The 102,104-nt window shown below is 40.7% G+C and overlaps 2 long non-coding RNA genes and 1 other non-coding gene across 7 annotated transcripts; all 3 read left to right on the top strand.

The window, feature by feature from the left end:
- Positions 1-1,131: 1,131 nt before the first annotated feature.
- On the top strand, positions 1,132-86,001 carry LOC102148667 (uncharacterized). Of its 4 annotated transcripts, XR_001380035.3 has the most exons (6): positions 1,132-1,288; positions 34,424-34,481; positions 34,958-35,162; positions 37,614-37,944; positions 43,957-44,093; positions 55,314-61,458. It is a non-coding gene; the product is annotated as an uncharacterized lncRNA (long non-coding RNA). The 4 variants fall into 4 exon arrangements; XR_011434063.1 differs by lacking the exons at positions 1,132-1,288; positions 55,314-61,458 and adding an exon at positions 82,579-86,001 and having other exon boundaries at positions 34,360-34,481; XR_011434062.1 differs by lacking the exon at positions 1,132-1,288 and having other exon boundaries at positions 34,360-34,481.
- On the top strand, positions 55,361-55,466 carry LOC111771266 (U6 spliceosomal RNA). The gene has a single exon (XR_002805011.1). It is a non-coding gene; the product is annotated as a U6 spliceosomal RNA (small nuclear RNA).
- Positions 86,002-93,061: 7,060 nt separating the features above from the next.
- Positions 93,062-94,857, top strand: LOC111771201 (uncharacterized). Of its 2 annotated transcripts, none has more exons than XR_011434061.1 (3): positions 93,062-93,201; positions 93,460-93,592; positions 94,217-94,857. It is a non-coding gene; the product is annotated as an uncharacterized lncRNA (long non-coding RNA). The 2 variants fall into 2 exon arrangements; XR_011434060.1 differs by having other exon boundaries at positions 93,067-93,201; positions 94,188-94,857.
- Positions 94,858-102,104: the final 7,247 nt, after the last annotated feature.

Here is a 102,104-nt window from a genome sequence, read left to right as displayed (position 1 = left end):
GATATATAACAATTGATAAAAGAGATAAACAGCCAATCAAAAATTAAACATTAGGGGCCAGCCCCATGGCTGAGTGGTCAAGTTCATGCCCTCTGCTTCAGTGGCCCAGAGTTTCGCCAATTCGAGTCCTGGGCACGGACATGGCACTCTCGTCAAGCCATGCTGAGGCGGCATCCCACATGCCACAACTAGAAGGACCCACAACTAAAAATACACAACTGTGTACCAGGGGGGCTTTGGGGAGAAAAAAGAAAATCTAAAAAAAAACAAAAATTAAACATTAGTCATAGCCAAAAATTCCAAGAGCAAAAATACAAAAATCTTTTCTAATATATTTTACAGCAAGTGTATTGTGCTAAATGTGGGATATGAACTCGTTTTAATCTGTTTGATATGAGGGGGTGGAACCTCCAGAAATAGGAATGCCCAGCACTTAAGAGAGTCTTCTAAATGCTCTGGGAAGAAGAGGGTTTTCACCTCATTGATCAACAACGTCCATACAAATTGCTGTGACCTTGAAGGCAAGGCTGACTGGAAAGACCAGAGGAATCAGAAGATTTTAGCCTGAGCCTTTTGTCTTGCCTAAGGGAGAAGGCCATGCTATCCAGAAGCAGGAGGCAAGGGGACTCCGGCTGGGTGGAGGCTGGTGGCGAGAGGAAGCCCTGTAAGCTGCCTGTGAGTTTGTCCCAACCCCTTATGCCTGTGGCACGAGTTAAGTCTGAGTATCGTTAAGGCAGCTGGTATTTTCCTCCATTATTTATTTTTTCATTGACACTTCGGAAGAATGCATTCATGCAGCTAGCATTTTTTAATTGTACCTACTATGTGCCAGGTAACATGCTAGGTGCTGCGTATGATTTCTTCCCTCATAGAGTACAGTCTGAGAGGATACAGAGTAGAAACAAATATCTAATCCTATAATTACAGATTGTGACATGGCTTTTAAAGGTAATATACCCAGTGTAGTGACAGAAAATAGGCAGAGTGTCAGGGAGACCCTCTCGAAGGAAGAGATATGTAAGCCTGAAAGATGAGAAGCAGTCATCATAAGGAATGGGGTGAAGAGTGACAGGACAGAGGCACCATTGCGGAAAACTTCTGTTCTAGAACCCAAAGGAAGCCTGCATTGGCAAGGCAGGCAGGGGTCAGGTCAGACCCTGGCAAGGATTTGAATTTCTTCCAAGGGCAACTGGAGCCCTTGAGAAGCTGAGGATGTGTTTATAAGAAGATAGTGGCTCCTGTGTGGAGAAGAGATTGAAGGAATGGAAATGTCAAAGTAGAAAGACAAGTAAGTAAACCATTACTGGAATCCAGATAAGAGGTGCTGATGGCTTGGACTAAAGTCTTGACAATAAAATTCATCTACAAAAGGCAGTAGTATTTTAGTGTGGATGGGGGCAGAGAAAGTGCGAACCTGGCCTCACTGCCGAAAGGGGCGCATAGTTGAGATCTCAGTCAGTCCATCTGTGCTTTTAACATTCCTGCAGTCAAGGGGCACCTGGTGTAAGCACCTGTTGCTGTTAATGAGAAGGCATCTAGAGAGAAATCTCACCCAACGTCTGCTTTAATGGAGGTATTTTTAATTCTAAAATATAGTATAGGCTATATGGATGCTACACTAAAGAAAACCTAGAGAAATAATTGGTGCATATAATTGAAACACAGCCAAAGAAATGTAACTTAAGATCAGCATAACGAAAATGCTCACAGCGATCTTCTTGCTGCTGTATCCGGTAGTCAGAGATGGGATGGTTCCCACGGTCTTTGCTGCCCTTGAGAACCAAATGGAAGACACAAACCATAGCCTTGAAGAGTTGGCAAAGAACAAAAGCCTTGCTATCCTGGCAGAGCCGACTGTCTGAGTTGGTTAACTCTGTGCAGGTCCAGTCCTACAACCCAGGGGGAAGAACTGAAGGGGGAAAGAGGAACAAGCAGTCTCAGAGAGATTCCCATTCCAGCCTCTTCCCCCTCCCTGCTCTCAGTTCCTGAAATCAGCTTTTTTGGCATCCTGCGGAAGCAGAAGCAGCATTGGAGCAATCAGTCAGGAGGCGCACTGTGAGGTGTCCCTTAGACGCATCTGTGTCCCTCACACCCCTTCTCCCAATCCTGGAGGCCTCCATTTTAGCACACTCGTTTTACCCCGGAGGGTTATATAGAAGCCTGCAAATCCACTGAACTTTCTCTGTCATCTGTTCAATGACCTCAGAATTTGATGCCTGCCTTTTCTCATGGTTTTGGGTTTGGGGACCTAGTGTGTAAAGTGCAGGTTACTTCCAGCCGTAGCGGTCTGGTGTCCATCCTGTCACCCCCAGACATGCCTTAGTCACTTTCTCAAGTCTCTTAAACTTGAAAGGGATGGAGGTGGGCTTTGCAGGTAGCTTAGACTCAGAAGAGAACCATTTAAATCCTTTATATACTTTTAGTACCAGCTAACATTCAATTGTTGTACTAAAAGGAAGCCATAGATGAAATAGTTGTTACATAAAATTCTAGGCCTGAATTTTAAACATAGGAAACTGTTACTCACTCATGTTATTTGTCCCCTTTGTTTGTGCTTTCATCATAAATATGGCACAGTTCTTCCTTAGAGAGTTGGCAGAAAACTTTCAATAAAGAATCTTGTGCTTCCTTTGTTAATTTGGGCTTTTTCTCTTTTAGCTTTATATTCACATTTTAAGTACGTCATAATAGTAGTGTTTTAAAACTTGGTAAAGTAGAACTCCGGGACTCATCTGAAGTCAGAGATAGGTTTATATTCATTTTTCCTGATTCATTCATTACCTATGTCCTGAAGTTCTAGAAGGTTCTGGGCACAAAGATGAATAAGACACATTCCCTGCCCTTGAAGAACCATAGATTAGTGGAGAAGATAAACCCATGAGCCAATCGTTTTCCATACTCTGTGGTATATAGGCTCTAGCAAGGCTATGGGGAACATGGAGGAAGACAGCTGGATTAGCCTGTGGGAGTGGAGGAAGGGAGAGAAAGCGGATGCTCAGAGCCAGAGAAGGTGATCCTGAAATGATGGTGCTTGAGTTAAAAAAAGAGTTTATGCAGCATAATCACAGCATCTTTTTATTTTGTTGCTGTAGCTATACAAAAAGTAGTGGAATACATTTCTGCAAAAAGTTCACACAGGAAGAAGGACAGGGACTGAAAAGGGAAGGTCCCGCCTCCCACTTCCCCTCTACGCCCATTTGTATAAATGGGAAAGTGCTGTACAGATTGTTTCATGAACTTGCTTCCTTTCTACTTAACGCCATGCATTGGAGAGCTTTCCATACTGGAGTAGCAGGATCTCACTGTCACAAATCTCATGTATACAAAATTGCCGTTTTCTTAATCCATCCTGTACTTCATTTAGTTGTTAGCTGAATAGCAGAGAACGTGATCAAGTCCCTTCTGATAAAAGTGGTCAATTCTGAGTTTTTCTCAGTCTCTAATAGGTAAAAACTCAGTGAAAGTCAGCTTCCCTTCCCCCAGGAGTGACCCAGGATGGAGGCAGGAGGCTTATGCCTTGTGGCTTGGGGATGGAGACCACTGACGGATTGTGGGCATCCTCATCTCCTGGCATCCACTGAGATGACCTCCATCACACTATGATCTCTTCTACTCAGGCCCCCATGCTCTGGAAACTTCTCAGCCAGTCTCCAGTTCCCTTCAGGCCCACCCTTCCCCCCTCAGCCACCTCTGCCCCTCTAAGAGGATCCCCGGGGCTTTGGGCTGCCCTTGCCCTTCCACCTGGAACCTCAGTCAGGCAGCACTACTCCATGCCCTGCTTCTTCTCTACGAGGCTTTCCATGTCCTGAGACACCCCTGATAACCAAGGCCTAGATCTTTCTGATCTGGGGTGCCTTCCAACCCACACGAGGGCCCATTCTGCTGCTCTCCTACTCTGAGAAAAATCTCCCAGCTACACCAAGAGTCTTTTTTTCCACCTCCTTCTAAAAGGCATGTGTTCATCCCAAACCATTATTCAAGAATAAACGTCATGCTCAAATCCTTTGGCTACTTGGCTTTTGGCCACACAAAAACCTTCCTGCATTTTTTATTTTTAAAGGTTCAGCTCTTGCAAGCAAACACCTTGGCTTTCAAGACTATTACTTTCCCTGTGGGTTTCAAGGACCTGTTTTGGAAGGAAAAGTCAAGGATTTTGGCTTTATATTTCCTGCCCTTTAGCCCTTCTCTGAGGCCCTAGGCATTAGCATCATCGCTGCCTGGATACGTATCAAATAGAGATAACAGTGGTACATACTGTAAATGGTTGTTGTGAGGACTAATATAAACTAAATGATATAGTAATAGATGATATAATATGACCATGTAATTAACATAAATTAAGTAACTGTTTATGTTAAATAATTTGATATAATTTAAGTAAATTAACGTAAAGCACTTTTCACAGTACCTGGCATGTGGAAAGTGGTCAATAAATGTTTCCATTATTATTCATTCATTCAACAAATATTGAGCATCTGCTATGTGCTAGGCAATGTTTCAAGGCCTGGGAAGGTGAATAAAACAGATTAAGATACCTGAACTCATGGAGCTTTCAGAGTAGAAAAATATAGAGGATGTTCGTTGGGAAAATAACTAAGGAGAAACATAAAGAAGAGGAGGAAGAAAGTTAGTGTTGGAGAGGGCTTGTAAGTTTAGACAGCACAGCCTTGGGGGAACCTCACTAAGGAGACGTTTCAGTAACTCCTGAAGGAGGAAGGGAGCAGGCCAGGCAGCTACCTGTGGGAGGAGCGTTCCAGGCAGAGCACCTTCAGTGCCAAGGCTCCTGGGCAGAAAGGGTAAAAGGAGTTACTGAGGATGGAAAGCCATGGGTTTACGTTGCAAAATAGTATCCTACCACGTTAGCATCTATAGCAGGACATCACTTTTTCTTTTTTTTTGCTGGGAAAGATTCACCCTGAGCTAACATCTGTTGCCAACCTTCCTCTCTTTTTTTCTCCTCCTCAAAGCCCCAGTACATAGTTGTATATTCTAGTTGTAGGTCCTTCTGGTTCTTCTATGTGAGCCACCACCACAGCATGGCTACTGATGGACGAGTGGTGTGGTTCCATGCCCGGGAACCCGGCCAAGGCCACTGAAGTGGAGCAAGCCAAACTTTAAACACTCAGCCATCAGGGCTGGCCCAGAAGGACATCACTTTTTAACTACTTCATGGCTCCCTGATATGACAGGAGTTGGCAGACTATTTCCTGAAAGCCAAATCTGGCCACCACCTGATTTTGTACATAAAGTTTTATGGAAACACAGCCTCTCTTGTTGTTTACATATTGTCTGTGGCTGCTTCGTGCCATGACAGCAGAGGTGGATAACCAGACCATATGACCTGCAGAGCTTAAAATAATTACTATTTGGCTCTTTACTGAAAAAATTTTGTCGACTCATGGTATGCAGGTATTGGCACTTATTTAACTAATCCCCTATGCTCAACAAATTATCTTAATATTCTTACAGTTGCAAGATTTGCAAATTTGTTTTAAACTAGTTTTGGCAAAATTAGGGAAATTACTGGCTTATTGAAAGGAAGATTCAGGCATAGCTGGATGTAGAGACTGAGTGATTGCTTCAAAGATTAATGTTTCCATCTCTTGGCGGCCTCTGTGTGTGTGTGTGTTAGTTTCATACCACCAGCCGGCTCTCTTCATGTGCCAGAGAAGATGGCCCCTGACAGCCCCTAGCTTAACAACGGCTCTGCAAAGAGAGCTTCTCTTTACCAGTGTCTGTCTATCACTTCTCTGGCAGGTCTCAGGTTGGCCCTGTTGGAATCACCACACACCTCTGGATCTAGCACTGGGTCCAGGAAAATGAGATGCCGTGGTTGGCCAGGATTCAGTCCAGTGCTCGCCAGTGTGCCCAGATGGAGGAAGGGGCTTGTGTTAATCAGGATTCTCCAGAGAAACAGAACCAATATTTATAGAGATGGAGAAAGAGATTTACCATGAGGGATTGGCTCATGAAATTATGGAGGCTGAGAAGTCCCATGACTGGCCCAAAAAAGTTGGTGGTGTAGTTCCAGTCTAAACCAGAAGGCCTGAGAACAGGAGGACAATGATGTAAGCCCAAGTTCAAAGGCCCAAGAACCAGGAGCACTGATGTCCCAAGCCAGGAGAAGAAGGTTATCCCAACTCAGGCAGAGAGCAAATTAGCCCTTCCTCCATCTTTTGTTCTATTCAGGCCCTCAACAGATTGGAAGACACCCACCCACATTGGCTAGTGCAATCTTTTTCATTCAGTCTACCTATTCAAATGCTAATCTCTTACAGAAACACCCTCACAGACACTCCTAGAAATAATGTTTCACCAGCTATCTGGGCATCCCTTAGCACAGTCAAGTTGACACATTAAATTAACCATCACGGGGTTATTGTGATTGACAGCCCCAACTGCACTAAGTGAAATGGAAAGAAGTGGTTCCCCCAAGGAAGGAAAGCTGACCAGATTACAAAACAGCACAGGTCCTGCTGGCAATTTTTCACCACTGTGTGAAAAACGTTTCAATGAACTGCTTCATATATCTTTTTATACAACTGTACTGGTATTTCTCTAAGATAGGTACCTAGCTTATGGCAAATTGCTTTCCAAAAATGATTTGCCAATTTACTTTCTGACAGCACATGAAATGCTTTTTTTCCATACCCTCTCCAACCTTGGATGCCATCAGTCTTTGAAAATGTTGCCAATCTAATGAGCAAAATAAGACCTTTGATTTCTTTAAAAAAAATTCCCTGATTAGAACTGGGGCAAGGCATCTTTTCATGTTCACTGACTTGCAGGTCAGGTCCTGGGAAGCAGGTGCTGAGATGGAGATTAGGGTGCAGGAAGTTATTAGGGAGGGCTCTTTTGATTAACAGCCATGGGGGCAGGGAAGGAAGCAGGACGGGCAGAGGGATAAGTTGGGCTGCACAATTAAGGGTTCAGCTGACCTGCTGGTGATCTCTGAAGCTATGATGGCCCTTGGAGTCATCCTGCCTTAGAGCACGGTGGCCAAGCGTTTATCTCCCTGGGTCTCCCAGTCATTGGACAAGGGCTGCCATGGGAAGGTGCATGCGCTTGGGTGAGGCAACTCTTTCCACTGAGGGTCATTCCCAGCGAGGGCTGACAGGCGAGGGCAGTCAGCCAGCAACCCTCTCAGTAGCTGGAGGAATAAATCCTTCAGAACTGGAGCACGGCATAGCCAGCATTACACTAACTGTATTTATTAATTTGTGAACTGCCTGTTCATAGTCTTCTTTCTGTTTCTTTGTTGATTTGTAGTGGTGCTGTATTCTGGATATTAATCCCTTGTATATTATATGTGTTGCAAATATTTTATCTTAGTCTATTGCTGGTCTTCAACATTGAGGTCATTTCTTTTAAAGACCTGTTACATTTTTAGATAGTCAAATTTTCCATTTCCCCTCTCCAAGATTATAAAAGTATTTTATATTTTCTCTGTATACTTCTATGCTTTTTAAAAAGTGTCTAGCTGTTTAATTCTTCTTGAGTTTATTTTTTGTTCGTGGTAAGAGGTAAGGTCCCAGGACCATATAGTTAATAGATTATTCTCTACAGATTGATGTAAAATGGAAAATATACTGTTAAGTTTCCATTTCGATGAGAATTTGGCCCTCCAATTGCAGTGATGTGTTATCTATTCTTTTGTTAATATCTCATTTTAAAATCACTGTATTTTTATATTTTGGTGCCTGGTTGGTCAAATCTTCCATCATGACTTAATTTTTTTCAAAAATTTTTGGCTATACCTATGCATTTTCTCTCTGTTATGAACTTGAGAATGGACTTATTTTATCGAGATTGCATTACATTTACAGATCAAACTGAAACATTACAACCTATAATGTTGAGACTTCTCATCTAAGAACATGTACATCTACTTTATTTTAAAGGATTTTTTTTATTACCTTCAGTGAAGCTTTGTAATTTCCCTCACATAGGCCTTGTACATTTCTTGTTAGGTTTACTTCTAAGTATTTTGCTACCTTCACCCCCGCCGCCTTTTGTCAATGAAATCTTTTGTTTTCTTCCAATGATGTAATATGTTACATATGTAACAATCTGCTGGTTTGATTAATAGCATTTTATTGTGTCTGTTCATAAATGAAATTGGTTTATAATGACATTTTTATTAATAAATCTTAAATGGTTTTGGTAGCAGATAAGTTAGGAAACTTCACATGTTTTTTCCTATCATTCAAATAAAACATGATTCATCTGTTCATTAGGGGTACAGCAGAACCCATTCATAAAGCCCTCTTGGCATAGCGTCTATTTCAGGGTTTTCTTGGTGGTTATTTATCTGTTCAATTTTTTATCTTCTTGACTCAATTTTAATAATATACATGTCTCTAGAAAATTAACCACTTAGGTTTTATATTTTATTAGTATACATTTCTACATAGTATTCTGTAGATTAATATCTTTTATACCTGTAATTGTGTACAATTTCAAGTTGTATTTTCTTTGTTTTTTTTCTTGATCCTATTTGACAAAGTTCTAGCTGTCCTATTCTTCCTTTCAGAAAAAATTTCATTGATTAAATTAGTTCTGGTTTATTTTTTTCTTTTATAACTTTAATTTCAGCTTTTAAATTTCTTAGTTCCTTTCCTTGGATTATTTTAGTCTTTTTCTAGATTCTTAAGTTGAATGATTAGATGTTTTATTTACTTATTTTTAATCTTTTTTTCTGATATGTACCTTTAAGTCTATAAATGTTTCTCTGATTACCAAATCTGCCTAACTCTCACAGCTTTAATGTTTTCTCATTTTCGCTCGTTTCTAAATAGTTTGTAATTTTATTTTATTTTTTTAAGATTGGCCCTGAGCTAATATCTGTTGCCAATCTTCTTTTTTTTCTTCTTCTTCTTCTTCTTCTCCCCAAAGCCCCCAGTATATAGTTGTATATTCTAGTCGTAGGTCCTTCTAGATCTGCTGTGTCTCAGCATGGCTTGATGAGCGGTACTAGGTCTGTGCCCAGGATCCGAACCTGCAAAACCTTGGGCTGCTGAAGCGGAGCACGCGAATTTGACCACTTGGCCACAGGGCCGGCCCCTGTAATTTTATTTTGAAGGTCCTTTTGAACCTAACAGTTACCTGGAAATGAGGGACAAAATATAACAAAAAATATTTTTAGTAAATAGCTCAGCTGAAGGGAAAAGAAATCTCTAGAAGCCGGAAGTAAAGAATGAAATGATTTAAGTGAGACTGATGTTATGTTTGCCATGTTTTGTACAGCTGATAGGAAGAAGGCCGAGGGGCAGACTGCTAAGGTTTTAAAGCCTAGGAGTCATGACCTTGCCTCTGCACAGGTTTTCAAGCTGGAACTGAGCTCTGTGCTTGAAGCCTGACCTCAAAAGTCTGCCCCACCCAGGCAAACGGTAATAGAAAGAACTCTGCCCACTGGGCTGGTAAAGGGGCAAAGAAGTTTGCTATTCACCTGGGGAAGTGGTTGGACAGGCTACTTCCTGCAAATGTACTAAGTCCGTGGGAAAACACAAGCATTTTTTGCCAGACTCTTAGTTTCCTGTTGGTGCTTAACAACTTACAGTAAATCTGACAGAACACTGTGGCATGTCAGGGGGCTGCTTGCTCCTCATATTAGATCAAGCAACGAGTTCCTCCAAGAGAGCTTGGCATGGGAGTACGGAGGATGTAACAAATTAGTGTCTTAAAACAACAAAATTTATTATCTTACAGTCTGGGGATCAGAAGTCTGAAATGGATTCCACTGGCTATGCTCGAGGTGTTAACAGAGCTGTGTGCTTGGAACTTTGTCTTCTGGCATTCTTGGAGGCCTCTGCTTAACGTATGCTCCTCTGGAGAGGGTTCCGGCTGGGGCCTTTTTGCCATAAAGACAGTGAATCTGGCTCCTCACGCTGGGTGAGTGCTGGGGCTACAATGTTCAAGAGATTTTGACCCTCTCTTGTTACTCTACCCAGAGCCAAGGCCAAAACAGGCAAGTATTCTTTTTCAAGGTTTATCTTTTCTAGTTCACCCACTTATGACTTCATCTTCAGGGGAAGGTCCTGGCTTTTGTGGGCATCCTCTAGTCTGAACTTTTACTCTGCTTGGCCTTCAGCTTCTGGGCCATCAGAGATCTGCAGATGCCCTCAGGTTAAATGTTGGTTTGAATGATCATGAAATCATGCTTTCTGGCCTCTGATTGCTTTCTCTTGCTTTCTTGACGGCAGAGAAGCATCCTTTTGAAACATATATTTTCCTATTTTTATCCATCGTTTAAAAATGGTTCTGTGGGCTACCCCAAGGTGTAGTAGTTAAGTTCAGCATGCTCTGCTTCAGTGGCCCCAGTTCACAGGTTTGGATCCAGGCCCAGACCTACACCATTTATGAGCCATGCTGTGGCAATGACCCATATAAAAGTAGAGGAAGATTGGCACAGATATTAGCTCAGGGCAAATCTTGCTCAGAAACAAAAAAAAAAATGGTTCTGTACCTGGATGGTTCATCAAATTTGCCAAATTGCTGGAAACAGAGGTCAGGAGACAATATTTTAAAAGATAATTATTGAAAATTTTTCAGAAAGTTATAAAGGCACTAAGAAGATACCTATAGTCTAGACTAGAGATGAATTCAAATATTAATAACTAAACATGTATTAGTAAACTGTAAAATATCAAAGACAAAGGAAAAAATATTAAAGATAGATAGAGAAATAAGTCACCTAAAAAGTACGACAGTTCAACAGATAGTATACCTCTCATTTGCAGCATTAAATGTCATATGATAATGGATTATTAAGGGAAAGTAACTATCAATTCAGGAATTTATTCTGAACTAAACTATACAGTATCTCTTCCAGCAGATTGGCACAGATTTTAAAAAATCTAACTATACAAAGTATTAGTCAAGATGTGGGGAAATCAGAAACCTCAGCCACCGCTGGGGGAGTGTAAACTGGTACAACTTCTTAGCACAAGTTGGAAATACCTAGTGAAGCTCAAGATGTGTATTCCCTACGACTCAGTAATCCCACATCTCCGGGAAATGTTTTTCCATAAATCTACAAGAAAGCTTACAAAGGTGTCCACAGCAGAATTATTGTAATGGCAAAAAATTAGAAGCAACTTAAATATTTATCAGTAGGAGAGTCAATCACTGGATTGAAGATGTCACAGCAGCTAAGGTGAATGAATTTGATCTTACGTATTTAAATGGAGATGTTATATGTCAAATCTCAATAAAGCTGGAAAAAATAAATGGATATAGCTTGGCTACTTTATTTTGAATTAAAAAAATAATATCACAGAAAGATACACATTTGTATAAATTAAGAAACAGCAGACATAGAAAAAAAGCTCTCTGTCCTTCCCCGTCTGACCAAAAGCAGGACATAGATTTGCATTTGTAAATTGCCTCTCTCCCACACCAGGCAGAGAAGAACAATTCTTTTCTGTTGCTGTTGATTTATTTTTAAAAATTTTTTTCCAGTTTTATTTAGATGTAATTGACATATAACATTGTTTTAGTTTAAGGCGTATAACAAAGATTTGATATATGTATATATTGCAAAATGATTACCACAATAAGTTTAGTTAATATCCATCCCCTCATATAGTTACAAAATTTCTTTTCTTGTGATGAGAGCTTCTGAGGTCTACTCTTTTAGCAACTTTCAAATATACAATATAGTATTGTTAACTCTAGTCACCATGCTGTGCATCAGAGAAGAATGACTCTTAATCATCTGATCACTGAACTCATCACCAGCGATGACTCTAGACCCTTATCAGCTCAGAGCGGATTCTGCAAGACAAGTCTTGCTAAACAGCCCTTATTGTCCATTAGCTTCCACATATATTTACCTTCCCACAGTTTGCCACTCTAAAAGCCGAGACTCCTTTCCTGTGTCTTGACACTTCTCTACAAATCTATTGTTCTCTGTTAAGATGCTATATAAACCCAAAGTTCTAATCCTCTTTTGAGTTACTCATCACTGAGTTTCTACCATGTATGTTAATAAACTCTGTTTTCCTTTTGTTAATCTGTCTTTTGTCAGTTAAATTTCTAGGGCCCCAGACATAGAATCTAGGAGGATAGAGAAAAAGTATTCTTCTCCCTCCCCTACAGTGTATACAGCCAGCTGTGGCTGTCTAGTGATTAAGATTTGGCACTTTTGGGGTTGGCCTGGCAGTGTAGCGGTTAAGTTTGTGTGGTCCGCTTCAGAGGCCCTGGATTTACAGGTTCAGATCCCGGTCGCAGACCTACACATTGCTCATCAAACCATGCTGTGGTAATGTCCCATGTACAAAATAGAGGAAGATCGGCACAGATGTTAGCTCAGGGACAGTCTTCCTCAAGCAAAAAGAGGAAGATTGGCAACAGATATTAGCTCAGGGCCAATCTTCCTCATCAAAAAAAAAAAAAAAAGGAACTTTTACTACACTGCCCTGCGTTCGTTTTCTGGTCAGGAAACCACACCATCTGTTGATTCTCATGCTGTGCAGCTGTGTGTTGCTGTGATGCTGAAAGCTCTGTCACCAGTGTTTCAAATACTGGACAGGTTTCAGCGGAGCTTCCAGACTAAGACAGACTAGGAAGAAGGACCCGGCCACCTGCTTCTGAAAGAACTGCCATGAAACCCTGTGAATAGCAAGGGAGCTTGTCTGATAGAGCATCAGAAGGTGAGAGGATGGCTCAGCAAGCCTGATCAGGGCTCTGCTCTGCTGTCCACAGGGTCACTAGGAGTCAGAAAAAACTCACAGCTCTAACAATAACAAACAGTATATATATTTAAAATACATAAAACAAACCCATATGTTATTTACGGAGACATATATAGACAATAAAAGTATAAAAACAGGGTAGAAAATTCACCATGTTAGTAAGGATACTTGTTACCTCCAGGGAGGGACAAAGGGAAATGGGATAAGAAAGGGCTGCAGTGCCTGTAACATTTTATTTCTTAAAAATAGAAAGATCTAAGCAAATTTTTAAAAAGTTAACCTTTAAAAAATCTCATTGGCAGCTACATCCTGTTATATTATTCTCTGTACTTTTTAAGTTTATGTATAATACATAAAAATGAAGATAAAAAAGACTATCTAATGTATTTTTCCATGTGTTTGGCACAGCTTTTCTTAAAATATAACTCTTCAATTAAGTTTATTAATTTTATAAGTTTGATCCTCTATATTTTTACTAATTTTTTAATCTATTTACTTCTAAGGTGTTTTGTCAAAATTTTTTAAAGATTTTTACTTTTCCTTTTTCTCCCCAAAGCCCCCCGGTACATAGCTGCATTTTTTTTGTTTTTTTAGTTGTGGGTCCTTCTAGTTGTGTGTGGCATGTGGGACGCTGCCTCAGCGTGGCTTGACAAGCAGTGCCATGTCCATGCCCAGGATCTGAACTGGCGAAACCCTGGGCCCCTGAAGTGGAGCACGTGAATTTAACCACTCGGCCATGGGGCCAGCCCCAAATTTTCCTTTATATTAAAACCATTTTTATTTTGTATGTTTTGAAGTTACATCAGTAGGTGTGTAAAGATTCATGACCTGCATATTTCTGGTAAAATTACATTTATCAATATGAAATATCTTTATTTTTAAAATAGTTTTTACCTTTTCTATTTTTTCTGATCTTAATATTACCTTTTGGTTAGCAGGTTGTTTCCTGTCCCTTTATGTTCAAACTATCTGTGTGAGTCTGGTTTGTGTAACTCTTGCAAACAGCAATACTGGATCTGTTTTCCACTTGCCAGTCATATGTAGTTTCATTTTACTCCTTGGTTATATATTGCTACGTAAGAAACCACTCCAAAACTCAAAACAACTACCATTTTATTTGCTTAATATTTCAATGAGTCAACTGGAGGTGTCTTCTGCTGGTCCTGTCTGGGACCACTCACGCAGGTGCAGTCACCTGGTGGCCCCACTGGGCTCACATGTCTGGCTGTTGGTGCTGACTCTCAGCTGGACCTTTCTCTCCACATGGTCTCTCATCCCCAAGGAGGCTGGTCTGGGCCTCTTCACCTGCAGCCGCAGTTCAAGAGAGAGAGAGAGGAAGCTACAAAGCATCTTGAGGCCTAAGCTCAGAAGACCCGTAACATCACTTCGTCATTCTGCTGGTCAAAGCCAGTCACGAGGCCAGCCTGGATTTGGAGGGTAGAGAAGGGAACTCCATAGCTTGATGGAAGGAATGGCAAAGTATCATTGTAAAGGATCGTGTGTACAGGATGTGAAGAACTATTTCACCCTCACCGCAGGTAATCTACCATAATGTTGGACTGATCAAGTGTTCGCTTTATTGTATTTTTTTGGATCTAGTGGTTTGAAAATTATTTCTATTATTATAGCGTCACAATTAAAACTATAACCTATATATTTGATCCATTTACTCTGTCCACATCCTCGCTTCACCCCATCCACTTGGCTCTTCCCTGCGAGGCTCATCTGTATGGACCCCACCAGTGGGCCTCCTTGCCCTCTGATTTGTGATTGCGTTTGGCAAGTGGGGAGCCTCAGCTGGCGCTCAGAGGGAAGGAAGACATGAGATCTGAGTACTGATTTCCTCAACTCCTTCCTTTTGTCGTTCATGGTCATCTGTAGATGCCAGTTCTACTTGTAGGAGCTTATCTCCGGTGACTGTGGAAAGGCACAATATGATGCTGTGTGAAGTGCACCAGCAGCTTGCTGTATGGGTGTGGGGTTTCCCTGGTCCTTTTGAGGGGTACCACTTATCTTGGGGTGCTACTTTTCTCTCAGGCCCAACACACGCATTCTCTGCGCTAAGCTGACTTTAAGACGATGTTGCCCATTGCTAAGCAAAACAAAAAGAGGACAAGGGAGGAGCTTAATTGTGAGGAATTTTTCTAATGTAGTTCCCCAAATAATCACCGTCATGGTCAACTCAGGACTCCCATTCCTTTGCTCTTTGTGCTCATTTCCTGTGAGCGTGGTGTACCTCTGGAACCTCTCCCATCTAGGGCAATGCGACCTCTCACCTTGAAAGGTCTGACTTCTCATCCAGGGACCACTGTAGTGAACCTTGTCGGTTAACATAGGACACTTTGGAAAAAAAATTAATTCACTCTCAAAGCTGATATTCACCCAGTGCTGTTTGTTTATATCTATAAATTTTATTGCTTTGCTGAATATTTTGGGAAACTGTGCAAGAACGCCAGCCTTAAACATTTTATTACAAATGTGGATATTTTCCTCAAATGGGAGGGTGCAGTGCCACGATATCTGCTTGTCCAGTAAAGTGATGATTCTGGGTAAGAATTAGACAATTGCTCAACTAAATTGCAGAGATAGCCAGGAATTTTGCATTGTTGCTTTTGTGACTCAAACAGACAGACGTATGGCCCTCAGCCATAAATAGGGAATGGGAATTCGATACGCAAAATCGTTCCTAATGGAAGGTGTGATTGCTACAGATTGATATCCTACAGTTAAATTCCTGTTAATTTACATTTTCCACTACCTCCATAACATTTACGCTGTTTAAAAGAACTGAAAACCAGTGACGTTTAGACTTTCGTGCTTTCCTCAAAAGTAAGCCTGTGAAATAATAAAAACAGATACGTTGGTCTCTGCCCCTGGTTCTTGACACAGGCCTCCTAAAACCCTTGTAAGCGGGGGTGCTAGGAGCATCTGTTGTTCTAATATTTAGTCTTAGACTCCAGTTCCCAGCATAGAGCTCCTCAAACCCTGGTAATTTCCTAAGTGATACGTGCACTAGGAGCGTCTTTTGTTCTAATATGTGGTCTTTGACCCTGGTTCCTGACACAGGGCTCCTAAGTGCCTTGGAATTTCCTGGGCGATAGGAGTGTCTTTTGCTCTAATGAGGTGACGCTGGGTGGGCTTCTAGGTGAGGGCTGGTCACCGGAAAGGCCAAGCCATGATTAGAAGCTTGGAATTTTCGGCCCCACCCTTGTTCTCTAGAGAGGGGAAAAGGGCTGGAAATGGAGTTAACAATTGATCATGCCTACGTGAGGAAACCTCTCTAAAATCTCAACATTGTGGGGTTGGGAGAGCTTCTGGGTTGGTGGACACATCCATGTACTGGGAGGGTGCACCCCATCTCCACAGGGACAGATGCTGTTACGCTTGGGACCCTCCCAGACCTCGCCCTATGTATCTCTTCGTCTGGCTGTTCATCCATATCCTTTATCATATTCTTTAACAAACTGGTAAATGCAAGTAAGTGTTTCTTTGAGTTATGTGATTATCTAGCAAATAATTGAATCCATGGTTGACCATGGGAACCTCGGATTTGTAGCCAAGTCGGACAGAAGTTGTGGGTAGGCTGGGGACTGAGCCCTTAACCTGTGGGATCTGATGCTGCCTCCAGGTAGAGAGTGTCAGAATTGAGTCAAACTGTAGGACACCCAGCTGTGTCACAGAATTACTTGGGCGAGGAAAACTCCTCCACATCTGTGTCAGAAGTGTTGTGAGTGTGGTTATAGTGTGAGGGTAAAGGAAAAACACAGGAGGAATACTGATTTGTTTCCTGAACAAAGCTCTATAAAAAGATAAATGGAATATATATAGATTCTAGAAAACTCAAAGTATCAGTAATTAAAAACCTCCATCTTCCCATTTTAATTTTAGAACAACGAAACCTAAAGTTTAGTCACTCTAAATGTAGTAACGTATCCTCCTACGACGGAGGAAACATTTCCTTTGACGATTTCACAACCCAACTGTAGCCTAGATAATTTAGAATTTTTAGTGACAACAGCAATCAACATACCAAAATCCAAATGAGCTTTTAATACTCTGATAGAGCTACAGTATTTTCGGTCATCTGGAACAGTCAGAGAGTAGGAATTAGAACACAGCTGGTATATAAACCATTTAAATCTTTTTGTCCAAACTCTTTTTTTTCTTCTTCTTCTTCTTCTTCTCCCCAAAGCACCCCCAGTACAAATTGTATACTCTGGTTGTAAGCCCTTCTGGTTGTGCTATGTGGGACGCCGCCTCAGCACAGCCTGGCAAGCAATGCCATGTCCGCGCCGAGCATCCGAATCAGAGAAACTCGAGGCCGCCGAAGCACAGTGCATGAACTTAACCACACGGCCACAGGGCCGGCCCCCAAAATCTTTATTAGATTAAAAATGTGACCTTTGAGAAAGTTGTGAGACTTCACCGTGCTTCAGTTTCTTATCTTACATAAGACAGATAATATTCTTTTCTTTCCAGTTGAGCCTTGTTTACCAAACATTAATATGTCTTTGATGCTTTTTTGTTCTCTGTCCTTGTATCAGTTAGCTCTTGCTGTGTTACAAACCACCCCATGACTAAGTGGCTTCAAAAAGCATTCGTTTCTTTTGCTCGTGAGTCTGTCGATCAGCAGCTTGGACTGAGCTCAGCTGGGCAGTTCTCCTGGTCTTGGCTGGGCTCACTCATGGGTCTGTGGTCAGCGTCCAGGTACACTGGGAGCTAGTAGGTCTCAGAGGCTCAGCTGGGATGGCTCATCTCTTACCCGGGACCACATCACCTAGTTTCTTATTATTCAGTAGAATATTCCAGACTTTTCCAGGAGCTGCAGGAGAGCAGACCCTGATGTACAAGTGCTTGGCAAGTCTCCACTTGTGTCACATTTGCTGATGTTACCGTGGCCAAAGCAAGTCACATGACTAAGCCCAGATTCAAGGAGTGGAGAAACAGACCCCACCCCTTCATGGGAGAATCTGCAGTCACTTCACAAAAGCATGCATGCAAGCAGGGGAAGAATTTGTGACTATTTTCACAATCTATCCATTCCTTTAAGGAATAACTTTACACTGATATGAAATATTATTTACCACAATGTAACACCAAGTTCTCATTGACATTTTCATTGTTAAATTATGTTATCGGAATCTCTGATTGAGTGTAAATATTGAAATGTTTTCTAATGAACTTCTTTGAAATACAAACACTGTGCAATCTTTTACTCATGTACCTTGTTGAAACAAATCACAACCACCTCAACATGACTTACAAAATGTTAACATTGTAAAATCTCTTTTTGTTTAAAAAGTTATTCTTCTGGGGCCTGGCCCCATGGCCAAGTAGTTAAGTTTGTGTACTCCACTTCAGTGGCCCCGAGTTCACAGTTCTGATTCTGGGTGTGGACCTACACACTACTCATCAAGCCATGCTGTGGTGGCATCCCACATGGAAGAATAGAATGACTTACAGCTAGAATATACAGCTATGGACTGAGACACTGGGGAGGAAAAAAAAAAGAGGAAGATTGGCAACAGATGTTAGCTCAGGGCCAATCTTCCTCACCAAGAAACAAAACAAAACAAAAAACTACTGTTTTTCCTCTGTGCATGTGTTTGTGTTTTGCCTCAGTTAATGAGAAGACCCCTATGAGTCTTTATATATTAAGTTCTAAAGTTACTTCCCAGCCCCTGGTGGCTCCTTGTGCAGTTCTTTCTTTGCCACATGTCCCAAAGAGGTGATAATAGCAAGCTTGGAGGTTTTGCTGTGGGCAGGACTCAATAACCTCTGGCTGCCTCTCCCAAATAAGCAAAAGCTTACTTTTTTTTTTTAAAGCATTTTATTGGGAGACAGGGAGTATATTCTGAAAATAACACAATAGGAAGTAAAATAATTCACTAACCAAATATTTATTGAGTACCTACTCTGTGCCAGGTGCTGGAAATACCATGGTGAGCACAAACGGACATTGGCTTTTTATTGACCACTAAGTCTGGGGAGAAGTGATGTGCAGAAGGCAAGAAATAGACTTTAAGCAAATAATCACACAAATACATGTGAAACACCAGCTGTGACAAGTGCGATGCAGAAGTGGTTCCTAGAGCAAGTCTATAATACTGTGGTTTAATCTAGGCAGGGAGCCTGTGAGAAAGACTTCCCCTGAGGAAGCTTATCTGGAGCCAGTATCCAGAAGATAATGTGGTAGATTGATTGCAAAATTGTCCCAATTATTTCTGTCCCTTTACAAGGTGACTTTGCAACCCCTCCCACCAGGAGAATCTATTTCATGATTCTTTTTGTCTGGGCTGACTTTGTGACTTACCGTAGCTAATAGAATGTGGAGGAAGTGATGTTGAGTCAATTCTGAACTTAGGCTTTAAGGGGCCTTGTGCATGACTATTCACCCTCGGAAAATCCTGACGCTGCTTTGAATACGCTGGGCTACGCTGTTGGAAGATAAAAGACACATGGCCCAGTGTCCCCTGACACCTTAACTAACAACTAGCTAATTGCCAGATACGTGAGAGAGGTCATCCAAGACTAGCCAGGCCCCAGCTGACCTGTTAAGCAAGCACAGACCCAAGAGTGAGCCTGCTGAGATCAGCTGACCTGGCCCAGAGCAGGCTGACCCTTAGATCTCGAAGCCATAATCAGTGTTTGTTGTTTTAAGAGACTGAGTTTTGAAATATTTATTAGCCATAACAGCTAACTAGTATAGATGAGAAGGCATTAACTAGGAAAAGAGCTTTATAGACAGAGGACAGTGTGTGAAAATCTGTGTGTGAGGAGCAAACACAGCAGGTCCCGGGAATGAAAGAAGACCCATGTGGATGGATCATAACAGCCTGGGGAAACGACGTGAGCTGGTTCTGAGCGGGTAGGGCCAGGGCTATGCAGAGACTTGTAGAACACGTTAAAGACTTGTCTTGTTTCTAAGAGCATTGGGAGACCACACGAGGATTTTAAGCAGGAAGGCTGCATACCTAGACTTGAGTTTTGAAACATGTCTGAAGTATGAAGAACGAATTCCATGGGGCCAGCATAGAAACAGGGCAAATGTTGCAGTTGTCAGGCAAGAGACCATAGTAGTGTGCACTAAGTTGGTGATGGGGACATGGCCACAACCTTGCCCAAGTCCAGGAGACTCCACTGTTCATTCTGTGGTTCATCAGAGTGGCTGTCACTGGATTCGTGCAGTGTATCCTTGGGATCTGGACGTGGAGAGAAATGGGAGGATTTGAGACATGGTTAGGAAGTAAGGTATCAGGTGTCGGTGATGGGATATTGCAAACGGTGGTTTTCTAGGGACATATTAAGGTTGACTTCTAGGTTTCTTTTCTGGTGGATGATACCCATTGTTGAGCTAGAGAACAATGAAAGATCAAATTTGGAGAGAATGGTCATAAGTTTGGATTTAGACATGCTGATTTCAAAAGGCCTTTGAGATTCCCAAGAAGATATCCAGTCGGCAGTTAGGTAGATGGGGCGAGGTCTGGTTGGAAACATGTTTTTGAGTCATTTGTGTGTATGGGGTCCAAAGGCTTGAAAGATCTATCTTCAAAGAGAGAATCTCCCCAGGTTTTAGGCTACTGGTTCAGAGTTCCTGATGCCTTCAGAGATGGTCACTGAGCTCTCCAGACTTTTGTTCCCAGAAATTATTTCTGAATCTGAGACTCACACATCATCTCTTCTTTCTGGCTAACAGTGGGCTACTATCTCCTTTGCATATTATTTAATCCCAAAGAAACAATAAAAACAAGTGCTATTTTTTGAAACCACTGGACTGAACGCCATTTATCTAAGTGGAATTCTGGGCTACATGAAAATGATCACTTTTGTATTTTTCATTACAACAATAAACTTAAAATTCAGGAATCATTTCTTCTTCAGCTTATATCTCTAATCTAGTGTGTGATAGATCCTAACACTTGCACTTCTGAATATATCCCATTCACTCCTCGGATCTTTTTTGGTCTATTTCTTGGTCTATTTCTTGGCCCTTCATTTGCCTCTAGTTTCATTTTTCCCCAATACATCTTTTAGACAGCTGCCAGAGCGCTTTTTCTAAAACGCCAGTCTGACTATATCACTATCCTGAAGTTCTCTCGGGATAAAGTGTCAGCTCCTGGGGACAGCTTTCTAAAGCTTTCTGACCTACAGCTATGGACTTTTCCAATCTAATGTCTTGCCACTGATTTCTCCACCCCTGCCCAAATCTACTGGCCTTATAGGACTGCTTTCGTTTCCTTGACTGTAGTTCCGTGATGCTTTAAAATAGGTTTCTAGGGAGAAAAGCATACAAAACAGCCTGCACTTGCTTAGTGATTGGCCAAATCAAAGCCATGAGTAATAGCTCTGAGCACGCACAAAGGCACCATTAGAAAGATCATGTTAAACAAATAGCCAAGTTGCTTAGGTTGATATAATGGTAGCTGAAATTGAGCTTTTGGTAGCTGCAATCAAATTGGAGTTTCAGGATCACGTTTGCTTCGTGCTTATAAAATTGTTATTCATACATATTTGGTTATTGCTGTATTTCATGGCTCATTCCATTTCAATAGTGAACCTAGAATTTATTTCGTGTTGCTATAATTACTCTTTAAAAATATTTAAATTCCGTACCATAGTACTCAGTTCTTAGTCACGACTACTCATTTTATTCCATTCTTCTCATGAAGTAGAGCAAATATTTTATACAAAGAGCCATTATCTATTTTTCTTGGAATTCCTCTTTTCCTTTGAAAGGAAGGCTTCTTTTACTTTGAAACTTCTCAAGATTATTTTGGCATTATTCATCTGTTCTGTTCCAAATGGTTTAAAAACATTCATCATTTCTGTCCGACAGTAAACAACAAAATACTGCTTTAGGTTTAAAAGACAAAGAAAAATGTCTTTGGTTTCATTTAAGGCCTTTAGAAAGAATTTCTGTAAAGTTAGCACATAATAAAAATTTGGAAACAGAGGATAACCCCAAATCTGGAAGGCAATTACCAGCAAACCACGGGATTCACTGCATACCTGTGTAAAGGACTGCATGACACAACTCCCAGTGTTTTAATAATCTCCAGAAACTTCTCGATCACAGCTAATAAAACACAATGGTCTAGCATCCAATATGTTTTTACTAAAGTATATGGCATTTTATACCTATATTCCAAATGTAATTATCTTAAAAACTTGGTAATGTCTTTGCAGATGGGAAAATACTGTTGTATATAGAATCAGTAGTGTTGAAAGTATTTTTGTTTTAGAAATAGTCTCACAAATCCTTGTCATCATTAGATCCAAAGTATGTGCTTGACAATGTTCATTTAAAATTCTTGGCTCTTCTTCCTTCCACTTAATTCTTACAATGTTCCCTCCTGTTGGCACTGCCTTCATTAGGCTGGCCATCTGTTGTAATTCAAATCAAGTCTGATTTGCTGCAAATGAGTTAAAACCCTGCTAGGGAGTCACATTGTGATGCACTGAAGGGCTGCGCTTTATTGAATGTGGCCTGGGAGATTTTCTGGGTGTGTATTACACATATTGACAGCTGTTCTTCCATTCCTCCATTCATTGTCTCATCACATTTCTGAGTAAGCTGGAGGGCACTGAATTCATTGACGATGCCCCGCAATGTTGCTGTCTTCATTATTCCAAATATTTTATTTCAAAAATTCATACATTTCAACATGTATATATTTTTTACTTTCTTAATTATTTTCTAATCTCCAAACTGTTAGCTTTATTCACAGCAACACACTGTTTTAAAATATAAAAACTTTCAGCTCTGAGTTTCAGGGACTCTAATATCCAAATGTATCAGTCATATTTCATCACCATCTTCAGGCCAACTTTGGGGTAATTTCAAATAAAATTCAGTGCTTTCATGGTCTCTGAATTTTTGTCTCTTTTAAAGCCAGAATTGGTAATCAGTGTAATGGTTAAGTGCACGGATGTTGGACCCGGCTGCCTATGTTTGAACCCCAGCTTTATGTTTACTGGCTGTGTGCCCTTGGGCAAGTCATTTGACCTCTCTGTGCTTCAATTTCCTCATCTGTAAAATGGAGATAATAACAATGCATGAATTTTAGGACTCATTCTTAGCATTCATGTTGAGGATAAAATGAGAAAAGCAATTAGAAGAGTTCTTGGCCTGTGGTAAATAGTATACAAGTGCTGGCTTTACTTATAATCTTGTATTTCAAGCATAAAAATAGAAATACCAAAGATTCTTAAAACTTTTTGAGTTGCAGAAACCCTTTTTACGTTGAAGGTAATTTTTTGTTTGATATTATCCATCACTTACTTTAATGAATTTCAAACCACGGACAGGATCCTGGCATCAAATTGCATAATTCTCTAATAACTATTGATAGTAGATGTACAATGATTAGTTATTGAAGAAAATGAAAGGCTAGATTATTCTATGCTTCTGAAACTTGGGACTCCACCGGATGGACAGGGGGATGGGAAAGAGAAGAAATGTCTGGAATTTTTTTTGTGGAAAATGGGTAGAATGATTTGTTTTAAAAATAATTTTCAAAAATTAGAGTTACCCATAAAGAAGCCATAAGAACAAGTGAAGAAGAGTAAGAAATCTGTTAGCCAAATGGTACCAAGCGCTGCGTGTGCCAACATGAATCACCGAGTGTGCGTCTTTGGGTTGGCAGCATCCCCACTGGACGGAGCTGATGCAACGGCAATGTCATCGGCAGGTCAGTTACAACAAAGGGATCTGAGTTTTTCCTGGCTTTTGTTCTCTATCTTGATGAAAATGAGTGTTGTGAATTATCACAGAAAATAGAGAAATTTGCCTCGTTTTTCATATATAGTTATTTCTCACATACTTTTGGAAGTCCTCTGTTTCCATCTACCACTTTTTTCCCGTTTGGGAAGTTGGAGTGACTCATGCCCCACTCATTGAAGCTCCTCATTCTGTGTTTGTGTGTACTCCACTAGAGTGAGTGTGTGTGTGTGTGTGTGTGTGTGTGTGTGTTTACATGTATTCTTTAAAAGGAAGGAAATATGGGGCCTGCCCGGTGGCGAAGTAGTTAAGTTCGCACATTCCGCTTCTCCGCGGCCCGGGGTTCGCTGGTTCAGATCCCGGGTGCAGACATGGCACCGCTTGGCACGCCATGCTGTGGTAGGTGTCCCACATATAAAGTAGAGGAAGATGGGCATGGATGTTAGCTCAGGGCCAGGCTTCCTCAGCAAAAAAGAGGAGGACTGGCAGTAGTTAGCTCAGGGCTAATCTTCCTCCAAAAAATAAATAAATAAAAATAGAAAGAAGGAAACAGAAGCAGTTTACAAGAAAAAGTTAGTTCTTTTAGAGACTAATTAAATATTTAAAGTTATGTATTATAATTAGACATTAATTTATTTACTGAACAAGCTTTAACATTTTTTTAACTGCCTACAATGTGAGACATGCCAGGTGGTAGAGAAATCATGATAAGAAACAAAGCAAAATTTCTTCCCCCAAGAGGGTCAGTATGGTGAAGACACAGGCAGCAAGAAACTGCTATAAAACAAAGAGTGAGGTGCTCCATGGGGCGGTGCGCAGGTCCCAAAGAGAGTACAGGGAGGGAGCAATTGCCTACTTATTTCTAATGAGAAAAAAGATCTCTCTTCACATGACATAATAGGGGTCTAAACAAGCTGTCAAATATTTTTAAAGGCAATCATTATTTGGGTAACATAAGCATTCTAGCAAAGCCAAGAAAACTTCCCACGGAGGCATAACCAGGCAGAATTTGCCGTGCTCCCATATGCAATTTTACGACGCAGCTAAAATAATCTACCCAGTGTAGTACTGGTACAGTTCTAGCCGAAAAGCTAAGTTAGAGGCGGATTGCATAAAAGCTTAAGGAAAGTGAAGACTGTCCCATTGATCACAAAAGGATGATTTTTAGAAATCAATGTGTTATAGCAACTGGCTAGCTATTTACGAAGAAAAGAATTCTCAGCCTCACACTAGATGCCAAACTGATTGCAGGTGGGTTAGGAGCTAACTGTAAAATAAAAAAAATAGAAAAAAAGGAAATTTTATCAGATATGGAAGGACTTTTCAAGCATGACACAAAATGTGAAAGTCTAAAAAGATAGATTTGAGTAATGAAAATAAAAACTTAATGGACATCATGAAAAAATTTAAAGGACAAAAAAACGGAACAATTTGCAACATGTATTTCTTAAAAGGGCTTTACTCATTAAAAAAATAAATACACCGAAGATTTTTAAAAAATGCATATACACATTAAAACATAAATGTAAATATAAATATTTATAAAGACTGAAAAGATATACAGCAAAGCTTTGACAATGGTTAAGCATATAGTGAGATTATGAGAATTGTAATTTTTTTCTGTTTGCTCATGTTTTCTAAGCATTCTTCAATGAATATGTTATAAGAAAAACATACAATAATAGTAAAAGAAAAATAATAGGCACTCTAAGAAAACACTAATGTAAGCATCAATTTGGCATATCCCCTCTGAGGGTGTTTAGCAATATTTATCAGAAGCCTTACTATTTCACATACCCTTTGCATGAGTAATTCTTTTTCTAGCAATTTAATCTGAGGAAATAATCAGGAATGTGTAAGAAAAATGTAGCTGCAAGAATATTCCTAACATTGCTGTTCAAAAGAAAAAGAAATGAAGACAAACAGAACATTTCGCAGTAAAGTCCAGGCCAAATAAATGTGGAAAGTGTCCTCAACGGAATATTACGAAACCATTAAATTGTTATTGCAATGGCGTGGAAATATTTGGGATGTATTTTCGAACAAAAAAAGTCATATTATGAAAAACAATTCAGATAACATTTTTATAAACTCTATAGTTGATATCTATATTTCTACTTTCACTCTATTTATATATATTAAAAACATGTGAAAGCTGTTATCTAAAATAATAGTGGTTACCTCTGAGTAATGAGATTCCAGGTGATTTTTAATTTTATTTTTGCTTATTTGTATTTTTTAAAGTTTCTTCCATAAACATATATATATATATATTTTTTTTTTTTGAGGAATATGAGCTCTGAGCTAACATCTGCTGCCAATCCTCCTCTTTTTTGCTGAGGAAGACTGGCCCTGAGCTAACATCCGTGCCTATCTTCCTCTACTTTATATGTGGGACGCCTACCACAGCATGGCTTGCCAAGCAGTGCTAAGTCTGCACCTGAGATCCAAACTGGTGAGACCCAGGCCGCCGAAGTGGAACGTGCGAACTTAACTGCTGCGCCACCGGGCCAACCCCTATATGTTTTTTGAAATAAGAAAAAAGTGCTTTAAAAAAGACAATCATTTTAACTGACACTAGTATTCAGTGAGTTCATTATTGGGTTTGCATTCATGATTTTGGAAGTACAAATATGAAGAAGACTTCTGTCTCATGACATGCTAAGAACAAACGCTGGGTGTCTTCCTACATCATGGTCCTTATCGATATTCCACATCCCCTTAAAATGAGGTCAATGAGATATATTTCTTTACACGAATTATCTTTGATGAGCTCTGAGAAAGATCCGGCTTATATTAAATTCTGTTATTAGGGAGTAATTTTATAGCAAGGTTTGAATATCATTGCTGAATGACTGATTTTTGTAACAAATATAGTCATACTTGTCTAGAACTGTGCAGTTTACACCGTTCTTCTATATACACTATCTTATTTTCATGCTCCTAACAGCCTTGGAATATGAATAAGGTATTTTTACATATGAGGAAACTGAAGATTCAAAACGTAAATGAATCAGGGTCACCCAGCTGAGAGCCAGTGGAATTGGCCTTAAACCCAGGGCTTCTAATGGAGGACAATCAAGAGGGGGCAGATCCCATACTCTTCACCACACCACTTTGAAAACATTTAAAAATGTCCACCTAGGTAAAAGTTCAAACCTAATCTTACATTGCCCCATGCCCCATTCCTATTTAGAAAGCTACTTGTCCGAAGAGCTTGTTAAGGTCACCTCAGTTAATCCATCGTATGACGCTTTATCTAGAAGAACCAGCCTATGCACAAAAGCCGTGAAATGCTCACAGGTTATAAAGAGTAGACTAGGGTAGATTAGAGCTGTTGTGTCATTACATCATGGCCATTCTAAGAACAACCACAGCCACCTTTACTGCTATATTTGCTGGGTGCATCCCTTACATTAGCACACCAACAAGCTGTGAGATAGGCTCAATTCTCCCCATTAGACAGATGAGAAAACTGAGGATCTGAAAAGCACCATTGGTCACATAACTAATGAATGGCAAAAGTGGAGTTGGAATTCAACTCTGACTCCACGCTCTTTCTACTACCCAGTTTTGCCTTCCTCGACTCAATGTACACTTGGATCGTGCAGAGAAAACATGTGTCTTTCTGGTGCTAACAGTGTGAGTTTCAGAGCACCGGGTTCTGTTGGAGAGAAGACTGTGTGTTCATTAAATGGTGATCTAGCCCATTGCCAAGGGGAAAGTTACATCACTAGAGAAAAACAGCTTTTCATAGACAAAGGGAAGCCTTGGGGCCTTTTCAATTTTCCTTTCCCCTTTTGTACATTTTTGCTTTACAATTAATAATTTCCTAAATCTCCTTAATGTAGCTTCTATCATTGAGAATGAGGTCCTCCAAAAAAGAAAAATAGTCAATCAGGAAAAAACTATATTGTCTTCTCTTAAGTTTTTGATGAGGTCTCTACCATCTGAACAGTTTCCTGTCTGGCAACTAGAGAAGGACCCTTTAATAGTTCAGATTAGGATGATTCCAAATATTTGGAAACACAGTATATGTGTTGGTGCTCTGGTTATTGTTCGTATGGCCTGTAATAGAAATAATCTTTGTTAGAGCACAGACTGAATAAGATCTCAAATCAGGTCATGAGACACTGCAATTGCATATCTTACTTGTTGACAGTTATTTACAAAATACTAGTTACAAGTTTTGGTGTTGAGAGAACTGTATTTACTGGATGAAAGCTGTAACTTTCAGTTTCAGTACATGCTTAACCATATTTGCTGCTGTTGATCTCCTGGGACCAATAGTATACAAATGTTAGTATTCCAATGTGAAGGATGACAAAATGATCTTATCAATTTATATGAAAGTGGGGTAAGTTGGGTGATAAAGTATACAGATTTAGAATAAAATCCAACTACATATGTATATGTCAGTACACAATATACATACGTATGTATGCATATACACATACATGTATGTATTCACACACATATACTTTCCATATACAAATGTGCATGTGTGCGTATATATATAATTTTTTTCAATATTGAGCACTTTTTAGTTAATTGGAGATCCTGTTTTCATGACTTCCAAATCACTTTTTAAAAAGCTCAAAGGGACGTAGAAACAGCAACAGGGGTAATTTCCCCAATCGTGTGCTTGTCAATTCTTAACGAATCAGGTGTTCTGATTCTCTTTCAATTTCTGTTTCCTTCCCTCCCCCTTTGACTTTTTCAGAAGAGCAGAGACAACGGAAGAGCAAAATAGTTCCGAGAGTGATGCTTTCCATTTCTTGATTTGCTTTGTAAACACGAACTTGATACTTGAGAAAGGAGTTATCAGTCACAATTTTAGAAGTGGAATTTTAGAACTCTTCTAAATTTAAACAGTTCCTGGCTTATAAATAACAGACAGTTACAAATGTCTATCCCTTATCTGCAGGGCTGGAGCCTCAGCTATTCCCATAAAAGCTGTCACGCTGTGGGCAAAGGAGTCAGGAACGAGCATTTAAAGCTTCTCCAGATTCAAGAAAGGAGGGAGGGAGGCGCTGTGTGGATCAGGTACAGGAATCTGACGTCGGCAGATTTGGTGCGTCCGTGTGCGCGGAACAGATATCTTTCAAGCTAAAGGCTTTTTTTTTTTTTTTTCTTTTTAAGTCTTGTTTTACTTTCCCCAACATCCTACCAGTTAGAAAGCTCTCTTGCTCGTTCCTTCTCTCTCTGCAGGATGCTGTTAAAAAATGCAAATGCCTTAGGGATGTTAAAGATTCTTAGTCATTCACATCTTAGTGTAAATTGGCTCGAAAAGGTTGCTTTTCTTAAAGCACCTAAAAGAAATAAAGGATACCAAGTTTGCTGGGGTTAGGGAAGAATTTCGAGAGGTGAAGCAGTTCAGAGGACTGGGGATGCTGAGTCTGCAGTTTCAGCCATACTTTCATGGGGGGCAAGGAGGGTGGGAGACAGGATACAGCCACGAGGCTCCAAAGTTGGGACAGAAAGGCAGAAAGAGAGTAGCGTGGTGCCAGAATAAACTGCCCACTTTGAGAATCTGTCTACATCTGGCCATGTCTCAAGGCTTTAATTTTCAGTTTAGAAGGGGAAAAAATGATCCATTCAAACATCTAATTCTTTTCCCCCTGGCAGACAAACTTCTAGTTATCCTCTTACTTCAGGCAGGGAGGGAGAATAATCCTCATCTTAATTGGTGCAGAAGTTTCCTATTTCCTGTTTTTGTTGTACCACGGGAAAATTTTCCATACGTATCTGCAGTACATTACAGACTCTTAAAACATGAGAAAAACTGGAAGAGTCCCGTTAGCTCCCTTCATGTGTGAGCCATGTCCCAGAGAGAAGTTCTTGAGTTTTCAGAGCAAACTGGTGGCAGAGCCAAGGATAGACGCCATCTTGCTGGGTCTGTAATATTAAATAATCAATGCTTTGTACAAAAATATGGAAAGCTAAGTAATAACAATGGGCAAAAGTGAACTAATTTAACTCACCAGTTTCACTTTCCTAAAGCGTTGTGTTTTCAAACAAATTTTTTGCAAAGGTTTTCGAACTTAAGCATGTGTAGAGTGCCTGTTGAGCTGGTTCACACGCGCCTTATTCGCCACCATCTGCTTTTTTTAATTCTTGTGGTGGCTGCCTTGCTGTCTCAGTCTGCTGCCTCTCTTTGCTCCTGTGCTGCTTCTCACTTTTCAGGGAAGAGAGGAGGTGGTGGGTGGTAAAGTTCCTGTTCCTCTTACAACTTCCTTCTCCTCTGGGAGGATACCCGCTAGTGCGTTCAATGCCCAGGGGCTGTCAAGCTTTGGCCCTTTGGGCCAGGCCTGCCCTGTCATGCACCAATTTACATGAAATAATTAGGATGTCATTTTGTCTAACAGGTGAAAATGAAATTAAGAACTGAATTTGCATTCACCCTTGGGTATACTCCCCCAGAACTTTGGGGGGTGTGATACTTTTATGGTTTTTACATGCCATTGACAGTCTTCTTAGGTGGTCCTCTTCTAATATGGTTTCCTTTACATGGACAGATTTATGGTGCAAGGCCCCAGGAACCCTTGATATTGATGGGTCAAAAATTATGCAAATCACCAATGGTCTATTCAAAAGTCATGCAATCACCAATGGGCAAGATTTAGGCAATCCATGTCGCAGAATGCATAAAGGTACCTGAAAGGTCCTTCATTTATATGTATAAGCATTTTCATATTTAAATGCATTTTACACTCTGAATAATACAGATAGGGTTTATAAACCCAAATAAATTTAAGTGGTGGTCCTTAAGCCCTCTGAAAGGTTATGTGAATGTGCAGCTTCATAGCTGTCATCAGAATCTCAAAGGGTCCCATGATCCAAACAAAAATAAAAAACCATGAATTCCGATGATAATTGGGTCATTTAAACCATCTCATCAAATTTACCGATTTTTATCTCTGTCCCATTTAGATGCATTTCCTCATTGATTTTCTTCAATTTATGTCTTAAAAGACAAATTCACAGGATTTTCTTACATCAGGTTCCTTTATATGCCGTTGATTGATTTGGGACCATAATTGAGTAAAAAGCAGGCCATAGAGAGAAAAGAACTTTGATATTATAGCAAGATGATTTCTGCTGTGGGAGAATCATGAGCTTTTGAATTAACAGACTGGAGTTCAGCTGTGCCAGAAAGGTCACTCAGTCTCTGATCTGTATAGTGGAAAGGGGCATCTATTTTATGAGGTTGTCATGAGGATGACATGAGATTAACATGTAAAGACCCCACCCACCACAGTTCATGACACCTAAGGGACCCAGATTTATTGTGATTTCTCTTCCCTTCTCTTGTATGAAAGAGACTATTGGACTTGGTTTGATTTCGTGAAGTTACGCTCCATGCAAGGACCATAGCCCCAGCGACATTTACCTGTGGGTTGACCTTCTCTTTTTAGGCCCAGCAGGAAAATCCTTTGGACTGCAGCTTCCAAACCAGCAAAACTTCACTTTTCTCCTTCTGCATTCTTGTTCTCCTCTGTTGTGTTCTTGTCACCTTCTCCCTGTCTGCTAACCCTGTCCCCTTTCCCAGTATCCACAGGAAGAGTCAATTCATTGTGATCTCAACGTTTCCAAGGACCTCAGAGAAAAAAAGGTATCAAAGGGAAGAAAAAATATAATATGTTAAAAGACGATAATAAATTACACAATTTCATCTCAAATTTTGCTCTGGGGAAAGGTTGACGTGAAACGTTTGAAGAAACATGAAACAGATCCTGAAGTCAGACGATTGTTCACAGTGAAAGGCAATTTTTTTTCAAGCTTCAAAGCAAGGGTTCCTTTTGTCATCTGCTTGATATGTTATTTTTGACACAATTTAACTTAGGAAATTGTTCCAATGCCCTTTAAAAGGGTCTGGGCACATGAGGGTGCTAGTGAAAATGATGAATGTTAGTTCTTAATTGAAAATTTTAAACTATCCATGTGGCAAAGCATAGGAAACGCATTTGCTTTTTTGTAAAAGTTTCAAAAATGAGTACCTCCTTAGGGCCACATTCACAGTCAATAATCAGTAATCGGATGATCTGAGAAACAAGGTGGGAAAGAACGTGCCTTCTGGATCAGTGTTCTTCTAAAAGTGTCCCTTGCAGCTTTGATCTGTCAGACCTTTCAAAGATTTTTTTCTCTACGTTAGATACACTTTATTATTTCATTAAGACCCTTAACATAGTATACCAATTAAAAGTGAATATACCTATGAAAATTACTAATAATTATTTATATAATAAAGAGACCTATTTTTTTTTTTGGCTACACAAAAGTTCACCGGTTTGGATCCTGGGTGTGGACATGGCATCGCTTGACAAGCCAAGACGTGGCATGTGTCCCACATATAGAGTAGAGGAAGATGGGCATGGATATTAGCTCAGGGCCAGTCTTCCTCAGCAAAAAGAGGAGGATTGGCAGCAGATGTTAGCTCAGGGCTAATCCTCCTCAAAAAAAAAAAAAAAAGGGAAAAAAGTATCAGCATTTGATGACAGGATTTGAATACTATGTATGATGATATATATGTTTATTATGAAAAATTTTCAAATAATTACAAATATAGTGTACCCATCTCTTTATCACTCAGCTTAAAAAATGATCAGGACTGACATATTTGCTTCCTCTTTCTCTTTTTCCTTTTCCTTTTGCAATTTGCTGAAGTATTTCGAAGTTATTTTACACCTACATATGTCAGGATCTGTCCCTAAAAAAGATGGACTTTAAAAAATAACAATACCATTATCATATCTTATAAAGTAACAATAATTCCTTGGTATCATATGAGTCAGTGCATAATTGATTTCTCTAATAGCCTTAAGAATGTTTTTTGGGGCCCAGCCCTGTGGTTGAGTGGTTAAGTTTGTGCGCTCTACTTCGGCAGCCCAGGGTTCACCAGTTTGAATCCTGGGCATGGACATATATACCACTCATCAAGCCATGCTGTGGTGGCACCCCACATGGAAGAACTAGGATGACCCACAACTAGGATACACCACTAGGCACTGGGGCTTTGGGGAGAAAACAAAAGGAGGATGATTGGCGACAGATGTTAGCTCAGGACCAATCTTCCTCACTTACAGAAAAAAAAGAGAGAGAGAGAGTAACTGAAACTTACAGTAAAAAAAAATTTTTTTTTCATTTGGTTTATTCAAATCAAATTATGAGCATACATTTTAACAAGATGGCTGAGCAATTTCTTGTCATTCCAGAAAATAGAGCAATGGTAGAGAGATGAGGTCTTCGGTTGAAATAACTCGTGAAGATTCTGCAAAGTATACTGCCATGTTCTTAGTCTGAATATCATGGTCCATCAATTAAAAGCAGTAATTGGCAAGATCCACAAAAAGTTGTTTTTTGAATTTGTTTTGTTCTTTAAAAACAAGGGAAATTTACCATCTACCAACACCATGCTGTGAACTGAATGTTTGCTTCCTCTCGAGATTTGTATATTGAAACCTAACCCCTAATGTGCCCATATTAGAAGGTGAGGCTTCTTTTATAAAGACTCTAAACCCACTCAAGAAGGCTCCACCCTCAGGACCTAAACACCTCCCAAAGGCCTCAGTTCCCAAAAGCCCCACCTCCTAATGCCATCACCTTGGGGGGTAGGATTTCAACTTATAAATTTTGTGGGGAAACATTCAGACTGTAGCACAGCCTGAGACCATCATTTCATTTTTTCAGAAGGGCATTTAATCCACAAAAGTAGCAAAGATGTCATCTCAGAATGACAGGCCTTCCCAGGAAACGACATTCAATAAATTGGTAAACATTCCTCAGAATACGGATTTGAAGACTGAAAAATAGTTCAAAAGTGGCAATATCAAATGTTGCACTCATACAGTGAAAAATTACATCATCCAGTATACTTAGGATTAAAAGAGGCAGCATCATATGATGGTTGGGCCAACAGGGTCTGGAGCCAGGCAGATCTGACCACTGACTCAACCTTTCTGCACCTCCGTGTTCTCGTCTGTAAAATGGGATAAAAATAGTTCTACTCATAAGGTTCTCGTCAGGAGGCATGTAATGTATCTAACGCATTATCTGGCACATGGTATGGACTTCACAAATTCTAGCTAATTATTAACTTCTAAATTTTCAGGCAGCATGTCCCAAAGAACATGAATTCAGCCTCTCGACTGGACTGGGTTTTCACAGGAACTTAGAGGGCTGGTGAGGGAACTCCATTTTTATCTCCTCAAAGCAGATGATTGTTCTCTTTGCCTGCTGATACGAAGAGCAGCCAGAATTAATGATATCTCCAGGGGGTGTGTTTGAAAGGAGTAAGATTAAATGTGGATGGGGTTATTTCTTTCTTGTTTGTTAAGCGCGTCTTGTACGACGTCTTTCTAAATGTGCCTCCCAAGTCACGTGCTAACTCATATTTTCTAAGCTTTTTCATAATATCCTCCTAATTTTTCTAATGACTGGTTGGTAAAAACAAATTCAGGTTTACAGATTGAAAAACCTAGGCACAAAATAATTGTTACGTGCTTAACATAATAATAGCTGACAGTTATGGAGACAATCTTCTGAATGCTTTATATTTATCTTGACTTGTATGATCCTCAGAGTGGGCCTGGGAGGGCAGTGTGATATCATGTCCATTTTAAAGACAAGGAGACTGAGGCCCAGAGAGGTTAAGAAACTTGCCCAGGATCACTTAGCTGGTAGGTGGGAGGTGGAGGTGCCAGGATTCATGCTGGGCAATCTGGCTCCAGGGTCACTGCAGTATCAGTGGAAGGTTCTCTAAATTGAACCCTTGTACTTAAAGAGCAGCCCATCACCATGGGCTGAAATTAGGAGATGACGGGGAGCGGGAGGCTGCCCTGCTCCAACACCTGTGAGCGGCCACACCTCTTCTCTGTGCGGCCCCTGAGCCTGGAATGCAAGCCAGAGGCGGTCTCCGCCCCTCCTCCCACTCCAGAGCCCCACTGTACCTCTTTGTTGTTCCACAAAGATCTGTTTGTTTGATCTTTCCATCTCTTCATTGTTTCAGTCTAAACTGAGAGCCAGGGATGAAGGCAGAGGAGGAACTGAAACCAAACCTTCAGAGGGTAAGACACGCCAATGCTGGAGTATCTCTCTGACTCCCCTACGCTTGTCAAGTAGACGTTTCCTCAAAATGCCTCCTAACTGTGCACGTCTTTTTTTTTCCTTCTTGTGCCTTTTAATCTGATTGATTGTGGGGATATCAGTTGCTTGTATGTCTGGGGGAGAAGGTCTGTCCGTCTGCCACATAAAAGCTGTGGTGGTGGCCAAGCTGTATGCATAACCCCAAGTTGACTGAGGACGAGATAAAAACATTCTTACATATTGCGATCTTGTAGTTATGAAGGGCCTAGAGAGGTGCCTTCAGAAGAGAGAAATAGCTAGAAAGATCTTACAGTTTGAGCAGAAAAAGTATCCTGGAGGGTAGAATTCAAAAGTTCCTATTCTTTGAAATCCTTATTTTTATTCTTTTACTTGCTTTAAATAATAATAGCATCTCTTGCAGATTAGATTTTGATGGTGGCGTGTTTGTCTTCCTCAGAATTTCTGACCGTTATATCAGCTAGCACAGACCCCTGGTTTTGCCACTTCTCAGAGATTCCACAGTGCGGTACCCGCTCTGGTAGTTGCATGATGGATGTGGCCTGAGAGGCTTCCCTGAGGAGGTGAGCTGACTGAGGGAAGGGACAAAGTTCCCAACAACAAAACAGTAAGCATCTGACGGAGAACGGTGAATTCACAGCCGGGTGAGCAGAGGCATGGGGCATGAAGGGCTTGGCGTGGGTGTGGCAGGGGGGCTGGGCGTGCAGCAGGTGGGTGACATGGCTGGGAGGGCCTGGGAGACCGGAAAGAGGCTGAGCCGGGAGAGGCCTTTTGTGCATAGCAAACTGCTTTAACTTCCTTGCCAATGCCAGGGGGAACCAAGGAAGGGCTCCTTCTGTACCCTGTCCACGGGGACAGCTGTGATTGCAGGTTTGTTTTAGAGCATTGCCCTGCTTTCTGGGGAGGGGAGCACAGCCAGAGAGGACCCCATTGCAGTTATCCAGGTGAGGGGTCATTAGGTCCTCAGGTGAGGTGATGGTGGGCTTGGAGCCCTGAGCACAGATTCCACAGGCACTTAGGAAGTGGAATCGAGAGGACATGGTGATGAATTGAATGTGACAGGCAGGGGAAAAAAGAGATCTACGGTCATTTGTATAATTAAGTTTTGGCATTTAGGATTCGCTCTGTTATTGCCAGTTTTGACCTACTTAGCAATCAAAACAATAAGATGGACAAGTAAACAAAGAAGTCCAAAGCGATGGGTTCAGTCAATGATGCAGGACAGGCCGGAGCTGGGTTCTGAGGGTCAGGAATCAAGAAAAACGACTAGGACACCCAGAACACGGACGGACTCAGGCTTCCAAGACTGGGGCTCTGACCAATTCTGCCGGACACCTTCCGCCTCGCCCTGGGCTGTTTTCAGGATGGCTCTGCTCCCATCGGTGTGTGAGCCCTGCACATCCTTGGGGTCTGCCCAAACCTCTCCTCAGGCCAGAGCTTATGAAAAAGAACAGTAAACCTATGGAGAAGGAAAGCAGGGTCATTCAATCCGTCTAAAGAACGAGCCGGACCAGCCGTGCTCAGAACACACCCCCCAACCCCCCGACACGCACACACTGAAGGGTGCTTTATTTGAAGTTAACTCGTAGAAAACAAAGTGTCTACAACACTTGTTACTAAACGTTGATGTTCTCACACTCAGGGGTCTCCTGATGCACAAGGATGTCTTTCTCTCTGACATGCTTCTGTCACTTCTAACGTGTTCTCCGTCTATTCCTCATGGAACAGGAAGGAAGCCTGAGACTCTTTTTACAGAAGGGGAAGAACTCTGGACAATTTTTTCCTGGAGTCCTGTTTTTCTTCTGGTCCAGTTTAATGGAGAAACAGTAAATGTCCACTCAGATTTCTCCAGAGACTGCTTCCCTCTCGTTTCAAAGCATAAGATTCATCAATGATATTAATCAAATAAAGATCTGATCTGTTTCCTCTACGTGGCCCTTTAAAAGAACCAACTAGAATTGCTACCAATAGATGAGTGTGTAAACATAATGTTAAAAAAATAAACTGATGCCAGTTGCATGATGTATCTTAAATGCAAATGTCTTCCAGACCAAAATGACTAGTGTCTCTAGGGCAAAGATATAAATAACCTGTGCTTACTTTTCAACTCATGAAGGAGATGGCGAAAGTAATGAGCTTTTAATAGTTTCATAAATACTGTGTCTGAAAATAGTTCACGAATATTTGGGGACTCATTTATGAAACGCTTACATGTTATTTCAGTCAAGTACACATGTTGTCACAGTTTAGTGGCTTGCAAAGAGTCCAATCAATGGCAAGATTAAGGAGAAGGGTACAGTTTGCATAGGCATGAATTTAGGTACGAGAAGTTTCTCCTTGCTTGTAAAATGTCTGTAGTTCTGACGTCTTACTCTATTTGCATGAAGGTAACTGAGGACCAAAAATGCAATGGGCGACATGTTGTGTAAAATACAAGACCCCCTCAAATTCCCATTTTGGTTACACACAGCTAAAGATGAAGTTGCCTTCCCCACTTTCTTTTTTTTTGTTCCAAATCTGTCCTCTGAAAGGAGGCTAACTGTGCACCCCATGAGGAAATGCATGTTTGAAGCCCAGGCCGCAGCAGTCGCTGTGTTAAGTGGTAAACACTTTTGGTCCAACAGTCCTGGAGTGGAGTCCTGCATTCCGTGTAGGACGCCAAAGAGGAAGTAATAACACATTTTAATGTTGTGGCTCTTCTTTGAAGTCGATATTAGCATGGGGTGAGGTGCTTGGCAGCTATTAAAATCTATCACAGAAGAAATTTTAGCTCCCATAAAGATTCATCCTTTTTTTCTCAGTTGATTATCGTTCCCAATTCTGATTCTAGGCAGCCACTATATTTGCTAAAATTAGTAGAATCAAGGCTTCAATAGTTTTAGACTGTATTTATATGCTGGGTGTTTTAAAGTAGCCCAGAAAGTTACTAGGATGTCTGAATTTTCAGTCTAATTTAATATTTCCTGAAAGGTCTGCCAAAAACTGCAGAGAGGATGTGACAATTTTAAGGGGGGTGGGGCGGGGGACTTTTCCTCTTTCTGTTCAAGATTAGGGCCTACAGTCAGTCAAATTTATTCTGGGTTCTCCTTCGCTAGAAACGACAGCCCAGGATGCTCATGGCCTGGTGGAAGGGCCTTGAAATCCAAGAACCTGCCCCCCGAGTCGGGAGGATGAAAGAGATTTCAACCAACAAGCAAACAGGCTCTTCTCCACACGTTTCATGGGATCGAACGCCTGCTCATAGAGGTGGGTCTACCAGCAGAAGACAACTTAAAGCGTTTGTGAGAAATGACTTCCTTTTTAATGCTGGTCCTTTGTGGAAGCCAATGGTGGAAGCATCAGTCCAGAGGGCTCTCCTGGAAGCCAGTCCTCCATCCTAGTCTCTGCTCTTGGCTGTACTGAAACCATCCTTTTTCTATGTTCTGTGTAAGTAGCTGTTCATTCCATTTATTCGGCATGAATCATATGCTCACTGGTGTTATTAAATGTTTGGAGGCTCCCGTTCTGTCTCCATAACTGAGATGTAAGTTTAGAGCCAGGTGGTCAAGAGTGATGGCTCCAGCCCCATTGCCTGGGTTTAATATGGGGCTTTGTCGGTGTGTAACCACATGATGCAACTTCTCCAAGCCTCAGTTTAGCCATCTGTGAAATGGGGCTCATCAAAACACTTCCTGTTAGGGCTGTGAAGATGAAATGAGATAGCGTGTGAACTGCTTAGCACGTGCGCCTTGGGGTGTTGGAAGAATTCAGCAAAGGTGAGCTATTATTAGTATGTGTCCTTTTGATGAGCAACGTGTTTTTACTCTACCAAGAGGCCAAATGCCTATAAAATCAGATTATACCATAGCTGTCCATCTTCCTTTGGGTAACTCAAGTTGACAGAGCATGTAGGAGAAGGTAGCCATGTTCATTTGAAGCTGTTTTCTTCTCTTCCTCTTGAAAGGGAGCAGAGAAAAAGAAGTGTGGTCTGGTTCTGAAGAAAACCAGGTCAAGCTTTGTTTCTCATTTAGACATTCTGTGTATAAATGCATATCGTGAGTTCCAGAATTCCTTCGTGACAGCTCCCTTAGTTAATGGGCAAGGAGGATTTTCTCCAGCTAGGCTTCCACAGAACTGCCTCACAAGAAAAAGCCAAATAATTCCTATTTTTGGCCTGGTGCTTAGAAAAAGGGGACAAACTGCTTGTTTCAAAAAACTTTCTGGGACATTCAACAACAGTGTCTTTTTTTAAAAAGGGGAGGAGATCATTTAAAAAGGAAACAGCCCAATAGGCTCTCTAATTTCACTCTATTAAGGTAAAAAAAGGTTTCCTCTCATGTGCTCATTATTAGACATTGCTGCCTTAATTTTTCTGGTTGGTCTCCCAGGATATATAAGAAATACAAATTACCAATAGGAGAGTGCTGAATCTCTCCACTGAGCTTCTCTGCTATAATCTGGAGGACTCAAATGGCTGGGTTTCCCTCAGCAGGTCATTAGGATGTGTGTGTCTGTACGTGTGTGTGTGTATGTGTGTGTGTGTCCATGTCGGGGTGAGATCAGGACTGGGCTGGTCCAGGCTGGACCAGGAGTGGAAACTGGGGCTCTGGTTGGCGGAGGGAGAAGCAAGCACACTTGGACTCTCCTCTCTTGGTCTGTCTTGCGGTCACACCTCTTCCCCCGAGACCTTCTCATCTTGCTCTTAAATGTCAAGCCAATGCACCATCTCAAACTTTGCTAAGAAGGCAGCGCGGCTTCTGACAGTGTGCTCAGGGAAAGCGTTTGCTCCCATCTCTTCCCTCTAGGCCACAGTAGGCAACACTTCTGTCTGGAGAAAGTCTGGCTAGTCTCGCCTGTTTGTCCCTACCCTCAAATTTTTCCCTCTCCTGCCAAGGTTTTGTATTTCTCATCTCGCAAACTGAATATTTTTCCTTATCTCTGGTTTGTTTCCTTTGTATTCTTCCGAGAATTTCTTAATTTCCTACCAGAGCGACTGTTTTCATTTTTCCTTCTTCTTCAGTTACACAAAGTCCCTCCAATTTCTCTCTACTCTCAGGGCTCCCGACAGAGGACATATGTGGAAAATACCTCTTTTTCCAGAGTCTCAAGAAAGGAAGTGGCTGTGGGCCGGCCCTGTGGCCGAGTGGTTAAGTTCTCATGCTCCGTTTCACCAGCCCAGGGTTTCACCAGTTCGAATCCTGGGCACAGACATGGCACCCCTCATCAGGCCATGTTGAGGCGGCATCCCACATGCCACAACTAGAAGGACCCACCACTAGAAATACACAACTATGTACTGGGGGTCTTTGGGAGAAAAAGGAAAAATAAAATCTTTTTTAAAAAAAAGAAAGGAAGTGGCTGTTTTGATCAAAATGATCAATCTCTTCCCCTTAAGAAACAAACAAACAGAAACAATAACAAGAGTCGCACACGCCAGACCATGAAGAACCCACTCTACCTGTGCATTTTTTTTATATTGAATAAGATTCCCAGAATTGTATGAAGTGCTGAAAGAACTCAGACAGAAAAGCATTCCAGTTTTAAATGGTCACATTTATGCGTATGCATAAATAAATGAAACTCATAAAGGAAATAATAGCTTTCAATAAAACACATCAAACTGTATCTTCCAATGTGAATATTCTTGTGCTCTCATTCTATCATCTGACTTAACTCATATAAATTTATCTCCCTGGAAGATTTAACTACATATGGGAAAGCCATATAGTTTCATGTTAAAGGGGCCTTTGGTATCAGACCCTTTGAAGTTTAACTCCTGCCTTAGCTACTTTTCGTACAACGGAAACTTGAACAAGCCACTTAACCTTTCCAAGCCTTAGCATCCTCCCTCCTAAAATGGATCTTTTTTTTTTTTTTTTTTTTTGTGAGTGTGATAATGTGGTTTATAACAAATTATATATTTGGTCTTCATCCAGTTCCTGACACAGGGCTCTTAAAACACTTGGAATTTCCTGTGAGGTGACTGATAAAGGCGTCTTTTGTTATGTTAATGAGGTGACTTTTGGAATCACCTAAGGATGGGGGCTGGGTGCCAGGAGGACCAACTATTAGAAGATTAGAAGGATTGGAACTTGCAGTCCCACCCCTCCCATTTCTGGGGAGGGGAGAGGGTTGGAAGAGGGACCCATCGCCAACGGCTAATGTTTTAATCAATCACGCCTGTGTAGTGAAGCCTCCATCCAAATCCAAAGGACAGGGTTTGGAGAGCTTCTGGGCTGTGAACTTGGAGATTCAGGGAGAGTGGTGCACCCAGGGAACATGGAAACTCTGCGCCCTTTCCCTATACCTTGCCCTATGCATCTCTTCCATCTGCCTTTTCCTGAGTTATATCCTTTTATAATTAGCTGGTAATCTAGTAAGTGAAATGATTCTCTGAGTTCTGTGAGCTGCTTTAGCAAATTACTCAAACCCAATAAGGGGGTCGTAGGAGCCTCAAATCTATAGCCGGTTGGTCAGAAGCACAGGTAACAACCTGGGCTTGTGATTGGGGTCTGAAGCGGGGCTGGAGGGCAGTCTCATGGGGCTGAGTCCTTAACCTGTGGGATCTGGTGCTATCTCCAGGTAGATAGTGTCAGAATTGAGTTGAATTGTAGGATATCCAGGTGGCCTCTAAGAAATGCTTGGTGTAGGGGAACGAACCCCACACAATTGGAATTTGGTGTCAGAATCGTAGTCCATATTAAGGGAGAAAATATATGCAAAGCAAGTGCAGTGCCTGGTGCATGGAAGGTGCTCAATAGAAGATAATCCATATCTGTTGCATGCCTGCAATTTACCAGTCACTGGGCAAGGCACTGAGGACAAAACAGACAGAGTCTCTGTTCTCGTGGCGCTCATAGCCTGGTGCAATTGGTGCAGTTAACTAATGGCTTAGGGAAAAGATCTTCCTCCCTTGGTTCTATCTTATAAAGCACGAAAAGAAATAAAATGGAATATTGAAGATTATCTGGTAAGTTGATCAAAGAAGAGAGCCAGCTTTCTCTCTTTGCACATGTTGTACTCAGTGGCCCATGCTAGACACTTAGGACTAACGTTGACTCTTGCTCTTAACCCCACATCTAATCAGTCCCCAGGGCCGCCTATTGTGTCTTTAAATCCAGATTCTTCTCAAGGGGAGTTTTACAGTTTATAGCATCATTGTTTTGGACTGATTTACCAAAACATCCTCCAAGTTGGTTTACCTAAGTTCTCTCACTAAAAATATATTTATTGAGCACCAGCTCTATGCCAGGTGCTAAGAAAAAAAAGATGAAAGAGAAGTGCTATGATAAAGGTCTACACGGCAAAACAGAGAGGGGCAGGAATGCCTGGTTATAGAGTTGGTGAGCTCAAGAGAAATATCTGGGCTGGAAAGAAATATTTAGGAGTGATGAGGCTCCCTAGGAAAAGTATGTAGAGGGAAAAGAGAAGAATGCTAGGAATTGAACTGGGGGTAGGTGGCAGGGACGGAAAGTTAAGAGAAGTTAGAAAAAGAGGACGCTAAAGAGACAGAAGGAGCAGCCAAAAATATAGAAAGAGAAACAGAAAACAGGGGTGTCAGGGAAACCAAGAGAAAAGATGGTTTCCAGAGGGAGAAGGGTCAGAAGTTTCTGACACAACTCAGGAGACAGGTAAAGACAGAAAAGTGTCTACCTGAGTTGAGAACCTTCAGTCATTGGTGCCATTTTGAATGTAGTTCCAGTGGAGTAGTGAGTGGGGGCACCAAGGAAGCCGGAGCCCAATTGGTGGGGGAGTGAATGGGAAGTGAAAAAGTGGAGAAAGCCAGTATGGGTGCCTCCTCCTTTGGAAGAAGGGAGAGATAAGAATGCAAACAACTAAACGCCATGTCCAAGTGACAGCCAGTGGTGCACAAAAGAGGCAGGATGGGCACCAGTTACCCTTGTGGGCTCTGGACCCAGACTGCCTGGCTGTGAAAGCTGACTGCCACTTGCTCTCTGTGTGACGCTGGGCAAGTTTACCTTCAGTGCCTCAGTTCTTTCATCTGTAAAATGGGGATGGTAATAGCATCTTCCTCACTGAGCTGTTGTAAAGGTTAAAGGTGAAGTGCCTGGTAAATGCTCAGTAGTACTAGTCTATTACTCTATTCAGAGTGCTATGGAAATACAGCAGAAGACTCCATCAGTTCTGTTAGGTGAGCAAAGGTAGAGAAAAACCGTGGAGGAGTCTGGGAAGCTGGATCATAAAGAATGAGTAAGATTTTTTTTCAGGTAGAGAAAAAATTCAAAAAGCATATTTGAGAAGTGAGCCCAAATAGATAAACAAAGGCAAGTAAATGTGACATCAAAGGGTGAGTTTGGTCAACACCACAGCGAGAATTTGAAAAGATCCATTTCTAAGATATAAACTCTTTTTTTTGTCTTAAAAACTTTTCCTCTAAGATAATTGTAGATTCACATGCAATTGTAGGAAATATGCAGAGAGATCTCACATATCTGTCACCCAGCTTTCCCCAGTGGTAACTTCTTGTCACAACTAGGTACAATGTCACAACTAGGGAAATGACATTGGTACAACCTACCCACCGTATTCAGATTTCATCAGTTTTACCTGCACTAGTGTGTGTGTTTTTGTGTGTGTTAATTTTATGCTATTTTATCACATATATCTATTTACGTAACCACCACCACAGTCGAGATATAGAAAAGTTCTGTAACAGTTAGTATTCCTCATGCTGGCCTTTCTCAGTTCATTTTTTTTTTTTTTTTTAAAGATTTTTTTTATTTTTTCCTTTTTCTCCCCAAAGCCCCCCGGTACATAGTTGTATATTCTTCGTTGTGGGTCCTTCTAGTTGTGGCATGTGAGACGCTGCCTCAGCGTGGTCTGATGAGCAGTGCCATGTCCGCGCCCAGGATTCGAACCAACGAAACACTGGGCCGCCTGCAGCGGAGTGCGCAAACTTAACCACTCGGCCACGGGGCCAGCCCCTTTCTCAGTTCATTTTTAAGGTTTGCTGCTTAGAAGAGAAAGAAAAGGATGATAGAGGAAATTATTTTCTCTCTTTTCCTCCAGTAAAAGAAAAGTCTGCCTTGGGAAAAATTCTGAAATAATTTGGCACCTGCCCTCTTCCCCTTGGGAATGCCTCCTTTACCTTGTGTCTTTGTATTTTCCCAGGAAAATTTCCTCAGCTAAGTAATAGAACAGTAGTTAATTAAACTACTTCATACTCAGGTGTGAATGACTCAAAGATCATTGACTGCCAGAAGAAGCCGCAGTTTTAAAAAGAGGATGCTTGCTAGCCTGAAAACAATTCTTCTAGGTGGTTCATGCAGTCGAACAAAGTGAAATGAAACAATTCCGATAGTGTGGGGCAGGATAATTCGGGGGCAAAGGTTGTAAAAAAGGCCAGCTTTGTCTTGAATTCCGGCCTTATGATATGGTTTCTTGAGCAGGTACTGATTTTTATAACTTCCTTTTTTGCGTCTACTTCTGTACCTCCAGGTTTTCTAGAAGCTCCACATACTTTACCACAATGTTCCTTGTCATGGCAGCACGGAAGAGATGGAAAAAGGCAAGAGGGGAATATGCGATAGCAGATGTGAAAATCAGGTGTTTCTAAGTCACTGATACCTGTAAAGGTAACTACATGATATTTGAATTTCCTCTGGCTTAAGATATAAAGTCTTGAGATAAAAGTTGATGTTTCATTACTTCTTGAAAAATGGTGTACTTATGTCATCACTACAGACAGAAGTCAGTTATTAGTGAGGGAAAGCCATTTATTATTTATGTCTTGGTTTAGCTTCCTCTTTCAAAAGCAAATTGCTTGGTTTCATTAATGCCTTCAGTCTTGCTTATGGCCCTTGTATATCTGGACCATGCTGAGCTGGCCTCCTGGAGAGCTGCTTTCACTGACCTGTGCTATTTGCCTGTGGTGGCAGATCAGTGAGAAATCGCTCTGGGAAATTCATCCTCACATTTACTGTAAGGATATTGTTGAAAATGGGCTTCATTACATTGCATGGTGTTCTGGTTATGAGGATCTTTGGAGACTGTCTTTATAGTCTTAATATAAAGAATAGTTGTGCTTCTCTTGACCAAATAGTTCAATTTTATAATATAGGCACCATATTGTGTTGGGTCTTTGCAGAAGACTGCTAGAAAGCTTTGAGTACGTCTGTGATTCAACCTAAGCAAGTATTGCACATTCCATGTACTGGTCTGACTCCTGGTCCCATTTACATTCCTAATCTCTATTCTTTTTCTTATGTGCTCCTAATTCGTGTTCTTTTGATATGTAGTATGTATCTTTCAAAGCTACCATAAATTCTTTTTCAGATATAATAGTAGTTTAAAAGCAACATGTGGGGGCCAGCCCTGTGGCCGAGTGGTTAAGTTCGTGTGCTCAGCTTTGGCGGCCCACTCATCAAGCCATGCAGAGGTGGCATCCCACATGCCACGACTAGAAGGACCCAGAACTAAAAACACACAACTATGTACCGGGGGGCTTTGGGAGAAAAAGGAAAAAAAAAAGAAGCAAAATGTGTCATGTCAAATCCTTGTTTTAACACCAACTGACCATACAACCTAGGGCAAGTTATTGAAAGTTGTGAAACCTCTGTTTCCTCATCTGTGAAATGGGGATAAGAGTTTTTACTTCATGCAGTTTTGTGAGGATTAAAGGAGGTAATTCAGGTAAAGTACTGAGTGTGATGCCTGGCATGGAGAAGACACTCAACACATTTATGTCATTACTCTTATTACTAATAGTATTTTCTGCTAATATTAACAAACATGATATAAACATACACGTATATAAGAAAATCTGATTATAACTCTTAGGAAATTAACATGGTTCTGATTCCTCCACGTTTATTTGAAATTCATGTGCCTTGATATTCACAACAAGAAGCCAATTCCAGGAAACAGATTGTCATGTGCTAACAACTCAAATCAAGGCAAAAGATTATACTCGATAATCAGCATCAGCCATAGACGGCTATACAGAAATATAGTGCTTTTCTGTTTGTGTCTCTCTTATTACACATAAGCTAGTGTTCTGTCTTTAGGCGGATGTCTCTATTTACATAGTAGTTCTAAAAGTGTTAGTGAAATACAGGACATTATCCTATCTTGCAATTTAAATGAAATATTGCACAGATAATTTCAGAAAGGAATTTTCCAGGCAGCGAGAAATAGTTCTTAGCAACATGAAAACCCAGAAACAATGCTAGATCTAATTCTGCAAAAGCACAGCCATGTGCTGAGTGCGCCATTTCATTTTTAAGGACATAGATTCAATTTCATGTGACAATCTGGCATCAAAGTTTTCTTCTGCTCTTCCTTTTTCCAAAGAGCCCTGTAAATACGAAAATGCAATCTAATAGGAAAATATTAAATTTGTGAGTCTCTACTTGCAAGGCGCCATGGTTATTATGAAGGCAGTAAATGAATAAAATAGATTAAGGAAAATGCCAACGATAGTTGTATGATATAAACACATCTAATGCATAACTAATGAGGATCCTACGTGCACAATAAAATGCCACCCTTTATATCTATACCATTTCCATCTATCATATTTATCAAAGAAATGTAATAACTCTTCAGAGTATCATAGTAATTTATGCAATATCTTGCTCTCTTTACCAAGGCAAGGAGGAGAATTTTGCATTGTAATAGGGTTTTATTTTCTTCAATTCTGTCTAACAAATCTTTTGCAACATTCCTTCATTTAAAACAGTTAAAGTTAGCAAATTTACTTTTAAAGGAATATGGCTATAAAAATAATTCTTAGTGACTTATACCTAAATATTTTAAAATTCTTTTGTTGTTTCTAACAAAGTGATGACACATCATAATTTACTACACAAAAAAATTTAATTTGAAGGTTTATCTCATCCATATTCCTGATGAATTCATATCACATAGCTCATTTTAGTTCCCATTGTGCTCTCTTAAAAATAGAATATATATTTATCTATTTTAATAGCACATGACCAATGATTTGCCATTTGTTTCATTTGATGGTACAGAATTCCATATTGTGACTTTAAAAACGTAAGTTATAGATTTGAGTTCCAGTGATGTTTTTTCCCTTTCCTTTCTTCAGTCTCTTGTACAATAATTTTTAAAAAGGCACTTAGGGAGTCTTTGATCAGTGTTCCAAATTGTCAGCCGAACATTGGACTAGCATAGTAACTTTATAGATGCGCTGGCCTCTGTAATGTGTGAAAGCCAGGGACATGAACATTCTCATGTTGGCCAGCTCACTGGTTACCATGTCACCTTGGTGGGTCTGCTCATCCCTTTTCCCTCATATTTCTCATCTGTTCCTAGAAGAGTAATTCTTATTCTATCAGAAAAGTGCTCATAAAACTCCTGAAATTCACTTAGAAAGCCATAGTCAAGGATGGTACACAGAGCAGTCACTGATGTCTGTTTAAAGTGTCTTTCTTTCATCTCATCTATTTCCATCTGAAGTCAGCATCACTATTGCAACATTTGGATAGTAAGACCACAGCATAGAAAGAACAAATGAATTTCTAAAGTCGGCAGGGGAGTTGAAAATAGACATTAAAGTTCCTCAATCATCTATTTTAAACTTTAAGTATTTTTGACTTTCAGATAATTCCATGAAGAAGCCTGATTTGTTTTCTTTGTAGTTTGTCTAAATTGCACTGAAATGCACCTATGGGAAAGAAACAAATTTTTATAGAATATCCATTATTGCCTAATACCTTACATACATTAATTCAATTTAATCTTTACAGCATCCCTATGTGGCAAATGTTCCTGTCCCATTTTATAGATTAAAAACAAAAATAGAGGTCTAAAGAGATCTGGGGTTTGGGATCACTATCCCAAGGGAGGAGGAAACCATTGTTAAGAGTTTTGGAATATTTTCAAATTTTACTATAAATTTTGTATGCTCACTGGTGGTTTTTTTGTTTTTTTGTTTTTGTTTTTTTAAAAAAGGCAATGTGCAATGAAAAAGAAAAGGGTTTTCTCCCTCTGGGACATGCAGCCTGCTCACTTTCCTGGAGCATCAACTACCCAAAGATTTGGAGGCAACAGACTGTTTTCATATTAAAATAATCTCTGATATGTTACAGAATTAACACAAAATTCATTAGTGTTCATATAAGGTTTTAAAATAAAACAAAAAACTTCAAAGAACTTTATGAGAGCTTGTAACAATGTTCCAGACTTCCTGGGGGTAGGGTTTTACTCTCCTCTGTCGTTGGGGCTCTTGATGAAAAGCTGGAGAAGCCCTGAACTGTTCTCTTTAATTATTGCGATTGTTCCCGGGTTTTGCCAAGTCACTTCATGGTAGTCTTTCAAAACCAATGAGAATTTATTCCTTAGAACAATCAACTTTGGAAAATGAATTACGCTCCCTGGGAGGATGGCAGATCCAATATATGAAAAAAAATTATGTTTGGGAAAAAAAGAAACTTCTTAACAATGGCTGGATGTAATCAAGCTTCAGTAGGTCAAAGCCGGTTAGCAGTGTGGTTGACATTAACAATGAGAATGAGAAATGTTTTGGCTCTGTATGGTTACCAGCGGAAACACCAGAACCCTGAAATGCCTCCCACTGTCTTTTGCTTGGGCAGTGTCCCAGAGAGCTCACACGACTCCTTTGACGCTCATTAAAAACGTCCTGGGATAGCTACAGATGAGGCTTCCGCGTGGTCTTCATCTACCTCTCCTCACTGTTGGGCTGACCCTGGGGTTTGCCTCTGTGCCTCTTGTGGCTCCTGACCCTGACGTGGGAGACAGCGTCTTCTAGGACTCCACGCTCCCATCACACCCAGCACATCCACTAGCATCTCTCTCGGCACCTTATGGAATTGTCATCTTTTCTACTCTATGAAGGCAGGGTCTATTGCTGCCTTTCTCACCCTCAAAAAAGAGGTGCTTAAAATCTTTGATGAAGGAATGGCTCCTCCCAGTGCTTTCCCAGAAGTAGGAGAGGACACTCTTCTCACCAGAGTTACAGTTCTTCATAGGCTCCTACATAAACACTAACCCCTTCCTATCTCAAGGAACCTCGGTCAGGTTTCTGTGGTTCTAGGTTAGAGGATGTTTGAGAAACACCAAGCAGTCACTTCTGCAAGAAATTAACCAGTAAGTCAGAGCCCAGACCCTTTGACCTCTACCTTTGAGGAACATGCAACCCATTTGCAGCCAACAACGTGAAATTAGAGGTTGCTGTGGTCCTCCATCTTTGTTTGATGGCTGCCCCATCAATCTCAGTAGGTGGAGATCAAAAGCATAGTTCTGAAGTCAGATTGCAGAGGCTGAAAACCAGCTCTCTCCCTTCTAGAGGTGGGATTTTGGGCAAATCATTTCACTTTCACAAACCTCAGTTCCCTCACCTGTGAAGCTGAACTGACACTAGTCTGCCTCACATGCTTGTCATAAGGATTAAAGGAGATAAACCTTGAACAGTATTGAACACACTGCCTGGCACATAGAATGTACTATAAATACGGATATAAATGTTGCAGCTTTTTACCATTTTACCATAGCTACCAAGAGGCCCTCATGCTGGATACTCCCTGAAAGTGACACACACATACATTCAACCACACATGCCCCCATGGCACACACCAGTTAATGAAATCAAACAAGGAGCTGGAGTGCTGATTCTGGAAAATGAATTAATTGAATTGAATAAAGCAAAGGCATTCTTGTATTATGAGTCCATGACCTAACCAGAACAAAAAAGCAGAAGTAGTAATCTATTCCAAGAACAAACAATCTCCTTGGCTGCTGGCCCCACAGGACTGTAGCAACCTCTGCCACCACCGACATTGCTCTCTGCTCCGGTGTTCCTTCTTAGCTGCTCTGGGATGCTGGACCTGGGAACACATCTTTAACTGAATGAAAAACACATCAGGGGTCCCAAGAGGTCAAAACTTAGTCAATGTCTTACAAGGTGACATGGGCTTCTGAGTACTCATCTCTGGAGGCCAAAACACCCAAAGCTCAAGGATGAAAGGTCTGTTCTATCTGGAAGGGAAGACAAAGAATTCCTCTAGAAGCATCTGGGCTGTTCTTGGTGGGGACAGCAGCCCGGCCAATGCCACAGTGAGCCAGAGGAAAGGCCCTTCTTCCACTGCCCGGCCTCCCTGGTGAGCTGAGCCTCGTCTTTGCAAGTTCATGAATATCAATGAGCCCAAACCACACAGGGAATGAGCCAGAACATATTGCAACAGCCAAATTGCAAGTTGGCTCCTCAGGCTTAGCCAAAGGAGCATATAATTCAAACACTGGGGCTGGAGCTGGCACTGTGCCTGAGCCTAAAGAAGAGATGGAAGAAACTTTGGCTCAAACTTTTCGTGGATCAAAAGGAACGAAGAACGGAGCAGGAGTGCGAGAGTTTTCATTACCGCCCTGTAAACTCTGCCAAGTCATCAAGGATTCAAAATGAAGGGTGTTCTTTACCAAAACAGAGTGCACGAGAAAAGAACCCAATGCCCTAGCTGACTTGGCATAAATAAGAACTTCATGAACATTGAAAAGCAATAAAATTCCTTCAATCAACGAATAATTACTGGGCACTCACACTGTGTGTCAGCTCTGTGCTTGGCACTGGGGCTATGATGGGAAAGAGGAAATAGTTCCAGATCTCAAGGGGTTTCTAGTGGCAAAGGTGTGTGGGGGGACAGCTAAGGGAGCCAAAGAACAAGTAAGATGCAGTTTCAATGTGGCATGTGGTCACATGTCTCAGATGTTTGCTCCTTTATATTGCCAGTTACTGGTCTGTAATTTGCTTTTCCGTTCACCTGTTGATGACATTTGGTGTGTTTCAAGTTTTGGACTATTATAAGGAAAGCTGTTATGTACATTCATGTCCTCACCGGGACGTACATTTTTATTTTTCTTGGGCTAATATCTAGAAGAGGAACTGTGGGGTCACATGGTAAGTGCATAGTTAACTTCATGAGAAATTGAAAAACTGTTTTTGAAAGCGGTTGCACCATTTTGCATTCCTATCAGCTGGGTACAAGAATCTCAGTTGCTTTGCATCCTTGTCAAATTTGCTACTGCCCATTAAAAATTTTTTAGCTGTTGTAGAGGGTGTATCGTGGTAGCCCATTGTTTTTTTCTTGTGAGGAAGATTGTCGCTGAGCTAACATCTGTGTCAATCTCCCTCTAATCTTCCTCCATTTTATGTGGATGCCACCACAGTGTGGCTTGACGAGTGGTGCTAGGTCCGTCCCCAGGATCTGAAACCTTGAACCCTGGGCTGCTGAAGCAGAGCACACAAACTTAACCACTCCACCAGTGGGCCGGCCCCCACTTTGGTTTTATTTGCATTTCCCTAATGATTAATAATGTCAAGCGTTTTTTCATGTGCTTACTTGCCATTAGTATATCTTCTTTGGTAAAGTGTCTGTTCAAATCTTTTGCCCATTTTAAAAATCAGGTTGCTTGTCCTATTACTGAGTTTTGTGAATTCTGTACAAACTCTGGATACAAGTCCTTTATCAGATATGTATTTTGCAAATGCTTTCTCTCAATCTGTGGCTTGCCTTTTTACTTTCTTCACAGTGCATTTTGGGGAGCAAAAGTTTGAAATTTTGATGAGATCTCCAGTTTATTAATTTATATTGATGCTTTGTGCCTTGTGTCCTAAGACATCTTTGTCTAGCCCTAACTCATAAAGATTTTTATCATGTTTTGTTCTAGAAATTTGGTGGTTTTAGATTTTCCATTTAGGTCTGGAATATATTTAGAATTAATTTTCTATGTTGTGTGAGATAAGGGTTGAGGGTTTTTCATTTTCGTTTTGCATATGAGAATTCAATTTTTTCCAGAACCATTTGCTGAAGAGCCTATCTTTTCTGAAATGATTCCAACCATTTATTAGAAAGACTATCTTTTCCTAGTTGATATCTTGGCACCTTTATTGAATGCCAATTGACCAGTTACATGTGGGCCTATTTCTGGACTCTCAATTCAGTTTCATAGATGTATTTGGCTAAATTTACGCTAACACTACACTGCCTTGATTATTTTAGCTTTATGGCAAGTCTTGAAATCAGCTAGTGATTGTTTTTTTTTGCCAAAATTGTTTTGGCTATTCTAGGTTTTTTGCATTTCTATATAAATTTCTACAAAAAAAATCCTGCTTGAATTTTGCTTGAGATTGCGTTGAACCAATAGATCAATTTAGGGAGAATTGACATCTTAACAATATTGAGTTACTTGAACTATGAACATGGTATGTCTCACTATTTATTTTTGTCGTTATGTGCTGGCAAGTTGGCTCCGACTCCTGGAGACCCTGTGAATGAGTGATGTTCACAATGTCCTGTCCTTAGCAGCCCTATTCAGCTCCTGTAGACTCAGGCCTATGGCTTCCTTTGTGGAGTCAATCCATCTCATATTTGGTCTTCCTCCTTCCTTCTGCCTTCTACTTTTCCCAGCATTATTCCCAGAATTTTCCCAGAATCCTGCGTTTTCATGATGTTCCCAAAGTAGGGCAGCCTCGGTTTTTTGTTTTACAGATTGGCACCTGAGCTCACATTTGTTGCCAATCTTTTTTTTTTTTTCTTCATCTCCCCAAAGACCCCCCAGTACATAGTTGTATATTCTAGTTGTAGGTCCTTCTGGTTGTGCTATGTGGGACGCCACCTCAGCATGGCCTGATGAGTGGTGCTAGGTCCACACCCAGGATCCGAACCAGCGAAACCCTGGGCCGCCAAAGTGGAGCGCACGAACTTAACCCCTCGGCCACAGGGCCGGCCCCAGGAAAGCCTCAGTTTTATCATTTTTGCCTCCAGTGACAGTTCAGGCTTAATTTGCTGTGGGACCCACTTGTTCATCTTTCTGGCAGTCCAGGGTATCCATAGAGCTCTCCTCCAGTATCATAGTTCAGATTTTCCTTAATTTCTTTTAACAAAGTCTTGGAGTTTTCAATGTACATGCCATCACATATTTTGTTAAATTAATCCCTAAATATTTCATGCCTTGTGATGCCATTATAAATGATACATTTAAATTTTTTCAGTTTCCAACTATTTGCTGCTGGCAGATTGAAATACAGTTATTTTTGTATGTTGACCTTGTACTCTGTGACCTTGTTAAATTTACTTCTTAGTTATAGTTGCTTTTTGGTAGGTTTCTTAGGATTTTCTACATATACAACCACATAGCTGGTGGATAATGACAGTTTTATTTCTTCCTTTCCAAACTACATGGATTTTAATTTGGTTGCTTGACTTATTACATTGACTAGGAACTCCTGTTGACTAGAAATAGCAAGAGGGGACTTTTTGCCTTCTTCTCAATCTTAGAGGAAAATAATTCAGTTTTAAATGATTAAATATGGTGTTAGCTGTAAGTTATTGGCGGATTTCCTCTATCAGGTTGAGAAAATTTCCCTCTATTTCTAGTTTGCCGAGAGTTTAATTTTAAATCATAAATGAGTATTGAAATTTGTCACTTCTTTTTTAGTCTCATATGATGAATTGTGTTTATTGATTTTTGCATATTGGATCAGTCTTACATCCCTGGGATAAACCCTACTTGGTCATGATGTATTCTTTTTTTAGATACAGGTGGATTTGATTTACTAAAGTTTTGTTAATGATTTTGCGTCTGTCTCCATAAGGAGTATTGGTCTGTAATTTCCTGTCTTTTTAATTTCTTTTTTTAATGTTGGTATTAGGGTAATGCTAACTTCATAAAATAAATAGGAAAATCTTCTCCTCTCTACTCATTTGGATAGGAGTGGTTTCATTCCACCCTTGAATATTTGGTAGAATTCACTGGTAAAGCCATCTGGACCTACAGATTTTCTTTATAGGAAGATTTATAACTAGAACTTCAATTTCTGTAATATGAATTGAGAAATTTAAATTATTTCTTCTTAAGCGAGCCTTAAGTTGTTCTGATTTTCAAGAAATTTTTCTTTTTTATCTAATTTGATGAGTTTGTTTGCTTAAAGTTATTCATAACGTTCCCTTATTGCCCTGTTAGTGTATGTAAAATTGTTCTTTCCTGATATTGGTAATTGGGTTCTCCATTTTTCTTGTTCAGTCTGGCTAAAGATTTACCAGTTGTATTTTCAGAGAATCAGCTTTTGCTTTCATTGGTTTTCTCTGTTGTTTGTCCACTCTTTATTTGGCTGATTTCTGGTTATTTTTTTCCTTCCACTTTGGGTTAAGTTGCTCTTACTTTTCTAGTTTATTTCTTTTTTCTTTTTTTTAAAGATTGGCACCTGAGCTAACAGCTGTTGCCAATCTTTTTTTTTTTTTTTTTTATTGCTTTTTCTCCCCAAATCTCCCCAGTACATAGATGTATATTTTAGTTTTGGGTCCTTCTAGTTGTGGCATGTGGGACGTCACCTCAACGTGGCCTGATGAGCCATGCCATGTTCGCGCCCAGGATCCGAACCAGCGAAACCCTGGGCCTTCGAAGCAGAGCGCATGAACTTAACCACTTGGCCACCAGGCCGGCCCCCTTTTCTAGTTTCTTAGGAATATTATGAATGATTTCAATCCTTTAAAATTTATTGATATTTGTTTTATGGCCCCAAATATGGTCTGTCTTGATAAATGTTCCATACACACTTGGAAACCATGTTTATTCTGCTATTGTTATGTGAAATATTTTACAAACGCCAATTAATTTAAGTTAGTGGACAACGTTAGTCAAGTCTTTTGTATCCTTACTGATTTTCTGTCCATATATTTTAAAAATTATTGAGAGAGGAGTGTTGAAGTCTACAACTATAATTTTGTCTGTTTCTTCTACTTTGATCAGTTTTTGGTTGATGTATTTTGAAGCTCTGTTAGCATTATTCTGTCTTGATGGATCAATTCCTTTATTATTATGATGCCTTGATCTGAAACCTATTTTGTGTAATATTCTTATAGTCAGTTCCCTTTCTTCCGCCTAGTGCTTGTGTGGCATAGATTTATCTATCCTTTCACTTTTTTCGGTAAGTTTTTTGTATATTTATCACTCTTTTATTTTTACCCTGCCCGTGTCTCTATATTTAAAGTCAGTTTCTTATAGACAGCGTATAACTGAGTCTTGCTTTACCTTATCCAATCTGACAATCTCTGTCTTTTAATGGAGTGTTTTTTTAAAATTGAGACGTAATTGACAGATACCATTGTATTCGTTTTAGGCATGCAACATAATGATTCGATATATATAATAATGGAGTGTTTAGACCATTTCCATTCAATGTAATTATTGATGTAGCTGGGTTTGCATTTACCATTTTAGTATTTGCTTTCCATGGGTCCCCATCAACTCTTTGTTCTCTTTTTCCTTTGTTCCTTTATTCATTTGTAGTAATCTAATCTTTCTATAATTCCATTTTATCCCCACTACTGGCTTACTGGCTATATGTCTTTTTAAAAAATATTTTTAATGGTTGCTCTAGGGTTTAAAATATTTAACTAATCATAGTCTATCCTTACATAATATTATATGACTTCATGTGGTGTGTAAGAATTTTACGACAGTATGCTTCCATTTTCCTCCTCCTGTCCTTTGTGTAATTGTTGTAAAAAATACACTTTACTTCTACATATGTTATAAATGCCACACACTTTACTGTATTTGCTTTAAAGAGCCAAACATCTTTTAAAGAGGTTAAATAGGAGAAAGAATGTTTTTATATTTACCCACCTATTTACCATTTCTGGTGTTCTTTATTCCTTTGTGTGGATTAAAATTTTTGTCTGTTATGATTTTCCTTCTGCCGGAAGAGCTTTCTTGAACATTCCTGCAGTTTTGCTGGTCACAAATTTTTTATATTTGTTTTACTGAAAAAGTCTGTCTTTCACCTTTATTTATTTTTTTCTTTTTCTTCCTTTGTGCAGTAATTGCATTTGTGATACCAGAACAGGTACTTCCAAATATGCATAGAGTTCTCGCCTCAGCAGTGTGGATACTAAAATTGGAAAGATAAAGAGAAGGTTGTCATGGCCTCTGCACAGGATGACACACAAATTCAAGAAGCATCCCACTTTTTTGTTCTTCATGCACTGAACTGTACGCGTAAAAATTGTTAAAACAGCAAACTTTATGTTATGTATATTTTACCGCAGTTAAAAATATGCACAGAAATGGATCTAGAAACATACATACAAACTGTTCACATTGGCCAATTCTTGGGAAGAAAGGTGACTTTCAGGGTTTTTTCCCTTCAATTTTAAACCTTTTTTTGGAAATTATTTTAAACATAGAAAAGTTGCATGAGTAAAAGTATTGCCAATAATACCTCTATACTGTTTACCCAGATTCAACTACTCTTAACACTTTATCCATTTGCTTCATCATTCCCTCGTTTTCTCTTTCTCTCTCTGCAATCTATGGGGAGACACTTAAAGTCCTTACAAATATCTTTCTCCTCATCAAGATTTCCTTCTGGATTCAGCATCCGTGGATGATTTCTGTTGAACTGATCTTTACTATGATGGTTGCAAAATGGGTATTTTCCAACGCTAGCACCCCTCCCCATATACCATTTGGCACTGAGTGTTCTGCTTTAAGCAGGAACCCTCTGTAATCCCCTCAGTTTTTTATATATTTGTCACAGGCAAGGGCTCATGAATACCTATTTTTTTTCAATGATTTATAATTCACTAATGTATTTGATTATTTTGCTGATCAAATTGTCCCAGATTTGGCTAGTGGAGTCCCTACAAGCTGGCTCCTGTGTCCCTGTGATGTGTGACCCACCTCTGCCCATCATGTTGAGCACTGCCTTAATATCTGGCATAAAAAGATTGTCCAGGCTTTTCTTGTACCTATCTGCCCTGGCCCTGAAGTCAGCCATTTCTATGAAGAGCCTTGGTTCTTTTTAATGGGGAAAGGCATTAGAAACCAAGATGTGGGTGTGAGCTATGCTCATTGCTTGTGGGGAGTCTTTGCTTCTTGTATCTTTCAGTTGAGTGAATAGAAAATCAACAGATATTTATATGTATACATATATACACTTACATACAAATATACCTAGACATATATGTATATGCATAGATAAATCATAAACATGTGAACATATACGTACTTTAGAAATCACGAATTCACAGAAATAATTTTAATTTCCATCTGTTCCCACAGGGATTTTTTTCTTGCATTCTCCTCTATTCCATATTTGCACTTTTTTTTTTTTCAGTGAGGACCTTGGATTCCTCAAACAATACATTCACTTATTTGCTCAATTGCATAATACATCGAAAATAGTTTCAGAATTGCTTCATCCTTGTCTCTACGCAAAATAAACCCACTGAAAAGAGTTCAGGATTGGTTTGTAATTTCCTCCATGCCCATCAGTCCGCCACAAACTGAGGGTAGATAGTCAAATGCCGAATATTAATACCTTGCTCAGATTCGTTCTTTCTGTTTCTATTTCCCTCCTGTGTGGTTATACTACCCATTTGAAATCTAATTAAGCTGATTGGTTTCAATTTGCTCTCATTTTACTTTCCACACCCCATTTTTACTAACTTAATTGATTTTTGAGTATATAGAAGGTTATCATATTTTCCAAAGAAAAGCTGAACAGAAAGGTATATTTGTGCCACTCCTTCCCAAATCTCGCCTACCACAGTCTCCTTATAGGTCACCAGCTTCATGGTTTATCCTTCTTGTGTTTCTTTTTGTACAGGTAAACAGTCACAGATTTTCTTATTTTTCCTGCTACTATATATGCTTTTTTAAAAAACAGCTTTATTGAGCATAATTTACGTGGTATAAAATTCACCCATTTTAAGTGGGCAGCTAGACAAGTTTTAGTGAATTTATACATTTGTGCAACCATCACCACAATCCTGTTTTAGAACACCACCATCCTCCCAGGAGCTGCCCTCACGCCCATTTGCAGACAACCCCCACTCCCATCTCAGCCCCAAGCCACCACCCATCTGTGTTCTGTTTCTATTGTTTTATTCTTTCTATAAATTTCATATCAATGGAGTTACACAATATGTGGTCTTATGTGTCTGGTTTCTTACTAGCCTCATGCTTTTGAGGTTCATTTGTGTTGTTGATGGTGTCCACGGTTCTCACCTTTTCGTTGGTGTGTTGTATGGATGTACCACAATTCGTTTCTCGATTGACCAGATGATGGATGTTGGGAGTGTTTCCAGCTTTTTGTTTATTGTGAATAATGCTGCTATGAACATCGGTGTGCAGGTTTTTGACAGACACGTGTTTTCATTTCTCTTGGGTAGTTACCTTGGAGTGAAATTGCTGTGTCATATGGTAAGTGTATGTTTAACTTATGAAACTGGCAAATGGTTTTCCAAAGTGCCTGTATCATTTTACGTTCCCATCAGCGATGTATTTATATTTTTGATATTAATTGTAAGCAAATGTATTCTCCTAAAGTTGCTGAAAGTTCTTATCTAAGCTAGGCCAGTTATTTATTGTCCTTGTAATCTTGCTCATTTTTTACTTACTCAGCCCTTTTCTTCATGGGTAGTTCAAAGGAAAATCAGATTATTCCTTGCTGAATTATAAGGAATTCAGAATGAATGTGACCAAAAATAAAGACCCAGAAAGGTATTTTCTCTCTCTTTATAGGGAATGGAAAGATATAGATGACGTTATTAAGAGAAGGACTTTCTAGCTTCAGTCTTTAAAAATAAAGATCAGTTGCATCAGAAACCTGAGTTTACATTCTTTCTGATGGTAGGGCAGGGAATGAGGTTAGTTTATGGAAGGAAGTACTCCCCCCCCCATTTTTTTTTCTGGTGAGGAAGATTGGCCCTGAGCTAATATCTGTGCCAATCTTCCTCTATGTTGTATATGGGACACCACCACAGCATGGCTTGATGAGTGGTGTGTAGGTTCACACCCAGGATCTGAACCTGCAAACCCCAGGCCACTTAACCACTACTCCACTGGACTGGCACCAGGAAGTACCTCTTTTAATTGATGGATACTTGGGAAATTGACTAAAGTTAGGGTATGGTCATTAACTTCAAATTTTGAGACATCAGAAAAGAATTCAGAAATCTAAAGATTCTAAAAAGGAGAAAACTTGATATAGTTCCCAAGTTGTTATTTTTAAATATTTTGAAAGGAGAGCTGTGATGGTTGCAAAGAGGCAGTCCTAGAAATGAGAGCGGCAGCTGTTCAGTTGGGCACTTCCACTGAACGTAGGATCAATGCCAGATCTTCTTGCTACACCCTAAATACACCTGGACAAAACCACAGCTCCTGGAGAACCAAAGCACACTTCATGGCAGCCCTCGTCTAGGGTCATCCACAGACCACACTGGGGATGCTGCCAGCTTCAAGTTACACCCCAAGAAAATCAGTATCAGTTGACAGACTAGCCAGCTCATTGCTAAATTAACTTCAGCTAAATTTTTAAATAATCAAAGGTTGTCTTTAAAAAAATCTCTCCACATCTCTTCTCAAAGGTTTTCTCCTTGCTTCTGATATTCATCTTTTTTGCCCCATCCCAAGCACCTGGCACATATATCATTTTGTTGAGCCTGAATTTAGCCCAAACAGATATTAACCAGTAAAACTCTTGTTCATAAAAGGTTCATTTGAAATTGTTAAACATGCATCCCGTGCTCCCTGGAAGTGAGGGACTATTTGGGCAGTAAAGGGGTTTTCCTGGCACCCATCGAAATGCATCCTATAGGTGAGGGGTTGCTGTTTCACAGGCCCTACCCTTATGAGGTACATTTGTACATGAACTACTGGTTCCAGTGTTTTTAATTTTTAATTTTTTTCTTTTGAGGAAGATTAGCCCTGGGCTAACATCTGCTGACAATCCTCCTCTTTTTTGCTGAGGAAGACTGGCCCTGAGCTACCATCCATGCCCATCTTCCTCTACTTTATATGTGGGATGCCTGCCACAGCATGGCTTGATAAGGAGTGCATAGACCCGCTCCTGGGATCCGAACCAGTGAACCCCGGGCCACCGAAGTGGAATGTATGAACCTAACTACTGTGCCACTGGGCTGGCTCCTTAAGTTTTTAATTTTTAAGAAAGAGGAAAATCCTCCTTGGGAGCTTAGATTCTGTTGGGATAAACTGAGTAAAAATGTTTTATATGCCAGGAAAACACCTGTCTATCCAGGGAACTGTAGCTTGACAGAGGTGCGGTTAAGTGCTAAGTAAGAAAGGAGGAAAAATGAATACGACAGTACACAGCCAGAAAGACTGGTCGGTAAATGTAGTTGGCAAAATGTGCCTAGTTATTTTGTAGCTCCTATTTTTAATTAGCATTCTGTGTAGTTTTCTTATTTTCAGAAATTCCCTCTCTCTAGAACACACGCACATGCACACACGCACGTATGAGCATGGATTCTTGTTGTTGTTTTCCTTTTCAAAGTTCATAGCTGCATCATTGCACAGATGGAGGATATTGGAGAAATGCTATATGGGAAACATAAAGATGTTAGTACTTCTGGTTTGGTTGGGTGGTGGGTTGATTTCAGGAAGGGTCCCAAGGTGTTCACGTCTAACCCGTGTTCACGCTGGGCTTGGCCATATGACTTGTTCTGACCAGTGAGTGAGTAGCCAACACAACGCAGCAGACAGTGGGAATGCTGTTAATGCCACTGGGATGCTGCTAACCCCCATCTTTTCCTCTTTGTTCTTTCTTTTATATATTTATACAAAATCGCAGTTTTTACGTTTGTGACAGACAAATAAAATTGATTTGTGTTCATAACTTAGCAGTTGCCTTACTATAGACATTGACCATTCCGTGGCATTCTAGTAGTAAGAGAACTTTATTTTTCTCTCAGAAATCAGGCAATGGCATTCGGCTCTCCCCTCCGTCCAGTGGTGAGTTGGTAAATGGTCAACAACTAGTTCTCTGTAAAACAGCCCTGATTTGTAGTGTTCGCTGGTTTCCGTGGTGTGAATACTCCCACGTGGCTGATTTCAAATTACCAACAGGACTTCACTCAGTGAGGCGGTGGGAAGAGAGGCGCACACCATTATTATATTCCCACCATGCAGGTACAATAATGTAAATAACCGCCAGAGCGTAGGTAAAAATAAAAGGTAGGAAAATAATTAGGAAATGATGAGTTTTGAGCAGTTACTCTCATTGATTTTAATACAGCTTATTGTCCATTTATATTAATTTTTAATAACGTTTGTGTTTAACAACCCGTTTGCAGAATTCCTGCAAATTTAATAATTGGTTCTTACAAATTAGTATGAACAGGTTCCAGCACCTTCTCTGTCTCATCCTACCACAGCTACACCGATGTCTACGAAGAGGATGGCATGTGGGCTCCTGGAACGTTCTACCAGGGAAGCAGAGCAAAGTGGGGAGGGGGGCTGCGGGATGGAGGACGCAGGCTCAGCCAGAATCACGTCGTGTTTTCATTGAGGGCTTTCTACCACTTTTTGATGGTCGATCCCCAGGTTTCTGGGGCATGCTGATTGGATGGTGTATGGAAACCAGCTTAGAGCAACACTCTTGTTTCCTCTGACTCACTCTTCTCTCTTTCCAACTCCTATTGGATACTTCTGCCTAAAATGAGCCCAATCTCTAAATACCAAATACTCAGCTGTTCTATTTTGTAATATTTCATTCTTCGAGGCCAGGGTGAGAGAACGCTGGCCCTCGAGTTCTCCCTCGGGTACCTGCTCTGAGCGCAAAGTCCACTCAGATAATTTCTTCATTTATGCTCTAGTTGTGAAAACGTTTCATTGTTTAATGGCAACATGTTAAAAAGCCATTGTTTTGCTGTTACTCTTTAAAGCTTATGCTCCTGGCTCGTCTGAACTTTTCTCTCTCGCTTTACCTGTGTTTCTGTGTTTTTTTCCTATTTCACTCTCCATCTGGTCTTCCTTCTTAATTTTTTCTTTTTCTATTTTTTGTCTTTTCTCTCTGTGTATTTAATTAGTCCACAGTATAGAACCACTGTATACATTTTTATTATTTCTTGTTTTTATAGAATAGAATGTTATATTCTCTTAATTTAAATACCACGTAAACAGTGTATGTTCTTTTTCAAATAAAACATAACATGAGCTTTATTTATGAGTCCTTGATGGCTTTTTTGGGAAATTGCCAATTGCCATTGAGAGGGAAAAATAATTTTCTTACATCCATCCTAAACACTCTATTAGTTCAGCCTGAGCGAACACTACCCAATGATAAACTAATAGAAGAAGCAACGAATCAAATTTTCAAAAAAAGCTTCAGGAAGCTGAGACAGGGTAGCATCACAATGTGCTGTCAACATAACTTCAAGCCATTTTTACCCAAAATTGAAAGAAAAAAATCTGGAGCTGTTGTAATAACCAGAATTCTGTACAGCAGTAGGGTTGGAACCAGCCAATGACATTTAATCTAACTTCTTGAGTCATTTGGCTCCGCAACTTGTGTGCTATTCTTTAACTATATAGCAAGAAAGATGGCCGAGAGCTCAAATGTGTGCCACATATGTGTTTGAGTCAGGGAGAGCTGCTCCCAGCTGGATGACACCAGAAGTGTGAGAATGGCAGAGAACACGACACACCCGCAGCTGCTACATGAACAGGCGAAGTGGTGCCCATTGTTTAGACAAAGATGCTATTTTTAAAGTTTAACACAAATGCAAAGCTTTGACTCTGCAAGATCAGGAAGCAGTACTTCATTTTGATGAGGCCTTACTAGAACACTCTGCACTCTCAAAATCACATTTAGAAACTAGAAATATCCAGAAGGGAAGCTATAAAATTATTACTATCTAATAAAACAAGACCTAAGGGAAATAGTAAGTTCCTTGAATCATTCAGTCAACGGAGATAAAACTGAAACTTCTGGAAGATAGAGACCATGGCTTGTTCTCTTTTGGGTCCCTCAAGTGCCTGACTAACAACTACAGACAGCCTTATTTCACATGTAAAACAATTATAAGAATAATACTTCTCTAGAGAATATACAGATGCTAGGTCTTGGGGTCTGTCTTAGTCCATTTGGGCTGTGATAATAAAAATACCACATATTAGGTGGTTTAAAGATTTTATTTTATTCCTTTTTCTCCCCAAAGCCCCCTGGTACATAGTGTATTTTTAGTTGTGGGTCCTTCTAGTTGCGGCATGTGGGACGCCGCCTCAGCATGGCCTGATGAGCGGTGCCGTGTCCAAGCCCAGGATCCGAACCTGCGAAACCCTGGGCCGCCACAGTGGAACACGTGAATTTAACCACTCGCCACTGGGCCGGCCCCCTATTAGGTGGTTTATAAACAGAAATTTATTTCTCACAATTCTGGAGGCTGGAAGTCCAAGATCAGGGTCCCAGCCTGGTTGGATGAGGGCCCTCTTTTGGGCTGCAGACTTCTCATTATGTCTTCATGTGGCAGAAGTGGCTAGGGAGCTCTGTGGGGTCTCTTTTATAAGAGCACTAATCCCACTCATGAAGGCCCCACTCTCATGACCTAACACCTCCCAAAGACCCTACCTCCTAATATTATCACATCAGGCATTAGGATTTCAATATGCAAATTTGGGAGGACACAAACACTCAGACCATAGCAGGCCTAAGACCACTCCAGCCTCTGGCAGATGCGCTAATTAAGACCTATCTCATGGAGACCATTAGGCACACTTTTTAAAACGGTCAGATTAATGACTCTCCTCCCCTACCTCCCCACCCCCAGTGCAGGATAGTTGTGGTAGAGAATGTGATTCCACCCTGGGACCCAAGTAAGGCTCCTGGCTCCTTTCTTTGAAGATTCCAGGCTCTGGAGTACCCTTGGGGAGAGTGGTATGCGGTGGGTTTCAGAGCACATTGGGACACTCAGGGGACAGGAAGCAGAGGATAGCCCTGTCCTTCTTGTCCGTGCAAGAAGGGAGGATTTGGGCAAGACCTGAACATAATGACTGCCTCATGGGGGCTAGGTAGATGCCCCATCCTTCATGAGCCAAATTGGAATTATGAGTAGGAGGAATAAACATTTCTCCTCATAAAACGGGCAAGCATGGTTTTAATTTAGATCAAGGAGATTCAAGTTAGATCAAGAAAGATTCTTCTCTCAGTAAGAATTATTCACAATGAAAACAGTTCTCACTGAAACGCGAAAGATGTGGCTTTCAAGTGGATGCCTAACTGAAGTCAGATTTCCATATAGTTCATGCATGTACTTACTATAAGCAATTGAAACAGGTGAATGCAATTGAAAAATAGGAGATTCTGGACACAGAAAACATAGAAAAGTGTGGCACAGTAATCCAACAAAATTGACAATAATTTTTCCATAATTGATCAAAAATGATTCATGTTCAGAACAAATTAATGAGAGCTTGAGTTGAAATTTATGTTTATAAAAGAAACCAGAAACGTATGGAAAGATTAAACTTCTGCCTGTCACGCTGGAGAAGGTCTTATTTGGTTTCAGGGCTTTACTTGATAACAATTAAATTTCACTTTTCTTTGTCAGAGTGCTCAGGTGTGGAACTAAAATCTTTCTGGAGAACCACTTGATTCAAAACACAGATTATCCTCTCCCATCCCTCCCAGCATGCTTTCAGTTCCCATTCTTGAGCTATCCATTTCTCCCTCTGAGATGAAAACTTTTTCAAATCTCATCTGTTAGAGGAAGTTGCTTTTCCTTTTGCCAAATGATCCAAATAATTTGTGGTTCAAGGCGATTGTTCCTCCAATCCTCCAGGTGCCTAATCTTGTGGGGCACACACCCTTATTCCATGGGGCTTTATTCTGAGGAAGATTCTTTTGCGAGTCATGGTCCAGCTGGTGTCACTTGAGAAAGTGTGATGAGACTAATTGGGTGAGCTAGAAACCAATTACTTCGGAGTGAAGGAGGCAGAACAGGTGAAGATGGAATGCTGTCAACTCACAGGGGTACATCGTCTGCTGCCTGACTCGTTTGTGACCCCAGGTTTGCTACTTAACCACAATTCTGAAGATACCATGAAAAATTCAAAGCAATGTATAGTTTAGCTAATTTTCATGTTAGCTTACAAACTTCCAAATAATATAGAAAAGGTGGGTAATGTAACTATAGAGTGTCTACCAAATTTTAGAAAAATGTATAATTCATGGCATTGTGCCGGGAAAACATCAATCATATAGACTCTTGGGTAAATAATGAAATTGTTATGCCTCATTTAGCTCCCTATCGATTTGGAAGACGGAATACATTTCAGAGGAAATTGATAAACGAAGGCAAGTCTTGATTTGGATTCTCAGTGAGTAATGGAAGGCTCAGACAACCTTTGTCACTTAGCAACATACACTGTAGACATATACTGTAAAACAACAGGAAATAATAGACTTGGAAAATCGTGTTTTCTTGAAAAACATCTTCAATAGCTTGAGAGACACACATCTTGTGATCACCGTCTGCTAATGCATATTTTTACGACTTCTTTTCCATCTTGGAATCGCTCCCTGTCTTTCTTTGTGAGGCTGTGTCACGTGAACACTGGCAGAGGTTCTGCCTAGGTATTCCATTAGCATTTCCTGTAACCAGTGTGTAGAAAACACAGACGACTAAAGTCATTGCTTTTAAAGCTCTTTTCACAATTGAATTTCCTGTGGAGAAGCAATATCCCAGGAGCCTAATAGATTTCTTCCTCCTTCTTCCATTTACACAGACGCTTTCACAGCTAACTTATCAGTTGCAATTCTAATCTATATTTCTGATTTGTTTACATGCATCATGCAGGCTGGCAATCTTTTGAATTTAAAAGGGACTTAAAATAAAATAAAATAAACCACAAGTAAATGACACAGAATTGCTAACAGTGGGAACCTTGTTTACATTCCACATTCTGAAAATATTTTGTTCAGCTGGCTAGGGAAACCACATGGTTGAGACAGACTGGGTGATGAGTGGGTTTATTGCCCTGCTGGAACCAGGATGGAAAAAGAGATGGCGTGTGATGTGGCTGTCTGTCACCTCAAACCCAGAGAAAGAACACATTTTCAGCACACATGTGATCCATGCTTAACAGTGGAACTCTGATAATCCTGGCCAGATCGTCACGTGCGCTTGGCCCCGGGCCAGAACAATATGAGCGTCTGAGTCTTCAGATAATAACCGTCTCTTCCTTTCTGAAGTCATCAGCGGATGCTGCTTCATTCAGAAGACCCTCTCAGAGCCTATTTGTTCTTGAAGTCCTTTGTTCTCTCCTACTTTCTGGAATTATCCTCTAATACATTCATATTTCTCCCTTTCCACCTACATTGGAAGGTCAATTGAGAGGCTTTGGCATTCTCCTTGTCCCACTGCCTCTCCCAAACAGTTACCCCATCTTGATTAAATGTCACTTAACAATAGCTCATGGACAGTCACTAAGGGCAAGGCACTTCTAGAGGGTATTGGAAACGCAAAGATACTCTTTACTTTGTCCCCATTCAGCAGAAAGGGAACATCTCAATGGACAGAACTGTACTGGGGTGCAATGAGCAATTACTTGGGGTAAGAAATGAGAAAGGAGGCAGATGGCAGGAGTGGGGTGAGGAGGGAATTTAGACGAGAAGAAATGGATTCTAACAAGCCTTTTCTAATAGTAGTTACTCCTAAGGTGCAACTTGGAAAATTAATTATTTCATTATCTATCTGGTAGGAATAGAGAGCCCACCTGAAGACAACCAAAGGCAAGTTTTCTTTAGATATGGAAGGAAGCTTTCACACTTTTCTTCTCTTTTAAAATGAAGCTCCTGAAGCACATTTGCATCTTGAGAGCTCATGGAGGATCAAATGCTGCTTGGGGATTTCAGGAGCCACAACCGGGAGGACCGGGAGCGGGGTGGTGAGGCAATGAAAGCACTGAGCCTCGCCTCCCAGCCTCCCGTGTGTCCATCCGTAAAGAGGAGAATTTCAAGGAGCCACTGTGAGAAGCAGAAGAACGGAAACCCTTCCAGATTCTGTAGGCATTTCTCCAGTTCTCTGCCATCTCAGGAAGCTGAGAGGCACTCCAGCCCGCCTGGCAGCCTTGCTAGCCTCTTCCCACTCTCCCTCTGGCCCCGGCTCTCCCCAGCCAGCCTCCAGTCTCTGCTTTCTATGCCTGATGATCAGACTTGGACAGTACTGCCCTGCTTTCCTGTTCCTGAGCCACACTCAGAGCCCTGCCTGCCACATGCAGGGGGGTGGCGTGCAGAGCTCCAGCCTGGTCCTGCTTTCTGTTCTGTGCTCTGAGATGCCAAGTCCCACGGACCCACTTCTCCACCCACCCTGAGCCTTCCCATCCAGCCTTCCAGGCTTGGAAAACAGCTTCCTAACATATTCACCAAAGACCAACAAATCATACTCTAAAATGAGAAAGGAGAAAACAAATGGAGTTGTGAATAAATTCACCAGTGATTTATAATTTACAAATGCTTAGAGAAAAATCCCACCCCACTTCCACGAAGGAGATTTGCTCATGAAACAGAAGAAAAGTGTGGTTAATATATTTTTAGTTCTCAATAAAAGAGGATATTTGGAATAAACACACACACAGACACACACACACACACGAACTGAAATAAAACTTTAATTGAAAGCAATAAAAAGTATTATCCCACCTAACACTGTAGAAAATTGAATCATGTGTAGATGACTGGCTTACGGAAATGATTTAGAATGTGAAGGAAATACTTTTTTACAGCTTCCTTGAGGTATAATTTACACACAATAAAATTGCCCATTGCAGGCATGCATTTTGATGGGTTTTGGTAAATGTACACAGTTGCACAACCACAAACAAGTTTTAGAAGACTTATCACCCTGAGACCTTTCTGGTGCCTTTTTGCACTCAATTCTCACCTCCACCTCAGCCCATAGTCTCAGGAAACCACTAATCAACTTTCTGTCATTCTAGTTTTGCCTTTTATAGAAAAGTTTACCAATGGAATAAAAGCGTATAGACTCTTTTGTGTCTGGCTTCTTTCACTTGGCACGATGTTTTTGATATTCATGTGCGCTGTTGTGTATTTCAGTAGTTCATTTGTTTTTATAGTTGTTCCCCTGTATGGATATACCACATTGTGCTTATCCATGGCTAAACATTTGGGTGGTTTGGGAGTTGTTATGAATAATGCTGCTAGGAGCATTCATGTAAAAGTCTTCATATGGACATATGTTTTCATTTTTCTTAGGTAGATACCTAGCAATAAAAATGTTGGTACGTACATTGGTAAGTTGGTACACACATATGGTAAATGTAGGCTTAACTTTTTTTTTAAAGATTTTATTTTTTCCTTTTTCTCCCCAAAGCCCCCCAGTACATAGTTGTATATTCTTCGTTGTGGGTCCTTCTAGTTGTAGCATGTGGGATGCCGCCTCAGCATGGCTTGATGAGCAGTGCCATGTCCGTGCCCAGGATTCGAACCAACGAAACACTGGGCCGCCTGCAGCGGAGCGCACAGACTTAACCACTCGGCCATGGGGCCAGCCCCAATGTAGGCTTAACTTTTAAAGAAAACTGTCAAACTGTTTTCAAAGGGCTGTACCATTTTACATTCTTACCAACAATACGTGAGGGTTCCAGTTTCACCACATCCTCACCAACACTTGGCATTATCAGTCATTTTAATTTTAGCCATTCTAGCGGATGTGTAGTGGCATCTCATTATGGATTTCTCTACTGACCAATGAGGTTAAACATCTTCCTATCTGCCTGTTGGCCATTCAACTATCCTTCTTTTGTAAACGTCTAGTCAAACTTTTGTGCTGATTTTTCCAATCAGATTGTCTTCTTATCATTAAGTTTTAAGAGTTCTTTTTATATTACAGATTAAAAAAATATTCCTTTCTAATCTGTGGGTTGCCTTTTCATTCTTTTTTTTTCTTTTGCTGGGGAAGATTTGCTGTGAGCTAACATCCGCTGCCCACTTCCTTTTTTTGTACGTGAACTACTGCCACAGCATGGCCACTGACAGACGAGTGGTGTAGGTGTGCACCTGGACACTGAACCCAACTCACTCAAGTGGAGCACACGGAACTTAACCACCAGGCCACTGGGTCTGGCTCTGCCTTTTCATTTTTTTAACGGTGTTTTCCAAGAAACAAACATTATTAATTTTTAGGGAGTTCAATTTATCAATTTATTCTTTTATAGCTTGTGCTTCTTATGCCCCCTCTAAGAAATCTTTGCCTAACTCAAAGCCACACAGATATTCTCCTATGTCTTCGTCTGAAACAAATAATCAAAATAAGGAGGCAGATATGGAGAGCTGCTAATATATAAACTACTGTTATGAAAAAAGTAAGTAGAGCAAAAGAAATCAGAAATAATAATGAAAAGTGAATAGAGAAAAACATCACTTAAAAATCTAAAACATTTAACATCTAACTCTAAAACAAATCTAAGAACCAAGGCTCCAGATGGGTGAGGTAGGGTAGAGGTAGGGAAGAGAGAGAGAAAACACACGATGCATGTTTCAAAGACAGTGCAAAAACAAAGAGCATATTGTGGTGAAATGTTTAAACTGGGAAAGGATCTTATCTTTGTAGCCTCAGCCCTTGAATCTAGGCTGACTCACCTACTCTGACATCACCTACCATTGGCTCCTAAAACGAAGGACTAGAACCCTTCCTGGATCCTGCTCACATTCTCCTCTGCTTTCACTTCCTCTCCTGTTCTGAACCCTGAGGCACTGGGCTCCCAGAACCCAGCCTTGGTCCCCGCTTTGTCCTCCAGGCCCTCACATTGTCTCTTCTCAGCAGTTGAATGGTCTACTGGGCCTCAGGGGACTCTAGCCCGGGAAACCAAGACCCCAGTCTGGCCTCAGGACCGACAGTTCCCAGTCCATCATTCCGTGGAGCTGGAGAAGGGAAGGCTTAGAAGGATATTATTTCCAAAGAACCAGAGCCAGCTCAGGCTGAGACTTCTCCTCTCCAGCAGTGGGACATAGGAGATAATGGGGCACCATCTACAGAACTTGGAAGAAAAAAGAGCATTTAATAATTCAGTTGAAGGCAATTGAATAAAAAAATTCAAATATGCATGTTTCCAGAATATAGCTGATCCCAATGTGGTTTCTACAAAAGGTGCTTTTAAATATGCTCAAAATAATTTTTAAAAGGCAGATCGGAGAAGAAATGAATTAATGGGGAGTAGATGAAAAGGGCGAGTAGTAGACTTTAAAACCATCGGAAGATGGAGATATGGTTAGAGATACTAACCAATGATTCAGATAAGGACTGTTCTAGAAACGCTAAAAATAGTGTTAGCAATAGAGCACGAAATTATGAGTGCCTTGAAGGATAATAGTCAGGAAATAAGTGAAACCACAAAGATGGGCTGAAACTAACTAGATGTAAAGCTCTGAGCTAGGCGTGATCAGAAACACAAGGACATGCATCGGTTCTGTTCTCGGGGAGCCTATGACGCAGCTGGAAAGACAAGGCTTACTGTCCTGCAAGGCTTAGGCGATGACGAGGGAGCCACTGGTAGCAGGGTCTGTGCTGCCCAGGAGCCCATCTCGGGGACTAGACTAGAGCTTAGGAAGTTTAAATAAAGTGGGTCAGGTTCTGCAGAAGATATTTTTGGACGGCCACAGAGCATCTGTGTTTATCTGTGGCCATAACGAAGCTAGAGTCTAGAAGGCAGGAAGCCAGAGGGAAAGCGGCTTCCCAGGGTTGGCTCAGGCAGGCATCTACCCAGGAGGTTGGTGGCTCTCCAATAACTTCACAGTCCAGCCAAGCTCAGAGATGGCCATTATCATCACTTGGTGGGCGTTATTCTTTCTGGGGGCAGGCGTCGGACCTGCAGTCCTGATATTGCTTCTTGTACCCCTCTAGGAAGTGGCTACAGATAGTGGGAGAGCGAGGAAACCAGTGCTGAAGGAGGACACCGCCCAGTTGCACCATTCAGATCAGCCTTTGAAATGCGTGTCGCACACCTACCATGTCTGTGAACAAGAGACTTCACGGTGCCTCCTCAGAATAGCTGCTAGTTTTGTGGGAGATGCAGACATACAGACATATGATTTCTGTACAACGGGGTGAGTGATGAGTGCAACAGCAGAGTATGCACAGTACCCTGAATGCAGAAAGAGGGACACTCAGCCTGAGTACCAGGGCCTGTCAGGAAAGTGTTGCTGGAGGAATAATACTTGAAGGATTATAGGAATTGGCCACACATAGGTAAGGGCGAGAAGGGAAGGACATTCAAGAGAGAGAGAGGAAAAGCAGCGAGGCCTGAAAGGGGTAATGTGTGCAGAGACCTGTGTGCAGATCGGTAATGCTAGCCCAGGGCATATGAGGCAAAGGATAAAGAGGGACATCTCCAAGTTTCATACATCTCTATCTTATACCAAGAGCCTGGACCACAGCCTATAGGGGCTAAGGAACCAGTGAGGGAAATTAGGCAGGAGAATGATATTGTCAGCCCGGTGTTTTGGATAGCTCACTCTGGCGGCTGGTGGAGAACAGAACCTGACCAGAGACAGGGAGGTTGGCTGGGAAACCATTGCTTTACCCACAGTGGGAGACAATCGGGCTTGGCTGGAGGTCAGCAGTAGAAGAGAAGGATGGAAGTGGACAGACTGGAGAATGTCTAGGAGGTACAATCTGTGGTGGGTGAGGGAGAGTGAGCTGCCCGGCCTTTCTCCCAGGACTCTGGGCCCCTGAGTGGATCTTGGTACAGTTGACATGTAATATGGGAGCAGAAGCAGATATGAGGCAGGGACAGATCAGCTGAGAACACAGGGAGACTTTTCTCTCTTAAAAGAAATAAGCTTTCACTATAACAAAAGCGCTGTATGTACATTGTAGAAAATTAGAAAATGCAAAGAAGCCCCAAATAAGCCAATTAAAAGACCCCATTCCATCACCCATTGATTATCACTATTAAATTCTTAGTGTGTGACCTTCCTAATCTTTCTTCTAGGAGATCGTACTGTCTGAGTTGGCTCATTAGTTGATTTTTTCAGTTAACAATCTCTAACTTTTCGTGTCTGTGAGTTTCTTCCCATCTAACATCCTGTTTGTATTACAATTTTCCCAATTGTCCTCAAAAAGGCCTTTATATCTAGTTTGTCCAAACCAGGTTCCAACCCCAAACCATGAAATGCACCTGATGGTTACATATGGTAGCTGTTATTTCATAGAGCACAATTTCTTTCTTCATAGTACTGTCTCCTTAAAGAGACAAGGCCAGTTGAACGGCAGAATTTCGCACCTTCTGGATCTATCTGGTAATTCCTAGAGGGGGTGTCATTTAGCTTATTCCTCCATCCTGCAGGAAGGCTCTTCCATAGTCACTAGTGAAGAAAAAGCAAGGAATAAGCATAGAAAATGACAAGTTGAAATGAGGTGTGCTAAGGTATGAATGTGTTCCCTCAAATTCATATGATGAAACCTAACCCCCACGGTGACAGTCTTAGAAGATGGGGCCTTTGGGAGGTGACAAGGTTCCTATAATGGGATTACAGCCCTTATAAAAGAGGCCTAAGAGAGCTCCCTTTTGCCCCATCCACCACGAGAGGACATGAGGAGAAGCTTGCCACCTGGAAGAGGGCCTCACCTGACCATGTTGGCACCCTGACCTCAGGCTTCCAGCCTCCAGAACTGTGAGAAATAAATGTCTGTTGCTTATGAGCCACCCAGGTTGTGGTTTTTGTTTTAGTAGCCTGAACTAACTAAGACAAGGTGTAAAGCCAGCAAGTGCAATAGAATTTCAACAAAGGAGACATGATATTTAAGCAGACTCTTGAGTACGGGTAGAACCATGTGGAGAAGCCCACTAGTGAGATGGTGCCGTGAGTAAGAGCCCAGACAAGGGAAAATAGAAGACTCTGGCCTAATGACTCCAGTTAATTCTATTTTTTCAGAGAATGCTGGTATTGCTTACTGTGAACGGCACAAGCTGTTGTGGTTCATGACGGCTGTGAGATGTAATTGGAAACATTATTGCCAGGAGTGTTTAAAAAGGATAGCTTCTTTCAGATTGTACTACCGAAGACCTTTCCATCCATTTTACCATCTCAAAGAGTTAAAAAAAATTAAATTTATTCAGAGTGTGCCTTTGATACAAAAATGTATTACTATACTTTCACCTTCTGATTGGGTTTTATTTGGGTCACTTAAAGATGTACTCTGGCCTATAAGTTCAAGGCTGATATAAACCTTCAGAATGTGTGGTATACATGACTGCCCACCTGAACATTTTCTTCTCTGATAAAATTAGAAAGCTTGTCAGACATCGGAGGGGGTATTTTCAGTTAGAGGTTAATTGCATTGAAAATAACGTACATCCGTGCCTCTGAAAATAAATTATATCAAATGGCTGCTTAAATTTACCTTAGTAATTGATACCTCCTCTTAAGATTTGATTATTGAAGTGAACAGAAGCTTACTTCCGCTTTGCTAACCTAAACTGTCATTGTAATCCTAACAAGAGGATTTTAGATGCTGTCTTAAAATGCGGAGAGATCTGTTTGTCCCTCAGTCTCCTTGCTAATTGGGTATCGCTTAGATTCTAAGCCTTGGCATCGTCTTTGCTTGTTCCCTTTCCTTTGTTTCACAGAGAACACTGGTCCTGAAGTCCCATGGTTTCTTCACCTTAAATGCCACTTGCTGTCATGCCTTTTCTTTTTAGTTCTTAATATGAACACTTATTTCCAGATGCCCATCACCCGGGCTATTGTCCTAATAAATTGACTCCCATTTCTGGTTCTTCATCTGCATACTTCCTACCATATAAATTATTCTGAAACTCAAATAGTATATCACTGCCCTGCTTAAACACAGGTACACAGACACAGACACACACCCTCCAAAGGTTATAAGACAAAATCCAAACTCCATTTTCCCCACAAGGAAACTTCTGATCCAGCTTGGCTTGTCTCCGTGTTGTCTCTTGAATATGCCCCACATTCATTCCCAGTTCCAGCCCTTTGCCTCTGCTATTTTCCTGCCTTGGGCGATCTTCCTTCTCATACCATTTCTAAATCCAGATTGTATGTAAAAGTTTATCTTGGGCCCATAGAGCTTTTCTCAGCGGCTTTAAGCTACAGTAATCTCCATCTCCTATGAAATTACGTAATTCAATTTATGCATATCACTCATTTTGACTTTATATTATTCTTGGCCTTTTACAGTTACTTAACTATTTTCATATGCATGTTATGTATAAGTCTAGGACTTTTGAAACGTTCTTGGTCACAACTATGCAAAGCTAACGTTAGGAAATCATGGCAAAGTCATGAGATGAGATAGCAGGGAGCATTCATTGCTATTTTTTAATCTGCTTTGGCCTTTTTTTCTAAGCTTGGAGAGCTGACTTAAAAAGGTGGGGGATGAGCAGGAAGAAATCACATAAGCTTTGCCTTCATAGCTGTTTTGTTTTATTTATTCAGGTTTTATTTAGGAGGAGGAGTGAGGAAAACTTACCTCCTTGAATCATGGTGCATCAGAGAATTCCGTGGAGGCCAGGTCGTAACGTGGAGGCAAGACCTCTGTCTAAAGCAGGGTTTATAACCTTGTCTGCACATTAGAATCACCTGGAGAGCTTTTAACTCATCTCTGCCTGGGTCTCAGACCAAAATTCTGATTTCATTGGTCGGGGTGCTGCATGGATACCTGGAGCTTTTAAAGCCTCCAGGTGATTCTAGTGTGCAGCCACGTTTGAAAACACTGAGCTGGAGTGAGACCTCCAGCGCAGAGCACTGCCCGTTCCGAAGGAAGGCCAGCCACCGAGGCCGTCTTTCCAATGAGCTGGGAGACAGAATATTATGAACAAAAACCCAAGTGTGGCCTTTCCTGGGAGAAATGAAAACTACATTCTTAAGGGAGTGATTGAAAGCTAAATTGTAAAAGGCATCCATCAACTGAACAGGAAAGAAACTACATAGTCAGTAGTTAAAAATAAGAAAAAAACAAAGGAGGTTAATGATTTGTTAGTAAGCATTCTCAGATAACAGTGACATAGATTGAGAAAACCTGCAAACTTCTATCAAGGTGTTGTTACTGAGCAAGGGCTTGCTGCCTGACATGCATAGAAGCCAATACTATGGCACCGACTTTTTTTTTTTTTTTTGCTGAGGAAGATTGGCCCTGAGCTAATATCTCTTTGCTTGACGAGGATTATCACTGGGCTAACATCTGTGCCAATCTTCCTCTATTTTGTATGTGGGACGCTACCACAGCATGGCTTGATGAGTGGTGCATGGGTCTGTGCCTGGGATCTGAATCTGTGAACCCTGGGCAACTGAAGCAGAGCACACGAACTTAACCACTATACCACCAGGCCAGCCCCTGGCACTGGCTTTTGAGAAAAGAAAAAGCTTTACTTCTAGGTCTACCAGCAAGGAGACAGGAGGCAAAGCTCTTACCTCTGCCTCCCAAATCCTAGGATGGGGGCAAAATTTAAGGAGTTAGGGGCCACGCTGCAGCTGGGCCCATATAAGCTGATTGACTAGTCTTGAATCAGTCTATAAATGGTAACCAAGCTGCTTGTGTGGCTGGAAGCCATGTTTTTCTTATTGAAGGCCTGAGTCATCCTGGGGCTTTGGGTTCCCGCCTGGCACATGTGAAGTGCTATCTCTGATGCTGAGCAAGGTTTAAGGAAGTGAAACTGGTTTAAGTTGGTCAACGTTTTATGTGCTGTTTCTGTGTTATATTAGTTTGTCCTTTGCCTTAAAATATATACTATATTATTATAAATAGAAATCAGAGGTCAAAAATTTTAACGTTAATAACAGTTATATTAGCGGTTCTCAAATATTTTCATGTGGCAGAGTATCTAGAAGTCACGATGCTTTTTATGGAATACCATGAAATATCGATAGAGTGAATATGTAGGAACTAAATAGATACTTTTGTGTTAAATCAAATACTATCTCTTATAGACAAATAGTGACTATATACAATTTCTAGCGAGTCAAAGATTTAAGAAAACAAACAACTGTAGAAAAAAGATAAAACACTAGCCATTAACCTAAATTTCTCTTTGAGTTGTGTAAGAGTCATCATTGTTTAATTTTTAAGGAGCAGGATATCTTTGTTCCGCACAAGAAAATCAATATTCTTTGAGAGCATGGTTTGAGAATGACTTCCTTTTACCAGGGAACAAAATGCATTAATAAGTTCTGTGTTCTCGCATTTCTCATGATTCACACAAGGTCAGAGCCTCAACCCTGGGTTTGTTGATCGAGGAAAAATCACTACAATTTAAACAGCAGATATCTATTTGGGCAATTAGAATTGCAATTCAGGCAACACAGATTCAGGTAGAAACCCAAACCACGTTCTGATTACAGGGTTTTCATGGGAAAAGGGGAGGATGAGGTGAGTGGCATTAAAGAAAAGTTCGTTGGTGCTAGATGAGGCAAGGCCAGGGTTTACTTCATAGATTGCCTTGGGATCCTGTCATGAAGCCAAAGGCTAGACTTGTACTTTGTTGATTGGTTATCGATTGGGTCATCAGCAAAGACCAGTTTTATCAGTCCTTACAAACAGGATATTCTTGTCCTTACTGACTTCTTGGTATGTTGGTCGTTTGGTCCAGTTTGGAAGATAAAGATGACACGCAAGGAAATTCCTCTCAAATGGCTGTTCTGGTTCTGTTTTAATAATATGGAGCCACTCATGTCATCTTTCACAGCTTGTGTGCCACAAGCAGGCTGGAAACGAGATAGCTGACTGTGGGACTTGCCTTCCAGCCCAAACACGTTAAGCAGTGCAGAGTATTAAGTGAGAATTTCACAAATAAAGAAAGAACCTCTGTTAAACGATGTCCTTTAAAACTGACTACAATCTCATTTCAGATGAGGCCTCTCTTATAAAATGTCTACGTCTTGTTATACATTTCTTGAACCAGGGCAAGAGGAAAAATCCTTTGGCTTTATGGGAATCCATTTTCGATGAAGTATTTCTTTTAAAACAAAAATATATCCTCTTGTTTAAACTGTCCAGTTACTTTTGCTTTCTGTCATCTGAGCTGTGTTTTTTTTTTCAAAAAAATCTAAAATTTCCCCAAAATGAAACTGAAATTAAAAAAACCCTGTAGATCAGACATAAAGCAAAATTTTAAGATATCTTATTATAAATATACCAAGAAAAAGATACTACCCAGGTAGATTTTTAAAATGTGACACATGGATACTTTTCTGCATAAACGACTATCGTGATCTCTGTTCTAGTCTCTGAAAAGAAGCAATTTTTTTTTTTGATAAAAGTCCATCTCCATTAGCAAAGTAAAATTCTTATAATCTTTAACTATCCACGGAAACCATGTACAAACTTTGGAATGGGCTGGTCTTCAATCTAATTGGAGGGAAAAATCTGCTCCATCATGCTGTGTCTCCTTTGTCAATATTCAAGTGCAGTCAAAACACCAATTAAACTAAAAGCAATAAACAAATTTCGTGTGCATATTTGCTAGAGTTCTCAAATCTTTTGCATGTTTAACGGCTCTGCCTCTGATCTTTGTGTATCTGACCCTTAATTCTGGTTAGTTTTAAGCTCCTCAAATTTATAGCAGAGAAAATAATGTTTCCGAGGTGCTGATGTATTATGTATCGTGCTTATTAGCTGAGTTACAGAATGTCTTCTTAGACAAATTGTAAATTTTTGCAGGTGATATATAGGAACAAATGCCAATTTTTTTTCTGATAAATTTACAAGGTCCATTAGTAATTTATCTAGCATTCTAAGAGAATAATGTGTTCTTTGTGAATTTTCCAGATAGCTCAAACTTATCATTAAGCATCCAACGATAACAATGAAAACAAAACAAAAAGGGTTTAAAAATGAGAATCTCTTGAATGTGTGAGGCCATGTAGTTTAACCTTTCCTTAGTATCTCAGGGTCCTTATTATGAATATCAGGTAAGGTGGAATGCTGATATAAAATGGTGTCTTCAGAGACCAAGGAGGCACGTACAACCATGGATATGACACTAAATGGCCCCAGGCTGTTCTGTCCTGATAGCTGAGTTCACCTGTTTTTTTCCTATAAGCTTCTACTTCTAATTGGTCACCCTAACTCTTCCTTGTCAGATAGTTCAAGAGTTTATCTTTCTCTCTGCTCACTTCCAGGTTCCTTACTGTGCTCTATTTCCTCCACGAGGAGACCTTATGGTTCCTTCTCCTGTGCTGTTTTTACTCACAACAATTCTGACGCCAAACATGAGGGTTTCCCCCACACTGGTTAATTCTCCAACTATCTGCACACAAACTGAGTGTCCTACAATTCGATTCAATTTTGACATGAACTACCCAGAGTCAGCACAGACCCCACAGGTTAAGGGCTCAGTCCCACAAGACTGTCCCTACTTCAGATGCCAGTTGCAGGTCCATGTTGTTACCTCTAATTCTGACTAATTGACTATCTATTGGGGTTCTCATGGCCCGCTCCTCAGGTTCAATAATTTGCTAGAATGGCTCATAGAACTCAGGAAAGTACCTTACTTACACTTACTGGGTCATTGTAAAGGATACAACTCAAGAACAGCCACCTGGAAATGGTGCATAGGGCAAGGTATGGGGGAGGGGAGTGGAGCTTCCCTGCCTTCTCTAGGTATGTCACCCTTCCAGCATCTGGATGTGCCCACCAACTTGGAAGCTCTCCATTATGCAGGGGTTTTTATGGAGGTTCCATTCAGTAGGCGTGGTTGATTAAGTCGCTGGCCAGTGGTGACTGAACTCAATCTCCAGCCCCTCTCCCCTCCAGATGTCTGGGGGTGAGGCTAAAACTCCCAACCTTCCAATCACAGGGTTGTTTATCTGGCAACCAGCCCCCATCCTGAAGCTATCTATGGGCACCAAGAGTCACCTCACTGGCATAAACTCAGGTATGATTGAAAGAGGCTCATTGTGAATAACAAAAGATGCTCCTGTCACCCCTATCACTCAGGAAATTCTCAGAGTTTTAGAAACTGTGTCAGGAACCAGGGACAAAAACAAATATTTATTTTTTATTGTCACACTTCTGCCTCGAATCTCTTCTGTTGGGAGAAATAAGTCAACTATAATACTTATCAGAAATAGGTGCTTCAATGAACTCATTGACCTTTGAAAGAAGAGGAGAGATGGAGGGCAAACACATCTTGTGGAGTCCACACCGTGTGGAACCTACTGTTAACATGTAAACAAGCTCAACAGGAACAGAGCCAATGAATATAGACCTTCCAACGTGGAAATACTCCAGAGGCCTCAGACGTGTCTACTACCGTCTTTCTCTCTCAACTGGCTACAAATTCCTTCCAGGAGATTCTACTCTGAGGTAGATATTCAAGGTAGGGCAGCAGCTCCAAAAGCAAAGAGGTAGAGGCATTCATAAGAAACTGTCACTATCTTTCAAAAGACAACGCCATGTTGTCCCCAAGGTCCAGGCTGGTGGGAGAATAGCCTTTGAGGAGGAACATTGAACCAGAATTCCAGATCCAGTTTCCTTCCCCAGGCCCTGCCACACCGATCTCAGAGAGAAGGATCCTTTCTCACTCTCTCCAAGCTCGGGAAGAACCTGGGGACTTGATTTCTCCAACACAGCTAAGACATCGCAGGAGTACGCACGGGACTTGACTAATAGATGGGGCAGTCCGCCTGCCTCACTGGACTTGGGACCTCTTGAAGCAGGGACCATTTGTTAGGGGCTTTGTGTCTCAAGCACAGAGTGATAGGTGGTCCGCTGTCATCAAATGCTTCCTGAGGAAGGAGCTGCAGGGGATCCTTTCAGAAATCTCTTCTTTTTTGTCCAATTAAGCTCTGATTTCCAGACGTTGACACCAGGTGAGGCTCTGTAGGGAAACCATTAATCGGATACATTTAGCTTCAGTGCATCAATTTCAACTTTAAAATGGTCAATTAAAACCAGAAACTGTTTGATGTTCACGAGATGGAAGGTAATATGATAAGGGTCGGAACGAGTATTTCAAAGTATACACATTTGTCTCTAACTGCAAAGGTCATAACTTTTGTTTTAACACAATAAGGACTATATTGTAGTCCTTTATAGATGCTTAATATCATTTTAATCAGTAGATCAAAATGAGAAATAGCTTGAAGGATCTTTGCTTCATTTAATTCTACTAATTGTTCTGTAATAATACACCTCACGCTGTATCACCTGAGAGTTAAATTTCATTAGGTTTGAGGACAAATCGATCCCTCGCAGAATTTTATGTTTAAAGAGGTTATCACTTAATTCATCTTTTTTAGCTGAATGATAAATCTTTAATACTTTTCTTTATAGTGAGCCTAACCTCCCTCCAATTAGGAGACAATTTTAGTCTGACACTTGAGAAGAGAGGTTTCAATTCCTGGCTGATGTGGATATACAGAAAGTACTTAGACAAACTAGTGGGGAAAAAAAGGGTTCATTCATTGTTTGCTGCAAAGCATAAGATGTTTAAACAGATGGTGATCACAATCATAAATCCTGGTGAAAGGGAATTTCCTTTTCATAAATTCCTTGCAGCTCCCTCCTGATTATAATAAGCTCATGCCTCAGATCATCAGATTTTCATCACAGAACATATACGTACTTCAGCACCTGCAACCCTATGGAGGTGACCCCACTTCTTACTGTCTCGTGGAGGGTTCAAGGCATTCTGTAGATGCCTTCCAGCCTCTCCCGCCTCCCCGCTCAACACCTTTTAATCGACGAAGTCCCCTCCTCTTTCTGCAGCCATTCTGTTACTTACAGAATGGAGACAACGCCAATAAAAATGTACTTTAAACAAAAAGTAAATTCAGCTCTGCCTTAATTATTTACTCATTTTTGGCAAAAAGAAAAGATTTTTTTCCTTTTATCTCTTTTCTTTTGATGGAAGATACAGCCTTATTTATTTATTTTCAGCTTTGTCGGAGATAATTGACAAATAAAATGGTAAGAGATGTAAAGTGTACGACATGATAAGCTGATAGGCCTTGTGAAAGGATTCCCCCCATCCAGCTAACGAGCACATCCCTTCCTTTTGTCCATAAAGACGTTTCCCTGATGCTCCCTCTGATCTCAGTTCTTTGTCTTCTCCTTTGTCCCAGCCTTTGAGTTACAAGTTCCTATTGAGTATTACATTTTGTCAAAGAAGAGAGTCCAAGACTTCAATGTAAGATGGTTCTAACTCTCTCTATAAATACATTTAGATAAAAAGAAACTCGATCTGGGGCCGGCCAGTTGGCGCAGCAGTTAAGTTCACACGCTCCAATTCATTGGCCCTGGGTTCACCAGTTCGGATCCCGGGTGTGGACATGGCACCACTTGGCAAGCCATGCTGTGGCAGGCTTCCCACGTATAAAGTAGAGGAAGATGGGCACAGATGTTAGCTCAGGGCCAGACTTCCTCAGCAAAAAGAGGAGGATTGGCAGCAGATGTTAGCTTAGGGCTAATTTTCCTCAAAAAAAAAAAAGAAAAAAAAAAGAAACTAGATCTCCTAAATATGTAGGTTGGTAGATAGAGTTAACTAGCTATTCAATAGTTTTAAAGAACAGTCCACTTCTTCTGTAAATCCAAGGCTGTCAGATTTGTACACTTAGAAAGTTTGTAAAATCCTCCTTAGAGTAAGTAGGTGGTGGAGAATGTGGAATTTGGAAGCTCGTCGTAGAACGAGCCTTTTGTGATTTTAGCATAGATGGATGACCTGTAATAAACAGCTTCCATTTCACGTGCCTTTCCACATGCTAGGCACAAAGCACTTTCCATGAGTTATTTCCTTTAATTTCCATAACAATCCTACAAAGAAAGTACAATTATCATCCACATTTTATTGGTAAGCAAACTGAACCTGAAATAGGTTAAGTACTTTACCTGCCCAGGGTCACATAGCTACAAAGATCCAGAGGCAGGACTCGATTCGGATCTGAGTGAATTCAAGGCTTGTGCTTGGTCCCATTAGATCATATTGCTGATGTGGTGTGATCTGATTCATCTCATCTCTCACTATATCTCAGATCCCTGAAATTCCACTACTTGAGATTTATTCCTGCATGTTAAGGCAGAGTCCCTAGTTAAAATACTAATACTCTGGGTGGTCAACACAGTAAGCTATTTGAGTCATTAATACTTGCATGTGAGTTATTGTATTAGATTCTTGAGGCCGGCCTGGTGGTGCAGTGGTTAAGTTTGCCCGCTCCACTTCAGAGGCCCTGGGGTTCACAGGTTCGGATCCCAGGCATGGACCTAGCACCCCCTATCAAGCCACGCTGTGGCGATGTCCCACATGAAATAGAGGAAGATTGGCACAGATGTTAGCTCAGCGACAATCTCTCTCAAGCACAAAGAGGAAGATTGGCAACAGATGTTAACCTCAGGGCCAATCTTCCTCACACAACAAAAAAAGATGGTTTCTACTATGATCACTTGAGCTAAAAATAGCTAGGAACTAATGAAAGACAAACCTTTCTCCACTAGATTAAGGTAGCTGTATCCTCCTTTTAGCTTATGGGGGTTGGTGACAAACAACAGGGGTTTCATATCTGACTAGTTCTTGCATTAGATGACATTTCTGCAATAAAATTTCCTGTGTAGCTCATCAGAGCTATTTGAATGAAATACTTTGAAGTGTGTTTTTATCAAGTCAATAAGGAAGCCTTAATCTGAAGACTGACCAACAAACCAAACCAAACCCTCTCGATTTTAGTTCTGGTCTCAGGAAAGTGGGACTTTAAAGGTAACTCAGCTTGTCGAGAGAAACCAGCCATGGTGTAGACTAATGTTGCTGACTTCCAATCTGTTTCCAATTGGGATTCATGGCTCCTGCTTGTTCTTCTGGGGGCAGAGTTCCAGTGAGATCGCAGATGCTTTCCCAGGACAATTTGCTGACTTGAAGTCGTTGGAAGGCTAAGAGATTTCACATGTTATTTAAAAACAGCCCTTGAAGGTGCTCCTACCAAGGATTTCGTTAGAAGGTACACCACCAAGTGACGGATGGAAACTGAAATGAATTCAGTGAAACCGAACTGGCAATATTTGCTTTCCTTACTGAGTCATGAGACAGTGACCTCAGCTTGCAGTGTTCACAAGCCCACGCAGGCCCTGTCTGTGCCACTTGCCTTTTCTCCCCTGCTCCTTCACCTCCTTCATCAGGCCCCATCTCTCAAGCCACAGGTGGGGGCAAGAGACTAAAGGTGAGTGATTGATACCGCCTCACCCTACCTAGCTCCAGACAGGTTAAGATTGTGTCTATTTAATGACCATAGCAATCAGGCTGTATTACTTAGATCAACATACATTTTTCCACCCTGTTTTAATTAAACAACTTTTTTTTTTTTTTTTTTAGTTCAAGGAATCTGACCAAGAAGCTGAACGTTTCCGAGAGGTATCCTGAACTGGTCTGACCACTCCTAGGCACTAAAATCCTGACTGAAACATTCAGCTGTGGTCCACCCAGGCCAGATTGTTATCAATAACAATGCCTTCAAAGGGTGTCATTTGCCCTGGGACATTGGAAGACAACAAAAGAATTAAGCGAAACGGACAGAAGCCCAACACTCAATGCCTTTGAACATTTGAATTGTACAACTAATTTCTCTTGCTCTGATTCTAGGCTTATGAAACAAAGCGCTCACAAATTGATTTCCCTCATGCTCACATTTAGGGAGTAGAGACTGGGCTGAGGTGTGGAGAGGGGAAAGCCAGTGTCTGTTTTGCGGGTACACTGTATCTTTCATTGTAAATGAACCAGCTGGCCTGCTGGTTTGTTAACTCCATCTCTTGTGACGCTGTCAGGCTGAGTCAGCCCCCGGGGCCCAGTCAACCCTGGACAGGGACAAGAATGAGTTTGTGAGTGTGCAAGTTGGTGGACTGTGTCCTGGACAATGGTGAATTGGAAGGAGTGTCACTTGGGTGGTTAACCAGCTGTCCTTCCCCCAGGGGATTCCCAGAGGTGACGATAACCTCTGTTGAAAGCTTTTACATCCATATCTCAGATCTCAGAACGAGCATTGTGTGTCCTCTCTGGTTCATGTCAGCAAGAGCCTGTGACTCAGTCAGGTATTTGGGTAAGAGGACAATCATGCAAACTCTCTGTAAAGATATATTCAGACAAAAAGGGAAAAATTTCTGACTCAAATTACACTGCATGATCGGCGTCATTGTCTCAGGTAAACACAACCGTAATGGCTGAGTCTGAATATTGTTCCACTTATAAAATGAAAAGGATAATTATTACCTAAGTTACTCATTATATCAAAATTATTGTTAATAATCCCAGGGAGAAAATTGCCACCTAAAAACAAGGTAAGAGAGCATGATTCCCTCAGATTCAACAAACACTTTTTTGAGCACATACGAGACGTTCAGGTACTCCACCAGGTGCTTCTGTCTGTTATTTCACTTAATTCTAAAAACAACCCAGTGAAATGGACATCCTCTACATTTCCCCAGTGAAGAAACTAAGGGTGTTTTCTTGATTTGGGGTGGTTTAGTAACTTGATTAAAGTCAGGGGGAGAAGATGTCAGAACCAAATTTTAAACCCACATCCTCTGCCTTCAGATCTGGATCTCGCAAATACATACCGTGCTGTCTTTTGAGTTTCTTTTTCTCGGAGTTAGGAACAAAGTTTGAAAATAAGATGTCTGTTAACAATGGGAAATCCTCTAACTAGCAATTATTAAATGCTGGCTATTCTGTGACTTTTTTCCCCCTGTGTCTCCCTTAGGACATTTATGAAATGTCAGAATCATTAGAGAGAGAAAATTCCATCAAGTCAATTAAAGTAAGATGGTAGATGCTTTACTTTGAAAGAAAAGTAGATACTCCTCAGCAGGTAAAGCTTCACTTGCTCTTGGTTGCAACTGTGAATCAAAACTAAACTTTTGATCCTAGACTTCTAATTCTGCCCAGAAGTCCACTGCTGGCTAATTGGATTGATTTAATTTCCTTCAATTAAGATGTTTACTGAGCAACTATGACATGATAGACACTCCGTTAATGAAAAGGCATGACAAACAAGTAAATAGGCAGCTACAATATGGTGTAAGAAATACCACTGAATTCCAATGCCGTTGAGGTGAAACCAGAGAAATAACAGTCTGGCTTTGTGAAGATTTGCTGGCCATTCCCGTTGTTGGCAAACCCTTGAGCCAGAAAAACCATTCTAGTAGGTAAAACAGGTGTTTGTCTCCAGGTGTTAGCATTATTTTGTTTCTCTATGATTATTGATACTTTTTAGATTTTCTAAAGTGAGCATATATATTGCTCTGACAATCTGAAAAGAAATGATGAAATAACTGGAAAAAACAAAACAAAACCGAACACAATTATCCTTACCTTTGCCACACCATCATTACTGAAGTCTGACTTTGCCCTGGCCCTTATCATTGGGTCAAATTGTGTCGCCCAAGCTCTGTGGGCGAATGGAAGCAGGGCAGCTGCAACAACAGGTTACAACCAGCAGGTAAAGATGAGATGTCAGAACTCAACCTGTGATCCTTTTTCCTTGTTTTCTTTTTCTTTTTCTTTTTCTTTTTGTGGAGGATGGGTTTAGAGAACTGATGCCTAATTATGATTGGGTCTCCAGAATGATAGTGATCTCAACCATTAAATTACATTGATTGTGTGCCCTCGTGAAGACTTGAGAGCTAATTTCTTTTCAGCCAGAATTCGTTGATTCAGTGGCTATGACTATAGATAGATGTGAACTCTGCGTATGATCTTTTCTCCCTCCAGAGCATGTCTTTTCCCCCATTGGTCTAATCAACTGCATAACTGAAGGGGAAAAGAGGTCACACCCCACTTCCATCCTCTTTTTCTTTTTGAAGAAGATTAGCTAACATCTGCTGCCAATCCTCCTCCTTTTGCTGAGGAAGACTGGCCCTGAGCTAACATCTGAGCCCATCTTCCTCTACTTCATATGTGGGACACCTGCCACAGCCTGGCTTGATAAGTGGAGTGTATGTCTACACCTGGGACCTGAACCAGGGAACCCTGGGCCACCCAAGTGGAGCGCTCAAACTTAACCACTACACCGTTGGGTGGCCCCACTTCCATCCTCTTGATGAAGAGTAGAAGATAAGACAAGGAGAATTAGAAAGCAGTGTGAAGCCAAGTGGTGTTTGATCTGCTATCAAGCCACAAAGAGTTTCAAAACAGGCCACTTTGTCACCCCTCAGAGACTGAGGGATCTTGGCGTTCCTGGATGTGTCGAAAGACAAACCATAAACAGGCAGTGCAGAGAGAGACTAAATAAATATATGCTTCAGCAGCATAGATTTTAGCTCTTAAGGGAAAGGACCTATTTCATGTGATTCTAATTTTCTGGAAAGCGCCACCTATGTACATCTCAAGAATGGTCCAAATAGCCTGGAATAATTTGTTGATCCTGCTTATGTTATCTATTTTTGCATTTCCCCATGAGAAGCTGTAAAGGATTTGTTTACGCTGGTGTAGCTGCCTGCTTTGCCTGTGGCTATTACCATTGTATACATCCCTTTGACTCTGTGAAAACAATTGAAAAGCATTATAGTGTATTATTGCTGAAAGGACAATGCAATGATTGTTTCCAAAAGGCATCTTGCCTTTTAGGATGCAGATGATTTGTGAGAGCCTAGGCTGAAAGAGCCCTTATTTTTCTGTTCACTGTCTCTGGCAAAATGACGTGCTGAAAACAGAATAAATACGTTCTGATAGTTCTAGTGTCTTCTATAAAAACAGAAGCTTCGTTGATTTTTTAAATGAAAAACTAAAATGTATTTCACAGTCTATTTGGTGGTGTTTCATTAATATTTTCTGTTTATTCATTTTTATACACACACACAAACTTACGTGAACACCGCTTTGCCTGCACCCATAGAAAACAGCTCAGGCCCAGAAATAAAGTATTTTTAAAGGAAGTTGAGCAAATGTTTGTATGTGTGCCACAAACTTATCTGAATATTCCTCTTAATTTGTCCTGAACTTTGACCGGTTCAAAGATTATATTGGAAAGATTATAGTGAGTTTTCTTCTTCTTGTTTGCTTTGCTTTTCTTTTTTGGCTCCACTGGAAGAACTTATTGTAGGAAAAGACAAAGGGAAAGAGGGGCAGTATGTTGACTGTCCTCGTGAAGCAAAATGAGTTTCTGGATGATGAGGTGGACGCCTCGTCAAACACATGTGATCGAAAGAAAAGACTTGGGTGTACACTCTGGCAGTTGGGGCACAAGATAACACACTCACATCCTAGATTAATTCTCTAAGCTTTGATATTTAATAAAGGTGGGTTTATTATCGTACAAGCCTAATTTCTTTTCTATGAAATGTATCGATTTCCTAAGAGGCACAAAACCAGATAATCTGAAGGCTACATCATGAACAAATCCTAGCCACTTGGCCCACAGAGAGAAGGCACAGTGTGGAAGGCAGGAGTGACAGGAGATTATAATAATCAGCTATCTGTTAGAAAGCAGGCTTGATCCGCTGTCACAACCATGGGGCACGTTCTGGGATAAAAATAATACATGCGTCTGATATTACTTTTTCTTCACAGCAGTGCCTGGCAGTGACTGAGTCATAAAATGGAGGATTCAATACATTTGATACGGGGTCCACACCTTAAACACCTCCATTCAGAACCAGGGTAAGGCGTTGTCCAAATCAGACCATGTGGAAGGGTTCTGAAGAAGCAGAGGACCCAGGTTTTCTTGTGACTCGCCTTAAAGCATCTGTGATTCCAGCTTGATAGAATTCATGAATAAAAGAAACCAGAATATGTCTGGTTTCAGACAGGAATTAAGACTTTTTATATGAAGTTCTCCATGCCTGTTGTCGATACTATACTATCCATTTTTGTATTGAAAGAGAATAAAGTTTAAAGGCCTTACTTTATTAAACTGTGTTATAATGTTTAAGAAATAGTTAGGCCTTTCCAAATATATATTGAAAATGGTCTAAAGAACAAACTCTCTACAGCCCATATAGGACCTGCTATGGTAAATATAACTAACTATTGGCATTACTAACTACTTTATCTTACCCTCTATATTTTTGAAAATACATTATGGTCTTTAACTTCACAATGGAATCCAAAAGAAAAATAAGATACCTTTCTATAGAAATTTGATGTATGTCTTAGTGTAATTTTGAGCTTTCTCCTTAGTCAAAGACTTAAGGTTTTATTGCTTTAGCAAAAAATGAAATCTTTCTTTGCCTGCAAGATCTCCATCTTTCTAATGGAAAAGTTTTACGGAAATTACCAAATAATAACACCTTTAAAATTTAATTCAAACAACACATCAAACACCCAGCGTATATCAGGCACTTTGCTAGGTATTGGGGATACAAAAAATAAGGGGGACAGAGGCTACAGTCCAGTAAGGTAGACAACTCTCTCTTTGAAAATATAATTTGATAAATGCAGTAAGAATAGAATGTTTATACCATGGGAACACACATGAAGAATCAGTCATTTTAAGGCCATACGTAAAATATACTAGGCGTAACTCCCATCTGAATGTTCAATTAGTTTGCTGTCAGGCAGTTTCCCCACATACGTAATGTAAACCCCTTACTAAGTGGGCAGAATATAGTAGTCATTTAACCACAAATATCAGGGCTGAACGTCCTCCAGTGCCGGGGCTGGCTATTATCAAAGAAACAGGAATAAAATATTTGGCTACCATTGTTGCTCTCCAGGCAATGCTTCTTGCCTAAGGCTTGATATCTGTCACCTTCTTATTTCTCAAGTACATGCTGGCATCTCTTGGGGGTTATTTTTCCTGAGGCTCTTTATTGGGTCACTGCTCCTAAGAGAAGGACTCAAATGAGAGTCTCCGATCTAGGGAGACTCTACAAACGGGGCTTTGGGATCATTTATAAAAATTAAAGGGGTTTTTACATCTCTAGCTATATGGTACTAGGTTCCTCTCTTTCTTGCTGTGATAATCACTTTTTGTTGTTGTTGATGTTTTTTGTTGATATTAACGTTTCTAGGCATTTTGCACTAGAACTTTACACATCTGAGAAATTTCACTGGTACAGCCATATTTTCCTGTTTTATAAAAACATTAAGGGAGTCACTCCTCACTAATTAAACAAGCCAACAAATGAATTTTGCCAATCCACAGGATTTAAGGAAGTACATTTCCAAACAGGAAATACTAGAATATAAAGTTTTGGGGGGCGAGTTTTTTCTTTGTAAATGGTTTTAAGTGAAAATTTCAAGAAATTAACAGCTGCATATATGTTGTATATGAAACATGTTAGTAACGACACTGGTTTTCCCAGCACGTGTTAGGATTCCCAGTGACGAAAAGGCAGGAACAGATTTGGGTTGGGTCTGGCAGAAAGTTAGCTCAGGGATTTAAGGTTCTGCTCAGAGTCCCAGCTGTTAGGGTGATACATTTGGTCCATCACTCCACTACTCTGGGATCTCCATGGTATATTCCAGTGCCTAACTCAGTGCCTGCCACAGAGCCAATGGAAACGTTTATTGATTAATGAATGAAAGGTGAATGGATAAGAGCATAGCATCTTTGAACGAGTATTTAGAAACCAGGGCTGCATCTAACATTTAATAATATTTAATGGATGGCAAGAATGGAGAAAAGCAACAATATAAGTTTTTATTTTCGTTTCGTTTCCAGAGGGTAGTGAGATAAATTTCTGTTTGAAAATCTAAAATCCAGAAGAAGTTCGAAATATATTTTTGTTTATCTAAAAATTATTTAATGATTTGAGTGATGACTACATGCTATTTGAAAAGTATGCTGCCGAGTAGTTTAAAAATTGCAGATTATTAAGGAATGAATAAAGGAAGTAACTTTGTAAAAAAAATGGCTAAAGGAGGGATTGACTAATAGAGAAGGAAAGTGCGTTTTTTCTCTCTCAAACGAGAAGGAATAAATAGTTAAGAGTACAGTGAAAGTTTGGTGTACAGAAACCTTCAGGATTTGAAAAGATTTCACCAAAGAGTTCTGTCCTCTCTACTCAGTATAACAATGTGATTATTTGGTCTCTCTAGACTGTGTGAGGTGAGGAGAGGCAAGAGAGTCAGAGAGAATGGGATATTACTAGAAAGATAATCTATATTTGATTACTCACCACAAACAGCCTAAATAGGGTAAATAGCCTGATTATTGGCTTTAGAAGTGGGAGGACACTAGCAGCCATAGGAAACCACAAAATCATTTTGTTGCCAAAATGGTCTGAATTCCCAGAAACTTGGCCCAAACTAGGAGAGGTTTTATAGAAGTAAGCTTTCTAATCAAGTTTTGAGATAAAGTCAAAGATGGACCCAACTGTGATGGGTGGTTTGACTGGTAGCGAAGGAGAAAGCCAAGACTTATCAAACCTCACTCTATTTTATTTGTAGAGGTAGCATTTTCTATTGCTTTCATAGAGGGTTACTGCACTGATATTTTAAAAAGAACAATGAGGAATCATGCTCTACCTTGCTCTTAACTGGACCTCGCGGTAAAGCCTGGCCGTTTAGTGGTTCCAAACAAAACTTCCTCCCACTTGAGAAGTTACCAGCCTTACGGGCAGATATAATTTTGAGGGGTCAATGAACTTCTTAAAACCTGAATTTACAATGTAAAAATGATAATGTTATAAATTAATGAATACATTGAGAGCCTCATTAAGAAAGTATCAGACAGTGTAATGAAACATAAATTGAGTCAGAAACTCAATTGCAAATCATTGGGATATCTAATGCAATATGTCATTAGACATTTGCTGTCATCCATTCCCTCTGCTTTAGACTAAGGTTCTTTTTTTTTTTTTTTTTTTTTAAAGATTTTATTATTTCCTTTATCTCCCCAAAGCCCCCCAGTACATAGTTGTATATTCTTCGTTGTGGGTCCTTCTAGTTGTGGCATGTGGGACGCTGCCTCAGCGTGGTCTGATGAGCAGTGCCATGTCCGCGCCCAGGATTCAAACCAACGAAACACTGGGCCGCCTGCAGCGGAGCGCGCGAACTTAACCACTCGGCCACGGGGCCAGCCCCATAGACTAAGGTTCTTTAAAGATAGTGTCCAGCACATTCGAAGGCACCCTATAAGTATTTGTTTCATAAATAAATGAATGGTTCATTCATAAAGAGTCTTTATCATCAATCTATCATCTATCTATCTATCTCTACATCTATCTATCAATCCATCTCTATCTATCTACCTACCTATCTAATCTATCTGTCTATTTATCTATTTATCTATCTATGTCTCTGTCTCTCTATATCTATCATTTATATCTATCTATCATATCTATTTTTCATCTGTCATCTACCTCTATATCTGTCATCTATATCTATTTATCTATCTATCAATTGATCGATTGATCTATCATCTGTCACAATGTCTCCTCACTCTAAAGGAATTTGCAATGTAATTGAGAGAGGCTAACTAATAACTATAATGTAAGTCCCTACATAGTAAGTGCTATAACAGTGCCAGGAAGAAAGGGATCTGTAGCACACAAGAGAAGGGAATTAATTCTGATTTGGGCATCCTGAAAGCTTTATGGTAGAAATCACATTTGATCTGGCATTGAAAAGACAGGAGGAGTGGAGAGAAGTGCATTCCAGGCATGAACAGAAGTAGGATGGAGGCGAAGCATAAGGGTGGGCAGGGGAAGAAAAACATCTATGACAAAGCTCAAACACAGATTACATGAGCCCAAAACTGGGAGGCAGGGCTGAAAGGGAAGGTTGAGTTGAGATGGTGGAGGGCTTTGAAGGCCCTGCTTCTGGGGCCTAGTTGCCTTCTTCAAGGATCTCTTTCCTCTACTGTGGCAACCCCAGGACTCTGATTATGCACCCCATAAGTAAAAATCTCTAGTATATAACCTCAGTATATGAATACTAATTTTAAAATCATATGTTAATATACACTACTATAGTTATACATTGTATTCCTTATCTAGAAAAGCTAAGTGAAGCTTTTCTATAATGGAAAATATCTTTAAGAATATGAACTAAAATCCATTGAAAATAATACAGTATTCATGCCTTTCAGTTCAGTCTTTCCAATAAGTTTTATGTAGGAGTTTATCCTACTGAAACCACTTTTGAAATGGGCAAAGAGATTTATTAGCTCCTTTGAAAAATATTTAGTAAGAGGCACCCATTTTCCAGACATTGTGCTGAGCCCTGGGCATGCAACGGGAAGCAAAACGGACACAGCCCTGAACTCACGAAGCTCTCAGGCTAGTAGAGGCCTCAGACTTGAATCAAATAATCACACAGGTACGTGTAAAATTTGAGTTGGGTCAGGGATTTGTGGTGCCATGAGTGTAATAGGAAAGTAAACCTAATTTAGGGGTCAGGGAAGAGATGTTGAGGAAGAAGTAAATAAGGAGAAATCTGAAGACTAAATAAGATCTAGAATGTTCCTTGCAGCATTGTTTGTAATAAATAAAAACATAGAACAACCCAATTACTCACAAGGATGAGTAAATAAACCATCATATGGCCATTTAGTGGAATACCATCCAGCTGTTAGAAAGAACAAGGTATTACCACGGAAACAACTCCAACAGGTATTGCCAAATTGCAGAACACTATGTTTTATAGAATTCCATTTATGTTAAGAATGTTCCGTATGGATAGAAAAAGTTGGATATACACACGTACATGTACACACATCTCTACCTATCTATTTATCCATCCATCTATCTAACCCATTTGTCTATTGGTTGTTTGCTTTGGGAATTATAGTAGATTTTCACTTTCTACCTTAAATACTTCTGTCGTGTTTGAATAACTCTGTATTACGTTTATAATCATAAAAAATTAGAAGCATTTTTAAAACTGTGGTTTAGGTCTTACAATTGACATGAGGGCTGAAGTGCCCATACACACGTACAGATGTGTAGTAATTATGGCTAATCCTGATATTGATTTATTCAGTCACATTAAATGATACTTTGAAATAGACGTTAAACAATGTGTTCTGGAAATATTTGCCATTATCATTAATGATTCTGAACAAATGGAACAAAAACATCGTCTTCACGATGCCGCCAAATTTCAGTTCAGCCCTGCTGGACAGAGACGTTAGACGACTTGAGATCTCCATCCTTCTCACCAGTTTCCTAAGGACTGTATTTCCTAAAGCAAGATGTTTTGTTAAAGGGTTAAAAACATTCTGTAGGTTTTTATCTGTAAAAATAGAGGTCCAGGGAACCGTGGACCTTAGGAAGTTACCAGTTCCTCACACTTCAAAATTGCCCGGAGTTTGTTAAAACCATCAGATAGCATTTGTATGTGGTTCTCAACTTTTCACGTGGGTGGGGATCAGTGTCGAGCTTGTAAAATATGAGCGTTCTCTGGCTTCACTTTGGATTTGCTGAGTCAGAATTTCCGGGGCAGGCCTGTGATGTGCAATTAACACTTTAGAGTTGAAGTGGCCCCAACCCCACTTTGGGGAACACAGCCCCATTCGGATCCAACCAGTCAAGCTCTGCCTTGACAAGGAGGGCGTTGCTGGCTGAGATGAGAAAAGTGCCACAATAAGAAATCCTCTTCTCCTTCCTAATAGATTTTGATTAGTGGATGAAAGGAGAATCTGAAGCTAATTAGTAAAAATGCTTTTCTTCTTTCCATTTCCTCAGACTGTAGGAAAGATAAGACATCTTAATAAGAGCTGTTGTAGCCCATTATTCATCTTTTGTTTTCTTAATGAACACTGGCTTATTAATTAGAAACCAGTCCTTTCTCAATGGATGTAATCAGTGCCTTCATGTTCTGAGGACAGTAGATGGCTCATCTCCGCCGGTCCCGCCCACCGTGGCAGGGTGATGTCACAGAGAACAAGGTGGTGGGAGGGGGTGTGGGGGAGGGGGAAGGAGGGGGAAATGCATAATGTGGAGAGAGAGTCCTGTCCTGTCAGCAAAGGGGAAACGCTGTCCTTCCTTGGTCTTATATTGACGGTTATCAGTGACATAGTTACTACTACGATCATTTCATAAAGGCCATTGCCACGCTGTAAGTATGCTTGTTTCTGTAATTTAGATTTTATGTTCTCTTAGAAAAACAACATAAATGGATGCCATCATTTGATAGAGAATTTACAAAAAAATAAATTAAACTGCATATGTAATAATAGAAATATTCTTTCTACTTAATAAAAAATGATACTTAATGCAATTGTATTATGAGTACAAATAAATTGTATTTAATACAAATATTCAACCATCTGTGAATTTCAGAACATAGAACTAATCAATTTTTATTACTTTCCAGGTGTAAATCTCTTTCTTGCTGCTTCTCTTCCTCTCTCTTTCAACAAATGCTCAGGAGAGCAGTGGGAAACACTGCCATCCTTTTCAGAAGGCCCTGGTTTCCCATCCTGATGGAAATTAACAGGCTTGAGATGGTATAATTAATATAAATGACAGTTTTTTTCCCTCCCCTAAAATAATTAGGTATTTCTAATCCCCCCAGTAAATCTCCAATAAATATTTCAAAATAGCTTTGTTTACTTGGCCCGATTCTAAAAGTAGTATGTATTCATTTTTTAAAAATTAAAAAATTCAGAGAAGTATAAAAAATAAAATAGATGCCATCATTAATCTCACTTCCTAGGAACTACCGTTAACAATTTAGTGTATTTCCTTTCAATCTCTTTTGTGAATATACATGAAATTATATCTATTTTGGATCACAAAATATACACAATTATCTATAGACAATTATGTTTTTGACTATTTTTACTCATAATGCCAAGAGCATTTTACCAAGTCGTTATTCTTTGAAAATGAAATATGAAAATGGCTCTTCACTTTCCCACCATATGGAACTACCCTAATTTAAATAACTCTTCTCCTATTGTTGGACTTTTCAGTAGCTTTCAAATATTTTCTAATTAGAAAAACTGGGATGGAAATTATTTTCTTTTTTTTATAAAGATTGGCACCTGAGCTAACATCTGTTGCCAATCTCCTTTTTTTCCCTTCTTCTTCTCCCCAAAGCCCCCACAGTATGTAGTTGTATATTCTAGTTGTAGGTCCTTCTGGTTGTGCTGTGTGGGACGCCGCCTCAACACAGCCTGGATGAGTGGTGCCATTTCTGCGCCCCGGATCCCAACTGGCAAAACCCTGGGTCACCAAAGGGGAGCCCTCGAACTTAACCACTAAGCCGCAGAGCTGGTCCTGGAAAGCATTTTCTTGGTTGATCTCGGATCTCTGTTTAGAGAGGGAATTGCCTTCACACGGGAGCCATGATGTGCTGCTTCTGGTCATCAAGGAACTTTAAGAACAGGAATAGCAAAGCCAATTTTAAGTTGTTTGTATTGCTGTGACTTAAAACAATCTCCCCCACCCCAACCCACGAGCAGAAACAACAAACCTTTGCTTTGTGTTAGAGGTTTGTGGGGGAACCGAGGAGAGGGCTTGAGATGGGGCGGTGCAGCGTGGAGAGAAGAAAACAGCCACAATGAGTCATGAATGAGATCAAGTGTCCAGAGGTGAACAGAAGTGAGGAGGGGAACGTAAGTGCCCAGGAATTTGCGGAAACATCAGAGAAGGGCACTGTGTTTCCCTAAGGACTGGAACTAAAGGCTCGAGCCAGTTTTATTTTAATTTCAAAAGGTCAAGATGACCTCACTTGACATCTATGAAATAAATAACACTGACAAAATAAGCACACAGTTGGATTTTATTTTTTGACCAGTTGGGGAGTCTTTGTTTTCTAATAGAGGAGATTTTAACACATACACATATATCTGCTAGCTCGTTTCACGCTTTCAGTAAAAAAAATACTACTTACAAAAATTTTGTTTTGGTTTCATTTTTAAAGTTTGCATTAGCTGTAAGGAGTAGGTTTATTTTGCCCTTTATACCCTATAGTGACTTGGAAATCGCATTGTCATAGGTCAGGTTTCCCCGGAAATAGGTGGAGATCTGCCTGCAGGAAATTTGCTAGGAAAAAGCACTCAGAACCAGAGTCTCTAACAGCATGAGAGAGGTAGGACTGGGCTGAGAGAGAAGCTGTTGCAGCTGCAATGGAGGCCTTAGCCTAAGCTACATGGAGCTCCGAGATTGGAATGGCCCTTGTAGAACATTCCAAATTGAAGTGTAGAGGGTGGGAGTGGGAGGGTTGGCAGGTGGGTAGGCATTTCTTCTACTGCATTGTCCAGTCATGGATGTGGGCCACCCCTGGAGAAGGGTCGTATGGTCATGACCTAGGGGCAAGGAAGCTCTTCCAGCTGAGGGCACTTCCTGGGGAGAGACCGAGCCTTGAGCCTGCAGTAGGCAATGCTCCCAGCAGCTGGGGGAATGAATGCCTCAGTTCTAACAGGGCATCTGGGTGGTGCCCACTGTGCTCCTTATGCATAGCTTCTTATTTTCCTTCTAGCATTTACTTGTAAATTAAAAATACCTGGACTTTTTTTCCTCATTTTAATGTCAATAATTACATTAAATTTTAATGGAAAGAATTATTGACTTGATTTTGGGTCAGATGAAAAATTTAGTAGGATTCTATTTCGTCGCATCCTAGTTTTGGTTGATATAATCTGGCATTTTGGATGGGCGTAATCAACAATATCGTGTTATGTGTCTGCAATGTTTGTCTCATTTTTAAGAATTATTTTTGTCATTAATACTACATTTTGTAATCATTCCAACATCTTCATAGATTGAACTGCTTAAACTCATAAAAGCTAAATATTCATTTTCTCCGCTGCCTTGACGTAAATGAACAAATGGACGTAAGGCTGCGAGCTGAGGAGAATCACGTCTGCTTTGCTGCTAGCCCCAAAGCTGGCAGTCCCCAGCTGGCATCCATACTGCAAAGTTAATATTTTAAAAATCTGATCATGGAAGTTCGTGTTCTGGAGGCCTGATTTTTCCCCTGTTGGTCTCACTGGAAGATGACTTGGGGTCCTAGCCAATATACTTAGTTAACAACTATGGTAGATTAAGTTCTTCCAATCTGTGGGGTGACGGCAGCAACAGGCAAGAGACCAGAATCACATTCACTTTGATCTGTGCGCCCATCACATTTTCTGTGTTTAATTCTTCTACCAGCTTGGACGATCTTGGGAAAAGCACCTTGATCCTTGGGAATGCATCGGAAATATGCCACAGCATGATTATCAGCACAGGACACAGAAGATTTTGAGTCTAAAGCAACGAGATGGACTCCAGAAAGCACAGGTGAAAACTGGGGTGAAACTGTGCCCTATCGTGACTCTCGTGCAGGATCAGCTTTCCATCACATTGCTGAATCGATTGCCACATCCATTCTGCCGTTCATTCATCTGGGGTGCGCTGGGAAGAGAGGAGAGACGCTAAATGGGATCAGAAGTATGGTTCAGAGCATGAACGCTTTTGTACCAATGGCAAACCAGGGACTTTGCACGTTACCCTCTGATAATGAGGTATCTTTCACAAAACATGTATTATTCGAGAAGTCTAGGGCATGGGCCCTCAGAAATGGGATGCCGGTGGAATTGAAGACGGCACAGGTGAGGAGGCGTATCAGCAATGATTTTGATTTACTTTAATGTTGCAGTTTCAGCTACTTGACTGAATTGAAGGGAATTTGGATGTAGGTGTTGAGGATCTGTATCATGCAATGTGGCGACATCATTCTTGAGATTTTGGGAACACTGGTGTGACCCTGTAGGTCTAGAATCTATCATTGCAGATTAAGTTAGATACAGTTCAAAACAAGGGATGAGGGGCTGGCGCAGTGGCTGAGTGGTTAAGTTCCTGTGCTCAGCTTCAGCAGCCTGGGCTGGGATCCTGGGCACGGACCTACAAACCGCTCGTCAAACCATGCTGTGGCAGCATCCCACAGAGAAGAACTAGAATGACTTACAACTAGGATATACAACTATGTACTGGAGCTTTGCAAAGGAAAAATGAAAAAAAGAGGAAGATTGGGGCAACACATGTCAGCTCAGGGCCAATCTTCCTCACCAAAAAAATTTTTAAAAAACGCCAAAGAATAAGACCTGTATTCAGTAAAATGCTACATTGGGTCAGCAGTATGGTCTTTTTTGAATCCCTGTTGCCTATTAAGATTTAAATTCCTCAGGCTTCCATTATTTTGTTTGATGAATATATAAATAACCTTGCATAGACAATGTCTTTAATTTGGTTCTGTTTTTTTTCAATTGTTATATGTGGGCACTGTTCATATCTGTGAACATGCATTTCATACCAAAAATTTAAAAGTTAGTTTTTAATACCCTATATTCTTTACTCTCTAATTGAATAAGAAGCAATAAAAATTTCCATATATGTATGTTTTCCCTGAAGCCGATCTACTTTATTAGTCAAGCAGCTCTTTTACTGACTAGATGTCCACAAACAGACCTTTCTTTAGAGCTGATGACAAGAAGTATGATCCTATGCAGACTTTTTTGTCTGTCCTTAGAGTGTCCTTTTCTATTTCCATGTGAATCTCATTGCATAAGGGTTGAGGCAATTAATTAGCCAATTTGTAAGTAATTCTTTCTGACAAGCTCGGCACTTTCCTTCAGCAAAAGTGTAAAATGAGCAATCTAGGGGCATGTATTAAATTCACTAATTAAATTAAATACAAAACCAGGGACTTCTAGGCATCCTGTTTCTCTTGTAAAGCAAATAGACATTTTATAATTAATAATTACATTACAGTCAATCATTTCGTTGTATATAGTGTCCGATTTTAAGGGTAAGTTTATAAAACAACATTCTATATCAAATGTACTTGATGCGAGGGCCTGAAATTTCTACCACTAGGTTTTCAGACGACAATTTCTCCATGGCTAATATCAATGAAGTTTTTCTGGAGTTATATGACTTCTCCCATATCTTTCCAAACCTTGGAAGAGAGAGTATACTCATAAATGTATCATGCATATTAATATTCTGGGCTGTATTGGTGATGTGACAAGAATGTCCCCTGCCCCTTCAGAAAGATGTTATCACACAGGAGGATGATTATTGCAACCTGTCCCCACTCAGAGGAAGCCACAACCTGGGCTTGGTTATAGCTGAGTAGATCCTGTGTGATGGGAACCAGAGGCCACTGCAAGGCTCTGCCCCTAGAAGTAGGGACTTCCTGTGCAAGTGTCACCCTTTCTATTTTGCCTCTCATGCGTTTATGTTCAATGAAAACAGTGGTGAATAGTTATATCTGCAAGTGAGTGTTGAATATATACACCAAAAAATCAGGGTGTAGGTTTGAGTTGGCACTACACAGTTCAGAGTAAAGATTTCTCAAGGCGAGTGGGCCAAGTGCAAAGAGAAGATGATAAGGTGGTGGCCTGAGGAATACTCGTGCTTGAGTGGCGGGGGAAAGAAGAGTGTGTGAAGGAAACTGTGCACAGCGGGGCAGAGAGGGAGAGCACAGAGTGGAGCGTGGCCCCGGAACCGAGAGAGGAGATGCTGATGCTTCAGGCTTTGAAGCGGGGAGGAGAAGGAGGAGGAATAAGCTGGTGTGTACGGATGGGCAGGGGAACTGGAGACAAATGTGCTTGGATCTGCATCTAAGTGACCTCCGCAAGGAGCACCTCCTGCCTTTCCTGGAGGACAGAGCGGGAGGGTGTAGCCCACACACAGGGACCAAGGGCTCTCTCAGCTTGAAGCATGAGAGAAAACCTTCTCAGCGGATACGGACGGATCCTGTGTTGCATGTGAGGTTACAATAGGAATAACGCAGACTGCAAAGCCAAGTTTTGAACAAGAGAAACAACTCGTCAGAGGAACAGCAGTGCAGACAATGTGTACCAGAGCTGGAGCCCAGGAGCCCAGGGCTCTGACAGTAACAGGCGCCGCCCTGGACAATGCAGCTACTATGACTGCCCCAACGTGGCTGAGCTCCAAGCCCCCAGTGCAGCTCTTTTCATCCTGGAAGGCCTCTGGTAGGAAGCAAAGGCTGGTGAGTAGGGACAAGTAGAAGCTGAAATGCAAATCAGTGAGTGAAAAAGAAAAAAAGAAGAGAAACGAAGAGTTTCAAACTGAAAAGCAAAATACTTCCTTTATTTCAAATTCCACAGTAACTGGAATAATATTGCATTCTATTAAGGAAATCTGAAATAGAACTGCTAGACAAGCAGATTACTATTTTTTTTTAATCTAAGGGGAACATGTGGTTACAGAGGATTTACTACATACTACTTCTATATTCTAAGAGCTAATTTTAAAGAAAATTATCCTCTTCCAAGAATTAAGTTATGAATTAGATGATATATTTATATTCACATAGAGCCACACAAAGAAGAATACTTGTCGTACATCATTCATTCACTTATTGCTTTAACAAATATTTGTTGGTTGTTTACTTTACTCTTAACACTACGCTGTGCACTGGGCAGAACAATGGTGAGCCAGGCCAACCGTGGTCTCTGTGCTCACAGAGCTTCCCCCAGCTAGGGAAGAAAGACGTTAGTCAAACAATCACACCGATAATTGTAAAATTGAAACCACACCAGAGGATATTTTATAGTAGGGAGACTTGACTTCGAGCCACAAGAGAAATCTTAACTAAGGAATTGGCAGTGCCAAACAGAGGTAACAACATGTGCAAAGGCCTTGTGGCAGGAAGGAGCATGACCTGAAAGATCATGGCATTTGCCTGGAGAAGCAGGATAGAGTTTCATCTTCATTCTTAGAGCAGTGGAAGCTGGTGAGGGGTTTTAAGCAGAAGAGTGGCATTCTCAGAATTCTATTTCCAAAAGATTACTTTGACTTCTGAGTGAGAGGGGTAAAGTGTGGTTCCCGGGAGAATGTTGCATGATCTAGGCTGCTGTAGAAAGAGACTACCGAAGTCATAGAGACAGGAGGTGATGGTGGCTTGGGTTGTGGGGAGAATGGATCTGAGAGATACTTAGGAGGTAAAATCGAAAGGACCAGATGTTAGAATCAATATGTGAGTGAGGGCGAAAAGGAAGTTACGGTTGATTCCTAGATATCTGGCTTATTTAACAGGAAAGATGGGAGTGTCTTTTGCCGAGATCATGGAAGTAGAAAAGGATCATAGATTGGTGGATGGGAACATCAAGAATTTAATTCTGGAACTGTAGGTGCACTTTTGAGACATCCATATGGAGATGACAAGCTGGCAGGTGGATAAATGTGTCTGAAGCTCTGATGGAACGTCTGGTCTAGAGATGTGCATTTGTAAGTCATCTGTGCAAGTTTGTAATTGATAAGAACAAGAAGGAAGAGAACAAAGAGTGAAAAAAAATAAGGCCCAGCACCACGTGTTGAATATTTAATGGCCAAGTGGAGGAGAATGAATGTTTGAAGGAGAGGTGGCAGTCAGAGAGGTAAGGAGAAGACACGGAGAGTCCTGCGTACCCAAACCCAGGAGAGAACGTGTTTGAAACGATGAGGGTGTGATCAGTGGCGTTATTGCTGCTGTGCGGTGGAGTGAGATGAGGACTGTGAAATGCCCATTAAACCTAGGTACGTGACCCTAGCAAGACTAGTTTAATGGAGAACTGAGTGGAAGCCAGAATGAGAAGTTAGGGAGCATGTAGAAAATGGAGAGATAGGAAAGGAGACAGTGAGGATAGAAAACTCAAGCGTTTTGATTGCGATGAGAGAGCTAGAGAAGTGGGTGAGTGGGCATAAGAGGCTCAGTACGTGGGAGGTCCTTAGGTGTGCACAAAAGGATTCAGCTGAGAGACACTATGCTTGAGAGAGAAGAGTTATAGAGAGGGTAAGGCTCCGGAGGAGATGGGCAGGGAAGGAATCCAAAGCGCAGGTGGAGGGAGAGTTTTGAATGTTTGGCATCTAGACAATGACAGAGTCCTCGTGTCACAGCTTCTGTGTTCTTTGTACTGCGGCAGGCAAGTTTTCTACTGAGAATGAGGGAGGGACAAATGTGTTTGTGTGTGTATGTGGTGTGAGGGCAGCTGTCAGCAAAGGCAGAGAGGAGCTTTGCAAAAGTTTTTGTAAAAGGAAGGAGGGTGAGTTAATCAGCGAAATGTAGTAAGTGTATTCATCTGAGATGAGATTTTCTGCATGTACTGTAAAACCGATCTGCTTGGTGTGTGACTTGCTTCAGAAGGGTTCAGCTGCTGGGGGCTGGATGTAGATCGCTGGGTTCACCAGGAATGAGATTTTACTAGACAAGGGAAACAACAATGCTAAAAGGGCCAGGGAGTATGAAGTGTGGGTGGAAGTGTGATAAAATTGCTGAACCATAGGCCCTGCTGGACAAAGAGGGAAGTCAAGAGATGTTGATGCACTGTGAGACTGACGCTGGAGCAACCAACCCAAGGTCCTGATGAGACTGAAGGATGGTCTCAGTGGGAGGAGTGAGCAAGGCAGGGGAGGGAGGAGTGGTGTGTGGAGGATGTTTGTATTGGTGATTCTGAAGGTGGAGGAGTTGTGGGTGATGGCAAGACCCAATGCACGTGCACTGGAGAAGATGACTTGAGGTAGAGAGAACTAATGGACGTGAGAACTTGAGTAATGAGGGGCCGTTTTGTCAAATGGATTGTCACATGTGCCTTGAAGCTGGGGGGCATGATGGCAGGGCTTGTAGGCCAGATGCTGACTTTGATAAGTAACAGGGAAGTGAGTGACCAGGAATCTGATAGAGGACAGTGACAAGAAGGGGAAGTAGAGCTGAAAACCAGGAAGCTCAAAAAAGTGGGATTTTTTGCAGGAGGAAACAGTAGCAGTGGATGGAAGCAGAAATGAGGAGCAAGGAGGATGGCAGCCCGCCCTCCTGGTACTCAGGTGTGTGGGAGGGGAGGGTACAAAAGTGAGGGCAACAGGAAGAAGCGTCCTGCGGTGGAAGCGGGTTTCAGCTGAGGCCAGGTGAATGAAGGAAGGTCAGCGAGAGCCGAGGAGTTGGGAGGCTTTCTGTGACGGCAGCAGGGTAGGGTCTGGGAGGCGGGCAAATAGCAGAGCAGTAGATGAGGACCTGGAAGGAGAGAG

This window comes from Equus caballus, chromosome 29, assembly GCF_041296265.1.
Source record: "Equus caballus isolate H_3958 breed thoroughbred chromosome 29, TB-T2T, whole genome shotgun sequence".
NCBI lineage: Eukaryota > Metazoa > Chordata > Mammalia > Perissodactyla > Equidae > Equus > Equus caballus.
Note: the sequence above shows the minus strand (reverse complement) of the source record. Positions and strands in the feature narration are given on the sequence as shown.